The sequence below is a fragment of the Lissotriton helveticus genome, chromosome 6 (genome assembly GCF_964261635.1).
Source record: "Lissotriton helveticus chromosome 6, aLisHel1.1, whole genome shotgun sequence".
Classification (NCBI taxonomy): Eukaryota; Metazoa; Chordata; class Amphibia; order Caudata; family Salamandridae; genus Lissotriton; species Lissotriton helveticus.
Window position 1 is genome coordinate 1,681,087,490 of NC_136067.1, and position 144,179 is coordinate 1,681,231,668.

Consider the following 144,179-nt stretch of genomic DNA (forward strand, 5'->3'; position numbering starts at 1 on the left):
ATAATCACAGACCTTCAAATATCTCCTTCTCGCTAAATACACTCTTCCGACGTTTTCTGACTAACTCTGAATCTCGTCAGAACTGTCATTCTACTTGACCAAAACATGGCCGCCCGATTTCCATGTTAAACGATTATTGAATCCCAAACACATAAAATGGCCGCCTCACGCAACGTCACGCGTACAGCGGCCGACACCAGACATTATAATCCACAACTCAAGTCTCCTGTCACGTTCGTGTATTCACTGTCCCTGCTCGCGGTCACAAAGCCTCCTTGATTTGCTCCCCTGCACAAGCTCAAATCGAACTCAATGCTCGCGAGCCATGTCTCCTACTACGTGCAGACATGCTTGCGCTCAACACAGCTGCAAGAGCTCAAATCGAACTCCCTGCTCGCGAGCCATGTCTCCTCCTACGCGCGGACATGCTCACGCGACTACCGATAAGATTTCCTCGCGCCTAACGGTAAAAAATTATTTTACCTAAATCCTAACCGCTCTAATGATTAAATAACCATTTTAACCACAATCAGCATAAAATGACAATTAAATCGCTCTTTCCTAGAAGATACAATTCTATATTAATCTTAATCAGTACTTCAACAAGATGTACTTTAAACATAAGCTTACTCTGAACATTCTTTCAACAAATCAGACATTAAAATATTCTCATTCAATAGAAATAAATACTCAATTCTTAACCATCTTACTTAATAATTTTAACACACTCTCAATCAACTTAATGAGCACAAAATCATACTGTACTTATCTCTAGTGTGAGCAGCAACAAAAGAAGGAAGATGGCTGACGGAGTTTGGTTATTATGCATGTTCAGTGTTCTAGAGTGGTGATATTGTTCTAATTCTAAGCATGTTGTTGCTGCTGTGTGAGAAGCAATAACGGAATATTGCATAATATTGGCCTACGGGCCTTTGCCATAAAATCTTGCCGTTATTTTGTTTGAATTTTTTTTTTTTTTTTGGTCAGCTGTTACCCTGCGTATTAGAACTATAGTCACAAACATCTTTGTAAATTATACTAGCAGCCCGCCCCAGCGTTGCTGGGGGCAGCATCGCAGCAGGAGAGGCGCAGCAGAGCGGCCGGGAGCAGCAGAGCGTACTTACAGTGTTCCCTTGCTCCGGTTTTGTTGGTCCTGGCCGCTTCTGCCCACTGCGAGCACTCATGGCCCCCGCCCGTCCCTCTGCCCGTCCCTAGGTGCGCACCCGCAGCTGCTTGACTTACCTCAGCCGCCTCTCCTCCCCGCGCTGCTGAGTTTACCGCTCCACTGCTCTTCCGCTTCTCGCCGCTCCTCACCGCTTGTCCGCCGCTCGCCGCTCCTCCCCGCCTGTCCGCAGCTCCTCCCCGCGCTCATGTCCGCCGTTCTTCCTGTTGCTCCTGAACACCGCTCCTCCCCGCGCTCCCGATGTCATCACGCACATCGCGGCCGGCGCTACTTGCAAGGGACTACTTTTTTTATTACTAAATTTTTTAAAGAACGTATATTTTTTATTTTTATATAGCCTCTGTCCTTCTGCTTGCCCTGAGGTTTTCAAAGATGCCTTGGGTGTTTGGATTGGTGGTGTACTTTTCGAGTTTACCAAACTAACAGAGAAACTCCCTCTTGACCTATAATACTTTTATCATGGAAAGTATCTCTCAACCACAAGGCATACACAGATCATATTAACACTTGTTTATGAATTTTACTCATTTTATTTCATTTTTCTGTAAAAAGCTTTTTTCATTTCTTGATATCATTTTAACAACAATTATAAAATATACATTACTCAAAAAGAAATTCATTCAACACAATAGGGACATGAATATATAGCATTGGATACACAGAATTCATGTATTATAAAAATAAGAACAATTCTATAGAACCAGGTAGAGAGCCACACACACATACTCATGCACACTTCCTAAACATACATGCCATCAAAGAACAAACATAAACATCCTATCACATTGTATCTATTGTCCAGTATGTGACCAAAGTCATTAGATCTAAAAATGAAGAAAATAGGTCGACGCGTTTCGGTGGAAAAAACAGCAGTAGAACCACCTTCTTCAGGACCAGCTAGAAACAATTCGATATAGGATCTCTAAACCTGGAATTCGTGTCTTTACAGTAAGCGTGCAGAAAGAAATTCATAATCCTACTGGGTTGCAACCCATCCTTGCACGATCTGAAATATCTACTGGATGAATTCTGTGAGTAAAATTCATAAACAAGTGTTGATATGATCTGTGTATGCCTTGTGGTTGAGAGATACTTTCCATGATAAAAGTATTATAGGTCAAGAGGGAGTTTCTCTGTTAGTTTGGTAAATTTTTCCCCTCTACTCCCTGACCTGAAATTATCCTGAGGGGGTCCCTACTCTATTCTATTTAGTACTTTTCGAGTTTACCTGGCTCAAAGGACACAGTTCTCTCTTTATAATAGTAGTATAGATTATAAACACACTTCATTTCAAAATATTATTTTGCAAATGCATCAAAATTGTTAATATCTGTTGAAATATATATTTAGTTCAGATGATTTGTTTAAAGTTTACTTTTCTTTCGAATGTTTTTCTTTAATTTAACTTGCTTGCTCCCTGAACCTTAACTCTATCACTAACCCATACCCTAATTTTAACTGTGTCCTGCAGTTTAACTTAACTCAAACACTCTCCCTACCCCTAAATCAGTCTGTAACACAGAGCTTATGCCTAGCCCTGCTCCTGTCCCTCATATAATCCTACCTTTCTCCCTTAACCCAGACCTTACTCTCATCTTTCACCCTTAATCCAGATCCTATTTCTCTCCATAACTACAGCTTTCAGCCTTGAACCAGACCTTAAGCATAACCTTGCTTTTTCCCCTCATAGCAACCCCAGCTTTCGCTCTTAAATCAAATGTAACACTCACCCGAACCCTAAAATTCACCCTCACAAAAGACTTGCTTCAATGCCTCACCTAATCCTAGTTTCCACCTTTAACCCAAACCTTACACCCAATCTTGATCCTGACACTAACTCTAACCCACAACTCTAACACCACACAATTCCACAACTAACAATTCAATGCAACTCATATAAATCTACTCCACATCAAATACATTCACTACACTCCAAACCAAGACACCATACTTGCCAATAGATCCGATTCAGGCGGGAGACTACCGATTTTTCAAGCCAAAAATGGCTTTATTTTAGCTATCTCCTGTCTGAAAGTGCATTTTATACAATAGGAGTCAATGGGGAATTTTCATTCTCCCGCTTTTTTATTTTAAATCTCAGACGTCCCTGTGCGAAAATGTTGCCATGTATGCAAAACACATAGGTTAAAGACATACATTATCATTTACAACCCCAATAAAATGCGAGACCCTTTGCATTGCAAGTGTTTGTTTAAATCTCCCACTTTCCTCTTCTAAAATGTTGGCATGTATGAGATGTGGCAAATTTGGCCACAGGGGGCGTGACTGTGTACCAGCTCGGATATGGTGCCAAAAGTGTTGTAAATAACTAGACCGCTACGTATCTTTTGAGGGGGGGAAACATGAAGCAGTCAGATCCGCCATATTACTGGAACAGCAGCTTAAGAAATCACACTGGGTGTACGTGGATCGAGAAAAATGAGCAAAGTGTTCTGAAATGTGTGGTCCATTAAGCAAGGCACCCGTGTATGGGTGATTGTCTCATTGTGTAAGCTTTAGTAACTACTCTGTTTCCTTATAATTTGAGTTGCCTGTTCCTCCAGCACAAGCACCAGCTCACCTCTCGAAAGCCCATCGTTGTCCCTTCGTGCATTGCGGTTTGGGGGCATACTCGTTCGGAAGCAGGGGCGCTCTGTCCCTTTCATGAACTCTATCGTTTCTCGTTTCGCCTGCTCCTTCGCGCCAACCCAAGAAAATTGAATCAAAGTGACAGCTGAAACTGCTAACCAATCGGAAGCTGCTGTGTCATTGGATAGGCGTGGTTAGAAGCGAGACTCCACGGAGTTCTGCTTATCACGTGGCTCCGGCACCGGGGAATTGGTCGCTTCCTGTTCCCGAAATTAACCGCCACCTAGAATTCCTTCCCGGCTCCCAGATGTATCCCATGTCAGCCTTCACCGTGGAGCCCTTGGGTAAGTAGACCACTGCATCTGGAAGAGCACAGGCCACTGGAGTGCGTGTTTTACAGAGGCAGTGTGTGTCTACAGCAGCTGTTAGAGTAGCAGTTGTGTGTTTAGCTGTCAGGGCGCACTCTCCCCAGCATAGCTTCTGAGCGTCACCCCAGGCACCGCTTGGTTGCCGAACGCAGCCGTTCATCACATAGCTGGCGAGATTTCAGTCTGCTTATGTGTGATGTTTCTCTTTTTGATAAGCCTTATCTGTGATAGTTCAGAGCTTAGTGTGTCACTTGATTGGGGTGACCAGATTTTGAGAAGCACAAACTGGGACAGGTCGCCATAAAAGTAGGACTAAAGCCTTTATTCTCAATTATATATCTCGATTGTGAGTAGTGCCAGTACTTTCCAATTAAAATTATTATGTTTCTCTTGAGAAGTGCAGATACTCAGTGCTTGCCCATTCAAAGCATTGTATATTGATGTTTGTACATATAAACACACGTTTACTATGCTACTTTTACATTACATTTGCTATGGCAGAACCTTCACCCTGCGCCCCCTTGCTATTCTCCTCCTTCTGTCTCTGATGTAATTGCATTATTTGCCCCCCCTGGATTTACATATGTACAATCAATCACCGAAGTCTGTTGTTTCATGTGATGTTAACGCATTCAGTGCCGCTAATACGCATTTGACATGAGACGATTACTGAATGTGTCTAAATGACAGAAGTTGACGATTGATTGCAAGTTTAGGGGCTGCTAAAAGTGCTGGTTAGGGATCATGCATGCCTGCTATCCAAAAGAGTATTTGGGTTAGTTAGGGTGTCGCACTAGATGACGTTTTAGCAGTAGTAAGAGGTTGAAATATCAGGGAGTTGTGCTAATGCACTAAAGAAAAGGAATTAAGGATGACATTTTTGTAGGGAAAGTAGTGCGCCTAAGACCTTTTAGTCGGCAAAGTAAGAACAAAAGAGGTTCTAAAGTAAATCTCGTTAATAAAGGAACAAGTTAAGAGAGAGCTGGAGAAGCTAGTTGCATCTGGAGTTATAGGACCTATTGAAGTTTCAGGTTGATTTTCTCCTTTGGTAGTGACTAGAGGGAGCAATGGTAAAATAAGACTGTCCACCTTCGACATCTGAGCAAAGACACCTTCATTGATCGTTTTCCATCGCTAAGAATACATTAAATGGTGTTGGTGAAGGATGCAACTTGGTTCAAACCGAGGGGACTTTTGTTGGCTTACCACCAAGTTAATTTGTATCCAGAGTCAATGAAGTGATTGCTTTTGTTACATGTTTTTGGGTGTTTAGCATTTAGAAACATGCCTTTTGGGTTGGCATCAGCTGCTCCAGCCTTTCACTGATTGATGTTTTAATCTTTTTGGCAAAGAAAGGATATCAATTTCTTTCAATATGTTGTTTTCGGGAAGAACAGGAGAATGATGAGAGGTTAATGAAAGTATTGAAGATTTTAAAATCGAATGTGTTGACTCTGTTACAAGTGCAAGTTCCCTGGAGGGAGGTGACATTTGATTATGATAGTATGTGTGATAGGGTATGCTTTCAAACGGACCGACTGCCTGCTGCCTGTGGGTGAATTTGCTTTTCTGCCTGCCTGGGAGAATTCCGTGGTGTGTTTTCAAACGGACCGACTGCCTGCTGCCTGTGGGTGAATTTGCTTTTCTGCCTGCTTCACGCCCCACGCCTCGCGGCCCCCGCTTCACGGGCGCCGCTCGAGGCACATACTTTGCCGGATTGCCTGATTGAGAGGTGACCTTCGAGGGAGACCGACAGCTTCAGGGACTGCGAGGACCAGCGGGCGCAGCGTTTCCTAACTCGCCGCAGCTGGTCCTCTTCCCGCCCCCTCCCGCCTGGACTTCAAGAGCAAAGGGCTGGGAGAATTCCGTGGTGTGCTTTCAAACGGACCGACTGCCTGCTGCCTGTGGGTGAATTTGCTTTTCTGCCTACCTGGGAGAATTCCGTGGTGTGTTTTCAAACGGGCCTGCTGCCTGTGGGTGAATTTGCTTTTCTGCCTGCTTCACGCCCCACGCCTCGCAGCCCCCGCTCGAGGCACATACTTTGCCGGATTGCCTGATTGAGAGGTGACCGTCGAGGGAGACCGACAGCTTCAGGGACTGCGAGGACCAGCGGGCGCAGCGTTTCCTAACTCGCCGCAGCTGGTCCTCTTCCCGCCCCCTCCCGCTATTTAGAATCAGCTACTGACGTGCTAGCGGGACGCGCACGGAGCAAAGCGCGGAGCGAAGCCCGGGCAAAGGGTGGGCCCTCTTAGGCCCTCAGAGGCCTGAGGAGACTGGACTGGTCCCCCTGGTCGAGTGTCCCCCATTGTCGGAGACTTGGAGTAAGTTGATCCGCGCTTATCTTCATTTCATTACTGTGCTCTGCATCGCATTATGAACTCAAATACGTCAATGTCGACCGTAGTGCTGAGTCCGGAAATTGTCGTGAGTAAAAGAACTGGGGGCTTGACCAATGGAACTTTGGACAATTATATAATTAAAACTCCCGCAGAAAGTTCTAAAGAACAATTCCTAGCAGAGCGGCGAGCCGAGCGCCGCCGTTCGATTGGCAATCTTAAGAATAGGTCTGTGACTGAGCCAATACAAGCTTTAGACTCTAACATCATGCATAGTTCAGATTCTATTAATGAAATGTTATCTATGGACAATGTACCCTTACTGCTTAGAGAATGTTTAGCGCCCTCCATTTGCCCCACCCAAATCTGTATCAGCACTTCAGTTCCTAATTGTAATAGCACATCCAGTCTATCTGAGGCGATTATTGTATCAACATCCACGCCCCCCCAAGCCAGCTAGAGGTAACGGTAAGATTAAGAGAACCATCTCACACAACTTACGGTCCACTACCTACTAAAAAAAGACGCAAAAAAGCGGCCTCAACTAAACAGAAGCTGAGTCATACTGAATTTGGCAAGAACTTAAAATCTACTACTTCTAATGTTATGGGTACTACCGTTGCTATGGACATTGTTGAAATTGTAGCTATTCCTCCATCATTGCCATCTTCTTTACCATCAGATAGTGAGGTTTATACTGATTCTGCTCAAGCGGGGGATGGGTTACAATCAATTCCAAATACAGACCTACTTAATAGCATTGAATTAATTATGAGAAGTTACACCCTAGCAATCGTAGAAAGGCTCAAAAACATGGAGGTTGGACTAGGAAAAATAGTCTGCTTTAAGTAATAAGGAAAATTCATCTAGGATAGGTGAAAATAAAGAATTAGCTAATGTACCAACACCAACTCAAAGTACAACATTTGCCCAAACCCCCCCCCCCCCCCCAATTGTACAAAACAAAAATACATCCTCTACAACCACTTCGTCCACCATTGCGTTGCCGGTTTTGCCACCCGCACCTAACCTTATGCCTATCGGTATAACACCTGTACCGAACAACCCCCATATAACACATAGAAATCAGCCTAAAGCACCCCCTACTAGATCAACAATGAAATCTAATTCTAATCCAACCATTCCCGCTATTAAATCATCAAGGGATTTGGGTTTAACATTGAATGGAAAACTAGGATTGGATGAGGGAAGCAATAGGTATCCTGGGGGCACACGTTAGGAGACCTCCAATTGAACTCCCGCCGGAAGCTGCACCTTTTGTGGTGGTTCTCACTGGGGTACCTGAGTTGTCTGAGAACAAGCGGGAAGGCTTCTTCCAACTGAAAAATAAGGTAATGCATTGGCTGACTACATATAGGCCAATTGCTAGTCACATTAATGGTGACATAGTTCATGTACGTCGCCTTCAATGGTTAGGAGGAAGACCAAAAGACATTGGGGGAGATGTGGTTGTGGTTAATTTTAGGGACCAGAACGCAGTTCGTTACATTTTAAACTGGCGACAGGGTAGTGCCACTAATAACATCATCCCCCGCCCACTAACATACTTCTATCCAAGAACCGCAGTCTTCCAACCACAAATTTCACAAAGTAATGCCATCTCTACTAACCAACTTCCAAATATGGAGTATATCAGCAATGCACCTACTGTGTATTTTCCAATCTCAGCTCCTATTACACCAGGGTGGGACATCATACCCCCCAGGCATAATCAAGCAGCACACAGTAGGTTTAACTACCTATTACCTCTCACACCACTGGAGATATCTAACGGGTATGATATATTTAGCGGTTTGGAAGATTGCGATTGAAGATTAATGAAAAGAGGGGAGGGGGGAGGAGATGCAAATATCCCCATTACTGAAGGATTTAAGGTGGTTGATGGACTAGGAGTTATCAAGGTAGATACTTTAAATATTGCAATTAGTCCAGTAGCAGAATTGCTAAATCCAGCCTATCTTCCCCGGTGTGATTCCGGAATTCAGGGCTGGAACAATGACAATGATATAGTGAGAGCGGAGGAAGTAGTGAACGCATCTCCTAATTATTACATTGGAAATGTCCATCAATCAAACTATTTATCTGAGAACAAACTGCTTGAATCAATCAATATTGCTGTCAGTAAAAGGGTAACTTGGATTGCTCCAACCAATATTGGATTGCTCCAACCAATATGTGTGCAAATAATGATAATTCTATATGTTGTGTGATCAAGGATAGGGAATCACCGATTGAAGGAGTGCAGGTTAGAAGCCAGATTGAGCTGGGGTACTCTTTGACCGGGGAAGGTCGTATATGCAACAACTGGGTTCAAAATCAAACGCAGTCACATAAGGGAGGTCAATATGTGGCATCCTGGAACGTGGCAGGACTAAAGAGTAAGCTGGCGTCCAGGGATTGGGCCACTTTTATAGACAATTATATGATCATAGCCATGCAGGAAACATGGGCCACCGAACCACAATATAGACCCGGGTATCTCCACTTTGCGATAGCGGCAACACACAAATAAAGGCAGACCAATGGGGGGCCTGACCACTTGGATCAAACAGGATGATAGATATTCAACTACTCAACTTGAAACCAACTCCAGAGATATACTGGTGGTTAAGTTGAAATCCCCTTTATTTGGTGACCTTATAGTTTTCAATGTATATGCTAGGGGAAAACCAGGGGGGAAGACGTCAGAGGTAGTTGAGGCAATGGGTCAATATGTTAGAACCTTGAGAGGAGGCGCTAATCTACTTATATGTGGAGATTTTAATTGTACCTTCGAACCTCTGGATCTCAGTGACCTAGAGCTCTCTGAGGAGGAAGATACCTGTTGGCAAATTCCCCCATTAGATCTACCGCCAATAAAAAAGTGGACCCAAGCAGCACTCCAACTTAAGTCCTTTACCCTTGAACATGGGTTACGAGCAGTTAATGGGAGAACAGCAGGGGACAAGCAGGGTGAACCAACATTTAACAACGGTATGAGTTCAAGCAGAATAGACTATATAATAGTGAATCTTGAACTCTGGTCCTTTGTCTGTGAAATGTGTATAATTCCACGACCTGAGAGTGACCACAATCCGCTTAGTCTCGAGTTATTGCTATTTAAAGGACAAGAAACAGTGAAAGTTGACTTAATAGATGATATTGTTATGACCAACGACACAAGGCGACTAAGATGGGCTGAGTGCTTGGGTGACCCAAATATTAACGAAATGGAGGTTCTGGTAAAGGAAGCAACTGCTGAAATACAGGGACAGTCATCCCAAGTAGATTATGATACCAGGGTAGTTCAGATTCATTCGACCCTTTTTTTAAAATTAAGTACATTTTTTAGCATTCAAATGAAGAAATATTCTGGCAAAGGAAGACGGAAACCAGAGTCTTGGTATGACAAAAATTGTAGGGCAGCGTATAAATCCTTAGCCTCAGCAGTACGATCGACTGACAGAGAGATCATACAAGAAGCGAGGAAACATTATAAAAGGACGCAACTCGTAGCAAAGAAAGTTTGGGATAACAAATATTGGGAGGAATTATTGGAAGCTAGCAAATCGAAAGATATGACGGCATTCTGGCATTTGGTAAGGTGGGGTAAAGGGAACCAAAAACCAGTGCCTGAAAATCTTGTCTCTCCAGAACGATGGGTAAAGTACTTCAGGACTTAGTTTGCCAATGATAATTGCTTCCCACCAACTGCTTTGGACCCAATTACTCGTCCAGTATCTACTAGTATACTTTTGTTTACTACGAAAGAAGTTGACTATGCCCTCAATTTAATCCCCAAAGGTAGAACCCCGGGCCTTGACAAAATTCCAGCTGATCTCTTTTTACACAACCGAGAAGTCTGGGTCCCGTATATTAAACTGTTGGCAAATGCCATCGTAAAAGGCACTGCTTTGCCGGACACGTGGCGGGGAGCAGAAATCATACCGATCTATAAAAAGGGGGACCGTACTGATCCAGCTAATTATAGGCCAATAAGCCTCATAGCTTGTATCCAGAAAGTTGTGGCCAGAATGTTACTTCTCAGGATCCAGAACTGGATGGAGGAATCGGGGGTCATGTCCAAGCTTCAGGCTGGCTTCCGACCAGCCACCAGTACAGTGGATCAAGTTTTTAGGTTTTCCACAATTTATTGGAAATGGGTGATTTTGGGGGGCGGTACACTTTATGCAGCCTTTGTTGATTTGAAGGCTGCTTTTGACCTCGTCCCACGAGATAGGCTGTGGCGTGCCCTTTACGATCAAGGAATGCCACCAGAACTGCTCACAGTTCTGATCAAATTACATGACGATAATTATGCGCAGGTGAGATGGGGTAGCCAGAGTCAGGTGACTGATAGATTTCCAACGGCAAGAGGTGTCCGGCAAGGATCTGTTTTGGCACCCACATTATTTACCTTATACATTAACCGGGTAATTGAATATTACAAAGACTCCCATACAGATGCTCCTAAACAGAATGGTATCACGGTCCCTTTGTTAATGTTCGCCGATGATACAAAAACCCAGGAAGGGCTACAGAAATCAATCGGCTGTTTTGAAAAATTCTGCACTGACCATGGGTTATTCGTAAATGTATCTAAGACTAAATTCATGGTCATGCATAAGAGTAAGAACATAAGGGGTAGAGTTGTTATGAATGGGGAACCCCTAGAACAGACGAACAGTTTCAGCTATCTGGGCATAATACTAGGTTCTAGGCTTCAGTGGAAACCACACGTCATATCTAACCACTAAGCATGCTCAGCTGACTGGTGTTTTAATAAGAGAATTTAAGTCCTCAGCCACCAAACCACTAGCCCCAGTACTTAAAATCTACGACACAAAAGTCAGGTCATCTATGTTATATGGAGCTGAACTTTGGGGGCCTCTGACATCACGAACTTGCAAATGTCACACAACAAATTTCTTCGCTGTATAACAGGGCTCCCACACTCCACACCTCTTGTACCATTACGTTTGGATTTGGGGTGCAATAGTATACAGGACATTTGCAGGTACAGACCACTCGCATATTGGAGGAGATTGTGGGTGACACCTGAACTTTCTCACTATGCGTTAGCTCTGCTGGAAACACGAAACATGGATACAGGGGGTAAACTTTTATGGTTTAGGAAGATCAAATCTTTACTCAAGGCCATAGGTATGAGGGAGCTATGGGATAATCCCCAGGAGAGTACATTCCCTTCAAAAATTAAGCTAAGAGAAGCGTATTGGGCGATGGTACTACAGGAGGTGTTTCAGTCACACATTGATCCTACGCTTACCAGGGCCTTCCTGGAGCTGAAACATTCTCCCTTGTATGAGAGATATTGGGATCTAATCACATCGCCTCATGATAGGAAACTGTTCCATCAATTTAGGGTTAGGACCCTCCCTCTCAACCAAGTTACCAGCAAATGGTCAACAAGTAAAAATTATCACTTGTGCCCCTTCTGTATATCACACACTGAAAATATAGCTCATGTCCTGTTTGAATGCCCAGAGTATAAAGCTCCTAGCCATAAATGGATTAGGTCGATCTGTATCCAAAAGGGGATTCAGACTGGGACAGTAGCTCTGAGGATTTTCCAGACTGATTGTTCTGATGTTTTTGTGATTGCACTAGCAAAATTCCTAAAGTGGATGTGGTTAATCCGCAGTACCAAAATGAAAGCATTGCAGCCCTTATAAATCTATTATGGTATGAATTGTGGAATATCTTTTAACTTTTTTAATGTTTTTTATCTAAAACACATTATTTATGCTTTTATTGGTCAAGATGAAATACCCTGTTTGTGGAAATAATAATTTGTAATCCCCAAAGATGTACTTCCCTGTAAATATTAATGCTTTGAAATGTATTTTTAAATGTTTGTGTCTTTTGTGACTCAAAAGTCGAAATAAAGACTAATTGAATTGATAGTATGAAGCCTATGAGTGATTTTTAATCACACACATTCATCTCCCCTTTACAACAATGGTTGCCTTTTCAGTTGAATCAAATGATTCCTGTAAAAAAAAAGAATTGACAACTTTTTTAGCGGGCTCTAAGAGTTACTTGAGGAGGGCTGAAAACATAGAGTGTAAAACAAATTCTCGATGGCAGCGTTTTTTATAGTTCCAAATTAGAAGTATAGAGATGCTTACTGTGTATTTTTTGCCTTGCCATATAATATTGATAAAGAATGTACACAAAATGGCATTGTTGTACAGGAAGTGTGTAGAAACAGAATGTAAACCATGGCGCAAAATAAATGTGACCTATTATATAAACACAAAAAGACAACCACTGAGTTTGTCTCCTCCCCAGGAAGCAGTCCTAACCGGACACTCAATGTCGACTATGTGGCCACACAAAAGAAAGTTCGCTACACTTTTTGTGCATCTCTTCAGCTGTTTATACACCTCAGACAGTAACTGTCAAATCCAGCCATGCCCTGCAAATAAGGTTCTTCCACCCTGCAACGGTCACAACATTCAACTTTCCTGCAGGGCCACCAAGTTTCTGCTACAAGTGAAAAGGTAGCATCTGCAGCATACCCAGGGATCGAAAAATCATAAATTTTACTAGACCTGCAGGTCAAGTAAGTTAAAACATTTACTCAACCTAACTGCAATACACTTGACCTCTGTCTCTGAAAACAAGCTAATGTGACAAGTTAACAGGATTTAAAGGTATTTCTATTGCTCATTCACTTTGTGAGAAATAAAGGTGCCTTTCAATCTTGCTATCTTGTCACATTTGTTCTGCTTTCAGAGACAGAGGTCAAAAGTTAGTCTTTCTACTCCCCAGAAAGGGCGAGTCGGACCTAGAGATAGCTTGTCCTAATTAAATCTGGTGCACAAACGAGAACGGTGATTTGATTTTTCGAACCCTGTGTACTGTTGATTGTTTTCCACTAGCTGCATTACTTGCTGCGCCACAAACGTCTTCAAGCCAAACTCCTTGCACTAGATCGTTTTTTAGACTACAGCTGCCCATGTGACAGTCCCTAGTCTTACTTTATTTTTTTTTTTTTTTTTATTTTTTTTTTTACATAAAGCCAATCTTAGCATTTGAATTTTCGCAATTTTCACTCTGCACATTTTTTACGAACATATTGCTGGCACATTATGCTAAATGCTATTTTTTATCACTTTGTATATTGTGGTGATTTTTTACGAACATATTGCTGGCACATTATGCTAAATGCTATTTTTTTATCACTTTGTATATTGTGGTGATTTTTATTAATCACCAATAAAGAACTTACTCTCCTCCCCATGGACGTGGGATTTATTAGCCTCCATCTCCACCAACAGGATAACCTCTCTTGTTTTAGGAGATTTGGGTAAATTATCTCAAGGCTATATGCACCCACATTGCCTATCCAATTCCATATCTCTTGCCAGTCTTCCGGAGGGCAGCAAATCGACTGCCTGTTAATCCCTTTCACCAATGCTGCTCGCGATTGTTCGCAACCACAAGCTTCCCTGCGGCTTGCTCAGCCCTCTCTCTCCATAGTAGAAGCACAGTGACTGCTGCGGCAACCCCTGGAGCAGCAGGATCATTGTGTTTGTGGATGGTAGCTAAGTAGAGCCTAGCCTGGGTCAGCTGGAAACCTAATTGGATGGACTCTGCTGTGGGGCAAGAGTATTACTTGCAGTATGAAGAAATATAAAATACGAGGTTGTTTCCTTGTACGATTACCACATGATTTGCTGCTTGCAGGCTGAGAGATCAGCTCTCCACAGGGATTGGTAGCTTCTGAGTTATTGGCATAGTGTTATGGTTTTAATTAACTAAAACAGTAGCGTCTGTGTCTGATTCAGAGTCTGAGACAGAGAATTCCTATGAGCGCACACAAGCACAGTGAGTGTCCAGGGGAGTACGCGCAGGAATTTATGGGCATTTCCTGTTGACTTGTCAGTTTTTCCTCCTATGTAGGTTCACAGGTGGTGGAGCAAGTGGATCAATATAAATACCTGGGTTTAATTTTTAGGAGAAATCTGAATTGGAGTGCACATTGGGATGCCATTAAGCAGAAAGCCCCATTGCAGCCAAGCTGTCAGTCCTGATTCAATGGTAGATTTGGGGGGCTATCCCATACCCTATTACTAAAGGTCTATGAAGGGAAACTACCACCGTTAGGCCTGTATGGGGGAGAGGTCTTTTCTCTTGATCCAACCTATGAATGGGATAGACTGGAAGGGGTAGTGCTTAAAAGACTTCTATCACTCCCCCAAGGTACCATGGCCCAGGCTATAAGGAGAGAGTGCGGTCTGGTTTCTTGGAATATGGAGGCCTCTACTCTGGCCCTAAGATACTTTAACACACTGTTGGAGGATGATGAGTTGGTTAAAGTCTCCAAATTGTGTAGGGAAGAGATCCAAAGTTGTGAAAGGATGTGGGAAAAGGCCGTCAGAACCAGAATAATTGCAATTAATAACATCCATTTAAAAAGTGGCACATCTTGGCTTGCCTTTCCAGGCAAACGAGCACTGAGAGAATCCACTGCTATGGCATCAGAATCAATCTATTGTATTTAAAGAATAAATCCTCTATTATTTTCTTCTTTGCAACATTCGGCCAGGATAGTGTTTTTCCTTATCTATCACAGGTTACCAGACCCAGGTTTAAGAAACAAAATCTTATGGGTTAGGGTGGGATGTGATCCAATCTCCGCATCCCACCCACATAGGACTAGGGTGCAGAATAATAGTGGTCTCTTTCTCTGCCCTTTCAAAATTAAATGTACCCTTACACACATTCTATGGACTGCGTTTTTTATCTCGCAAAACGAATCAAGTTTTTAAGACCTCTATTTTTAAAATCTGATGATCTTCATAGGAACAAAGTGGTGGTGGTGTCTGAGATGTGATATTTAGATGTAGCAGTTGGGTTTGCTCTGTTTTTAAGATCTGTCAAACAGAATTTTAAAGATGAAATGTAATGGGTTTGGGGGGGGGGGGGCGGGGCAGCCAGGAGGGGGGTTCTTTTAAAGGCTTTAAGTGTGTTTTTAGAATGTTTTAAGGACAAATGTACAAAAACGTTTTTCTGAACCTGTGAGTTTTAAAGCCATACCGTCTTCGATTACTAAAAAACCTATTCAATACAAGGGCCTTCGCACCTGTAGATCAGCAATCTTAAAATGTCTTGACCCGACTGACCCACAGCTTATTTGTAATTTAGTAAAGTTCTTAATTCTGTACTAGAAATTAATTCTGTACTAGAAATTACAAAAAAACGGACTAAGTGGAAAAGCACAATACTACCTTCGAGGTTCTGTCTGATAAAATTGTCTACCTACCTCCTTTCTTGCATTTCACAGCACCATTGCAGACTATAACTTTTAACATGTATACATGAATTGTATAGGAACTGCATCTTAGCAAATCAAAACTTTTTAACATGTATATTTTAGTTCTGTATTGCATGTAGTGTTATTGACATTGTTATGGTTTTAATTAACTAAAACAATAAAGAACACTGAGTGTGGATAACATTGTCCAAACTTCACTCGCACAAATAACATGTGCAACACTTGCATAAACTGCAGAGTTTTTGTAGGCACAGAACAACCATAGTAATGGCAGCAGCACTGCAAGCTAATCCTGATGAAGACTTGCAGCGAGGTCAGTAGATGTGTACGCTTCCTTCAGTCACAATAAAATACATGAAATGCAGGCAGCAGCTGTGAAATCTTGAGATACTTACACAGCAAATACAGCACTGGTAGCTGCAGTGTAGGTCTTAACATACAGAATAGCTATAGCAAGGACAGCAACACAGAGAAGACAAGCTTTGTTCCTTGGAAGGTCAGTAACCTAGGAGCTTAATAGACCAGCCTATCAAATAGCCATACGCTTATTACTTTTCCTTTGTCGATCCACAGTATGTTTCTATCACATACAATGTAATTTGTGCGTTAGGAGTTGAAACCTATATCTACAGCCTGCCCAAAACCTGCCCTTTTCCCCACCACTCAGCTATTACAGAGTAACTTGTCATCCTCAAGTGTAGATCGGGCCCTGACAAATTGGCGGCTCTCAAAAAAAAAAAAAGTAAGCACCACCGTCAACTTTGAGTAATATGAAGCTGTGCAGGTAGTGCCAATTGCTGATGCTTCTTAGTGCAGAGACCCTCCAGAGAAGCCCCACCCTTCATTGACATGCAGATCTATAAGTGATTTGACAGCGATGTAGCAGTGCCACTTCACACCGTGTACCTCTCTAACAATAAGCATGCTGGGCCTGGTTGCAATGAAAACACATGAACTGTAAAATAGAAAAAACCTTTGAGATGTTGGTGTAAATGGGTGCAGCGTTTAAAGTGGGACTATTCCCCTGAACCCTGCTAAAACAGCATTTCAAACCACAAACACACACAACCTTTCTCTGGAACCAAGCAACAGGAATAGGCAGGTTGGAAGGTTCATATTATTCCCAATAATTGGGACAGAAATCAATACTAATCATTTCAGTGATGCAGTTTATACACAGGCTGCTACTTCAGAAGCATTCACCCCTTGAGCTTGGGACTAGCTAGAGGGAGGAAAGGGGAGCAATTACCCCACGTACCCTCAAATCACTGAAAGCCATTTAGTTTCTGGATACGTGACAACCAAATCTCCAAACGCATAATAGCCAGTTTTAGTGGTGTCTGAGGACCAACTGAGGGCATCTAAACGCTTGGGGATGCTCTTTGAAGGTCTGCTCTTTGTTTGCAGGTGAGATATGAGGGTAAAGCAAGGCAGCTTTTAGGGTCTCGGATATCTGAGTGGGTGCTGAAAGTCTCTAAGGGCAAGCTGGTTGAGAGCTTTGGTGACTCAAGCTTTTGTTTTTCCTGAGGGCATGGCAAATGGATCCAAAAGGACATAAGTCCTTGAGGGCTGATAGGGATCGTTTAAAGACCATTAACTGTATGGCAGTGTGAGGACCTATGAGACCATGCTCATGGATTCCAAGGTCCCGCTGGATGTACCTAAGGGCTTATCAAGAGTCTCTGAGAGCACAAGTAAGCTGCTCAGTTAGATGAAGTTGCTTTAAGGTAGCTGGTTAAGAGACCCATTGGTGTCTGCTAAATGGATCTAAGGGGGGCTAGGTGAAGGCCTTCAAGGGGTCTCTGAGGGCCTTGTTAGGTTTTTCTAAGAATTGCCTAGTGTGTCTTCAGGGGTAGTCTGGTTCCCCTCCACTTGAGTGATGTTGTCTTTTATTCTTTGTGAATCTGAAGGCTTGCTGAGAATATTTGAAGCCTGGGAGTAAGAGTCTGAAGGAAATGTAGTTGCCCACAACTGCGTGCTGTATGGTAGCGGGCCGGCTGGAATGTGTAACAATTTGTTTGTTGGAATGATGTCTAAATGTCTGAGGGCCTGCTGAAACTTTGAGAGATGTCTGGTGATGTCTAATGAAGGCTGGTTAACCTATTGGGGGTTTTGGAGGACCTATTGGGGGACATATTTGGGGTTTCATAGGACTTATTCCGGGTTTCGTAGGACCTATTGAGGGTTTCAGGTCTGAGGGGGTTTGTGTTGACTGGGGTGTCTGAAGCGAGACAGTCATTTGGGCATGCTCAATGTATTTCCAAATATCCCAACTGTAAAGGTACATTCAAAGGGCCCTGACCCTAAATGCCATGACATTTTGTACATCAGCTAGGTGTGTCTGATAAATAGTGAACGGCACCTGTTACCGTATGGTTTGATTATATTTCGTCATTGAATGGTGTATTGTCACCTCATTTTAAAGCACATGTAGTTAATCTTGATAATTAGTTAACACGTTATAAAAGTGGAATAGAGACTCTTAAAGAGTAGCTATTAGCTTTATAACACTAAGTAATGCAAGGGTTCTTTGAGTTCAGGAAGGGCTGAGTACAATGCCTGAGGCCATCCTGCTCAGTAGAGGAACACCCTGGCCCACACTTAAGGCACTTTTGTTTCCAGTCTGGAAGGAATTCACTTCACACCACAGGAGAGCCATTAAAGTAACCTAACCCTACCCACTGGCATTTGGTTTAAGCCAGAAAATTGCAACTTTCTAAAAGATGCATTTTCAGAATAATGACTTAAATTCTGACTATACCATTAAAGAGGAATTTACATTACAATTCAGATGAGTGGAAGAAATATTTCTCTATCTTTTCCCAAACTGAAATGCTCACTTAAGTGTAATAAGGTACCTCAGTGTTAGTCTATGGGAAATAGAGCCATGCTACAATAAAATAAGACCTTGGGTGTTTTCCACTGGCAGGACATGTCCAACTCGAATGCACGTCTTACTTTTTAAATATCATGCACCCAGCCCTAGGATCCTATCATAGGGGTTTTTGTTAAAAAAAACACAGGACTGTGTAGACCTCATTTAATGATAGCCTGATAATTGCAGTAAGAAATTGTACAAATTACTGTCTTGAGGACTTGTCAGGATGGAGAAAAGGCACTAAAGGGCTGCTTGCATTATTAAACTAATTACACACCCAGTAGGTGGCATCTGCATCCAGCCAGAACATGATTGGGACTCTCAACGTGTGTTGGCTGCAGAGTTTAGCCCCGTAGGAGGAGAATGTCCCAAAATAGACCAAATCAGCTGAGAGCTGTCACAATACTTCCTGACATTGAACACATTTACTTTGTGTGCCGATATGCTCCTTGTGGAAGAGCAGAATGCTATCACTCGCAGTGAATCCAGCTGATAGATAGATAACCAATACCTTTTGTTTGTATTAAAATTGTCTAACACCATGTCTAATTCTTAAAGTCGCAATAGTGCACCCATGATTTGTCCTTGCATTAGTGCAGATTTGTATTTTATGAATTCACAAGAATGTATAGAAGTAGACCGGGAAGTCATACTCTTAGACAATATTTGTGAGTATTTTGGCATGAGCAAATATACATGTTTAGATTTGCTCATAAAAAAAAAATCATGTTTAGTGTTTACAAGTTCACTTACCCTGTAACCACTTTTTTTCCCAACACTGCAAGAAGTTTTATTTCTGCCCTTGTCAAGAGTACAAGTCTAACATTTCTCAGTATAGACGTGGGCTGGTGAAAACCCTTAAAAAAAAATGTGTCTCTGCCCCAATTGACCCCAAAGGGACAAGTAGATTTATGAAGCAACTTCTCTCATGGACAAGTAGATACTTTTTAGAACGAAGGAGGGAATATGAAAAGGATTAAAGTATAGAAGAAGGAAAGAGATGATGGTGTAGGGACTGAGTAAGTAAAAGAATAAATGAGGCACTGGCAGTGTTGATGGTAAGTTTGGGAAAGGAGAATCTTTATTTCAATGGCAGATTTCCCAATTTGCCAAAATTGTAGGTCTAATCCTTTTATTGCTGCATCTGCTTGGCCTTGTTCAGGAACACCTGACCGGTATGTTGAATATTAGTCTTAATTGCTACTTTAGATGGAATGTAGTGAAGAGGATGAAGTGCTAGCAAATTTACTGATTAGCATGCTTGATTCTTTTTATCCTCAAGTGGGATGCTGCTTTATTCAAATTAATCCGACCAAAAACAGCAGTGTTTAAATATTGAGTAGCCTTTTGGTGGCCTTTCCTGAACTAGTGTAGACAGACAAAGTACCATGCTTTTGAAATTACCTGGAGACCATCTGATCTACATCCCAGACCAATGCACACCTGTGCCTTCGCATGTAGGGGATGTTTATCATGTTCTCGAGTTTGTCACTGCTGTTACCCCATCGAGAGCAGCTATTCCATGAATGCCTACATAATGTCCGGGTCAGCATTCTGCTGGGAATAGATGCCATAATGGCAAAGGTGCACACTTATAGGAAGACTGGCTCCAGGTTTTCTATGAACGCCCATCAGATGCCAGTGGTGGCCACTATTGTGCCAATAAAAGCCATGATTCACTCTCCCAAATGTATGACACTTTTTTGTGCAGGCCATTCAGTCTTCAGGGAACAGCAATAAATACTAGTTAGAGGCTGCAACTACCTCTTTTATTACTATGCTTTGCCGAAAAGTGAGCTTAAGATAAATGAATAAATGCACACGATGTACAAATGGGAGGACATATGGATAGTCCGACATAAAACATGTGCATGCTGACGGCGTGTTCATAAACACTTTGCCTCCCCACACACTGGTCTCTTCGAGGCAACAGATCCGGGTCTTGCGGCGGAGGCTTCGACGCGTTCGAGTAAGTATGAGGGCCCTTATCTAAACATACAAAAAAACGGTAAGAAGTGCTTGGCACTGACACAACTTTCTGCTTGCCTCCTCTATTTAGAACGCTTACTGAACATTGCCTCTGCTTGTTTTCATGATGCTTACCCGAATGGGGTTAGTGCTTTCAAAAAAGAACCCCAAGTTCGCTATTAAGCGTGCTCACGTGATGAATGGTGGTGTCGGTGTTTATCACAAATTGGGTGCATGCAGATGTGATTCAAAACGCATGCTGTTTGCTTTTTAAAAAAAAAATGTTTTATTTAAGTCCTAAGTTATTGCCCCGGTTACTTACCGGTAATCTTCATTACTCCGAGTCCTTGTCTTCCTCGCCACAGTAGTAACACGTAATCCTCCGGCTCCCACAGAAACTCCAAGCAAACTTTAGCGTTCTAGTCTCCCTCTCCCTCCTCCAAGATGGCCCCCAGTGGCTACAGCCAATCCCATAAAGGGATACAGAAAACAGCCTAACTACCTGAAAACCAAGCCGCAGACATGAAGCCACCAAGAGGGCCGAGAGGGAATGGAAACTATACTGTCAAGGAAGAGAAGGACTCGGAGTAATGACCACAGTATTAACACGTGAGCCGATACAAAAGCATAGCAGCTTCATGCAAGGAAAAACAGCTCCCAATATGAAGGCAGCAAAACCATATGTATAATAGGGAAGGAACCTCGGAAACAGAACCATATGCCAACAAAATAGTCTCCTTAATCCAACGACTGACCGTGGAAAGGGAAGGTTTCAAGCCCTAACGGGACAAACCAAAATTGACAAACAAATTGTCCACCTTACAGAAGGAAGACGTGCGGGACAAATATACCAACAATGCACGCCGAACATCCAACAGATGAAAAGACACTTCTCAGCCAAGGAGGGATCAGGGCACAGAACAGGAAGGACCACCTCAGCAGACCGATGAAAGAAGGAATCAACCTTCGGCACAAACGTAGGATGAGGGCGCAAGACCACACGATCCACCAAAATATCCAAAAAACGGAGCAGACCGCAGGAAAGCCCCCAACTCCCCAATACGCCTGGATGAAGCAATAGCCACTAGAAAGACTACCTTAAGCGTCAAACTTCAAGTCAACTGACTCCAAAGGCTCGAAAGGAGCTGATTGCAAGGAACCCAACACCAAAGGAAGGTCCCAAGGAGGAGAACACAGGATAGGATGGGGACGCTGGAAAGACAGAGACTTAAAAAGCCTTGCTACCAAAGGAGCCACTGAAACCAAAGGAAGGACATGAAAGGCCCGAATGGCCGCCCACTGAGCACGAAGTGTAGAAATGGCCCAACCCAAAACCCTCATTCAGAAAATCAAGACTGCGAGCCGGGTCCAAAGAAGCCATTGACAGTTTGCGACGAACACACCAAGAAGCAAAGTTATCTCAATGCTTAGCATAGGATTTCAGCGTAGAAGGCCTCCGGGACTGCTGAATAACACCAGCAACAGCCAACGAACAACCTCCACGGATCAGCGAATCCCTTTCAAGAGCCAGGCCTGCAGACCCAGGGACCGGAACACAGGCAGAGGAAGAAGAGGGCCCAACAGAGGGTAAGGCACGAATGGCAAGGCCCACCCAGGTGTCACAGCCAATTCCAACAATAGGGGATACCAAGGGCGACGACACCACCCCGGAACAATCAGAAGGACATAGGACCCCTCCCTCTTGATCTTCTGCAAGACAGCCGGAATCAGGGGAACAAGAGGAAAGGCATACAAGAGGCCCCGCGGCCAAAGGAACGACAGAGCATCCACTCTCCAAGCATCCTGGCAAGGCATAATTGTGCAAAAGCAGCGGACCTTAGCATTGTACTGGGAAGCAAAGAGGTCTACAATCGGAGACCCAAACATCCACCTCAACCTCCCGAACATCAAGGGTGACCCCAAGGACAAAGACCCCATGGATGGAAACACACGGCTCAGACAGTCCGCCACAGTGTTCTCCCGACCAGGCAGGTAAATCGCAGACAGGGACGCCAGGTGCAACTCCGCCCAAGAACAAATCCGACGACTGAGGCAACTGAGGGAAAGAACCCTGCAACCCCCCTGATGGTTGACATAAGACATCACCACTTGATTGTCCGTCCGGACCTGCACCTCATTACCCCGAAGAAGATCCAAGAAGGCTAACAGACCCAACAGAACAGCCTTCAGTTCTTTGTAGTTGGAAGAACATGACATCACAGAGTGAGACCAAACCCCTTGGGTCGTTGAATTCCCCCAGAGTAGCACCCCATCCCAGCAGGCTGGCATCGGTAGTGAGAATCCGACTTGGAATTACCAGAAACGGGCGACCTCGAGACAGATGAACCTCGTCCAACCACCAACCCAGGACCACCCGAACCTCGGAGGACACGGGGATCAAAACGTCCATATCTAGGGAACAGGGGTCCCAATGCAACTAAATGTGGGACACCACCGGATACATGTGAAGGCGAGCCCACGGTACCGTCAACAAAGACGCCGACATCAGACCCTGTACTTTCAACCACAGACTCACAGGATGAGAAGGCCCCAACGACAGGGAACGAACAGCAGACATCAGGGACAGAATCCTAGCAGGGGGCAGGAACACCATCCCCAACTGAGTCTTGAAAAGAGCCCCAATGTAAGTCAATTCATGTGCAGGAACCAGGGAGGACTTCGGAACATTCAACAGGAATCCGTGATGCTCCGGGACCTGGCACACCCTCCGGACATGCAACTCCGCCTTAGAAAGAGAAGAAGCAGAAATCAAAATATCGTCCAGGTAAGGAAAAACACGAATGCCCTCCCCATGTAAATGGCCAGTAAGAGGAGCCAGAACCTTAGTAAAAACCCTGGGCGAAGAGCAGAGCCCAAAAGACAATACCTGGAACTGATGGTGTCGACGCAGAAACTGTTGAGAGTCTGGGTGAACAGGCACGTGCAGATAAGCATCCCTCAAGTCTATTGAGGCCAGGAAATCCCCCTGAGACACCAGAGGAAGGATCACCTGTAGCGAAACCATTTTGAACTTTTGATGAGGAGCAAAAGTATTCACCCACTTAAGATCTATCACAGATATGAGATCCCCTGTGCGTTTGGGACACCAGGAAGAGAATGGAATAAACGCCCAACCCCAACTGATCGCCGGGCACGGAAATCGCCGCCTTTTTCACAATAAGGGATTCGATGCATTCCAAAAGTGCGCCTTCTTCAGAGCGTCCCTGGGACAAGGAGTGGATCTGAAACAGTCTGGGGGAGTCTGGGTAAATCCAAGATGTAAACCCTAGGAAATCACCCGAAGCACCCACTGATCCGACAGTCTCGCGCCAACAGTCCAGGAAGAAATTGAGGCGATCCCCTCGCCCCCCCCCCCCCCCCCCCCCCCCGGACCCACTCCAGGAGCAATCCAGTCATGACTTTGAAGCGGAGAGGTGGAGGCCGAAGCACCGGAGAACCGGGACTTGTCAAAGGAAGGAGCACCCCGGGCCACGCCCCCTCCCACGAAAGGGCTGACCAGCACGGCCCCTCCGTGAAGGACCAAAAGCCCTCTGGGAACCAAAAGCCCCAAAGCGACCAGCACGTTCAGGAGCAAGCAGGTTACGGTCCTCCGCCGTCTTCTTCACCATATCCTCCAATGGGGAACCAAACAGCTTAACACCAGAAAAAGGGATCTTCCTCAGAAGACCCTTCTGCGTAGCATCAGCTTTCCAGGAGCGGAGCCAATAACTGCCTTCTCGCAGCGATGGAAGACCCAGCAGCAGCAGAAGCAGCCGCCCCCAACGAATCAAAAGAAACATCAGAAAGCAGCCGAACCTGTTCCATCTTCGCCAGAGTAGAAGAGACCTCTTCCCCCTGGTCCAACAATTCAGCCAACAACTGAAAATCCTTGAGCGAAGACTGGATTGCGTAAGAAGAATAGGCCGCAGCTCGGATCGAAAAATTAGCAGGCGTAAAAGTGCGCTTAACCGCACCATCCACCTTACGATCCACAGGGTTAGCAGGAGAAGAATCCTCAAACCGTCCCATGAGAGACATACTGGCCATCAAGGAATCGACCTTAACGGGGGAAGGAAATTTCACTGAAAAGTCCTGCAGAGGTTGGCGCTTATAAAAAAAAAAACCGCCGAAAAGAGCCCTTGTCCACATCCTTCCACTCCATTTCCAAAACCTTCAACACAGAAGAATGAAGGGGCAAAGATTCAGGCTCAGGACGCTGATATTGAGAGAACAAATCATCCTTCAGAGGGACAACAGAATCAGGAAACGCCAAATTCTTGAGAATGTGACCAAGCACCACTTTAAGGTCGGCACCTTGCACAAAACGTCCGTTGACGTCCACATCCTCCTCCGTCTCAGTCAAGAGCAGAAGCGTCATCAGTTCTCACCCTTTTATCAGGAGGAACCGGCACCTGATCCTGCAAAGCAGCAGCCACTGCAGAATTAATCATTTTCTGTAACAATTCCATAGAAGGAATCGACATCCCAGAACCAGAAGCCAAATCCAAGGAACGAGGAGCAGCCAAATCGGATGAACCACCCTCCATGACAGCCACACACGAGTGAAAAGACACAGGCAACCTACCACTGCACGCCCACAATACATCAATAAAAGCGGAGAGTCCCGGACCCACTCCTCCTACAGAGCAACAGCATGAGAAAAACGCGCCTCCCATAGCCCCCGAACAATAGAATCGACTACAAGGTAAGCGCGCGTTACCGGTGCAATAAAAGCACCCGACCGTGCCACGTCCGCTAAGCAGGGCGCACGGTCTGGAAAGGGCACACACAGCATAACATCCCGCTCAGCAGGATCCCCAGGCGCGGCCACACGGAGCGAGGCCCAAAGCGACCCAGCACAGAAAACACTCCTCCAAGTCCGCTAGAGCAGGACACGGAGTGCGCAGGCAAAAGAAGGGGGGGAAAAATGAAAACATTACAAAATTACAGTGTAAACACACAACAACACTAACTTCCCCCCTTCCAGATACCTAAGGACATAAGGCGCTGCTCCAGCAAAGCCCCAGCCCCCACTCACCTGTACACCATACAGACAGCACTCTGAGCAGTGCAGAAACCAAAAAACAGGTCGTTGAGCTGTTTTCTGTATCCCTTTATGGGATTGGCTGTAGCCACTGGGGGCCATCTTGGAGGAGGGAGACTAGAACGCTAAAGTTTGCTTGGAGTTTCTCTGGGAGCCGGAGGCTCACGTGTTAGTGTTAATACTGTGGCGGGGAAGACTGACGAGGAGGTAATGGTATGGTTTTGGTTTTTTTTCTGTTCCATGTTAACTTACTTTCAAAACAAAAGGAAAAATATTACTGTTAATTTAGTGTATGACTGTAGATTCAAATATTCTATTCCGACACATCTGGTACCAGGTCATACGTGTAGTGTAGGTCTTTTTATAGTGGGTCCTGAAGAATCCCCACCTGATCCTTGCCACACTTTGAGGCGAGAAACATGTTGACCTGATATTTTAAATCACTAAATTCTCAATACCAATTAGGTTAATTATTTCCTAAATTAGCACATTCGCTTAATTAGGCATGTGAGCTCAGTCATTAAATAGTTCAGACACTGAGAAATTGCACGTTACACCACCCTACTCATCACAAAAGTCCAGACACCCCTCACTTCACCATACAGCTATTAAATGACCTCTGGCAAGGCGAGTACCCATCATTGCCGCAATGGCCTGACGAGGAGCTAGCCCAATGATGACGCATGACACCGTTTTGGGGGTGTGAGGGCCCATGTGCCTATTGGAGCACATTCCTTTCCCATGAACTGTAGTACTGTCTTTCATGTCGTTAGGCTCTTATATAGCCCCACTTTTAAATGGAGCCCTGAATTCACTTATCCGACCACTTAAGCAGAATTTGCGCCTGTGATTTGATCGCGATGTTACAGTAAGGCATTTGATGTTTCGCTGAAGGTGTATGACTGCGCAGTGCAGACCATGTAAGTGGTAGGTAGAAGTTGTGGTAGGGCTCACAGTATCTATGCATGTTGATGTAGATCTCTGCAGAAATATCTGTGATGTGTAGTTACAGGAATCTCTCTGTACATGCTTTATGGAAAAGATCTATTAACTTTCTCAGTGCTCCTTTTCCTTCATTTAATTTGCTTCCAGGTATTTTGAAAATTTATGGACATGGCGATTGTGACTTGTAGTGTACTACATTTTTTCATAATTTCATTAACGATTTGTTCAATCCTGATATTATCTTGTTCATCTGTTAAGATTTGAAATACAATAATTCTTGCACATCAGTTACATTAGATTTTTTTCACAATCCTTAAAATGCCATCGTGTTCTAACATTTTATACAACTTGCCTTCCCTTCTCTTTGTTTCTAATGTTTATAGGAGCAGAACCAATGACGCTTGGTTCACCTACCTCACCAAAACCTGGGGTTAGTGCCCAGTTCCTGCCAGGATTTTTAATGGGAGATTTACCAACTCCAGTAACTCCACAGCCTCGCCCTTCTCTAGGGATGATGGACATGAGAGCTCCTTTAATTTCAGGTATGTACTGTATGTTGCACACAATAAAATTCTACATTGCAAATACACTAAATGGTCATCCAGAATGCAAGGAATTATGTGAGGAAGACAAATCGACAATGACTCGCATTCAAAGTAAATGGAGCCACACGTCATTGACATGACTTCGTACTTCACAGAAACGCAATTCTGATTGGTGAATGGAATGGGGGGGGGGGGGGTGGCGTCAGATGGATTTAGAGCAAGAGATGCCTTCTAATACCAAGGCACACTTGCTGCTGGTGTAAAACTACAACTGTTCAGAGCAGGGCAGAGTACTGCAATTTCTCATTCGAATAGAAATTTGAAATTAGAAAGGCTCACTCTCCCTAATCACGGAGAGGAAAGCACAGGTAAAAATCCGTGTGCGGAGGTCCACTGTTAGAGAATGGGGAAGTATACTAAAAGCGAAAATACCACTTGCCTGTGGAGAATTTAATGACCATTGTGGTGCATTGCCCTCGTCCTCTGTGACGAGAAAATCAACATGGCATCCATGCGAGAAGCACAAAGTCCAAAATGAAGGGCTAGATGAATGGGGGCGTTGTGGGTAGTGTACTGCGAGGTCTTTGAAAGTCTCTACTAATAATAATTAAAACTGACGGTTTTCCTGATGGATTCATCACTTACTATTTTTTTCATGTATTTTTTTTTTTTTTTTTTTGCCAGATTCACATAGGTTAATTTTATATTATTCAAATTATGGGGGAAATGATTTTTGTTTTTGTTGGGTGGTTTTTGAAGACGCAGCCTTGGGTACCATAAAAGGAGTACTTATGGGAAAAGGTACAATTCAGTTTTTTAATTGCCCTCTGCACACCTTTCTTAAAGGACGCATAAAACGTGGCGATCAACTTGGTGTTTAGTCCAGATCAGATGATTGTTAGGCCAGTGCAATTTAATGGCATGTACATAAGGTGTGTTGGCAAAAATAGCTGCAAGGCAATACACACATTTGTTGTATTTTTTTAGATCCTAATCTTCACAGCTGTAATGCTTTAGAGTACCCAGGTTGTATACTTTGTTCATACATTTTGGAATGCTGACTGCACCCCCTGGCTTGCAGGGTTAATGTTTTGGGATTCGGTGAACATTAAAACTCCTATTGGAGTTGAAGGTTGATCAGTGAATTCTAGTCTTTCTATGGGTGCGACTATGACAGGCCAGACCTTTCTTTCAAAATCCCGGAGTGAAAAACTTTCCAGAAGCTGAACTTAGTATTTAGACACCCTTTTCCACAGACTGCCTAGCCTGTTAAAGGTATTCTGGACCAATGCAGTGACGTCTGAGACATTCTTTAAGTGCTTGATATGCTACATCCTTTGAGCTACAGGGTGGAAATGTTGTATGTTTACACTTTGATCTCTCACCAGTGCTGACCAGAATGTTTTGTGTTCTTGATAGGTTATGTTATTTTGGCCAAATCTTATATATCTAAATGAATTTGAGAAGGTTGAGATTTCTCTTAATTGAGTGGTTTTTTATTGTTTTTTTTAAACCTATCCCTCTCCATTGCGGCAGACATTGAGAATGGCAAAACAGAAACAACTGTCTAAGTAGCATTAAAAAGTGAATGTGAAGTAATTTCAAGAGTGTGGCTTTCTGTTCTTGAATGATCCTTCTCTGAATGATCCTTCTATGAATGTCCACAGGTTTACATGTCTAAATTTGAGTTTCCTCCTTTTTAAACAATTGGGGTTGAATCTCAAATGATTCAAATGCCTCTGTAGAAGAGGTTTATGCTTTGAACCTTTACCTAATTTCAGTGATTGATTCCTTAAAACACTAGACCTTTCATAAGGAGAAGGCAGAAGGTGCGTCCCAAGCCATGGAGACCCTAACAAATTGGACCCACGTTTGAAGGTAATGTTCTATACATTAATTCAGGCATGTCTGGAACACCTTTCCTTCTTGAATGGCAGAGCAGAATAGATGCATAGTTGCAATTTGTCTGGAGACTTGATTATCCGCAGAAGATTCAGATGGCTTTTTTCTTTCTTGTGCAAAAGACATCCTTATGACACTTGATTCTTTGCTTCTATCAGGCCGCTGTACCTGAGTTATGTATTATGGGTGTTTGCTCATGCCGCCGGCCACGCCCCTTTTGAGGCCACGCCCCCCCCCTAACCGTCCTTCGGCACATATATAAATGTGCAACCTCCGGAAGCGCAGCGGGCGCGCCTAAGGCAAGCCAGTCTGCGCCCGTCCGCGAAGGGCCGGGACTAGGGTCTACGACCCCTGGTTTCACACTCTGTGGTCTACCTCATACCTATTCTAGGGAGGCCCTCTTTAGCCTCAGGCCATTACAGTGCTCACACTGTCCTACTATGAATCCCCACTGTGTTCCTCTAACCTGCCCGGTTTGCCTTCTCCCCCTCACATCCTTTCCTTCCCTAACCAACATAGCCTCATCTGACTTTCCTCCATCTCGCATTAAACCTACAGACCTACCTCCGACTCGGACACTGATCAGCCTAAACTGTAGATCATTAGTTAAACATAAGAGAGAGATCTTTGATCTACTCGTCTCGGTGGAACCTGCAGCCTTATTCCTCACTGAGACATGTCTAAAAGACTACTCTGGCCCGGATATTGCTGCTGCTCTCCCTGACAACTACACTTATGTTGGTAAAAACAGATTAATGAAAGATGGTGGAGGGATAGCCATCATTTATAATAGACTGTACTCCTGCAAATGGGAAGACTTTGAATTACCAAACAGCGAAGCCGGTCTTTTCAAACTTTCGCTATTCCCAACTTTACTTTTTCAGGGATGCTCATTTATCGCCCCCCTGGCCCAGCGAGCTCCTGGGCCGCCACCTTTCCTGAGTATGCAGCACCTCTAATTCAGAACTCAACAAACTTTTCAATTATTGGTGATTTGAACCTGCATTTGAATGATCTTTCGTGTCCCACCAGCAGCAATCTTTTACAGGACTTGGCTGCTCTAAATATCACTTTACATAATTCTGGTCCCACTCACAAAGCTTGGAACCTTCTGGACCCTATTCTTTATAATTTAGAAACCATCATATGTGAGGATCCTTCACCTAATATATGGTCCGACCACTATATAGTGACTTTTTCTGTTACCATTGGTTGTCCACCTAACACCCTCTCTAATTCTACAGAATCTAGACCATCCAGAAACTAAAACAAACTGGACTTTAAGAAACTCAACTCCTGTCTTGAGAACTCTAGACCTTTCACGGAAGTCACTAGTATTGAAGCAGCTGATACTGTAAATGCCTGGCTTGCACATGCTGCCGATGCATGATTGCCACAGCGCATGCAAAAGCACAATCCTCACCACCCGCCTGCGCCCTGGTTTACAGCCGCTTTGAAAAAAGAAAAAAACCTTCTGCAAAAACCTCGAGCGCAAATGGCGCACAAATTATGATCTGTGCTCCAAGCAAATCTACAAAGATGCCGTAACTAAATATCATTCTTTATGTAAAACTGCAAAAATTGAACATGTCAACCTAACTATTCTTGAGGCACAAAATCGGCCTAAAGCACTTTTTTAAAGTAGTACAAAAGCTCTCGTGCGCATTATGTCAGCCCAAACCACCATGTCTAGATACTGCACAGTGCACTCTCTGGCTGAAGTTTTTTATCGCCAAAATCAATATAATTTATTCTGATTTTGAGAAACTTGCCCCTCCCCCTTCTTTGTCTCACCTACCAGCTTAAATCTCATCCTCTGATCGAGTGACTTTAGAGGATAGGTCCCTTACCCCTGCACAACAGACCCTTCCCACAGTATCTAACCTCAATCTCCTTTGATTCAGGGATCCCACAGGATACCTGTCCCCCCCACTTCACAGTTGATCGACACATGGGATCCTCTTAACATCAATACTCTCTCTGATATTATCAGTAAAATCAAATCCGGCTCCCCTTTGGATCCTTTTCCCCCCTCAAATATTAAAAATGTTGGACAACCCGTCCCTTGAACTCATTATGGATCTTCTAAACCCCTCCCTTAGAGAAGCCACAGTACCCTCTGCATGGAAACATGCGATGATAGTGCCTCTGCTAAAAAAGGCCAATGCTGACCCTAGCATTCCATCTAACTTCCGTCCAATTTCACTTCTCCTGGTTTTTTCTAAAATTTTGGAAAAGCACATCAATTCTCAACTCTCAAACCATGTTGAATCTAAGGTAATTTTACATCCATCCCAATCTGGTTTTAGGTCTGGTTTCTCGACGGAATCTACTCTGTTGGGGGTTTCTGAAAACATCCGATGCCGAGTGGATAGGGGGGAAACCGTGGCACTTATTTTACTTGATCTGAGTGCCGCATTTGACACGGTTTCCCACCCCATTCTTATCAATGCCCTTAGATCATCTGGCATCACCGTCCCCAGCCCTCAACGTTTGTTAGTTTTCTATCGGATCATACCTTCCAAGTCTTCTCCTCCTCATCAGCCTCCCAAACATATACATCGGCGTATGGTGTTCCGCAAGGTTCCATCCTGAGCCCCTTGCTCTTCAATTTGTATGTCAGACCTTTGGCTACTATTGCAGAGCAAGCTGGGCTCACCATTTACTCGTACACCAATGATACCCAGGTCATCTACTCTCTTTCTACGGGTTCTCACTCCTCTTCCTCCTCCCTCTGCGCAGGCCTCTGTAACATCGCAGCTTGGATGTACGATAACAAACAAACTGAACGGGGGAAAACAGAGCTTCTTCTGTTTGGCCATAACACCACCTTACGGGGACCCCAACACTGGCCCTCTCAAATGGACACTCTACCCATTCCATCTAAAACAGCACGCAACCTCTGCGTCATTTTTGACGACCAGTTATCCATGAAGAACCATGTGGTTAAAACTTCCTCCACTTGTATCACTATCATTAAGTGGTTGCGTAAGATCATCTGGATGCTCCCCCAGGATACTCAGAAAACCGTGGTCCAGGCTTTAATCACCTCTAGACTGGACTACGGGAACATTCTTCTCCTGGGAGCCTGCAAAGAGGTGATTTGCAAATTACAGACTGTCCAGAATATGGCAGCGCGACTGCTCTGTAAACTCCCCAATACATCCCATACCTCCAATTCTTTACGCACTCTGCACTGGCTCCGCATTGAAAGCCGTACTAAATTTAAGGCCCTTTGCTTCATGCATAGAATAAATTCTGGCCTGGCCCCACCCTATCTCAACTCCTTGGTACAGCACTACTGTCCCCTCCGTACTCTGCGATCATCTAATCAGCACTTGTTCTCGGTTCCCAGAATTAAAAGATCCAGAATGGGTGGCCGCTCTTTCGCCTGGCTGGCCCCCTCACTCTGGAATTCCCTTCCTCTCCGGTTGCGAACTGAACCCTGCTACCTTAAGTTTCGCAGTCAAGTAAAAACTTGGTTATTTAACATGTAACAGCCTTCCTTCCTGACCCTCCCCGCCTCATTTGGTTTTTAGCGCCGGGAAACCTACGGGTAGCTGAGCGCTTTATAAACTTTAATATAATCCAATATAATAATAATGCCTGGTGCTCGTACTGCCTGATCACGTCTTAGCAGCCACTTCCACAAAAGCCCTTGTTCTCTTCTCCAACACTCAGTAGCTTGAACTAAAACACAAGAAATACGGTAATTGAATGGGTATGAATATTGTTTACAATTGCAGCAGTAACATGTAACTTGATTTAATTGATGTACGCAGGTGTTAACCATGTTGGGCACATGGAGTCTGCACCATCTATTGAAGACAAGTATAAAGGAATCCTCTATGCTGGGTCATACATTTCCTGGCACCATAAAAGACTACTTCCCCTATGAATTTCAGGAAAAGAGCACTTCTTCGCCAGATAAATACGTTTATATTTGTAAAAAAAAAAAAAGTAAAATGACTCTTTACCCCAAAATCGGTATTACAGTCGGTTATTGCTGTTACCAGGTGCAAAGATTTAAGTATGCAGTTGACCATGTGACAAAGAGAAGATGGTCACTAGGTCACGGAAGGCGCATGGCGGCCCACAGGTGCAACATGACATATGGAACCTTTGTTCCAGTGACACAATACACATTCAGAGCACCTAATTGGTGGCCTAGAAATGCTCTTGGCTAGCCACAATAGGAGTATAGAAATAAACTTTAATCTATGGCAGACCGCACCACTATGATTTTTAGTTTCGAGCATGGGGTTTAGGTGAAGTATTTGAATGCAAAAGGTATTGAAAACGTTATGTATAGGTAAATGTTTAAAATAACATTGTAAATGCCCAACATTGAAACTAGTTTCATTTTAATTTGTCATAGGTCCTCGTCTTTGCAAAATGGGTGACATTTTTTTGCAATGAATTATTAGTATTTAACAAAAATGCAAATGTCTTTGCATTGGCTCCTAACTTTGAACATGTCAAAGATGCAAAATCTCACACCTGCTTGTTAGTCTCTCATAAGACCTTGTGGCCACCAGCACCTTTCACTGATTTTGCTCTTAAACCATTTTTACTCTAAACTTTGTACAAGTGGGGTACCTTTCCAACACGTTCATTGCCTCTTCCTCATACTGTGCTCCCAAACACTTCTCACTTTTGGTATCCATTTATTAGGTCTCGCCTAGCGTAGATGCGCATATGCGCAGCTCGCTCAGTGAGATTTATCGCTTATGAGGACTTTCAGAGAAGGGCTTAAAGCCCAGCCCCTTAATTCTATTGGCTTGCGTCACCATTTATGCTAAACTGTGGCCTGGCTTTGGAAATAAGCTTTCTGTGGTGCCTCCTTTTGGCTTTTTTGTCCGGCCCATTCGGACTGGATCGCCTGCTTCACCTCTGTCGTGAAGCAGTTATCGCAAGGAGACGTGATATGTAAACAAGCCGTGCGATTCGGTCCAGATGGGCCGACAAAAAAGGAGACTTGGCGCCGCGTGTTTATTTTTGCATCGTGCTTTCACTTTAAAGTGAAAGTGCAATGCAAAAATAAGCAGTGGCTGCCTGGCGAGCGCTTGTTTTACATCGCCTTTAGGCCCTTCAGATTGCTTTGTGGTCCCAGAGAATGGGGTACATTTTTTTTTGGGGTGAGTAATGGTTAGAAAAGCTTTGACTAAATGTATAAATAGTTAATTCAGGCACCGTTATTTATTAAACAGGCCTAATGCATTTGATAGTGTCTTTTATTTATGCGTTTGATTAAAAAAACAAATCGCAGGAGGCGCACTCATAATTTCCCCTCACTGGAGTGCCCGACTGGGTGAGTGGGGCATTCTGGAAGGGGCCCGGCCTCCATTGCTCATCCCTCCCGTCCCCCCGTCCCCTGAGTGCTTAGTTCTTATCTTGGACAGAACTGAGTGAATAGCTAAGTATTTGCTATGCAAGAGTGGGTTTAGTCAGATATGGTCTGGACCTGATTGTGTTTGTTTTCCTCAAGAAGCAGGCAATGTCAGGCTGGCAGGTCAACCAGGCCATGTGCAGAGAGAGAGAGAGAGAGTACAGTGCCTCGGTCCCCTGCCGTTACAGCGCTGGACTTGCAGAGTCACGCGCTGCTCAGTTATACGGCACCAACCTTAACGTGGTTCACCAGCAACAGTGCATCTCTGGGAGTGCAGCCTCGACCATGCAGGAACACGTCTGCCATTACAGTGCAGCACTGCACCACATGAACAGTGCTACATCTGCCCTGCAAGGCCTGGATGTGCAGTGCGCCTGGTCTCGAGTTTGTTGGCTGCCACCACAGCATGCCCCACCCCCACCGGATTCATGATGGCTGAAGCCAGGGCTCTTAAGTGGGATGAAAGAACTAGAGGGTCTCTCCATGGGGCGTGGCCGATGCAATTAGGGTGCGACTTAAAAAGTAATCTAAAACTCTGTGCTGTTGACTGGTAATTTGCTGCTTCTGTCATTGCATCCAGATATATAATACATGTAACATTCCACCTACAGTAAGACAGGACTATTGCCTTTGCCCGTGGTTGTTTGTTGCATAAGATAAATATGCAACAACTTTATCTTTGTTGTATAGAATATTGAAAATGCATCAGTGCTGAAATTATGAGACTGTAAAAGAACTATAATGATTCTCTTTCAGGTTGCACTGCTGCAGAGTTAAAACTTAGAGCCAGATAGGGACCCGTCTTGGCATCTATTTTTTTTTTCTTTTTTTTTTTTTTTTTCTTTTTTTTTTACTGCCGGCAGGACCCGGCCCACTTAAAACCCTGGCTGAAGCCCACTACTGTAGGGCACCTATGGTTTTTGCCCCAGCTTCACAACGCAGTAATTCAGTTCCTCGCGGCCGCGCCACTGCTGTGAAGATCTGTTGAAATACACAGTGCTGTCCTGTTCACGGGAACTTGCACACGTTCTCTGCACTCAAACATGAAAAGGGAGGGACTTTAGTGGGCACAAGGCAAATTGTACTTGTCGAAAACCTACGGCACTGTCTAAAAAGACGATGGGACATCTTCCCAAAAAGTGGCCATTTTCGTTAATTTGTTCCCCGACCGAACACCCAAGCAGTAGAAAGGAGGTATGGGGTGGTGGTGGGGGGATTGGGTGGAGGGTGCATTGTCAGAAGGGGTGGTTCCAACTTCACATTGAAAAGTATTGGCTGTTGTCTATTTTCAAGATGTAGAAAGAAGAAAAAATCAAAAAGAGGTGTAGGTCTTCAGAAATAAGCAAGAGTATCTATCATTCAGAAGAGTGGTTGCATATGAACGATACATGATTAAGCCTATTGGCGAGGTATGAACGCTGTCATTAGTCATGATTTGTAAAGTCCTGCACATGTGTGCTGAAATGTATTTCTGGACAAAACAACCAGTTCCTTTCAAGTCAGAACTGATAATTTAACCCCTTCCTCCCCCGCAGCCCTTGACCCCTGCGCCCTTTGCAGCACTGCAGTATGTAAAGTGACACATGTCTTACTCTGAAATCTCTTTTCTGCTGTTGCCTATGAATAACGCCTTTGAGATGAGCCTGGGCGTTAATGTTTGAATAGTACTGTCCTTGGGTGTTGACAGAATAGTGGGAGATTTCTTTAGCATGCTGAAAATCCACTTAATGCCTTACCCTGAGAAGATAACAGCGCAGGCTTCAGCATCGAGTCTCTTTTACATGTTGTTCAGTTTTTATTCTTGTTTGAGGTCCCGCCTTCAGACCGCTTCAGCTGGATCTTGTTGAAAGGCCTGTTTTGTACAATGCCAACACATACTTGGGTCAGTCTACTGCTGCTCATGTTGCGAGTATATCGGTGTTCTGTATCAGTGGCGTATGTCTTTGTCGGTGGCACTTTTAGTGTTGTGTATCTCTGTGACTCTGTGTGTTGGTGGTTTCATGTGTGTATGTATGAGTGACACCACAGGTGTCAATGCAGTTCTATAATATTCCTAAAAAAATGCTAGCTTTCACCCACGATAATGTAAAGCATAACTAAAGCAGCATTAAAAATGCAATAGGTCTCGCCTTTCATTAAGTTAGTCATTTGCTTTGCTATACAATACCATTCGCAAAGCAAATGGCTCTAACTTAAAAGCAAGACCTATTGCATTTTCAAAGCTTAATAATGTAGTGCACACCTTTTTAATGAACACCCATTTTTCCCCAAACCATCTGGGCTGTGCCCCCACAATATTTTGTCATTTTTAAATCTGCAATTGGAATTAGTGGCATGTTTAATTTTATACTAATTCACATTTAAAAAAAGTTTGTTTTACCTACTCAGTAACATTTCTAATAATATACCGCTTCCACCGGATGCATTTAGAATAATGCATAATGTATGCACAGCAGGGAGCGAAGGATTGGTAATTTTTTTGATTTTCAACAGTTGGCCGGTTGAAGCCTCTCTACCCACGCACTAATATGGTTGCTCCATATGCCTGGGAACATCAGTTAAAGGCTATCTATGTAGATTGATTAGCAAAGTCCATTTCCCACAGTAATGCCTGAAATAAAGGGTTAAGCTTCAGTCCTCAGTGGTGTCCCTGGGCCAAAAGCCCCCTCCAGCGTATTTCAGAGGATCCAGATTTCTTGGCCCAGCTGCTTAGGCTCCGGCAGAGATAGATAATCCTAGAATCATTTAGGTGATCTTCTTTGCATCCCATTTTTATAAAGTGAGACCCTTGCTCATCCTAAGACCACTATTGATGGCCCTACTCAACGTAGATCACTTTTTTCGTGTCTTGTAGATGAACTGCAAAAATGGATGTATATGGCTAATGCCGTCCCAATTTATCAGAACGGTTTCCACACCACATGTGGAAGCCTTGATGTCGTCCTGACTTGATCCCTAATAATCCATTGCCAAATAGATTCTACAAAAACTGTCTATTATTCTTTCTTCATAGATTTCCATACAACATGTCATGGGGTCACTAAGGGCCTATGGTGTAGTAATTTACAAAGCTGGGACATTACAGAACCTTTTTTTGTATGTCATAAAATTCCTCTACACTGTCACTAGAGTCTGCATGTAGCTTGTCACAGGGTCAGCATTCTCCATGAAAAATGTGTGCCTGCTGGAAATTGAAACAGACGTGCATCGTCAAATAGCTTGGATCGTGTCCGCATAAGACTGCAAAGGTCATTTGACTACTTAATTATGTTAAGCAGATGTAAATCTTCACAAGAGAAGGGAAGGTCATTCTGTTTGGACCGAAGAAGTTAAAAACTTGATTCTCATGTCTTGGCAACTGCTAAGTTAGCATATGTGTTTTTATAAATATTTTGTGTTTGGGATGAACGAAACTCTGTGGCACCATTTGTCAGATTGACACAGCTAGCTTAATCTAAGCTGTAAAAAGAACCTAGGAAATGTTCACCCATAAAACCAATTATAACTCTGCTTGATGCTAAGCTTATACTGGTGCTTTCACTTGGGCTCGAAGCAAGACCAGTATTCCAAAGGGCTTGATTGTTCGATGCACTTTATGCAGGAATAGGTTTTCCCTGCCAAAACTGCTTGTGATGGAATTGTATTTGGTTACATACCAATGTAGGGCAACATTAGATAAGAAACTATGTGCAAAACATTTAGCTCGTAGACCAATCCTATTTTAGGTTTTGGGCCCAATTAAGTTAAACCTCCGAGATTTACTTCTATCTACCATGAAAGAAGCCTCATGCAGTTTCATACAGTCAGGTCTCGCCGGCTTTCTCAGCGTGCAAATATTTTGCTCTTATTGACTCCTATTAATTTACCTGGCTACAAGATTATATGTATACCCGGTTGATCACAGTAATAAATGATTGCTTATCAGATTAATTTTACTAAGCAAGTTTAGGAGACCTAGACGTATTTCCCAGAGCCAGCTTTTGAATTTGCTGCCTTGATGAGTCAAAAGATCATCTCGCGACCTGGAACAGAACACCATTAGTTCAAAAACCTCATTCAAGTGCTGTAATATAGACTTGCTGTGGTGCAGTGTTAATTTCGTATTTGGCTACATTTTGAACCAGGAGTTATATGTATGAAATATTTAGATAGTGTGCTGTGGTAGTTGAATTCCTTGATAGCTTCCGGACACTACTACTAGAGAAGAGCGAGAGAGAGAAAAACATCTTATTAGCCAGAATACAGTGGAAAGGGGTTTGCTAATGGAAATATTGTATCAAATAGTGGCAGCTAATGAATACTTTTTAAGCCGTTTGGATTGGTTGACCATCCTCACATTGTCCGATTACTGTGTATATATATATATATATATCAAGCTGTAACATGATTTATTATTGAAGAAAGACATGAAACTTTAAAATTGGGCAACTTATACCAGTTCTTTCCTGTAACTGGAACTCTTATTGAGATTCCTGTGCCTTAAAAGGAAATCTTGATGTCTTTCAGGAATGCTTGAAAGCTCAGTTGTCCTTTATCAAGAAACGAAGATATTTCTGGTGGGTGCCATGAAAGTAGTTTCTAGTCTGTGTTCTCAATCTTAAGTATTTCCTTGTAGAATATAGTCAAGTCAAAACCACTTTAATCGATTAATTAAAATCATAAAAGGTACACATAATAACACACAGTACATACAATATAATTCCATTAATACAATTTAAAACAATGATATTTCTTAAAATATATTATACAGGTGAATATAAGTTACACCAAAGATCAGCAGACAAAATTGTTAACACATCTTTGATTCTTAACCGCATGCGTGCGGGCAGAATTCCGCTCGCACGCTGAGATTTTTAAAACCGCACTTTACATGACGAGCTGGGCTCGTCATGAGCGTGCGAGGAGGCTACCTCATGATGAGCCCAGCTCGTCATGAGCGTGGAAGGGGTTAAGACGCACGGCTGCAACAAAGTAACTTGCAATGTTAAAGATGTTTCACGGATTCTCCAATAGTTGTAAATAAAGCAAGGCAGGCTTAGCCTGGAAAATCCCATTCCCTTTTACAGTGGTATTATAAATTTCATTCTGATTTCATAAAAATGACCGCAGAAAAGCGTAAAATGCATTGTATCTTGTCTAGAGCTATCGTCACAGTTGCAAAGGGCTATTTCATCAGGCTTACCCCACCCTTCGTATGTTCCTAATACAAAATGGATTAGATTAAAACGAAATTTTGTTAACAATATGCGATGAAATGGCCTTGTAACCAACTGCAAATATGGCTCAATCAACGGTGTCGTAACTAACAAAAAATGGGCCCTAACAAGAGGCTTTTTTAATTCAGTATCCTACCTTTCCATAGATCTTCGGGCCAAGAAGTGTGTTTTTTTTTTTACCCAAGCGATATCCCCATTTACAATAACATCTGGATTTACAAATAGCTCTATACGCCCAAGTTTCTTCAGCTCCTTTTTTACATAAGATAACCACTGTATTTCCTTTCCCAATCCTTTAAAATCTGCTGATTTTAAAAGTAAATCCGGGTTGTTCCAAACTTTTATCCAACACACAAGTGGAGCCAAACTAATCTGATCCGACACAAACCCCATCCCTAGTTCCTGGTGGGTAGCAAAGGTGGGCGAGGACTGTCGTATGGATAACAAAGATCGGAAAAATGTAATTTCTACCTTTTGAAGTTCTTCTGCCTGTTTGTACCCCCATATAGCTGATCCATACAAAGCTGCTGGCAAACATTTTGCCTTCTAAATTGATATAACAGCTTCACAGGGCCTGCCCCCCTAACTGCTGGGCAAAGCTTTGGACTGCATGCGTTGCTCTGGTTAGCATAGCTTTTTTTTACTAAAAACTGGGGGGTCCAGGAGCATCGTTCATCGAACATGACTCCCAAGTAGGTGAAGGCCTTGACCCTTTTTACTTCAACCTCCTTGCAGTAAAGACCTAAGCTTATTTTTACCTACACCTATGGCCATTGTGTGTGACTTTGCACCATTTACAACCAGATCCATTGAATCCATGAACTCTCCAAATGCACTCAACAACCTTTTGTAGGCCTAACGGGGTGTGGGCAATCAAGACCGCATCGTCCGCGTAGAGGAGAACCGGGATGGAACGGTCTTCTATACGCGGGACGTCTAGAGTAGCAGTGTCCAGATGTTTATCTAGGGCATTCACGAATAAAGTAAATTGGAGAGGGGCCAGAATACAGCCTTGCCTGACCCCTCTACCAGAATTAAAAGATCGAGTACATGCTCCCTCTTGGAAGATCCTCACAGACGCCTTTAGGTCCCTGTGTCTGCAAGAAAATAGACCAAACCAGGATCAAAGCCCAGATCCAGTAAGAGTGTCCACAGCTTCGATCTATTGACTAAATCGAAAGCTGTGGAGAGGTCCATAAAACCCAAGTAGATCGTCCCCTTGGAAGCTTTAGTGTATTTTTGTGTTAGCAAATATAAGTTTAAGCACTGGTGTTCTGTGCTTCTTCCAGTTCTAAACCCATATTGGCACTCTGTCAGAATTTTATTATCTGTCGCCCATTCAGATAATTTAGATAGAATGAATTTTCCCAGTATCTTAACAGATGAATCTATTAACGAAATGGGCCTATAACAACGAGGGTCCCCTCTTTGCCCCTTTTTAAAAACTGGAATATAAATGAATTCCTGATGCTGTCTAAAATGAAAAGGGAGTAATAGTCAATCTAGTTGTGTCTATGTATTCACAGAGACATGTGATTAATAAAACGTTTGATATTCTGCTCCTGGGCAGGCTGCAATTATATTTTTTGAAGATTCAAGAGCCAATCTGGAAAGAGATCTTCTACACTCTGCTTGGTTTCTTGAATTTGTTTTATGTTGCTTAAAGACTTTAAAAATGTTTTTCAGTACTTTGGCAGCTAGATTTGTCGCTAAAATTCCTAGGAAGAGTGGCAGCTGACCAATTTTGCATCGGGTGCATTGGCTCCAAGTTAGTTAGAAAATCTTGTTTTAAGTGGGCAAATACAGTCTTGCGCCCGATTCAGACCTACTACTTATACTGTGCCTATCTCCGGGCAGGCTTTCTCCCGAAGCCCGCTGGCCCCCACTGCTCTGATGCCCCTGCTGACTTGTACCAGATGGTGTGGTCGTGTCCTGTGATTCAAAGAAATTTGACAAACGTGTTAAGAAAACTCACGGATATTCTGGGAGCTACAACTCTCCTCTCTGATGCTGCCGCCGAAGGTTCTGGTGGCTTGGATTGGGGGGTTGGGGGCGGGGGGGTCGGTATCGGTTGTTCTAGGGCAGACGAGGCATTCCTGGGCACTGCCAACATGGTGGCTAACCATGACATAGCGACTGATGGAAAAGGAGTCGACTGATGTGTACAGCAGGAGAGAACTATATTGAAGCAAGAGGTTGTCCTTCATAACACGAACGTATATGGGGGAAATGGTTGGGTCAACTGGAATCATCCATTTACCGCAGTGTGTTGTATGCTTCGATATGTCTCTTCTTGATCATTCACCTTCTACTGATGTGTGATGCTGCACGTTTACACCATGATCCATCTATTTGAGATGTACCCGTCTGTGCCATCTGATTGCTTTATGTTGTCTGTTAAACTCAATAAATGGTTATAAAAAAAAGTGATATTTTAAATGTAGAACAGCATTATAAGGAAATGTAAAAACGTCTAGTCTAAATTGTGGTTTTCACTTGTATTACATTGATTCTATGTAGTAGGTTTAACAAGATCTATTTGGAGAAAATAAAGTGTAATTTGGGAGCCAGGGTAGTGACCTTATTTCTGACTTGGTGCTCTGTTTACAATGTTTATTTCCACAAACTGGTAAAATCATTGATGCTTCCATCAAGAATGTGGTTGCAAAGGTGAGTGTTGATTGAGCTGAGTAATGTACTCAAAGCAGCACTGCCATAGTGAGAGCCTTTTTTTTTTTTTTTTAACTGCATCCATTTAACTTTGAATTTGTTTAGGTAAGTCTAAAAGCCTGCAAATTAGTTCAGCTCAATGAATTAAGGGTAGTAATTCACATGGAATACTGCAAAATACGAGCTTTGAAACAATACGCAATTTAAGAATACTTATCTCTTATGAAAACCAACTGTAAAAGCTTTCCCGTAAAGAACTCGATCTGTGCACGAATTAATGTACGAGTACCCTCAATTAGTATTTCCCCACAACATTCCTCTGAAAAAATAGATGCAGCTATTCATGTCCGGTTCGAGATGTATTTATTTATTGACCAGCCGCAACACTAGCTCATTACAGCCTTGATCGTCAGGTCTTTGGGAGCAATGATGTTGTGAACTATATATATTTAGTACTCCATGGCAGTTGCCGCTGGGTTAGGATTGTGTTTCCATAGGAAATGCTTTTTTTGTGGTGTTCAATTCCGCGCCGATTGACAAATCTTCACAATACGTTAAAACGTGCTAATGTTTTTAAATTGCATATGGAAAGTTGTGAGGTGATCTGTCAATTGAAGTCCGTGAAATTTGGAGAGGGAGGAGGTCCGAAAAATAGTTTTCCCTATTCATTTTTCCACAGGAACATTAAATACAGTTAGAGCTCAGACAGCTGAACGGATTTATACCAAATTTGGCAGAAAGCTAGATCTTGGTCAAGAAAGAGTGCTTGGTTTGGATTTGATATAAATCTGTTCAGTAGTTTGAGTAATTAATGCACAAAAACCTTGTAAATATCACGCTGCAGAGGATCCGAGGGGCTGAAAGATTTCATAGTGAGATATGCTTGGCTGCCGCCATCAACAAGGACGTACCCATCAGAAAGAACAAACCTAATAACTTTTTTTTTTTTTAAGTGTTATGTTATGTTAAGTGAGCCATTATGGGGCGCTCCTTGCAGGAGCAGTGAATAATAAATGAGCTGCTCCTGCCTTCCATGCACTCGCAACGGAGCATCTGTGGGGATGCCCCAGCGGCCCTTGTTGCCACCCAGGGCAGCGACAAAAGCTCAAACCGTTTGAGCTACAGGGGAAACTCCAGTGCCCCCTGCAGCCTATGCCTACTTTTCAGCCAGCACCCATTGCGGTGCTGCTGAGAGCTGGCTCTTACTCTGCTCCCACCAGTAAGGAGCAGCATTTTTCTCTGCTTGAAACCCATCCTCCCCAGCATCCACCGCTCTCCTCCCCCCCCTTCTACCGAGCGGGAGTTAAGTTATCTTCATTCTTGTGAGAGTGAAGGCAGGGTCTCCAGGACACAGGTCACATCAAGCCCTGGGGCCACTAACCAGGGCATGTGGCCCTGCCTCCCCTAAATTGAACTTTTGGGCCTTTAAGAGGCTCGGGGGGGATAGGACCCCCAGGGGACGGGGATCCCGGGGCTAATAAGGGGCTTGAGGGGAAAAGGGGACTTTTTTTTCATTGTCTTGCTTCGTTATACCACTAACTATCAAGCCTTCTTTTGAGTGATTATTTCTCTTCCTCTGTTCCCTTTTACTTCTTTCCAAAGTACATAATCTGGAAGACCTGGCAGCTGATACTGTCCAAGTCCTTCCCAACTGCTGCCCAAGCTCTGAAGTAAGCACAGCACCCCTGCCACTGTGCTTTGTTATATATTTACGTATCCATGTACGGAAACCCTTTATGTTGCCGCTTAATGTTAGTGTGATGTATCGCCTGCACTTGCTATAAATGCCTTGAGAGCGAGGAATTTCCAGAGCCTCCTCTCTAGAACTTCTGTAGCCCTTATAACACGTTTTGTGTGTCATTTGTCTCTCCCTTCAAGTTTCTCTTCCTGGAAGAAATCCTCGATGGTGGTGCTTACAAGAAGTGTGTGTTGCCCCCATCAATAACTGGGTTATCTCTGACACAGTTGTGACCTTTCCTGCTATGATGCCTAATATGGTATGATAGAAATTCTTGAAATACTGTGGTCAGCTTTGATATAGTTGCACATAATGGCAGCCATGGGCTAATAGTGGCATTCCTAACACAGTGGTGGCCACTCTACATAGTAAGGGTAAAGAAATACATTTTGTGGGCATCTTTTACATTATAGAGTCCAGCCCTTGCATACGTTTGGCTCTGACATAATGGTGGGCAGTCATATTAGATTGTAGGCATCCCTGGCATTAATGAGCATGCCTGACGTGATGCATTTGTACGTGTAAGTACTTGATGGAAATGATGAGCTGAGTTTTGAGGACCCATATTAAAAAAAAAAAACAACAACTTGTAAGTTAATTTATTGTGTTCCCCTCCCCCCCCCCATAGAGATGTTTTTCTTTGCTACTTTGTTTGTGTACCCAAAATAGACAGTGTATTTGATAGCAAACCGGTGCATTTTCATAAACTTATGTTTGAAGGCAGAATGGCTAAATTTCCAAAACAAGTTTAAAGATGATTTAACTGACTGGTAATTCAAACTAAGCTGAGGGGGGTCTATTGCTGTCATTTCTTTTGTGCAAGCGGACACTTGCTGCTATTGCTATTTCATTAGTAGTGTGAAGGCACTTCATATTAAGTGTTTATTGATATTACTGCGGGTAACCCTGCGTGATACATGTAGTGGTCACCATTGCAATCTCATCGAATGCAGTCACTGACATGAAAAGGATTACTATTTGTTAGTAGCTCAGGATGCATTTGTTGATCAGAAGCAGTTTGTTAATAGAGAAGTTTGGAGACGCTGGCTATGAATTTTCCAGTATAATGTTAGTGGGTGTGCTCTCTATTGTTTTATTAAACTTGTTACGTTGTGTTGTAGGGGGCAGTCCTCCACAGCCAGTTGTTCCTAGTCATAAAGATAAAAGTGGCGCACCACCAGTACGAAGTATTTATGATGATATAACCAGTCCAGGACTTGGAACAACACCTTTGAGTTCGCGGAAGCAGGTAATGTGTTCACTTCTTTTAGTGACTGATACAATTACATAATAAAGTGAGGAGCTAGCTATTCTAAAGTGACTTTCCATATTTAAGCAGCCCTAGGCTGGTGGTACTTTCAGGACATTGTCAAAAATGTACTTTTATTTAACGAACATCTCCTTTTGCCTCTTGCCATCTCTATGTCTTGCATGGATTCTTCCTCACATTTATCACATTGCACCCTCGATCTTACTGCTTCCAAGAACTTATCATTTTAGTTGGCCAAACACACACCAAAGTAGGCAAAGACAGTTTCTTTGTTTCAGTCCCTACACGCTTGTAGTGCCACACCGGAGACCGAATCCGTTTGTTTTAATGCATTCAATATGTGCACACTGTATTCTATTTGCCATCAGTGGCCAGATCTGTCTTCTATAATCCTCCAATGTATATGCACAGAGTAGTCCAAGGATGGAGAGATATATATATACTCTATTATGGAGACAAAAAAAACTAACCTGTTATGTAAAGACCTCTTATGTGAAGGTCTGCCATTAAATACATATTTAGTTGTATTGCAGACTAGGTTACAATGATTTAAATATACAAAACACACGCACACAGAGTGAGGGAAAGTCCCCTAAATTCATTGCTTTGAAGTGTCATTTACAGTTTGGAACAGCTCACAGCTAGCCTACATAATAGAGGTCTGACCACTTCAACCATTAAGCTGGTTGCCATTGTCATTCGAATGTTTTAGATTAGCCCACAAGACAGCAGTTCTATGTTTTGGGTGATGGATGTTATGAGTGACAACAGTTTACTGATGTTGACCGCATCGCTGCATCAGCAAGGGGCATGCCCTAGGCAAATGAGTTCCTATCAGCGTGCACCCACTTTGCATATTGCACACTGGCCCTTCATGGAGCTGGAGCGGGGAGACTAGTGACCCTCTGGAACCCCCTGACCTCCCGCCCCAGACATGGGCTTCCATGGAGACTTGAGACACTTTGTGCTCCTAATAGTGAGTAGCATTGAAGCCTTACTTTGTATCTCTGGATGTCATTGCTGTCCAAGTGATGCGCTTAGTTGTGCTTTGTACGCCTCATGTGACTGTATTTTTGTTCGTAAACGGATGCACAGGTTACCTGCTTCATGTGACCCCCACACAGACAGCCGTTTCCTACTATCCAGTGTGTGCCTCTCCAGAAGGTACCACAGTACTGCTCCATCACTCACTTTCAGTTTGCTCCTCTTCAAAAAGTGCTGCCTTTGCAGTGTTGAGCAGGGTGATCTAAGCATCTCGCTCACCTTTTAGGCCCATGTACCACTCCTCCATGGATTGTTTTGTGTTCATGGACTTCATTACCAGTTTTCCATATACATGGATTAATGTTCATGATAAATTCTTCAAATCTCCTGCTTTTCATCCTGCTGCCTCATAAGGCACACAGTAGAGCACAGCATTGCTAATGTCATTTGCGCTCCCCTCAACTTTCAGAGCAAGTGACCAGAGATTGATGTAATTTGACCCAACAAGTATTAGGCTTAAAGTTAATTCCGGTGCAATTAAGTTTTTAAGGAGCAGATGTTGTGTATTGAACATGACCTGGAGCAGGAGATGTGTCCGCTGAGCGAGGAAGGTTTCCCTGCAGCAGTTATTTCTAAAGCTGTTGATTTTGTGGAGAAACGAAGAGCGGTCCAGACAGTTTGTATCTTGAAGAACAGCAGTGCTAAGGTCAACGCTTGACCTATGATTGACTGTTTCAGCCAGGCTATGTCCGCCTTATTGCAGCACCAGCCACTGGCAGACAGGCTGCCTTAAGTCGCTGCCCTTGAAAAGCAGACACTCCATTTCAGATCAAAGCTGACCATGTTCCAGAACACTTCACCTGGCCAATTCGGGTCAGCACTTCCTTTGACACTCAACAAATCCTTGTCAGCCGGCAGATGTTGGTATTCAAAACCTCAGCGTACCGTTGTGATGTTGGAGTAGCTAGCTCTACAGTGTTCACTTTCACCTTGTTCATGGCCCTTTTTTTAAATTTTATTTTAAATCACCATCTACATTTCTTTCTTGTTTGGCCATGGTTCCATACATGCTTCCCTTAGCCCCTTTGCCCTCTTTTTGTCACTAACCACTTTAGATGCCAGATAGCCAACTGCAAGTGTCACACACACACACCACCCTTTGGTGTCTGCTTCTGTGCACCTCTCAACACTTGATTTTTGCTTCTCCTTTCTGTTTGTACCTACCCCATCTCCAACTTCTCCTCTTTTTCTTTTTGCTATTGATTTTGTCCCCTGATCATTTTTCAACCCATCATGTTTGCTCATTATTTGTTTGCATGCCTCACTGCCTGATTTCTGTTATTGCTCTTTCTACTAGTCTCTTCTGAATGCTTAATATTTTTTCTGGTCTCTTTTGTATGCTCTTCTATAAACTGGCTCATCTAGTCACACACCGAGCTCATTGTGTTCAGCCAGTCATCCATGAACATAACTGAAACCTCAAACTTGCCAGTTGATGAGCAAGTATTATTACTCAAAGTGCAACACTGCCACATTATAGAGTATCTGTGAACAGAATCTTGTGGAGCCAGGTTCACAGAAATCAGGAGATTGCAGGAGACCAAAGAACATGACAATTAAGAGTGTGCTGTAAAGCGCTGTGCCTTTGATTCTTACATAGTTTATATTAAACGTTTGCAACTTGCTATAGAAGGAGGTAGTGATTAGCCTAGAATCCCTAAATCAGATTGTTCAGCTTTGCAGTATATGGACAACTACCTAAATGTATGAAGCCCTTAATCCCACTAAGTGAAATTCCATTGTATTGAGACCATTAACTACACCAGAGCTTCATGTACGGGAGAAAGGAGTTGATGGGATTCTGCTGTACTGTAGTAAATTGAATTATTATTTGGGGTGGGCGACCTCATGAAATAGTAAACTCCTTGTCAGAGTGAACCCTCAAAGTCACTAAATTAGCCTGAGCTCAACCCTCTGGAAGCTAAGTCACAGAACTGAAACACCTAACTTAGAACAATGTATAAAATATTTTTCAGGACAGCAATAGGGTCAAAACATCAAGCCATAAAAAATTCCAAACCCAATTAAAAAAATAAAGTAAAAGTTAAAAACAAAATGACACTAAAACAACAAAATCGAATAAGGAGAATCGGGGATAATAATTTTTAAAGATTTAAGTAAAAATAGTGCCAAAACACAGAGCCAGAAGTATTCAATAGTTGCTGTAGACTGGAACGAGGCGCAATTTAAGGCCGACTGTGAGGGAGTCTTGGTTGGATATACCAGATAGATTGATCTGGGTGAAAGTCTAAGAAGTCAAAAAGTTCAAAAAAAACTTTCAAAGTCTAAATCTAAGAGTGGCTTCTTAACTTTTTTTGCAGCCTGTGGGACAAATCTGAATTTGTTGCCCTCGCCATGCAACTGCCAGTCAGATGCCTGGTGTGCAGGGTAGTACAGCTAAGCCTCTGGAGTTTTTGAGGGTCCTGCTTGGAAAAAAAACAAACTGACACATTTTTTCAGACATGATGCAGCCTTTCAGGGGGATTAATGTGAACTTTAAATCGGTCTCTGTGAAACTGTTGGTCTTGGAACTTTTTTCGAGTAGGCCCCCTTAACTCTGGAGCATTTTGAAGATCGCGATAGTCTTTGACAACTCTAAACTTGAACTCTAATGGATTTGGGTGTGTAGGGGAGTGCACTGTGGTACTCGCTAGTGTCCTCCCACATCTAAAACTAAAATACAGTTTGAACCAGGCGCTGTACCCACAACATGTCCAGTGGCGGTCTGGTAGGATAAAAGCAGGCTCCTTAAGCAACCAGAGAAAGGGGATCATCGAGAAATGTGCTGGCATCTTTTCTCGCCCTTTCTAGCACGGTAGAATGTTACATGTGGCGCAACAGGCCTGTCTGGTAGGATTTGACTCTGAGGTATCAAAGGAATACCTACAGCCCTGACCCTGCATATTCCATTGAGCTTAAATGAGTTCACGTACTCTTAACGTGCTGAGCATAGTTTAGGAGTTGCTGGAGAGTTAATGCAAATAAGCCTCTAAGTCCTTGAGACCGGGAGAAGGTAACCTTTTAAAATTGACATACCTTAATATTTATTAAAAATAGTGGTTTCATTTTCTAGCCGATCCCATTCCTGAAATTTAGTATTTTAATTTATACTCTAATTTTCTGCGTAGGACTACTAGGCCTGCTAAATTTTAAAATACCGTTTTGGCACTTCTCACTGTAGGGACATGGTATTTGTCTACCTGTCCCACTTTTAATTACCATACACCCTTGCCTTGTGCATTACAAGGTCTACATAGGTTTCACTTAACCCATTGTGACAGTTGTATATTATCTTCACTTGCCAGATTGCAGGTTTTCCACTGCTGCAGTCAGGCTTCACAGGGTAGGCCTGTAGCCATTTTTGCACCGCCACTTTAGTGAATGACACAATAGATGCTGCAGTCCACAAGTGACATTTAACTTCCAATCCCAGGGTGCACTTTCTACACCGTATACTAGAGACTTACTGGAAAAAGAAATGTGCCAGTTTAACCATGTTGAAAGGGGTAGCACAGGCACTTTATTTCTGCTTAGCAGGGGTAAAGTATACAGATTTCTAAAACCAGCAAGAATAGGGGCCAGCAAAAGGCTTAAAGTCTTGGGTGGCCACACAGAATAGACATTCAATATATTGCTCTAGATTTCGTTTGCTTTCTAAACTCTATCCTGAGCCAACTGAAAAGCAGCTAATGGTGCCCTGGTCTTAACCTACTTTTATGCATGGTTAACTACTGTGACACCACTTTTTTTTTTTTTGTCTGCTTTGGGATTCAATTTGAATAAAATATATGAAAACATTTAAATTTGATCCCAGACTTAAAGTTGTCTAGTGCCAGCTCACCACCTTTAATAACAATCACTCTCGGAAGATAGGAGTGCCTGCTCCCTTGGTGTGGCAATATCTTTCAAGTAAGCTGGGCTGCAAACCTGTTTACCCAATGGGCATACCAAGATACCTGAATAGGAGTAAACTTTTGGAATGTTGCCAAGTCCCAGTATGCCCCTAGAAGTAAATCTAGCAATGGACTTGGCAGCTTGTTTCCTGAATTACTCAACTACAGACACCCATCTGATTGAAGTTAATCTGTTGCATTTGCTTCCTCATAAACATTTCTTACTAGCCCTGGGCTGATGGAGAAAGGGCCTTCCCAGTGGGTTTGCAGGACCTGAGACCACTTTATACACCTTGCCCTAGGCACTTTTTCTTTCCCACGTGAGAAATGCAGCACTACGTGATGTAATTATGCGGTTGTTAATACTTTGCGAACTGGGCAATTGAAGTACATACTACTTGACAATGTTTCATTTTATTTTAGCCCAGTTTTTCCTTCATGCATACTCCATTATCCGGCACAATACCATCTACACCTGGGACAGGTAGGTCCTCCTTATCTATGTACATTTTCTCTAAATGCATTTAAGTCTGAAACTGTTATTGATTGTTACTACTTTTTTGGGGGTATTCCAGTGGGGGCTCTCTTGCCCCCAAGTTACGGCTATAACCACCTTTTTTTACAGAGCAAGAGAAAACTGACCGGTTCTTGCCCACCCCTTCTTTTGGCCATTACACATTCGTAGGAGAGATGTTTAGAGGGCACCTAACCTGCCAGAGAAATTGCCTCGTTTGAGAAACCCCATTCCCAGTTCCTGCCCAAATGAATACTTCCCCCCCAATAATGTGTTAGTGGGTGTAAGAAATTGGGTTCTTAGTTTAGGAGCTTGTGAGTCCTGTCCAGTTATTAAGTCCCAAAAGCCTGTCCGGTCAAATTGAGTTTTTAAAAATAATTTAAACCTGGGCTCAACCCCTTCCAGCTGTGGCATATAGGAGACAGGCTTAGGAAAATGTGTTAAGTATTTAGCACCACTCAAACAGTCAAAACTCAACACAATGAAAATCCTTCACCACTTTATTAAAATTTAGAATAATGTAAAAAAGAAATTAAACCAACATGACTAAAATCTAGTAAGGGAGACTTGTAAATATAAATTGTAAGATATAAAGACAAATTGGAGTACCGATCTGACATTAATGTTTGAGGTTGACCAGGACATAGGTGCAACTTCAGACTGACTATGATTGAGCAGTCTTAGACTTGCATTTTTTGGTGTGGTTTCCGGTCTTTCTGCTTCTGGCCTCCTGTTTTTAACTGAGCTGATCTTCTTTTTTGCTGGGCACTTTACTGCTGCTGACCAGTGATAAGGTGCATATGCACTGTGTTTAAAATATCTTGGCCTTTGGTCCCTGCATTAATGGCATATTTGATTTATTAATTAGTCCCTAGTACCGTGCACAGTGTGCGCCCAGGGCCTGTAAATCAAATGCTACTAGTAGGCCTGCTGCATGGATTGTGCCACCCACATGAGCAGCCCTTCAAACCTGCTACAGGGGCAGGATGCAGTGTATTCAAAATGTAGGACATGTGGTCTTAAGTTTTACATGTCATGGTAGTGAAAAAACTGCTAAATTCGTTTTTCACTACAGCAAGGCTGCCTTGCAACACTCAGCAAGTGTATTGTCTAATTGGGAACAGATAGAAAATTTGGAGTTTGGTGTCTGTGGACTCGCAATATAAAAACACATCTTTTAATGAATATGATCTGAGATTGCCTCTTTTAAAACATTTTCTTACTTTAATCGTTCTGTGCCTATGCCTGTACACGTCTGGGCGGGATGACAGTTGGGCTTTGTGAATTCACTCCAGACAGTCGCACGCAAAGAGCTGAGGTGTGCCTTGCATATCCAGGTGCCCATCACCAAGCTGATGGGTGTTTAATATTGAGAAAGTCGATGTCAATATGAAAAACAATATATTTATGTATAAAAACGAGATCACATCTTTATTAATGAATTTTCCCGTTGTGAACTCCACGTCAACCCCAACTCAAAAATACATAGGCGGGCTCTGAGACCTAGACCTAGGGTCACTGATTGACATGTCACAGGTGGGGTGACACATAGCTGGTAGCCAGCAGACAAACGCACAAACAGAAAATTAAAGATAAATCCCACCGATAGGCGCAGCGACACCCCAATGGTCCAGGGAGATTGGCCTCAATAAAGCACACATTGCTGGAGCGGTACGTACGCTTCCATTGTTAATTAAACCGATTGTTCCTGTTTTGCCAAACGCCTCTTTTTTTTCAAGGTATTTCGTGTTCAAGCAATAAGAGTCTTCCTGAGCTAGAGTGGTGGGAGGCGTAGACACTTGTACCTTAATAGGGCTGTGCCTGTTCCCACACAAAGGAGTGCATACTCTCCTGTAATGTGTCTGGGCCATTGTCAGGAAGGCCAGGGTCTTGTGCACTACCAAGACCTTTCTTTCAATTCTCCCTACTTCAAAGGCTAAAATAGGTATTAGTACTGGAACTCTTCACACTATATACTCTGAACACACTGGACTGAGCACATTCTACTAAGAAGAAGAGCTGTTGTGCTACCAGAAGGAACTGCCACTTTGCCGCTTGCTTAGGTCTTGGGGGTGAGAGGACTGGGCTTTGCTCTCTGCATCCTGCTTTCTATGGTTCTCCAAGGGCTTACGTTGAGCTTGCGTCTTGTTGGAAGTCTCTGGGCCATCAAAGACTTCACGTATAGCGCAAGGGCTTTTCTGCTGCAAGCTCTATTTTGCCAACTGGTGTCAAATCCAGTTCCTGGGCCCTTGGAAGTAAGGTCGCTGTGCTAAACAGGAAGAAACAAGTCTATAAAAGATTAATTCTTTTGGGGAGTATGTAGATTTTTGTCGTTTTTGGGCTTGTTTTAATCCAATAAATATTGCCTATTTTTCTAATTGGTGTAGAGTACTTTTGTAGTGTTTTCACTGTATTATATAGTGTGTGTGTGTGTGTGTTCACAAATACTTTACACATTACCTCTTTAGTTCAGCCTGATTGCTCTGAGCCAAGCTACCCGAGGATGAGCACAGGTAAACATTTAGTTTGTACTGCACTTACCCTGACTAGGATTCTGGGACCCAACTTTAAACAAGATGCAAACCTCTTCCAACTAGAGACCCCGGTTCTAACAAGCAGATACACCAAGTGGGTCGTCCCGGTCAAAATGTTACTTTCCGATGACTTCAGTTGTTTTTTGGAAGTAGTAATCCTCCAGTGGGAGCAAGGTTGAAGGCTGCATCTGACTTTTTGAATCCGGTTACTTGTTGGATCAGGTCCCCCTGAAGCAGTTTTAGTGTTAAAAGCTCAGACTGGGAAAATTGAAATCTCATGTAAGCAAAAGTCGTCTTGTGTGGTGGATACGTTTTGCACCCTCACCTGGTCACAATTTCTACCTTTGGACTTGGCCTCTTTTTTTGGGAGCTCAAAATCTTCCAGAGGGGCAATCCTGAACCTGTATCTGACTAAATCCATCAGAAATTGAACTCTTGTAAGTCCCAACTTTTCAGACTTACTTGATTCTGATGATCGCCGGGACTGCACCTAAGCACCAGGTGAGACTCCGGCAGACGACGGCCGCAAGGTCCAGTGCAGTACCACTTGTATGTGCTCCACTGGTCTCTCCAGAAAAAAGGCCACAGCTAAGTCCAGTCCAAGTTTCAGTTGCCACTGGTTGGCTGGGAATGGTAGATAAAAGGCAGCTCAGCTTGTTATCTCTGTAGCCACACACGATGTCCGCAAACTGACCTTTGCAGTCGGCCTTGGTCCTGGGTACAAGTGAGAGCATGTCTAGCGCTTCATGTCTCCATACAGGTTAGACAGCAGGTCCATTCCTCTTTTGTTCTGTCACAGGTCCAGAATGTGTTCTGAACAGCTGTGGTTGAGCTGTTTTGTTCAATTCATTGCTACTGTGGTGGTGACTCTTGTACACCACCTGAATAATGGTCAAAACGTTCCCACGGACAAGCCTTCTCAAACCTTACACCAAGTTTTAATATTCTTCAATGAGCAAACAGAAAATAACAAGAGGGAGCTGATAAAGAATGTTTTGTCCAGTCTGTCTATATTTACAGGTAAGTTGCTAAATCAATTTAAAACATTGTAATACTTCTACAACAAGCTTGCATGGTTATTGGCACCATGAGGTAATGACTGCACTTAGGTTATTTACAAAGGCACTCCGCCTCCAGTTGGATTATTTTGGCGTCTCAATACTTTCTTTGTGATTGATCTATGTTATGTAGAGGACAGAACGTTCTGTGCAGTATCTGCATTATAAGAATCTGCTTTTTTTAAACATTGTTGTATTAGCCTGCTACTGTATTTGTGAATCTCCTGAATTTGTATGTATTTACTCAAACAGGCAGTAGCGTATTCAGTCCCGCAAACATTGGACAAACTAGAAAGACGACGCTGTCTCCTGCTCAGCTTGATCCTTTTTATAGTCAAGGTGACGCGCTGACTTCAGACGACCAGCTAGATGACACATGGGTGACAATTTTTGGGTAGGTTCTTGGCAAATGTTTTCAGTGAAATGTCTTTGCTTTTAGAAAAGCTCATCTCTATATGGAAAATCACACTGGGGTGGTTCTTGGTGGCTTCATGAAATTATTCACTTAAATGTAATCTCTGTTTAATGACTTCATTCTGTTTAAAAGTAAATGGACCAGTTGGCCTTCTTGCAAGCAGCACCCAGAAACGTTGGTAGTACTATGGAATGTTTTTTCCATTAATAGCATCACATCATTTTTTTTGACTGGTTGTCAAGGCCCAGGCTGTCTTAATGCAATTTTTTAAATCATTTTCAATGCAACAAAGTAGTAAGCAGTAGTTAAATGGTTGAACTTGTATTGTAGTGGTGCATTTGTAAATGAAAGATTGTTCGAAGTAGATAATTATTGTTGGCTTCTTTAAATGGTGCAAAAATAGAAATCGAATGATAAAAATAAAACGTGCTCTTTTCCTGTGACCATAGTGTTCTCTATCGTACCTTGAATACATAATTGGGGCCATAACTATTGTTTCTAGCCCGTCTTGTCCTGACCACTCCATTTGTGAAACCATCTTCCTGAAAGTAAAATCTCTGTTTAATGGATCTCCCTTAATGCATGGCTTCCTCATAGATGTGGGAAAGAGAGGTTCATGGTTTAAGTCTGCTTCTTGCCAAATGACTAAGAAAAATACAATTGCACTTCCAGTAAGTTATTTAGGAGGGCAACTATAATGTGAACGTTTATTGGGGGCAGGGCTCTACAAAAACGATGGAAACGGTTTTTTTTGTTGTTTTTTTTGGTGTGTTTTGAGTTGATCATTTGACAGCCCAAAGACCCTCTCCATTTCACTCCTGACCACATATTTGGTTGTTGTGGCTTCAAGAAGCATTGGCTGCTTTAACCATTCTGCTTAGCCACATCTCAACATCTGTTGTGTGTCCAGTAAATTACAGGACCCCATACTGCGCAGCCGAAATCCTGAAATATGGCAAACCAACATTAATTACCCTACAGTTTGGAAGCCGAACAGTTGCCATGAAAGGCAAGAACAAAGATGTCCACAAGACTCTCTAAATGAGAGAGAACCTACATAATCCTGGAAAGTATCCCGTCTGATTCTTGAGGGGGATCCGAAAATCCCCCCAAAAAGGTCATAACGAAAGCCAACGACCCAGGAGGGTGGAAGTATGGCTGAAACATGTTGACCAAATGTTTTTTATTATATAGATGGGTGGGATACCCTGATATTTCCCTAAACACATTCTGTACCTCTTTTTAACCTTACCACTATCCATAGTAGTCTTTAAATAAATACAAAACATGTCTTTGGGGACATAGGACTTAGTTGGATATCCTCGATTTAAAAAAATTCTTCAATTTTTCTTGATTGTGTACTATATTACAAGGGAAGCAGAGTGGAACGCCTTCAAGTCAAGTAAATGACAAATATCTTAGCCCAGAAAGCACTTGGAGCCCATCCAAGACTGGAAGCCACGTTTTGATTTTGTAGTGAACTACAGGAATGCGACATTGTCCATTCTGTGACGTTAAGTATTTGAGTCATTCCGTGACATTAAGTATTTGAGTCACATCTTGAATTCATATACCCATTTGACCTTCTCCTCTCAAGAAGATTGAAACATGAGCAACTTAAGACACTAAACAGACCGACACGCCAACGGACAATGCCCACCCTTTATCCCCCCCTCCCCCACTCTCAGCCCCCTTTTCCACACAGTAACTAGCCACACTGAGCGCGCCTCTATCATTTCTACTCCGCCTCCGCAAAAGAGAACCACCTACAATCACACTCACCCCCCCATTCTCACCCCCTATTACCCTACATGCGCCCCCACCACTAATATACGCCCATACTCCACCATGCACAGTCCACCCACCACCAATACCCTCCTCCATAATATGTCATCCTCCCCCAACCCTCCAATACCCACCACCAACACAAATCCCACACTAGACTACGTTATGTCCTCCCTCCTCCAGCTCAAAGAAGACATCCACATCATCAAACTACTCTGCTCGCATTCCAGTCACTCCTCACCCACCACCCTCCTCAAGCTCAAGCAAGACATCCACATCATCAAACAATTACTCTCCACACATCCCAGACACCCCTCACCCGCCTTCACCAGCACCACCCTGCCTAACAGGACCTCCACTTGGTCGGCTGACTCTCGCACTCAACGCCCCCCGCCCTGGACCTCAATCCCTGTTCGCAATCGGGAAAACCGTCCCCATCGCACCTGCAACACACTATCGGACCTCGATACAGTCTTCCTCCTCCGCTCCTACGGCCCAGCTCCCCTTAACAACATACCCTCCACCCCCCGCGCCATTACAACGATTCATCCAAATCCCCTTAGACCCCCCACGCAAAACAACAGAATCTCTATCCTTAGTAACCTGAGAAAAGTCCCCCTCTCTCTCGAAGCCCCTTCCACCCTCGACACAACCCGTCTCAAATGCACCCTCCTCAACTGCAGATCGGCCTCTAGACACTCCTCTGCAATCGCTGATCTCATCTTATCACTGGACATTGACCTCATCGTCATGACTGAAACCTGGCTAAATGAATCTTCTACACCCATACTGGACATACTGGTTCCCCCCCAACTACCACATCACCAGATTAGACAGGGTTGGTCAAAAAGGTGGCGGAATCGCATGTATACACAGGAGTAACCTCTGTCACGAAAGTAATTTCTCCCTCCCTACCCTCCTCAACCTCCTATGAATACATTTGCCTTGATATTATCAGTGAAGGCAAACCGATTTGCTCTCTTCACGGCATTTACCACCCACCTGGGGACAACTTCACCCTTTCGCAACAAATTATGGATTTGATCACAACCAATTCAGGGCGACAACTCACACAAATATACCTTGGTGACTTCAACCTCCACTGGAACGATCATAATGACGCGGTGGTAAATAGTCTTAAAAACTTCCTCGACGCCCTCGACCTCACCCAAATATGCAACAGCCCGACCCACGAGAAAGGCTCTATCATTGACCTTATCATCTCCAAAGAAGACTCTATCCAACTCGAATCTATCAAACCCTGCGACTGGTCAGATCATCACATTGTCACGTTCTTCATCAATGAAAAAGTCAAAGCCAATCCTTCAAGCCCAAAGTCTGGAAAAGAGACCTGAAAAAACTCAACCCAAACTCTCTACCCCCCAACAGCTGCAATATATTACTTCCTCCCACTGGCATGACGGATGTCCAATCCTTGACGGATCACTATCTCAACGCTATGACCGCCTTAGTTAATGAAGCTGCACCACTGCAGCTAAAAAGAGCATCCACAAAAATGTCGAATCCTTGGTACAACGGGAGTCTCAATGATGATAGACGGGCCATGAGAATGGCAGAGCGCACCTGGAGATCAGCTCCCTCCGCACTGCACTTAAAAACGCTGAAGAAAAAGAGAAATGCCTACTTCAGGAAAATAAAACGCTCAAAATCAGACTTCTTCAGCCGTCAGCTCGACCATGCCAAAAATCGGCCGAGAAAGCTGTTTGAGCTAATCGGAACACAATCCAAGGAACAACCCCAACCACTCAGTACTCTGGGCGAAGCACCCTCCTGTGAAGACTTCGCTTCCTTCTTTATCCAAAAAACAGACAACATAAAGAACGAGCTCCTCATTGACGTAAGTCTCTACCCCAAACCCCTCTGCACAGCACCCACTGAACCAAAAAACAATGCTACATGGTCATCCTTTGCCACCTACTCGGAAGAAGAAATTGGTAGACTGCTCAGTACTGTGAAACCAGCCACGGACCCCCTTCCTGCCAACGCTGTCAAAGACCTTACCCCGTCGCTCCTCCCACTTTGGACTAAAATTATCAACAGCTCACTTCAACAAGGGACCATCCCCGACTCCCTGAAAGTTGGACAAGTCACACCTCTACTAAAGAAACCTAATGCCGACCCCTCTGATCTAAATAATTACCGTCCCATTACCAACATTCCGATTCTTGCCAAATTGCTCGAAAAATGCGCACAAACTCAATTGGCTAGACACATTAATCAGTTTGATCTACTCAACACCCATCAATCAGACTTCAGAGCGGACCACAGTACAGAAACTGCTATGATGCACATAATTGACGACGCCCTCCAAATCCTAGATCAAAACGATACCTGCCTCCTGATCCTTCTTGATCTCTCCTCTGCATTCGACACCGTCAAACATGAGAACTTACTTGACCTATTAAATTCAAGAATGGGTATATCTGGAACTGTGCACAAGTGGTTCACGTCCTTTCTACACAACAGAACGCAGAAATTCAAGAGTAACAACTTGATGTCTTCTCCAATACCGGTAACGCTAGGCGTCCCACAAGGATCCTCCCTATCCCCAACTTTGTTTAACCTAGTTATGGAACCTCTCACCACCCTGCTACAAGCATCCAATGTTCAATTCCACATGTACGCCGATGACACTCAACTCTATCTCCAAGTACAATCACCCAAAGACATTATGCTCTTGAATTCAACAATCAGAAGCACCCAATCATGGTTGGCTGCTAATCACCTCAAGCTCAATGCTCTTAAAACAGAGTTCCTCTTGATCTCACCTCCTGCGAAGATCACTAGCACTCAAATCTGGCTTAAACACCTAATCGCACTCAATGTTCAGCCCACCATTGTGGACTCAGCAAAATCTCTAGGCATAACACTTGACACCAACCTCAACATGCAGGAACACATCAACAAAGCAACTAAAGGGGCGAACTATCAGATCAATACCCTAAGGAAACTCAAACCCTTCCTTCCAGCCAAAGATTTCCAAACTGCGATACAAGCTCTAGTCATCCCTCGAATAGATTACGGCAGCATCGCCCTCTGCGGTCTCCCCCTAACTACCACGACACCCATAAGAGCTTCTCTAAACGCTGCAGCGAGACTCATCACCGGTTCAAGAAAGCACTCACACATTTCTTCTGACCTGAGAGCCCTGAACTGGCTGCCTTTTGAAGCCAGAATTCATCTGAAAATCGCCTGCATCACGCACAAGGCTGTTCATCTGAGCTCACCTGGATACCTCGCCCAAAAGCTGACGATTTCCGGAGGCTCTAGGAACACCAGAGGCACAAACAACCTTCTGCTAAAGCCCCAAAGATTCCGCAAGGAAAAAACGTATAAACGCTCCTTCTCAGGAATGGCACCCAGGATCTGGAACTCACTCCCCCCTGAAATCAGACTCCTCTCCTCTACCATGCTTTTTAAGAAAGAAGTAAAGGCTATCCTCATGGCTAAATACACTTGAATTATTACTGGGGACGATATTCACAGACGGTGCACCATTCAGTTTTACTAATCTTTTTTTGCATTTTTGTATGACGCATGTTATTGACCTGCCTGAGTGTTTACGCTATCAATTATTTTGCACTTGTATCATTATTGATGTATCTGGCTGACTATGCTCCCACATGTATCTTCCCCACCCCAATTGCTATTTTACTCACACGTTGTTCCTTTAGTCTGTAAAGCGCTCTGATATCTGCAAAGATCTTGTTCGCGCTATATAAAACTTTCTAAATAAATAAAATAAAAATACACAAAGTATGAACCAACAAGACTCCCCGGTTTTCAAATCTGCTCTGTTCATGATTGTTTCGGGCTACATAGATTAAAGTAGGGGATTCCTAGTTAGTAGAGGTGGGCGAGTCACTGAAGGCTTGAGCCTGGCTCGGCCCAAGTTCTTCTTGAACCGCCGACCTTTTCATGTGGCCCTCTTGTGCAACTTTCTCCTGTTTCTAGCAGAGAAGGCCAGCGCGTGAGGAGCCGCTTTCTAAACTTAAATCTAAATTCAAACAGCCCTTGATGTTGGTGTGCCCCTCTCCTCTCCTTAATGCTGGCATCTCTGCAGCAACAAGCATCATGGCCCAACAAACACTGCCTTTGTGTGCCTGCTCTTGGACATTTCACAGTGTGGCAGGCCAGAGAGGTTGCCCTTATACTTCACATGCAGCTGCTTTCTGCACTGCTGCCAGTGAGACCTACTGACTCAACCATATGTGCGAAAGAACTACAAACGGTTTTTGCCCTTTAGGGTACTGGTAGGTGACTAGCTTAGCCGAGGCAGGACAAGGATGGGGATAGCTGGCATTCCGGGGTGTCAAGCAGGTTGATCAGGTCAAATGAGGGCAGGTTGACCACCAATCGTAGCTGAATGGCCAAGACGGAGCTGGTCAAGGCTCTTAAGATTGGGAGTGACAAACCCAAAATCCAGGAGTTAAGACTGAACTACAAAGAGGTAATGGGTCAGGCAAAGAAGGATTTGGACCTGGAAAGGTGGTCAAACCTAACTGCTGCCTTAGATCAGAGAGATGCACGCAAATTCTGGTCCATAGTTAGCACAGGCTCTGAATGAATGAATCAAAAGCGTTTTATAGTGCGCTACTTAGCCCAATGGGCGTCAAGGCGCCTAATCCAAATACCTGTCTTATGCCCGGTGAAAGCTTACTAATAGGCCTCTTTAAAATACCAAGTTTTTAAAGCCTTTTTAAAGAGGGACAACGACGGTTGCGCCTTAATCTCCGCAGGCAGGGATTTCCACAATCGAGGAGCCACAGTAACAAATGCCCTTCCTCCCCATCTGACCGTCCTGATACGAGGAATGCACAGAAAATTCATGTTGGAGGAGCGAAGGTTCCTGCTGGGAATATAACACGTTAGCAAGGAGCCGAAGGCATCCGAGGGGCCCGCCAATAAGGCTCCGAAAACCAGACATAGGATTTTCTGACGAAATTCTAAACTGGATCGGAAGCCAATGAAGGTCCTTCCTGGCTAGCGTGGCAGAGGAAGAGATGGGGATGTCCAGAACAAATCTGGCAGTCGCGTTCTGCACACTCTGCAGACGTTGGATAAGGGCCTTGTTAATATTTGCATAAAATGCGTTGCAATAATCTAGCCGGGAAGAGACCAGCGCGACCACGGTCTGTTTCCGAGCCTGGGGGGACAGGTAGTGAGCGATTCTTCTAAGAATCCTAATAACTCCCCAACATGTGGCCACAGTTCTATTTACCTGCAGGTTCATAGACAACAAAGGTGTCTATAAAAACACCAAGGTTCCTGGCTGAATGCTATGGAGTAGGACAGGCTCCCAATGAAGGGGGCCACCACTCACTAGACCACACATCCCGGTCCCTGCCGAAGATCAGCACCTCGGTTTTATCACCGTTCAGCTTTAATGAATTTTGAATCATCCATTCCGAAACTGCTTGCATGCAGCTCCTGAAGCTGAATGCAACGGTGCCGACCGAATGGGCCAAGGACGCCATGATCGGAGTATCATCTGCATATGATACCACCTCCATCCCCTGCGATTTTACTAACCTAGCAAGTGGGGCCACATAGATGTTAAACAGGGTCGGACTTAACGCCGACCCTTGCGGCACCCCACATTGGTTTGGCAGGGGAGAGGAACTCTCCAAGCTTGACCCTCTGCTCTCTTAGAGCTAGAAACGAGGACAGAAGGTCAAGTGCTGGGCCCTGTACCCCTTCCTCCCTCAGACGAGCTGTTAAAGTCGAGGGAGACAGGGTATCAAATGCAGCCGTCCGATCTGGGGATCCAAAATCTGCAATAAAACCTAATATCGATCAGTGTGGGAAGACCACTTCAAAATCCTATACTCAGATGAACTAGGTATGGGAAATTCATCGGCCCCCGTAGTATTGACAGACCAGCATGAGGAGTTTGAGTTTACTGTGGAGGAGGTGTGTCATGCGATAGGGAAACTTCCAGCAGGAAAAGCCCTGGGTCTTGACAAACTCCCAGGAGATCTTTTTAGGCACCAACCCAAGATCTGGGGCCCTTACCTACACATTGTTTTTAATGCAGTTTTGAGCGGTATGGAGGTACCCTGTACTTGGCTGGGAGCAGAGATGGTCCCGATCTATAAGAAGGGCTCTCCTCTGCTCCCGGCCAACTACAGGCCCATCAGCCACATCGATGTCTCGCAAAAGATCTTTGCTCGTTTGGTCTTGGACCACCTGCTGGCATGGATGGATGAAGATGAGGTTCTTAGCCCATTTCAGGCGGGGTTCAGGAGGAATACTTCCACCATAGACCAGATCTTTCGCCTAATTCTACTATATTGGAAAACGGCAAAGATTGAGGGTGGAAGTCTATACATGGTGTTTGTGGACCTCCGGTCCGCGTTTGATTTAGTCCCCCGGGGGAAGTTATGGTTGGTGCTTCAGGAACTGGGCGTCCCGTCCCATCTCCTGAATATCTTGATGAGGTTACACACGAGGAACTATGCGCAGGTAAGAAGTGGGAGGAACGGGGCTCTGTCATCTAGGTTCCCTGTTGGTAGAGGGGTGAGGCAGGGGTGCGTTTTAGCACCGACCCTGTTTTGCCTCTATGTAAATGGTGTAATCTCCTACTTCGATGATGTCCCTAACAATGACGCACCAAGGTTGGCAGGCAGGAGGGTGCCGGCGATCATGTTCGCTGATGACACCCTCCTGCTTTCCAAGTCCCCAATGGGGATTCAACGAATATTGGATGGCTTCGGGGATTTCTGTCGATGCCGAGGATTGGAGATAAATGTTGATAAAACAAAATTTGATATTCAATCCTCCGGCATCCTCCCGCCCTAATCCCATTTTGGATACTGTAAGATTGGAAAGGGTTGCGACCTTCCAGTTTTTAGGGGTCACACTCCATGAAAATCTGTCATGGGGTCCCCAACAGGTAAAATCGCAATTGAAATTGTCTCAGCTGGCGGGGGCATTCTGAAAGTCTCCAATACATCGACATTTAAGCCAGTGAGCCCCGCATTGGAGATTTATAAAACTCAAGCGAGGGCTGCGGTTTTATATGGTGGGGAGCTATGGGGGCATTTATGTAGGTCTGAATTCCCTAAAACGGAAAGTGAATTTATTAGACAACTACTGACACTACCGCAAAGCACCCCGCTTCTCCCCCTTAGGTTAGACTTGGGGCTGAGTAGCATAGAAGATGAGCTTGCTCTCAAACCCCTTAGATTTTGGCTTAGGACAACACAAGATCTCCTGAATTCTAGGCAAGAGCTTAAGCAAATACTAAGCTATAACAGCACAGTAAAAATTCCTTGGTTGGCATTCATAAAAAATGAATTTGAGAGATTGGGATTACCTGCCTGGGGCACGACCCAGAAAGAGGCTGTCGCGAGGTTTCACGTAAATCCCTCACTAGGATTTAGAAGGACAAAAAACTTAACTGTGTCTTCTACGACTCCCATGCGGGCACATTGACAAATTCTTTTTTTATCACTAAAACCTTTTTATTTCTTTGAGAATTGTATGGATGTTGTTTACCCAGTTTTAGCTAGGAAACTTTTTATACAATGGAGATATGGTACCTTACCCTTAAGAGCTTTTACAAGCAAATGGTCACCCTGTACAAATAAGTCCTGCCCAGGATGTAGCTGTGACGTGGAGGATGAACTACATTTCCTCTTTTTTTTTTTTTTTTTTTTCTTTTTTGTCCAGCGTACAGCAAATCCAGGAAACATTGGTTAGTACCGCTATGTAAAAATTTGGGTTTCTCGCAGTGCATTAATGCTTTTAGAATTCTAAAATCTGATACTTCTGGACACATTGTATTTGCACTTTCTAAGTATCTGTTAGCAATGTGGTTTAAGCGACGGCATTTATCTGCAAATGACTCTTAAGTTGTAAATACTCCTAAGATTGTTTTACTGCCAATACGTGTATTATACGTTGCATGAATTTAGTTATTTATTGTGTCCATCCGAATGAATTCTATTCATAATCTCCGTTCAAATTATGTTTTATTGTACACTCTTTTATGGCGAACACAGCCGAAATAAAGAATTTATGCCCGAGTAGCTAAATGATGCATAATGTCCAAGCCACTCCGGCTCCCATATACAAAGAATTAGGAAGATTTTGCGTGAGAGTTAGAGCATACATGTTGACACTTTGCGCCGCCTTAGGACTGGGGCCATCTAAATCTTAGGGTTTACAGAGCCTAGAAGCACAACCTCTATTGTGTGAAGGAAAGCTGCCCATGCTGCTTGTGGTGCTCTAAGGATCGTTGTGTGTGAAAGAAAAGCTTTCCCTCCTGCTACAAGAATTTTCCCTGTGGAGATGGAGGGGCCTGACTAGTGCTTTGTAGGATCTGGCTTGACCGTGCAGCTGTAACCAGACAATATGTCAGAATCACCAGTAGAGGGGCTTCGGCTCCGCCCTCATGTTGGGCGCCAGGAGTACATGTTTTGATTAACCGAAGTTTTTATACTTCTGAAACAAAACTGCTTGTCCTCCACACAGCTGTGACCATTTTGTTTATTCATCCAGCTGCTTGAGGTTGGACAGGGGCACACACATTACATTTTAACGCTACTAAAGTGTCTTAGAAAACTAGTACATGGATTTTTAGGTCTGGCTTGACAGTGCCTTCGTAAGCACAACCTATTGGCATTGCCAATGCTTGTTTATACTAGATTACCTCACCACTATGGCATGGTTGGGGTGGCGGTGGGTAAGAGAACGCAAGCTTGACTTTGTTACCTTCTGTACTGCAGCAATAATCAACGTGTGACCAAATATCAAATGGGCGTCAAGTAAGGTTTTTTCCTAACCAGGGTTGAGTGGAATGGTATTTCATTTTCAGAATGTTAGATGAAATGCACCACAGGTGGATTAGGACAAAAGGACCTTAATTTTGTAAGTCCTTTATATTATCCTGAGGCACAATTGAAATTAATTTGGTGCCCCAGAAACACTGTGTGAAACTTGCAATAAAGCCAGTCTCTTTGCTGCCCTTTTCAACACTACCTTCTATACTTAGGCATGGTCTGTGTGGGGCAGGAATGGTTCTCAGTTCATGTTGAAAAACTCACTTTTAATAATTGTTTCAAAAATCTGGAGAAACACTTCCACTTGTAAAGGAAATACACATTTTGTTGAATTTTGAAGACCCCTTTCATACTCTAATGTGATGTTTGCTGAAAGATTGACAAGCCACCTATTTTCAGGGCTTGACAGAGCCTTGTGGAGCCAGAGCAGACCCTTGGTTTGGCTCTTCTCTTGTTAATTTGTTGACTCTCCCATCACTTCTAGTTGCATCCTAGCTATTATGTCGGAGTTCGATCTGCAGACAAGTAACAACTTTAAACATGTATTCTAATAATTTTGCATTCTCCTTACTTGCCTTCCAAGACAGATGGTACAGTTGAAAAAGTGCTAGCTCACATACAAGCAACCGGGCAAAGAAACTGGTGAAAAGGGACAGCGCCCAGTCAAATCTCTTTATTCGATACTTAAATAAATTAAGATCACAAAAGTACAAAAAGCACAGTATAAAATGTACATTCCGAGAATACAGCTTTCATAATTCAACTGGTAACAATGATTTGTTTAAGAAAGTATTTAAAACCAGATACAATTCATAGGACAAAATAGTCCAGCTGCCTAGTCTTCCATGAAAGGAGTAGATATGAGGTCACAGTAAAACATACTAATTCATTAGATAATGATTGTAAAAAATTCAAGGCCGGACAACACTGGATAAAATGATATATACGCATAAGCGGCCAAATTAATCTTTTGCGGTACGTCTTATAAAATTTACAGGAAAAAGGATGTGTAAATTTGATTGAGGAGAAGAACCATCACATGGACAGGGTGGAAGATCTGCTATAGAGTAAATACCAGCTGGGAAAGAAAACATACAAGGAATGAGATTCAAGCGGAATCTTACTAAGATAAATCGATGGCGTGGGTGTGTCACAAAAAATAAATTTCCCGGGGCGCCTTCCTGTTCAATTGGGCGTCCAATGAGGACACTTTTCGGCTGTCCCACAGGGGTATCCAAAGATATTAGAGTAGACTCTTCACTCACCTGTCCACACCGTGGTAGGTTGATACTATCAGGGCAGACACAACCAAAAAGAAGGTGGAAGTTCTTGGATAATCTCCTATTGGATAATGCAGGGATCAAGATGAAAATAGAAAAAGATTTAAAAATACCTCACAGTATACCAAAAAGGATTCTTTAATGGTAGGTTACTGGGTATGATTAAAATATATTACAGGGTTTTGATTTGAGATTTTACTGCTCAATTCCCCTTATGTTACAGTGCCAATATGTTTAGACCCACGCAAAGAGTCCAATCGGATCTAGCACCTTATTCAGTGCTGCGTGTATCCCTGCTCTACTACACATGCATTCCATTTGCATGTATGAGGCCTAATGCTCCCACCTGGGCCAATACTTAGTCAGTGGAAGATGCCCTATTTCTGGGTTGTTCACAGGTATATTCATGGTGTAAAGATTTTCCTAATCAATCTATTTGGTTGCCGGATTAGGAATCACATGTTCTTGTACTCTGATAGCCAGCAACAAGAGGCAATTAATGTACACTCATTTAACTGTGCTCTTCTGTCTTTAATTGGTATTGCAGGGCTAAATTGCAAACCTTTTTGAATGAGGTGACAGAGTTCAATCTCAACTTCCAGCTTCCAATGAATTGGGTTGTCCTGTAGGCAACTTTCTTCTGCAGCATTTACTGAATAAACTTTGGTGAACTGAGGGCTGCAGCCATCCCCATCTCCATCTCTTCTACAGACAAGTTGAGCTCACATTCTAGCTACAATTTGAAACCTTTATTTGCGCCTTCATTTTCAACGCACAAGTTGGTTTCAGGGTGTAATCATTGCTATTCTTCTTGTTAGACCTTTGTACCCAAACCGGGACAGTGGGACTTTGACATCTGTCCTTAGCTGCTAAGTCTTTTACTCTTGGAATGCTAAGCCCTTTTTTGGCTATATGGGGTAGCTCATGCTTAAACCTCCATACTTGTCTTTCCACATAAGGTATCCACCACAAATGTGTCCTTTTGTCCCCAACATCTGGGGAAAGCCAAAGGTTCTGAGAGTTTGAAGATTCCTCTGGAAGGGACTTAGAAAATAGCTCAAATATAACAAATTGTGTTTGGGGGGATGGGAGGGAATAAAGACAGTATATTTTTTTCTTCCTAAAAGTGGCAACAACAAAAGGTTTGATGTGCTAAAGTCGTCATTTTCCTGACTTTCAGCTACACGCAGAGCTGAGTCAAAAAAACTTTTATTTTTTGTTTCCCAATGTTTGGGCTTTGAACTTATTTCCATATTTTGGTGGAATTCCAGGTGAAACCCATGGATGATCTTGGAAAGCTATACATTTCTGAAAAGTAGCCAATTTTGAGATGAGAAATGGGTCATTTATGTACACACCTTAAGGTTTTCCCAAAGAAACTGTTGAAATAAAAAAATGAGTAGGATAAAACGTACATTTTGACAACGCTTTCATTTGGAACTTCTGGTCACAGACATATTTACATAAGCCCTATACAATTGTCCGGTAGACCCTTCTGGTTGTGGATTATATATGGTTTGTAGGTTTTCCAAGAACCCGAGGTACCCAGCGTCGTCAACTGAACTGCACCTTACAATTGTTTTTCATTGTGTGCCAGTTATGTAGCAATTCATATGGGAAAACAGAAGGAGTGAAACATCGGTTTCAAGGCAACATATGTATTTTTGAAATCGACACCAAATGCAGTGTTTAGTGCCAGTGGTTATTTGTACATCTCAGAATTTGTGGATACCCATACTAGCATGTGATTCAGAAAGCATTTTTCAAAATGACCTTTTTCTTACACTTAAAAACAAATGCAAAGAAATACATTTGGTATTAACAAATGTTCTACTATTCTGTATTCCCACATGTTTAGGTAGTCCTAGTGCCTGTGACAGGAAAGGGTCCAAAACACAATATAGACGCACCATTTTTTCCACTGAAAACGGAGCTTTTTAACAAAGTGGGTACTTGTGGACTTTGGGCCCTAGCTCAGCGGGCACATAGGGAAACTTGGTAAACCTGTAAAAAAAAATTAAACTAGATACCATGGGAATCCAGGGTGGGTTGAATTGTGACTCCCATCAGGTTTTCCTACCCGGAAGCCTTTGCAAACCTCCATATTTAACTAAAAACACCCATTTTCCAAACGGATGGTATCTGTGGGGAGACACAAATTTCTTACTAACCAGCATTCCCCCCAAGTCTCCAGAGAAAAGCGGTACCTCACTTGTCTGGGTAAGGCTAGTGCCAATGTCGGGGAAGGCGCCATAACCCAACATGGACGCATCACACCATTCCACTGAAAACTGATCCTTTTTATTATTTTGAAATGTGGCTAGCTGTGGTTTTAGAGCCCTAGCTCAGGGACACCTAGGGAAGTCTAGCAAACCTGTAGGAAATCTGCGCCGATTTCAGTACTTTGAGGCACAGAAATATGAAAATGGTATGTTTAAATCCAATGTTTGAGGATTGTAAGAGCTTTTGGGTAAGGAAATCGTGTGGCATCCACGCCAAAACACACCATCCTGGAGTTCCGTGTGGCATCCACGCCAAAACACACCATCCTGGAGTTCCCTGGTGTTTAGTTTAACTGGGGTTGGTAGATTGTCCTAGGAGACAATGTACCCACTGACTGACAGAAAAGACAAATATTACTGTACAACCATCTACTGTATATATACATGCATACACAAAATCTGGCACGAGGATGAGTGAAATGTTCAACATGTAAATGTTATTAACGATATTTCACGAAAATGAAAACACAGAAACCACTGTTAATAAGATAATTACAATTTTCAAATACTGAACAAGTGACTTGCAGCTCGTGAGCTGTAAAGCCATGACAAGCCAAAAGCCACGACAAGCCACCAGCCCCTTTACAGCCATTCACATATTGTTCATGAGTCTGTCTCTCACTCTCTCGCCTTCTCTTGTTTGTCTGGGGGGCCAGCATTTCACAACACTCACATCTACAAACTGTGCCATTAATGGGACCATCACTTTCATACGACCAAATTACTGACACAGCAGTAACACCGCCTGACAGACCGACACAGACACACACACCAAAAAAAGGTCAGATAGAAAGAACTAGCCTATTGGTTGAAGATGAAATCCCAGCTATGACTGCATACACAATAGGTGTAACTAAGCACAACAAACTACTGCCAACCAGGTATCTAAACGGAAAATACTTAGCAATACAAGCCACAGTCAGTTCACTTTTCCAGTCATGGTTTCCCTCAATTCTTGAATTGCAAATGGTATCATTTAAAATATGTGGGCAAAAATAGGCCAGGATTAGAAGGACATTCGGGGCAGTACTTAAGTCTTATTTCATACTCCTCTTCAGACACAGACTCTACATCCGATAAGCAGACTTTTTTTGTATTGGAAGAATGTATTCTGTAAAGTGGCAATCCAGCCACATCCTCCACCACTCCGACTCTCGAAACATATGCCTGCTCACCTGCCTGTTAAAGATTCTGAAACTGTACAAAGATCCTCTTGGAATCTGAAGAACAGTCTTTGAAAGCAGCATAAGCACTGGAGCATGCCAAATGAAACAAACAGCCAACTTATTGTACCAGATGTGGCACTTTAGAGCAGCATTATAAGGCACTGACCTTTGGTCTGCATCTCCCATGTGCTTATTATAGTCTAAAATGCACACAGATTTGCACACTTATGCTACCTGACCTCAAATGGTCACAGGTAAAGAGATCTCATCATGAATAGTTGTGAGCATTTTGGTGTGTCCTCTGAAAATGTAAAAGCAAGAAGTACATTACTACACAAGGCACTGCTCTGTTCTCTGGGCATAGGGCAGATTGGCCTAAAAATGGCCACAATGCCCCCAGGTTGGTAGATAACAGCCAAAACATGTTTAATTGTTTTTGGGGGAGTGCTCACCATTGCCTAAATAAAATTCCCTGGTATCTAGGTGTTTTCTGCCCCCTTGGAAGTAGATCAGCCTGGAAAACCGCTAAAGTGGGAAAAACCTATATCACCGAAGTTGAAAGCGACCCTTGCCAAAGGGTCCTCCAACACCCTATGTCATCCCTCTTCCCCATTCCCGGTATCTGGTAGGTTTCTTTTCTTCTCCCCGTGTCTTTCTGCCCTCCCAATCCCTTCTTGGAGAGAGGCCTCACCTAGAAGACCTCCTCCTCTCTGGACACTGGAAGCATATGGCTTCCATCCTGCACAGTTCAAATAGCGTAACATAAAGGTTCAGCATGTTTAATATGCATTGGCGGATAAAGTTCATTGCATCAGTGTTTGATCTTCATCTTTCATGCTGGAATCCTTCTGGTGATCAAGTTAAAAGCCATCATTTATGTTACTTGCTTTTTGTTTAGGATTTTTACCCCACTGTAATTGTGCTGTTGGCAGCCTGACTGTGCATATGTTACACAGGACTAGAAGTAGTTTCAAAGAAGGGTCTCTTATGTTGGACGTTTATTGGTGAGGAGGTGATTATGTTCTAATTAGGTTCATGCCCTGATTCATGTTTCATATTTGTAACTGGATAAAAGAAACCAGCAACAAGAATACTTTCAGTTGCCTCAACAAAAATGTGTTCAAAATAGCATCATTCTAGTATAGCACAGGATACAGTGTCAAAGAAATTCAATTTTAAATTCAGAATTTTAAAAATGTTTGTTTATTTCCAGGGTCTGAAAACTCTTCTGTTTGAAAGTATTGGATTGCAATGACTGAGCATTCACCATTTATCCAGAATCATCAAACTATGGTATCTCTTGCAACCCTTTATCTGGCTCCTTTGGATGACAAATCTGAATCGTTGTGGTGCTTGGGATCTACAACAGAACTCTGATCACTGCTGGATTGGACAATGTATTCCCTTGTGGGTTTTACATGGCCCAGGAGCCAGATGTTTAAAATATTTTGGTCTGACTGGCCATGCTCACTGCTCCTCCCTGGCTTGCAGACCAAGTAATAAAGTTGCTTAGGGTTTCCCATTACTCTCACGGGATACAAGTAGTTTGCAAGTCACAACTTTACAGTTCTGATGTTCATCACGGTCTGTCGTTCTAGGGAGCATTGTGGGTATTAGAAAAAATTTGGGAAAGTGCTGCGTTGGCATGCCACTACGTGCAGGAGTTTCTGTTTAGTCAAGCCTATCTGTTTTCTTGGACTGCCCACTCAGTAGCAGTTATTTTTCCTCCTCTTCGCTGAGAACATCCCCTTGCCTTTGTCATCCACCTCATGTTCAAACCAACCTGGCTTCCAGATAGATGAAAAGCAGACACATATAATTCAATAGTGAGTTGTAACAATGGGGAATCGGAGCTAAAGTAGGCACAGTCCTAGTGGGAAATGAAGAGATGGATTCTGAACATTCCTCTCTTTTAATGCTCCATTGGGTAGTTGAAAGGTTCTGGTATAGGTCCTGAATATAGGTGTCTTTTAGACCCATGGATTAGTCTTCTACTTATGTCCTTTATATCTTGCAGCTACTGCTCCTCATTGACTTCTAATGTGCACAGATGCATAGTAGTCCAGAATACTAAAAGGCATGCTTTAAGGGGTATTTTTTTACTTTTGCAATCTTCTACTTGACGCGGCACGTGTTCGTAATCTAAATGGATATACGAACTACACATATACTCGAGAAATTCTATTGTAGGCTTGTAGCTTTTTGTCGCTCCTACTAATCCATAGACAGGCCCTTGTTTCTCACAGCTCTGGCCCAGCTTAATCTACTGGTCTTTGATCAGTGGCCTAGCTTTCATTGGTACAGCAAGTGCATTGCACCCGGGGCCCACTAGGCATGCTGATTACTTCATGGCATATAAATGACTGATGGCATGTGCTGCTTGTCCTCTTGCTCGGTAACTATAGCTTGTGCACCATTCACCCCATATATTACATTACTCATGAAATCTTCTATAACACCATTGATAATATCACTGCAACATTTGCAATGAAATTGCTGATTGGAGAACTGTGCATGGTGAGGGTGTGAGTTATAGTTACCAGACCGCACTAGAACTGGTAAATTTCAGTGGTTTTGTACGTTGAAAATGTTGCGCGGTCACTGAAATTTTACTTCTAAATTTGGTAGTGAATATATTATTACAGCTCCAAACAAACACCAAAGCGCCGCACTCCCAGGCGGGTGCTTCCGTTGCGAGGGTGCACTCGCAAATCAAATACTGCTCCACCTTCCATTAGCGTGTCTCCCGCAGGAAGAAACGAAGCACTCACAGAGGTATAATTACTTGTATTTTATTAGAACTACAGCAACTGACGCGTTTCGGTCGGAACCTTTGTCTAAGTTTACCGAACCGACAGGCGTTTCCTTTTTATTGTTGCATCCGGGTCATAAAAATAAACAAAGGACATACCATAAGGGAAATGGAAAAGACACGGGGAAGAGGAAGAGAAAGGGAGCGTGAGCACCATATTGGAGTGGTACCACGCAAGTAAAAGTTATACTGACACTTTAATAGTAGCAGATATTATATATATTGCAGTCAAGTAAATAATAATAAATCAACATTGATATCACACACCCCTTCTCGACACTTGAATTAATTAAGCACAAATGGGCAATAATCAGGGTCGATCCCCGTTGAATAGTCCATATCCCCACAATATTTCATTAGTGTAAGAACCACACTCAAAATGCAATCAAGCCCTGGATGGGCTAATAAACTAATAATTCGGCTTATAAACCAAGAAGGACCCTCACTCCTTACATTAACGCAAAAATCAAAAGCAAATGGCATACACAAGAACATAACCCAAGTATGATAAGCACAACAAAACTGAAGCCACTTATCAAGATAAAAAGTCTAACCTTCAGGAAGAAGACACTAGGAACGAATTATCAGGAACGTATTATCCTTAAACCTCAATATTGGGTAATTGAAGAAATCAAATTCATGTATCCAAACCCATATACAAAAATTGTATGAGAATCCCAAATTAGCAAAATTTCCAAAATTTACAAGATTAACATAGCTAGTATATTGCAAAAGCAGAATAAAGATAAATACAAGATAGAGTGGAAACAGAGCATCCAACTACGACATGATTCATGGTCATCAATTCAGTGAAATAGGCATACAACCAAACATACAAACAAACAGATAAACGATCCAACGGGCATTATTTGTTCAAAGAGCATAGTTTGTTCTGACTCTATGGGTGTTAACAAGGTTGCCTGGTCGAAAGCTAAGCATTATCCAATACATATTCGACCAAGGTACCCTCAAATACACATCTATAGATGGGAAGATAAACACTACTCCCCTAAATGTGATGACAATTCTTCATGTATATTCATACCCATTGGTATTTTCGTTTGTAAATCAATTATGTACCTCGATTCGAGTCTACGGAGTCGGACAAGCCTGTCCCCTCCTCTCGGGTTCAATGGTACATGATCCAGACCAAAGAAGCTTAACTGGTCTCTGTTCCGTTTGTGGGCTTGATCGAAGTGGCGTGCCACTGGGTATGCCTCATCGAAGTTGGCTATCGCACGCATGTGCTCGAAGACTCTCAACTTCAGGGGATTGACCGTGCTTCCAATATACCTCAGCCCGCAAGGGCATGTCAGGCAATAGACACAGTAAGGGGTAGAGCAAGTTATGAATTTGTTGATCTTACGCTCTATCCCAGTATTCGGGATAGTGTAAGATCGGACTCTTTTGCTAAACTTGCACGCCTTACATTTTCCACAAGGGGAAAAACCACAGATTTCACCAAAGGCGTTGGTCTTAGGAGGTTCTATCAGATAGCTCTGAACCAGATCATTCTTAATTGAACGAGCCTTCCGATAAGTAATCTGGGGATTGGCTGGTAAGTCATCCTTCAGAAGGTGATCAGTCTGCAAAATATGCCAGCTTTTCTTGATGGTTTTGTTCAGAAAAGCGGCATCTTGGGAAAAGGTAGTTATTAACCTGAATTTTCCCCCACTCTTCTCAGATATATTCTTACTTTTGCTCAGATATATTCTTACTTATATATATCCTGTAAATGTTTGTATTTCTATTGAGAAAATTGTTGAACTGAATTGTTGGAAGACTTTCTAGTGCATTATTCATACAGTGCAAGCTTGCTGTATGCTTTCTGCCTAGAAGCTGCTTCACCTTAAACTGCAGTCTTACTACTTTTAGGAACCAAATACCAGTAGCGAGAAAAAGTGAATCAACCGTCTGTTGTCGAAAAGGTCCTCATTGAACTTCTTAAGGAAGCCATCTCTATCCATCTTCTCCCACTTCAGGTTCTTGGACTCCACCCTTCAGACACAAGTGCAGAAAGTACACTTCCGATATGTGAAAGCTGTCCATATCCTCACATCATGTGCCATGCTAAACTAGGCCCATCTAAAATGCATCACTGTGGTGCCATTAATTAGACTCCTAGTACACACACAGTTCTACTACCACACATGCGCTGCACATTCAACTGTGCACACAAGATAGTTAGGTTCTGGGCAGTCACATAACTTCAAAACCTTAGGCAAGAGGGGTCACTAGACCACATTCCCTGTGACATAGAAAAATATCTGGTCATACTACTGATTACCAAAACAGGATAGACAGCCACCACCGCTTTCTGATGCACCTTGGGCATGGACATTAGTCTTTTGCTATTTATAATGGCTTGCTTGGAGTACCCCCAGGTCAATGAACAGGTTCTGGACCTCCTATTTCCACATTATCATAGTGGCAAGCCTAGGCCTTTGTGCACACATTAGATTAGCTTGAGCAAACAAAGCCAGGATACTAGTTTTACAAGCAGTCAGGCACTCTGGGCAGGGATACAGGCTCATGTGCCCTGCAGAAGACATTCATATGCCAAGAGAGACCCCATTCGTTCATTTCCAAAATATACTTAAACAGGATATTGATGAGCTGGGTATACTTAATTTGTGATGTTCCATCGTTTCATTGTTTATAAAAGGACAATACGTGGTGCTGTGACTGCCAGTTTATGACTCCTGTGTACATACTTAATTGTCCATATTTCCTACTTTGTATGAGTTTATCATTGTGAACACTAAGCCTGCAAGAAGGGGGTACACTAAGGAATACGGCTGCTGCCTGAATCTGTAAAATGTCTTCTTACATAAGCCATAGCTCTGCTGCTCGAACCTGTGAAGTCTGTCAAACCCATGGGATAGTACTGCTGTCCAAATCCTTTGATTGTGAGATTTCAACCTGCCCTTAACCCGCCACTTATACATTAGCCCCATAAAGTATGTATTTGTTCATTTTAGTCAAGGTTGTTGATTGTCCCTTAAGTTCTGTTTTCTCTCACATATTTTAATTGAGATTTTTTAAATTTTATTTTAAGTTTTCCGCAGGCGTCTGCTTCCTACATTCTGCTACAGTTTGCACAGTATGGAAACATTTTAAAGCATGTGGTAAGAAGACTAAAATCTCCAATAAAGAACTATGTAAATTATTATTTTTAGTTTAAGAAATTGTTCCCCGTTTAAAGACTTTATCTTTTTTTATTTTTTTATTTCAATCTCTTTGCAGATGTCTAACACAGGAAATTGGATGCACATTCAGTACCAGTCCAAATTGCAGGCCAGAAAAGCCTTGAGCAAAGATGGAAGGGTGTTTGGTGAATCTATAATGGTTGGGGTCAAGCCTTGCATAGATAAAGTAAGTGCTTTCTAGTTTAGGTGTGAATACATTCTATTTTAGCGCTGGGTGCGTCCCTCTGTATCAAATTCCATTATGTGTTGCTTGATAGAGGGTGATAATGGGCGTAGCTTTGTTTCTTGAGCTTATAGGTTCTGTTGACTGGTGCAATAACTGTTGGCTTTAAAAGCACTGTCAAGCCTTTGTATTAAGGTTCACTCGGCTGCAAATGAACCAGTCACCTACATCCTCAGCAGTTTTACATTTTCTGATGGAGCAGTAGTATTGTAGTGAATGTGACCTGTAGACTGGCTTCCTTCTGTGCATGCCTGTATTTGACCTACCAGGGCTGCCCTTACAAGTTGATGTCCTTTGTGATATAATGGTCACTGTGTCATGTTTGGCAATAATTTTAATGTGCGTTTTTCTTCAGATCTTGAACTTGTTTTGATAAAGGTCTATGGAGGGTGTCCTTTTACTTGTGGTATTGCAAAAAGGAAGGGATGTAGTTAGTCTGTATTGCACCTCATTCACACAAGAAGACGTAACCTGGTCTGATCAAAACCCTGTCATTAATGTGGTTCCTGAAGCCTCCTTCCTACAACTCCTGCCATTCCGTGAATAAAGAGTTCCTACCGAGGTTATGGTTTCTGGTGTGCAGTGCCATACGTATGTAGTGGATTCACAACTTTGAATCTTTTTGGTAGACTTTATCCAAATGATCTTAGCTGAACTAGGTGATGCTAAATACTGATGGCAGTATTGGAGAAATGAGGATGAGTGAGCTTCCATTCAGTAACTCTGAATGACAATTATGGTGACCAGATTACAGAATTGAAGTTTTAGTCTCCAGTTTCAATTCCTTATGCTGAGGTTTGATGTGGATAAGATTACATTGCTTGATTTGTCTCTAAATGTCTGCTCTTACTTGCTGAGGCTTGGTGTTAGTTGAAACCTCTTTGCTAGCTTCCTTCCTTCCTTATTAAGTTGCAATATTGTCTTGGGAAGTAACCGAAATAAGAAAGATAATTTACCTTAAGTAGAAGTGACTTTCTACATTTTCATTTATTCTTCGGATTAGGTTGAACTAAAGCCTACCGTGGACTACCGTTCTGACCAAACTTTGTACTTTAGTGCTTTTTATATTTTAACAGGTTTTCAACATGCAGGTTTTTTTTTTTTTTTTACTTGTATGTTTCTCTACTTGAGAATTGTGGCATACTCTAGCTACAGATGTTCCATACGAAGTGTGCATATAGTGCGGACTATGTATGTAAAACAAATTGGAGCACTCATCCATTGTCTCCTTCTTTCAACACAACCTTCTCTTAAAGTATGCCAGGCTGCATATTTAAACCCACAATAGTAGTTCCTCTTTTCAATCAAACTAATCCCTCAAGATTACATTTTATTGGTCTTTTATAAAAAAGAGAGCTAGTGTTTTGTTTCTCTTGCACTAGATCGTTATTGTGTGCCAACATTTGTATTCCCACAGATCAAATGGCTAGTTATCTCGAACTGCCTTCTGAAGCCTTAGAAATGGAAGATACTATGCAAATGCTGGTCCTGATGTTGCACTAGTTTGGGCTTTCCCTTCAGAGTTAAATGCAGGGTTCCATTTCAGCTTCGGTCCAGAGCACTTCAGAGTTTTTGTGTCCTGCAGAGTATGCTGTGGGCAGTGGTGCCCCGCATAGCTGGGTGCCTGAGGAACAGGATGAACAGACTATACCGTAGTCTGTTATGGTTCATACCTTCTATTCAGCAGGATGTTATCTGTTTGGTTGTTGACTGTGATGGTAAGGTGATTCTTTTGTATCAAGTAGGCATTCATGAACGAGGTATCCAAGAGGACTAGGACTGGTTGGACAAAAAGGCAATCTTTCAATAGAAGACAATTATCAAAAGATTTGAGCATAGTTTGAATTTTCGATCCTCCTTAGGATAAACATGAAAGTGTGCTTGAATCGCCATTGGTGCGTGATGTTAGGGCTTTTTATTACTCTGCCACGTTTTGGAAAAGACCACAGCATGTGTTTTACACAGCCAGTTAGTGATAATCAAGCTGGGTGATGTGGAGAGCCTTAGGGCTGATTGTCTTCTCATCCATACAGATCATTATGCCAGCATGAATGCAAGAACTGTAGATGAAACTGTCTTCTAAGTGTGATCACCACATGGATCATCCTTGCACAGTGCTTCATTGGCATCCTGTAATGCTTTCAGCAGAATTCAGAAGATAAGCTTTCAGAGCTCTGTTGGGTCCATGTTGTGTGTTTTTTTTATTTTTTTATTAAAGCCTATGCAGACCGGCTAGTGATATATACTTCGTTTTCAGACTCAAGCTATACACTATCTTACTTAATTTTTATTTTTTTAATTCTCCATGGAAAGGTTTTTAGTCATAATTAATGTTTTGTTTCTGCAAGATGAGCACCTGCTCCAGACTTTCCTAGAAGACCACTGAAGCTAGGGAGGGGCGGTCTCATCCATCACCTGAGCCCCACCTTGCATAAGTCCACCCCTTTCCATACCTCAGTTTTGTTTTTTTCTCACATGGGTGCGGTTGGATGTTCTTCATCAAATAAATGATTGGCATCTGAGTTTTCGCATTTTTTTTAATTAAGTGATTCCCTGTTTTGGCAGTTGGATGTGTTCTGTCATTCTGTTTCATTGGTGCGATTGCCGCACAGCTCTCCTAACCCCTTCTTTAAAAAAAGATGTAGATAGTCTTTGAAAGATAACCCGCTGGAAAACTTATAAGTTAACTTCTGTAGTAGGGGATCTCTGTGTATAGTCATAATCTAGTGAATAGTCCCGCCCACGTGCGTGGACCCCTGAGCAATCAAAAATCTCTTAAGGTGTCGAAAAATGCAGAACTGCACAGACACTTAAGAGAGAATTAAAGACAGATAATGCAGCCTATGTCCACAGGCTACACTGTCCAGTACTTCAACTAGAAATTCCACCAAAAATCCACAAACAGCAAAGCCTGTCCAGATTTCCCTTGCTTTAAGAGCAAAAACACCCTGGAATGATAGAAAGACCTGGACAGACAAGCCCCATAGGCTGCCATTATGTGGCTCAAAACAGGATACTGTGCCTTTAAGAGAACCTTCCAGAACTTCACAGTATCCCAGAATGCAGTGCAGGTCCCTTTTACTTTCAGTTCTTTTTTCCGGCTCCTGCTAGCAGGACCCTGGAGCATTGAGCTCTCCCTTTTGGGATTTATTTTTGTGATTTCTCACTTTTTCAAGTGTTTTTTGGTACTTTGTTCAAAGTACTTTGGTTAATTCTTCTTTGGTGTGCTTTTGGGGCAGTCTTTTTGTCGAAATATGCCTGCATTATTTGACAAATGCCCGGAGTGTTCCAGGAAGAAGGCCAAGACTGACCCACATGATGTGTGTATCCTCTGCCTTCTCTCCTCTCATAACCCTGATGAGTGTGAGATCTGCCAGGGATTTACAACCAGGACCCTGAGAGACAGAAAGAAGATCAGGCTCCAAGGCATGGAGGAGAGAAGACTGCAAGCACGAGGTGGGTCTGGAGGGGCTTCATCTGCCCATGCTGAGGCCTCTGGGGGGGCTCCCCAGAGGCAGGAAGTCCAGAAAGCGTCCCCATTCTCAGTCGGCGTCGATTGCATCGACTACAGCGTCGAGAGGGATGACTACAGTCTGTTCCCCGTCTCCCCAGGGCTCTGGGTCGAAGCGGCATCGACGTTCGACATCTAAGGAGCTGAACAGACCGCCGTCAACGTCACCGGTGACCGTTTCGTCGTCGGCGGCGTCGGACTCTACGTCGACGGGTGGCCCGGCATCGGCGCTCGCCGCCGTGGCGACACCGCCGTTCGCCGTCGGCGAAAAGGAGAAGATCGGCGTCGAGGGGGCGATCGCCGTCGAGGCGCAAGAGATGGCCGTCGAGGCACAAGAGATGGCCGTCGAGGCACAAGAGATGGCCGTCGAGGAAGAGATCGCCGTCGAGGCACAGGAAGCCGTCGAGGCGAAGACGATCGACGTCGAGGCGATGGAGATCGCCGTCGAGGCGGAAGCGTTCGCCGTCGAGGGACAGGCGTTGCCGTCGGAAGCGCAGTTCGACATCGAGGGGCCGATGCTCGCCGTCGGGTCACCGTTCTTCGACGCAGGAATGGCGCAGAAGGAGTTTGGGCGCCAGGAGTCAGTCTGACAGGCGTCCAGTGCCTAGGAGAGACTCCCACATCCCAGCCTGATAAGGAGGGCGAGTCACCGTGCTCGGTGTACTCCCTTGTGTATACCCCTCCTAAGCCGGGGACAGCGACGCCTCCTCCTCCGCCTCCTTTGCCGAGAGGGCTTCCTCCGCGGGTGCCTACCCCGCCGCCTCTTCCACCTCCACCGCCCCAGCCTCCGCCTCAGCTGCCGGTTGACAAGCCTCCACCGCTTCCCCCGAGGTCGGTTCCCCTGCCCTGGTACCCGACTCCTCCGAAAGGGACCCTCGGCCGAGGGGACCACCCAAGCCACAGTCTCCTGTCCCGGTGGAACCGGCAGGACGACCAAAGCCACGGAAGTCGCGATCCCGCTCTGGACGGAAAGGGAGGTCGCGCAGCCGTCACAGATCCTCGACGAGGTCCAGGAGGCGCGGATCACGGTCCCGCACTGACTCTTCCAGAACCAGGTCCTACTCCCCGACCTTGTCAGACTCCCCGGGGACTAGGGTGTCTCCCGTGGATGACATCCGCACGTTCCAGGATGTTCTCCTGAGGGGTGCAGCGAAATTAGTAATCACGGTGACTGCTCCCACACCTACGACGTCCGTGATCTTTGAGACACTTCACAAGAAACATTTGTCTCGCCCTCTGCTGCCGCTCGTGCCAGGCTTGATAGAGCCAGCGGAGGAGATGTTCCTTACGCCTGCAGTAACGAGAGCTGCTCCATCCCGTCTGCTGAAGAAATATAGGGCTCCGGATTCCGACCCGGCTTTTCTAAGGTCTGACCCGGTTCCGGATTCCGTTAGTGACGGCAGCCAGAAAACAGCATTCTACCTCTGTCTTCTACCGTGCCTTCGGATAAGGAGAGCCGATGGATCGACTCTAATGGCAGAAAGGCTTGTGGGACAGCAGCTACGGCCATGAAGACCGCTAGCGATACGGCTCTGCTGGGACGGTACGATCGTTCCCTGTGGGAATCTCTCCAGCAGTTCACGGAACTCCTGCCACGTGACAAGAGGAAGGATTTCCTAGAGATCCTGAAGGAAGGGATGCTGGTTTCGAACCAGGTTATCAGCGCGGCTGCGGATGGTTCCCTGTTGGCGGCCCATGGTTACTGTCATGGGATCAACCAGCGACGCCATGCTTGGCTCAGGCTCACATCACTCAAGCCGGAGGCTCAGCAGCGAGTGGCTAATCTGCCCATCTCGGGGGAGACCCTGTTCGGAAAACATGCGGATGATGAGATGGCCCGCATGAAGGCAGAGGCAGAGACTCTGACGGCTGTGGGCTTGGAGAAGCCCAAAGAAAAGAGCCTACCGCCCGTTCCAGAGACGGTTCGGAGTGCAGGGCCGAGGGCGAGGACAGGCTTCAGGACAGCAGCAGCAACAGCAGCAGTTCCGGAGGCCCTTCCAGAAATGCCAGAAGGGTAGGGGAGGTCAGCAGTTCTCTACAGCGAACAAGGGCGCGGCCGGGTCTCGACCCTGAGCTGTTACTTCCCCTTCATCCGTTACCCGCTCCGGTGGGGGGGAAGCGTCCAATTTTTTCTGGCAGAGTGGAGAAAAATTACTCAGGACAAGTGGGTGCTGAATATTGTTTGCAATAGATAGTCTTCGGTTCACCGGCCCTCCTCCATCGATCCCTCCCTCCAGTCAGCTCGCAGTTTCAGCTGCGCGAGCTCCAGACAGAGGCCGATATCCTGTTGAGGAAGAAGGCGATAGAAGACGTACCTCTGTCTCAAAGAGGAAGAGGTCTGTACTCCCGGTTCTTTCTGGTCCGCAAGAAGGACAAGAACGAGTTCAGGCACATTCTGGATTTGCGACAAGCAAACAAGTGGATTCGCAGAGAGAAGTTTTGCATGCTGTCGTTGCATCAGATTTATCCTCAGCTGCAACAGTGAGACTGGCTGTGTGCCATAGATCTTCAGGATGCATACTTCCATGTGCCCATTGCACACAAACACAGGAAGTTCCTGCGATTCCAAGTCTGCGGCAATCATTATCAGTACACAGTACTGCCATTCGGATTGAAGTCCGCGCCCAGGACATTCTCTAAGTGCATGGCAGTGGTAGCCGCACACCTAAGGAAGAACAGGGTGTTTGTCTACCCGTACCTGGACGATGGTTGATCAAGGCCTCCTCCTTCTTGGAAGCTCAAGCGCACTTATGGAAGACGTGCGTTCTCTTGAACAAGCTGGGGTTGCACATCAACATGTCCAAGTCTGTCCCGACTCCGGTCCAGTGCATTCAGTACTTGGGAGCCTCCATCAATACGCTGTCAGCAAGCGTGTCTCCTTCGGAGGAGAGACGGTTATCACTCCTTCGGAAGGCTCAGGCTCTTATGACCGCTCCATCTACAACAGTGAGGACGGTGTCTTCTCTACTGGGGTCGATGGCCTCTTGTATCTTCCTCACGCCACACGCACGGCTGCACATGAGACCTTTGCAGGAGTGCTTGGAGGATCAGTGGGATCAGAGGAAAGGATCTTGGGACGACAAAATACAACTGTCTCTGCATGCTCTTCAGTCTCTGAAGTGGTGGTGTTCAGCGCAGAATCTCCTGAGAGGGGTTCCCTTCCACAAGGACATTCCCACGCAGACTATTGTGACTGATGCGTCTCTCCACGGCTGGGGGGCACACTCTAGAGACCTACAGTTTCAAGGGACATGGTCCCAGACGGAGTCCACGTACCACATCAATTTCCTGGAACTCAGAGCTGTTCACTTGGCACTGAAGGCCTTTCTTCCGTCCTTCCGGACCAACTCGTTGCTTGTTCAGACGGACAATACGACCACGATGTATTACCTCAACAAGCAGGGGGGGTCGAGATCGCCCACTCTGTCGCAGGAGGCGCAGGCGATCTTGCACTGGCTTCTGGCCAGGGGACTGACGATAACGGCCACCCATCTACCAGGTGTGCAGAATGTTCAGGCAGACGCACTGAGCAGACTGATCCAGCAAAACCACGAATGGGTCATAAACGAAGAAGTACTAGGAGAAGTCTTCGCAAGGTGGGGGACTCCAGACATAGATCTGTTCACCACCGCCGAAAACAGCAAATGCCGAGACTTCGCCTCCAGGTACTACCAACCAGGGAAGGTGGGGAATGCGCTATGGATCAACTGGTCGAACAGCTTTTCCACCCATTCCCCTGATTCCGGCGGTGCTCATTAAACTGTCCCAGTCCAGGGCATGGATGATCCTGATTGCCCCGGAATGGCCCAGACAGTGGTGGTTCATGAACCTACCTTACCGGTCGCTCCTTCCTCACATACGGCTGCCGTGCAGGCCGGACCTTCTCACGAAGTTTGGGGGGCAGATGTTGCACCCCAACCTCTCGTCTTTGAGTTTGGCGGCATGGCTCCTGAGTTAGTGCAATATGGCCATCTGAATCTACCAGAAGATTGCATGGACATACTGAAGGAGGCTAAGCGACCTTCCACTAGGACTTCTTATGCTTACAAGTGGAAGAGGTTTTGCATCTGGTGCAAGTCCAAGAACTATGACCCAATCGACGTGTAAGGAAGATGTCATCCTTCCATATCTGCTACATCTGGCGCAGTCTGGCCTTAATGTCCATTCCAATGCTTTGACTGCCTACAGGAAATGCCCTTCACAGACTTCCTTCTTTCAGATCCCTGTGATCAAAGATTTTTTGGAAGGCTTGAAGAAAGTGTTCCCTCCTGTCCGGCTTCCTTCGCCTTCATGGGAATTGAATGTGGTGCTGTCCAGATTGATGAAGGAGCCTTTTGAATCTATTCATAAGGCTTCGTTGCAGCACCTGTCCTGGAAGGCGGCGTTCCTCGTGGCCATTACATCGGCCCGCAGGGTGAGTGAAATTCAGGCGTTGTGTTGCCAAGAACCTTATACTGTATTTCATGCTGCTAAGGTTGTTATGCGTACTCACCCTAAATTTCTTCCTAAAGTTATATCTGACTTTCATGTTAATCAGACCATAACTTTGCCTACGTTTTTTCAGAATCCTTCCTCTCCAGCGGAAAGGTCACTGCATTCCCTGGATGTCAGGAGGGTGTTGAAATTCTATCTGGATAAGACCAAGGATATTCGTAGGTCAGACCAATTGTTTATCAATTATGGCTCAGTCAGGACAGGTCTTGCTACCTCTAAACAGTCCATTTCTATGTGGATTGTGTCCTGTATACAGTTGTGTTACCAAAAAGCTGGTAAGACCTTAGGGGGTAAACCTAAGGCTCATTCCACCAGGGGCAAAGCTGCCACGACTGCTTTGCTCCGTAATGTTCCTATTGCAGAAATCGGCAAGGCGGCCACTTGGAAGTCGGTCCATACCTTTGCTAAGCATTACTGCCTGGACACTGATGCCAGGGCAGACGCTCAGGTTGGGCAGGCTTCGCTGCGAAATCTGTTCGCACAGTAGTGGTGTTGTTTCTCTTTTCTCCACCACCGCTTGGGTGTGGGGATGGGCTTGCCATTCTATTCACTAGATTATGACTATACACAGAGATCCCCTACTACAGAAGGAGTAGTTTCTGTCCTGTAACTCCAGTTCTGTAGTAGGGGTATCTCTGTTATAGTCATAAGCGCCCGCCCTCCTCCCCGGTGGAGAGAGATATGCATGTAAGGAATGCTACAGGTCTGGCGTGTCACGCCTTCAAAAAGAACTGAAAGTAAAAGGGACCTGCAGTGCATTCTGGGATACTGTGAAGTTCTTGAAGGTTCTCTTAAAGGCACAGTATCCTGTTTTGAGCCACATATTGGCAGCCTATGGGGCTTGTCTGTCCAGGTCTTTCTCTCTATCATTCCAGAGGGTTTTTGCTGTTAAAGCAGGGGAAATCTGGACAGGATTTGTTGTTTGTGGATTTTTGGTGGAATTTCTAGTTGAAGTACAGGACCGTGTAGCCTGTGGATATAGGCTGCATTTTCTGTCTTTAATTCTCTCTTGTGTCTGTGCAGTTCTGCATTTTTCGACACCTTAAGAGATTATTTTTGATTGCTCCGGGGTCCACGCAGATGGGCGGGACTATTCACTAGATTATGACTATAACAGATACCCCTACTACAGAACTGGAGTTACAGGACAGAAACTACTCCATATAACTCTCCTTAGCTCATCTACCTTATCACTACCACTCCAACCCCTCCCACAAATAATGATTTACTGTAGTGTGGTAAGGGAAGCTGGTTGATTTAAATAATGCCAGTTATTCATACAATGATACCTCCTTGAGTGGGAATGCCCCAAGATCTCAGGGGGGGGCACACTCTGCTACACAAAATGTGTCCCTGATCTACAGTTTGACATGCAGAAGCCTGTAAATCTATGAACCATGCCAATCCTGGAGAAGCACTGTTACAGGTAATTAAATACATCTCTCTAAGTCCAAGCCCAAAATACTCTAACCTTTTTAACCTTTCACAGCCTTGATGTCCCTTTTCAACAACCGTACCCAAATCTAGGGTAGCAAATCACTGCAGCCTCTAGGAGTTTGCTTTCCAAAACTCATTGTTTCCATGGGCCACCGAGGGTAAAAATGTTCTGTAACCGCAATTTAGCATAAAACCCTTCATAATGTTGCATGTCTTGTTTTAATAAAATATTTATTTTCTAGAGTGTAATGGAAAGCTGTGACAGGTTTTCCACGTGTTCCACATCCTCAGTCTTCACCCCACCAGTGAAAACAATTGGCACGCCTGTACAACCTGCTACAACTCCTAGAACAACTACAATGCGACCACTTTCTGCAGCGTACAAAGCATCAACCAGTGAATATCAGGTACTGAAGTGTTGTTGCAAAAGTTACTTTTTGCAGTTCTTATGTTTAATGTGCGTGGTACGAAGCGCTTTCCTGTAAGTGTAAATGTGTTACATTTATTAAATGGGTTCTTTCGTATTTATTGATTCATGCAACTTTTGAAGTCATCTAACTTGGGCATTAAGGTCACTGTTACGGGTTTTATTCCCGTACGACCTGGCAAAAGGGAATTGGAAGCTAGAGTTACACAAGTGAGAGACCAATAACACGGTTGAGGGTAATTAAAGAGCCTTAATGCACCAGAGTTGCTTCGGCTCCTGTTGATTTAGGGATTTAAGTTTCACTGAGAACTGTTGACAAAACAGTTTAGGCCTTCCTGTTTCTACCTGAATTTGTTTTGGAACATCGATTGCCTCTAGTCCTGAAGCGAAAAAGCCAACATTTTGTCTTTCATTAATGCACCCTGCTGCTCTAAGGATAAGCGGAGGCAAAGCTAGTAGACTTGCCTTTTGTGTACTGCATTCAAACAGACTCAAAAGGGAACACAGATCGAGAAACATACAGGCCTTAATACAGATGGGGGATCATAATCCGGAGGCAGTGAACCATGGGCCTATAGGTTGTGGTGGGACGCCTGTGTGATGTCCTTCGAGAGAGAGGTGCTGGTCTGAAACCAGGGTTTCAGGCAAAATTACCCATTAAATCACTGTAATGGAACATGTGAAAGATGACAAAAGGTCGCTGAATGCACCTTGTTTTTATCAGGCATGGAATTTCTGTAAATACTATATATCCCTTCTACCAGAATCAAACTAATACAGATAAAAGATGCGGCAAAATAAAAGCTGTGAAAAATCCCCCGAGCCCCTCACTCACGTTGTGGACCGCAGGGGGAGCCCCAATGCCTCAGCGGTCCCAGTCGTCCTCCCCGCTCCCAGTCGTCCTCCCCGCTCCTGCGGAAGCCGGAATTGGTTTTAGACAAGGGGAGCTGCTGACATGAAGCTCCCCTTGTCCAAAAGCAATTTGGCTTTGCTTCTTGGAAGCAAGAGCAGGTTTCCTGTTCTCTCTGTTCCTGCACACAGCAATGTCCCGGGGGTGTGCACCCTGGGACATTGCAGTTGCTGGCCCTGAGGGGTGGCGGTCCCCAGGGCCATAGAGGGCTCTAGGAGGGGGTCGGGATCCCCCCTCCCTTTGAGTACAAAGCCACAGGGAGGTGGTGGTCCCTGGGGCTTGGGGGGGGGGGGGGGGCTTGCGAGGCCCCCCCATAATTAATAAAGCCCCGGGGAGGTGACGGGCCCCGTGTAATAAATTAAGACCCAGGGAGGGGGTGGGCTCCTGCACATTATTGAAACATTGCCCCCAGGACCTGGCCCTCAAAGCAAGGAAGCACAGAAGCCCGCACTTCGTTTAAAAAAAAGTCTTCGGTCTGATTAGCGCACCCAGTGCGAATTCGTCCCAAAAAGTGTTTAATGTTTTTATGCTTTTTTTGGCCCTGGCGGTTCCACAAGCAGGCCTTTTAGGAGGTCAGGGTGTTTCTACCCTACCCCCTTTTCTTCCTTATCCATTTTTTTTTGTTTTGTTTTTACTGTCTTGTTACTCTGTTTTACCAAGTCACAAGATGGCTGCCAACACTTCCTGATTTGGAGTGTTGGCACCCAATCATAGTGAAGCTCGTGCTCAGGAGATCATAGTGAAGCTCGTGCTCAGGAGGGTTCACAAACACTCCTAGGCCCTCAGGTATATACATTTTTATTTTTTGAATTTCTCAGGCACTACTAAATGGATTTACACTATTTAAATAAAAAATAAAAAAAGGTTGCTTTCTGAAACAAGAGCTTTTTTTTTGCCAAATTTGGTGTAATTCCGTTCAGCATTTAGGGCTGTAGCCGTGTCTAAACTTCTTCTGGAAAATTAACATGGGGAAAACACGTTTTGGGACCCCCTTTTTTCTTGGCTCCCACTTGATTAATCACCCGAAACTTTTAAGACAGGAGCTGATCTGAATGAACCATTAGTTTGGAAAATTTCACACAGATTTTTCGAACGCCTCAAAGGTATTGGCAAAAGAAAACTCTTTTTGAATAGAAACAAGCTCGTAAATATAACTACCTTCAGGTGACCGCCAGTAGGTAATATATCTATGCTACGGCTCCTCAAACAGACCATTATGGACACTCACTAGAGGGCTGTAGTTCAAAATACTTTGAGGCAGAGAAGTTACATGTTTTGACACCACTGCCTTTCTCAAACAAGCAAGTGAGCCATGAACTGAGGTTGCTTCCTTAAATATATATTACAACTTAAATAGAAAAATACAGCACACTATTACAAAGAATGTATTTTTAAAAACTGTATATAAATACACAGGACGCTCGGTTACTAATTGACATCTGAACCCTTCAGACATTGTGCCAAAAGTAGCAAAGCAACCAGTGTGTTGACTGCTCACTCTAAATGCCCGATATATAGATATTCACATGGAGAATTTTACTGTCAGTTTTTTTCCATGTTGTCACAATATTAATTCTATACAAATTATCCGCATATAAATCTTATTGCTCCAAGTTTGGTAGCACTAAATATTTTCACAATAAATCCAAGAGGGAAACATTTGAAACCTACTTTCAAGCCCATAAAAAAATAATTTAAAGCCCATGTGGGCATAAACCTACTAAGTGTACTTTAAAAGATGTGTATCTCTTCCACAGTGCTGGTTGGAAACCATTGGCACCTGAAAATCATAGAAGAGGAAGGAATTTACAGTAATCCATTACCTTATGGTACCTGAAAGAGATTAAAATCCATGAACAGCCAGTGTAATCTGATTGCAGTAATTACTGTTTTTCATGAAAGTGTCTGGCAACTGGATATGGGCAATCTTTATAAGTGATTGCTCTTCATTGTTCTAAGATTCAGTTTTGGACCGGAAACACGGTACTGCCAACATTTCAAGGGGCATTCCAGAATATAAACCACATATAGGGTAGTACATGTGGTGAATATATCCATTTTTATTTATTGAGATCTGTAATTATATAGGTGGTTTTATCAGATGTACTGCAGCTAGCCATAGATTTGCTGCACTTATGAAAGCCTGATAGTTTGTTCTTGAGGGCTTCTGTTTTGTCTGGTGAAAAGTAACTATTTTACCAGAGTCCTTCAATGACCTTGTTTTTTTTTAAGTTACAGAAGGTGCACTCCCCAGTATAATTGTATTAATCCATGGTGCTGTATACTAGATGTTGAAATTAATCGAGTGATCATGTTCTCATCAATTTTAATCTAAAGGGATAAGAGCTCTTCCCAACTCCACCTATTTTATTTTTTGGTTCCTATAAAATAAGCTATCCTCATTGTCTAAAATGGGACAAGACGAATTTTCATTCTTTTATAAAAATCTGAAATTATTACTGCAGTTTCTTCAAGTTTGAATTAATCAACCATATGGGATACTCCCTTATAAGTTAGGGGGGTGGCAACTACAGGCGTGTAACACTTTATTGCCTACTGTGGGTTTGCAGTATTATCAGGCCACTAACTTCTCATCCTTCATTCTCCAAGTAACATCAAGATATGTTACTTAATATTTTTTCAGTTAGTCATTACATTGCTCAAAAAATGTCTTGCTTTCTTCAGATCACCATTCCGAATCGCAAAAATAACTATGTTCCGAAGTCCTAGAACTATATTTACAATGTTACAGACATGTTCCCTGCTCTACCACCTTCTCTGCTCACCAGCTCATGAGAACACATTTGTAGAACTAGGGACGAAGCAGATGCCTGTCGATGCCCCTCTTGATTGTCGATTATAATAACCTGAGTTGCATCAAATATCTTTGAATGCCAATATACAATGCATTGCAGTAGTCCAGTCTGGAAAAGAGGGCTTGAATCGGAGGTTGCCTAGCCTGTTGCAGAATAAAAGATAGAATCTTTTTTAGTTTCTTGATCATTAGTAAACCGGTGGTCGGGAGTTTAAATATGGGATAAGGACAGTTTAGAGTCCTATACAGCACCCAGGTTGCGAGCTGTGGTAGTGTGTTCAGGGCTCAACCCCAATGATTGAGGCCACCAAGCTGAGGACTAATTAGGCACTGCTGAACACTTGTATTTCAGTTTTATCTGAATTCAATTGGAGACCAATCACATTCATGCGACTTGCACAAAACAGTTTTTAAATTGATTTTGTAAGTGGCTCAGATTCCTTTTCATTCTGATTTATTTGGGCGTGGTCTGCATAGCCATAAAACTGAAAACCAAAAGAGGCAACCGGGTCAGCTAAAGGAGCGGCATAAATATTGATTATATTTGTGAAGGATCTACTGCGCAATCTGAATATTTTGACAAAACAAATTGCTTCTATCGCAAACCGACAGGTTAAAAAAACGCAGCAACACGTTGCTGCGCAGTGGAAGGTAGTTCGCAAAGGTTGACTGATCATGTTTCTATTTATTTCTGTGTTTGGGTGTCCGATGGGTGCTAATGAGGTGAAACCTTTGACCTGATAGTGATTACATGTGTAAAAATGACATAATGAGGGAATACTATCATAAAATGTGCTGTGATTACAAATAATGTAGTAAAACCTGTATAATTTGGCCCTCCCTGACCCACAATTCCAGTGTCCCTGGATATCTGCTCTTTAAAAGCCTTAATCATTTATTTCATATGTAACTGTAACCTTTACAAAATGCATGCTGTATTGTAGTTGAGGAGAATGTCCGTTTTCAAGTGCACTCTTAAGAACTACTGCTTTCATGTCTGAATGCACAATTTTCTTTTTTTTTTTAACCAGGTTGTTGCTGACCGACAGACACCAAGGAAAGATGATAGCATTGTTTCTAAAGCCATGGAATACATGTTTGGATGGTAGTGCGAAGGTGGGAGAGCCTCACTGATATAAACTTGTCAGCTTTTTTTGGTTAGTTATATAACCAACTGGCAGCACTATTCTTTCTCTGTCTACCTGGGATGGCAGTTGGCGGTCTTTTAGAATGCTGTGCACATGGAGGGAGTGATCAGAATATGTTGATTGTCTAGGTCCTCGTTATTTTAAGATAACTACATGTCGGTCATCGGTGTGAAAGTAAAGTGCTGGTTCTACTGCATCCGTTACACCTATTTAATAAGGAGCAATATATATTTTTGACTAAAATGAAGCCCAAGCAAAGGGACACTGTGCAAATTGTGACATGTTAGTGGGCTATGGCACAAGTAATTATGTTTAATAGATTTTGTACAGCAGCACCTTTTAACGTTGGAAAACTTTATTTGGTTGCTTTCCTACTTCTAGACGTACCTGATTAACACATGCTCTTTTAAAATGAATATTGCCTGTAATGAACACGGTCTTAATGTTTGTCACTGTCTGTTCTTCTCTTTGTTACATATTTTTAAAATTTTATTGTAAATTCACAAATAAACGTGTTGCATACATTGCAGTCTTAATTCCTTTAAAAGAATGTTGGTGTGATGCCAAGTGTTTATCCATCGAAGTGTGGTGGTTCTTTCAATGTATGCAAAACAACTAATAAAAAGGCTCAGCAAGGGTGGGAGCAGTGGGTAAGTATTCAGGCTCAATGTTTACTGCATGGTAGCAGGTGTACGGCTTCAGACGTTCAGGCACCTCCCACAGACAGCCCAGAAGGACGTCTGGAGTACCGACGGGCAGAGCGGGGTTCCTTGAAACCTGCGCTGGTGCCGGGTGAGGTGGGGCGTTACTCTCCGAAATAATTGGAGAGCTTAAGGTGATATTGTTTACACTTTTTTATGTCATTCTCACTACAAGCAGTAGAATCACTAGGTCCTGATGAAGCAGTAGGTGACCTCTGGGCCCAAGGTAACACTGCAGAAACATGTCGACCATGACCATAATAACTGTCAATGTAGTTATTTGTTGATGCTACCTTTTTCCACTGTTTTTAATGTTGGGAAAGGAAGGTCCCTATTAAACTGTTTTCCTTCCTCTACCCTTTTTTAATAGCACCATCACCGTTTAGATTTAATTAATCTGTTTAATTTATTATTTTGCACTGCTTGTTAGCAACCCCCTGATACCTACTCAGTGATAAAGCTAATCGTTTGGATATAGAGAACAACTTTAGCACATTTGTGCGTGATCGCACACTGGGCCACTTCCAGTGTGCTTTATGATGTCTGTCCCAAATGATGAAGGGCGGTACAGGTTGGTTGCCTGATGGGAACACTACCAGTGGTCTGAAAGTGCCCAGTGAACGACTTTGTAGGTAATCCACTCACACCTTTACTTAATTCATTCCCTTTGGAGATAGAGACCAATGGTAGTAGTGAAGATAGAGGGCTGTAGCACTTTGGTCGTTAATATTCCCTCAGACCCCTTTGTTGTAAGTATTGTTCAGGTACAATTAACACAATTTCATTCATCCGAACAAGCTCTTCCAACAATGAGAGGAATCATGTACAGTATTCGCCTAAAAGAATGTTGATTTCCAGTGAATTTGAGAACGGAAAATGGTTTATCGAAGACGCAAACTCTTATTAAGCCTCATTTCGCTCTAGAAGAGAAACATTTCAAGTTAGAACAACATGACGTAGCCTAATCCATGTAGCACCAATGCTTACTCCATGCCTTCCTGTTTCTGTAATAAAAGACCTGGTGCACTGCTGCACAGTACTGTAAACTTTGTGTGTCCAAATTCAGTTAGTCACCAATTTAATTCTGAACTGCTTACGGGGACTCCCCTTTGCTCATCTGGCATCAACCCGAGTTTTGCACTCCTGAAATATCGTGATGCAGAGTAAAGTACTCAAAGGTGTGGATAAGATACGTGTAGGTCTATATTGAAATTAAGATAAATGTGTGCGTTCAAAACCTTGTTCAAAACCCTGCGACAACGATATATGAAACATGTTCTCATTGTTTGTTGCACTTAGCGCTGTGTGTACCACATAAGACACCAAAGTGCTTTATTGACCACTTTGGTGTCTTATGCGACCAATTTAGCAACCAGCCAACGCATTAGGAATGGGTGTGCACGTAGTTAAGGACTAGTGGGCAGTGTCCTGGAAGAAAAGCTCCCAGGTGTGAAGGAAGGCCTCCATCCTGTCCTGGAGGTTGCAGATGACCTGCTCATAGGGGGCTGAACAGAGTCTTACTCCGCATAATGCCAACCGCCTTCCAAAAAGGATGTATTACATGGCAGTCGGGCAGGACGTGCAGAAGGTCACAGCAATCGTGGGGGCAGCTCCAGCAATTTGTTTGAGGTAACTGGCCTGCTGCTCTCAACTTAATGGTAGTCCAGTGCCAGTAATGCAGTGATTTTAAAAAGGCAAAACTTCAGTCTCACCCCATGATCAAGTGCCTCCAGGAGTTCAGCCCAATCCTCTGGTTCATATTCCGTCTGGACTCTGGTTTGCCATGTGGTGCGGAGGCTATTGAGGAGGTGCAGGTAGAAAAGATGATGGTTTAGCCTTGAGGCTATAGAAGCCAAACATCACCTCACAGAAGTGACCCCACGTCCTAAGATGGGAGACTACAGGAGAAGATTGGGGGACACAGGGTAGTGTACCCAGACGAAGTTCGAGGCAATGCTGTAGCAGCAGATGCCACCATGACTAGTAGGGTGAGACCAAATTACTTGCAGACCATTGCAAAGGATTTAAGGGCACCTTGATCAAGGATTTGATGAAGACTGCTTACTCCCACGGAGCACCACGCCTCCCATTTAAACATTTTGCTACCTATTCCTTAGAGGCCCCACAGTGTTGCGTGATCATGGAGAGGGGGGTCCATTCCAAAGAGGCAGGCCCCCCACCATGATTTTACCATGGCTTGCAACAATGAGTTGGCGGAGCCAAAAGTGTGAGCCACCTTTGTAAAGTTGGTGCAATCCCTGTGGACAATCCAGCAGTGCACGTTCCACTAACGCCCACATGCAGTGGGTCCGGAGTCTCTGGTGGCATGTAAGCAAGCTGTGACAAGTGAAGGGCTAAGACTTGCTCAGAGGCAAGACCCATGCCCCCACATGAGCGTTGAACTAGGAGTTTGGCGCTGGCTAAGTGGGGGCCAGAGACCCCTTAGAAGAAAGACCGTAAACTCCAGTACACTGAGCGCCGTAAGAAGAGAGGTACCAATAGGGGCAGCATACCGTGGACGTAGGTATAGTGTGGCAGCGTCTCCATGCTAACCACCTGCACCCTCTCAATCAATCATTTGTAAAGTGCACTGTTTTAGTCTGGTTTCATTTATTAAATTAAGCTCTATTTTGCTAACCTGGTGAAGGTTTTTTTTCTCTGTAGGGTTTCACTTTTTTACTGTTTGAAGTGTTGCATAAATACTCTACACATTGCCTCTAAATTAAGCCTGGCTGTTCTGTGCTAAGCTGCCTGGGGGGGTCAGCATGGGTTAATTTGTGGTTTTGCCTTACCTTGACTAGGATTGTAGTTGGTGCTTGACCATGCCTCACACCCCAGTCAACCAGTAGCCCAATTTCTAACATTGTTGATCAGGGGTGAGGATTGGACTTGTTTTTGTGCATTGCAATAAAGTGATCAGGTGTACACTACCGTTCCATACCCAAGACCAATTAGAGTTTAAAATTCCCCCTGATTGGCATTTTTGTTTACTTTTCATTCCTACTCTACCTGACTGCTGGTGTCTGTGACCTCACCTGCAAAGATGGTGTTTGAACTTGCCAACCTGAAGAGCTAAATTGAGGCTCAGCTCAAAGTGTTTTACCAGGAAATGGTGCTGCCTGCTAAAAGGAGCATCACGAAGCTGGAGCTCCAAAAGGCCTTGAGAGCATGGGCAGAGGTCCACCAGTCACAACAGATGTCCGGGAGGAACAGAAGGTAGGATCAGAGCAGGACCTACAGGAATGTCTTGGCATGCAGCCTGTTGCGAAATGGGGGGGGGGGGGGGGGCAAACTACGAGAGTCCAGCTAGATTGGTGGCAGCAGTTCCACAGTGCCCTCTCCTTATTGCCAAGGGGGGGGGGGGGGTGTTGCCTGACAGATACACAAGATCCTTGAGGAGAATAAAAAGGGAAGGGGGTTTAGTCGGTGAAGGCATATCCCTAGTGAGGTATTTTACAATGAAGGAAGCCCTTGCCAGGAAGCTTAGGGGCAGTCAAAAAGGGTCTAAGAGACCTTGGTGGATTCTGTAGGAATGTTTCTTACGCGTGATGGAATGTTGGAGTGGGTAGAATTCTGGTGGCTGACAATTAAGACCTGTGGGCTAGCTGAAGGTTGCTGCATCTGGAGAAATCAAGATTACAATTTACACGTGTGTAAATTATAAATTTGGTGAAGTGTCTGTGCAGGGGATGGACTTCTTATCCAGAGCCCTTCAACCCTTGAAAACCAATCTGGTGAAGTGATGCAGAAATGTAAGTGATCTATTTTTTCACTTAGGAAGAGCTGTCGCTTGGAAATGAAAGTGACTTAATTATTCTTGGGCAGAGATCAGAGTATGTTCTTCCACTGTACTGCTTTAAAAAAAAACATTTGAAGACAGTATGTGCGAGCTGCATTGAAGGAATCTGTGGTTAATCGTGTGTAATAAGTGGCTGCCTTCCCCAGGCAATGGGGATACTAGTGGCACAAACACCTTTCAAGAATCAAGATTGGGGTTGGCCTTCTCACAACAAAGCCGATGGGAAGTTCTTCAGGAGTCTTGGGACATTCCATCTCGCGGTAAGGAGTGACTGGAAGCCCCCCTAAAAACCCGGCTACCTGTGATATGCGTAAAATTCCCATCCTTGAATTTAAAGCATTTTCAAAGATATGAGGACAAAAAAAATAAAAAAAATAAAAATATATATATATATATATATATATATATATATATATCTATATATATATATATCTATATATCTGCCTTCATTTTATGGTGGCAAGGCGTTGTTGGGAAAGGAGCCCCACATTTAATTTAAATTCAAATTTGAGGCTAGAGTCCTGCAATGTGTTCAAGGTACAGCCCTAGAGTGCCTCTATTCAAGTGTGAGGAGTTCCTTCAGGCTCTTGAGTGCTGTGTATGCCGGTGTCAAGCCCGTATTTGATCAGGAGCGCTGTCTTTGCAATATGAAGCAGCCTTGGTTGCAACTTGACAAGTATATTGGAGCCCATCGGGCTGTGTAAGAAGACCAGCATGAAGCTGCAAAAAGCACAAAATGAGCACTCTACTGACGTTTAAAATATGCTATGCATCATCTTATTTGTTGACCACTCTGGCTAGACCACAAACTGTATTCTTCACAACATCCAAGATATATTAAACATTACTTTATTTTTTTATCTTTTCATCACAAATACATTAATAAAGCACAAATAAATATATTATCCTAAAGATTATAGAAAACCGATCCCATTGCAAATCTACCACTCACAACATACATACAATTTCATGCTCACACAGACCACAGATTCATGCATAAAGTTTGTCAAGAGACCTGATATGCACTCGGTCCCCTCAAAATGTATAATAATGTGCTAGAGAATTAACCAACTCAGATCTTCATCATATTACATTAAAATCTGCGGAGTTGATTTACAATTTGTATAATATCAAAGCAGAAGATAAACCAAAAAGGAAAATTATTATAATCAAAAAAGTAACATCAAAAAAAACTTTACAAATAATTCATACATTTTTTTCAGAACAAGTAAATCAGGTGGGCTCATAGAGGGAACATATTCACAACGCCAACTCGCGTTTCGATGAAAGCACCCTTTTTCTGGGTATCACCGTCTTCAGGGCTCATATGGTGTATATGAACAAAAAGGCGATGGCACCTGTCTATCATAATGGAGATGGGAAAAAAACCAATATGAGGGATGTCTCCTTGGTGTAAAAACAAGGGCCACAGCTCGATTTCAGTTATATTGCCGCTGGGGCATAATAAGGAAACTCTAAACGCTGTGGTCTCTCTAGTTCACGGGTACTCATAGTGCTGCCCGGCAAGCCTTCCTTGGCGGCCCGCGGACATTGCAGACATTGTACCTGTGTTTTTAATTTTAAAAAAAAGTGTCAGCAAACACCGCCACAGCAGTGCGGGCTCCGAGACACACTACTCTATGGGGGCTGGGCGATTCACAACAAAGCCTCATTAACAAGTAAATGGTCTTTTAAAGACCTGTGAAGTACTCAGGTGCGGCTGTGTGTGTGTGCCCGGGAGCTGAGGTGAGGGGACAGAGAGGGAGGGAGAGAGACAAACAGGGAGGGAGTCAGAGGGACAAAGAGCAAGGGCGACAGTGTGAGGGAGGGAGAAAGATAGAGGGAGACCGGGACAGGTAGAGACAGACCGACTGAGAGGGAGGCAGGGACAGTAACAGACAGAGGCAGAGACTGAGACAAAGACCGAGGCAGAGAGATCGAAAGGGAGACGGAGGGAGGGAGAGAGACACAGACTGAGGGAGACAGACAGAGGGAGGGAGACATAGAAGCAGAGACAGGGACAGACCGAGAGAGGGAGACGGACAGACTGCTAGAGGCAGAGAGAGGGATACCGGGACAGACCGCTAGAGGCAGAGACTGAGACAGACCGACACGGCGAGGCAGAGATGGAGGGAGACCGAGATGGCCTAACCTAGGGCGGTCGACCTCTAATCTGGGGAACTGAGTTCGAGTCTCTGCAATGAGCGCTGAACATCCTGTGACTGGGCAAATCACTTAATCTCCCTGTGCCTAACAAAAAATGAATGTGTCCTCATGTAAAATGTTCTGATACCCGGTTCGGGTTTGGTTTGTGCTATACGAAACACTGTTAAAAAAAAGAGGGAGGGAGAGAAAGATATGTGTATGCCGTCTCTGGTGGCTTAGTGGTCGAAGGCGTCCGCTACAGGGGCCTGTGTTCAACCTCATGGTCAGTTTTCTTTTGTTTTTTTTCTAGACCTTTTTGCTCTAGCGCCCCCCCACCCCGCCGGTGTGGCACTCTGCCACATACAACACTGTAAATTTGGCCCCTGAGAGAGTACCCATGCTCTAGTTTATATAGAATATGCAGCACAAGACACTTTTCTCATTGTAGGCCGTCAGAAGCCACGACAAAAGGAGGATAATCTTCGTGTGTCACTGCTGTGGCAAACTCCAAAGGATTTCTCAACGCTTTCACACAGCATAGAAATATAGATCGCACTTTCGTCCGATAATCGTTTTAATCTCTCATGAGACAAGCTCCCTGGAAGGTATACCACCTCCGTGTGTACTTAAATGTCGGGACACAGCCAAGAAGTATTCCCTGAATTAAAAGATGCACATTCCATGCAGCAGTATTGTGGCAGAGCGTCCCGCTCGTGATGGAAAATGCATGAAGCTGCAGTCTGCATTGAGCCCAGCAGGAGACTTTGAAAGGAGCCCCCCATCTCACGATTGCATACCACTGAGTGCTGTCCGCGTCAAGCCCAGTGGGAGACTGAAAGGAGCCCAGCGTCTCACAAGTACATACAGCACTGAATTCAGTTTTATTTTCACATGAACTATTTACTATTGGTAAGATTGAAGGAACGTACCTAGCTAGTGTGGTGAACGTCTCTCGAGCTGAGGGCTAAACAGTTGAAGGACTGTCATCAGCTGTGGAAATTAACGTAGGCCTAATGATGCTATGTAGTGAATTTCCATTGCAAAAGAAACAAAGGAAGAACTTTAGTCACCTTAATGAGTTTGTATTTTTGATTATTATATTGGATCATTACATTAACTTGTATTTACTTATTTTAGCTAGCTATTTTAGTTTGTTGTATTAATATTTTACAGGCTGGCTTAACAGAGTATGATGGCATTATCCACCTTTTTACCAACACCTGGTGAACCAGCAATCCCATGAAAAAGGTGTTAACATTTTCTACACTTATGTTGACAATTGGAGGTGACCAGTACGGACCAATAAGAAACTAAAAATCAAGGTGTTGTCCCCCACGTGGCACTGTTTTCTTACACATCAAACACGCCCTCATTAACAATTCTCCCCTTCCCAGCCAAGGTCACTGAGAAATTCGTCAGCACCCAGCTGACTACCTTCATCGACGAGAACGCCATCCTCTGCCTCACAGTCCGGATTCCCCAGTAACCACAGCACCGAGACCGCCTTCTTTGCCGTAAACATCCACGCGCTACTCAACCAGGGCCACACTGCGGTCCTCATCCTGCTAGACCTCTCCGCAGCCTTCAACACCGTCTCTCACTGCACTCTTGCAGCCAGACTCCACTCCGCTGGCATACTGGGAAGCGTCCTTACCTGGATCCGCTCCTTTCTTGCTGACGGAACCCAAAGTATCAGACTCCCACCCTTCCGCTCTGCACCCACAGACACCAACTGCAGAGTACCCCATGGATCATCGATCAGCCCCACTTTCTTCAACATCTACATGGTCCCCCTCGCCACCATAGGCAGACAGCATGGGCTCAAAATAGTATCCAATGCCGATGACACCCAGCTCATCCCCACAAAGAACCCAGAAGACACCAGACTCAGCTTCCAGGAAGGAATTAAAGACGTTGCAGCCTGTATGAGCAGCAGCTGCCTAAAGCTCAACTCAAAGACAGAGGTCCTCGCCCTTGGACCCTCCGCCCACTGCCTAGGACAACACCTGGTGGCCCTCTGCTTTCGGAAATCCACGCACCCAGACGGACCACGCCTGGAACTTCTGCATCATTCTAGACTCCTCCCTCACCATGACCCCCCAGATCAACGCCGTTGACTCTACCTGCGTCAACACCCTCTGCAATACCTCCATTGATTCCCTCCGAAGCCAGGAAGACAATCACCAACGCACTCGCAACTAGCAGACTGGACTACAGAAACACCCTCTACTCTGAAATCAACAATTCCCTGTACACAAACTCCTGATCATCCAGAACACTGCAGCCAAACTTGTCCTCGGCACCCCAAGACATGATCACATGACCTGACACGTGCTAGACCTCCACTGGCTCCCCGTCGAGAAGAGTAACCTTCAAGCTACTCACACACAACTACAGATCCCTCCACAATATCGGACCCAAATACCTCTACCCCAGTCTCTTTCCACGTACCCAAAAAAAACCTTCTCCATCGACCTCGCCCTATTGAAGACACCGTGGATCCGCAGAGCCAAAGCAGGTGGAAGAGTCTTTTAATATTTTCTATTAAAGTAGTATAAACATGTTTTTTAAACGGTGCTTATGGTAAAATCACAGCCTAAGAAAATCTAATATATAATCAAAAAATTATCTTTTAGTGTAACAGGCAAAATATACACATGAATGAAAAGCCTAATAAATCCTCTATCGTCTTAAAAAGCACAAAAATATCTGGCGCATGTTAATCCATATGTACATTTAAAATAACCAAAACCAGAGTTGTTGACGCGGCGTTTCGGTGGATGAAACTCGATTAGGATTTTAACCCTTTGGGTTAAAAGGGGAGGAATCGCCATCGTCCACCGGAACACTCTGAGTCTCGACCAACACAGACAGCACCATCCGCACCGCCGAACACCTGCACTTCCAGATCCACACCGACCCCAACACCACCCTCAGAGGAACCCTCATCTACAGACCCCCGTACCCCGACCACAGTTCAGCGACTCCATCGCCGTCTTCGTCAGCGCACACGCCCTTGCCTCCACGGACTATATCCTCCTCGGGGACCTTGACTTCCACTTCGAACAACGATGACACAAACTCCAACACCCTGATCGACAACCTAGCCAACCTCGGACTCTGGCAACTCGTTACAACACCCACCCACTCCGCTGGTCATGCTTGACCCCATCTTCTCTGCAAGCCCCCACGTCTCCTTCAACCACACCACCGAACTCCACTCGACCGACCATCGCTGCATCCACTTCACCTTCAAGAAACCCACCACGCACCACCGCACCCAACAAATGCCTCGCCACTGCTTGAGCAAAGTCACCGAAGACCAGCTAACCACCGACACCCGCAACCTCAGACAGTGGATCAACGACTGCGCCAACCCCCTTGCCCCGATCAAGAAACCCTCCAACAGTCACACCAACAAGAAAGCCAGCTGGTTTACTGAAGATCTCCGGGCCTCCAAGCAAACCTGCCGAAAGTTGGAGAAGATCGGGCTCTGTGAACAAACACCAGCCACGCAGCCCACAAGAACGCCACCCGCAGACACCATCACCTCATCCGATCCGCCAAAAGGGCCTCCTTCAAAGACCATCTAGACAACAGCAAGGAGCTCTTCAACATCGTGAAGGAACTCTCCAACCCGAGCTCCAACAAACTACGTCCCACCCTCGCAAGACCTGTGCGACTCGCTGGCCACCTTCCACTGCAAGATCGCAGACATCCACGATCACTTCAACACCATGACCGCCCCGACAACCACTGAGACCTCCGCCCCCACGACCAACATCTGCACCAACTGCCTGCTCTCCTGGACCAACATCAACGACGACGACACCATCAAGATTATGAACACCATCCACTCCAGATCTCCTTCAGACCCATGCCCACACCATTTCTTCAACAAAGCCAGCACAGCCATCGCACCCCATCTGTGGAAAGTCATCAACACCGCCTTCGAGACCGCAACCTTCCCGGAGAGCTGGAAGCACGCCGAGATCAACGCCGCACTCAAGAAACCCAAGGCGGACCTCAAGAACTTCCTGCCCATCTCCCTGCTCCCGTTCCCGGCAAAGGTCATCGAGAAGACCGTCAACGAACAACTGACTCGCTACCTCGGGGAGAACAACATCCTGGACCCTTCCCAGTCCGGGTTCCACAGCACCGAGACTGCCCTCATCGCCACCACCGATGACATCAAGTCCCTGCTGGACAACGGAGAAACCGCGGCCCTCATCCTCCTGGACCTGTCAGCCGCCTTCGACACGGTCTGCCACCACACACTACGAACATGCCTCCACAACGCCGGGATCCAAGAGAAGGCCCTGGACTGGACCATCTCTGGCAGAACACAGAACGTCCGCCTTCCCACCCCCCTCCCGCTCCGAAGCCACCAAGATCTGCGGCATACCCCAGGGCTCATCCCTCAGCCCAACTCTGTTTAACATGTACATGGCACCGCTCGCCCATGTCGCCCGTCTGCACGACCTCCACATCTCCTACGCCGATGACATCCAGCTGACCCTCTCCAAGGACCCCACACTGCCAAAACCAACCTTCACGAAGGAATGAAGGCTGTTGCTGAATGGATGAGGAACAGCCGACTGAAGCTGAACTCTGACAAGACTGAGGTGCTCATCCTCGGATCCACCCCTTCGGCCTGGGACGACTCCTGGTGGCCCACCGCACTGGGAACCGCCCCAACACCCACCGACCACGCACGCAACCTAGGGGTCATCCTTGACTCCACCCTCTCCATGACTAAGCAGGTCAACGCCGTTTTCTCCTCCTCCTGCTTCAACACCCTCTGCATGCTCTGCAGGATCTAAAAGCGGATCCCCACTGAAACAAGAACAACGGTCACCCAGGCCCTCGTCAGCAGTATGTTGGACTACGGAAACACCCTCTACGCAGGAGCCCCGCCCAAACTCCTGAGACGTCTCCAACGCATCCAGAACGCTTCTTCACGCCTGATCTTCGACATCCCTCGCCGCAGCCACATCACACCCCACCTGAGAGACCTGCACTGGCTCGCGGTCAGCAAAAGGATAACCTTCAAGCTCCTCACCGACAAGGCACTCCACAACACCGGACCAATGTATCTCAACAGACTACTCCGCTTCTACACCACCACGGGCCAGCTCTACTCCGCCACCCTCGCCGCAGTCCCCCACTTCTGAAGAGCGACCTCCGGTGGCAGATCGTTCTCTCACCTCGCCGCCAAGACCTGGAACACCCTCCCCATCTACCTACGGCAGACCCAAGACCTGCTGACCTTCAGAAAACTCCTCAAGAACTGGCTTTTCGAGCAGTAGCATCATTCCCCAGCGCCTTGAAACCCTCACGGGTGAGTAGTGCGCTTTACAAATTATATGATTGATTTATTGGGTGCTCATGACGGCTCCACGCCGTCACGGGCGGCGTGTGCTCATGATGGCGTGGAGCCGTCATGCCACTCCGCCCACGCGGCACTAATTCTCGCCTGTGCGGGCGAATTAATGAGTGGGCGGGGTACGATGTCAGGACACACGCCGCCGGTGACTCATGACTGCGTCAAATTGTTGCTATATAACCCCTGATTAAGGAATCAATCATCACTAGCTCATAGGTCCCAGTCTCCTTCATTACCTTTAGTGGATGGCAAAAGGGGCGTTCCCGGGATGATTCCAAAGTTCTTAAACATCAAATTTGCGCTTCCAAACTGATATCCGGTTAAGTACTCCTAAAAAAAATAAAGTACCAAACACCGATCATGTTATTACCCCTAGGTCTCCCATACCAATTTAAATTTTTTTTTATATACATAGAAGGCTCAGTGCCTTGTTTATATTGCTTATCACTTCCATTACTATTCTCCAATTCTCTTTCATTGTATGTAGACAAATACTATTATCTGTCTATTGTTTCTTCAAATATACTTAAGGAATGAGTTAATGTAAAAGGGATTGAATGTAATTCCTGCACACTATGGCGTCATAGGTATTTACCTTCCAACTGCAATAAAGTGCAGTGATTTATACTATTACCAACTAACAAAGTGCTAGTCTAAATATAGAATTAAACCCAAAGAGTTAGATAAAGTAACTGTACTTCAAGTTAATTTCCTTATATACACGGTATGCAAATCTAGGTCTAGCAGCGTAGAAAAAACAATGGCCTGCATTGAGTTAAAAATAGAACTGAAATCCGTCCAATGTTAACATAACCAGGCTTCTACAAACTGGCTCGGGGGCTCAACCAAATCACTATCAATCCTACTCCGTGCTTTAAAAAAAAAGTTGAAATATTCTGTTTATCGAGCATATTCCACCCAGAACTACTAAAGGTTACCTCCTCTCGTACTTTTGTTTAATGTCCAGTCTCGTCACTCCGATCGGGAGTCTTTGCTACTGAGATACGCGGTGAGCTACCCATCCAATTTATATTCATTTAGGGGCTGTTATGTAGGGTGACATGCCATTTTTCAGAAGAGCAGGGGAGTTTGTCAATAAAACTTTATTTGTACACGTGTTACCTGCAGAGAGATTATTGCCCGAGTGTTCCTCCTATGTTTGCTCAGCTGTAGACACTGCATATTACAATTTGAAATGTTTACCTTTTATATATAAATCGCAATCTGCTGCCAAATATATCTTACATGTTTAATTCATGATCATTGCAGGCATTACTATTGTTCATGTTGGAAACGATTTCGTGGTAGTATGTTGATTTTTTTTTTTTTTTTAGAGGATTGGTTCAGTTCTACGTGTCAGTACATATCTACCTACATGGTGAATTACATATACTGTGCATCGCGTAAATGCACCTAAATTAAATATTTCTATTGCACTTGCCTGGCATTATCACCCCAACTTTATTGGCAACATTGTAGGTTTTTAGAAAAGGGGTTTATTGTGGCAAATAATATGCATATTGCCCCATGACCAGTTAAGTATTCTATATGCTTCTGATGCGCTTAACCAAGACATTGATATTGCAAATACCAGGTATTGTCAATCTTTATTCACCATATTCTAATAAAGAAAATTGTGGTGTATCCTATTAACCCCACTCCTACGATTATGCTAATGTGTGAGTTTATAAGCATCTAGCGCAATCAAATGATAATCCCCTGTTTTCCACATTACCAAGACTGCTGCTCGCGCTTTATATCGACTACACTATTTCTCCTGCCCAATTGATTATAAGAGATAATGATCTATATGGGAATCTACAGTCCTCCTATATTAGCCTACAAAATCAGACGTTTCCATTCTTCCCGGTTGTTAAGCCCAGATTTATAGGTATCAAACTTGGTCATGAAAAACTGATCTCTCCTTTTCCTCTTGTCTTGCATTCAAAGAGACGAGGATATCTGGACTGGAGTGGCTGCATCAAGAGGGTTGGCCATTAGGTATCAATTTCAGGATTTAGCAGACAGTTTGATTTGGACTTAATTGTGCGCTGTAAAAATAAATGGGTCAAGGAAAAGTTATTAGCAAGAAATTAAAATTTAGAAGAGACAATTCAAGGTGCACGGAGTATGGAGGATACTGCAAGGTGGCTAAAAGGGATGGATGCAAGTAATAGTGACAATTCTGAGGAAGGTGTGGTTGTGAAAACAATGGAGAAAAAAAAGGTTACGGAACAAGTGGTGGAGCAAGTACTGAAGCAAACAAAAGTCTGGAGATTGAACGAAGAACCATTATTTGTAATGCATGTGGAAGTCCAGGGCATATTCGCTCCAGCACTATGTGTGGGACTAAAATCTGATTTATAGGAGTTGTGGCAAGAGGTAATCTACCTAGGGTGTGTAGAATGAAGTCACAAGGTATTAAGCTGGGGGATGTGTGTGAAGATATTGAAGAAGTATTTATTTATTTTAAAGTTTTTATAGCGTTACCTAGACCCTGGGTATTGGAGCGCTTTACAGCATTATCACAGGAAGATAAATTTACACAGTAATTTGTACAGTGGGTCAGGACATATCGCAGAGTATCTTCGAAAAGGAGCCCATTGTCCTTCATCAGATATGTTCACATAGGGTGTCCAGTGACGTTTCACTGCGATGTAGTCGAAGAAAGCACTGTGTCTCTAGGTGAGATTAATAAGATTAGGTCTTAGTGTCAGTGTCTGAGTGCTGCTATGGGCAGGTTTCGATTAGTTGGGCTTTAGCTATCCATTCGTTAGAGATCGATTGAGGAAGAGTTCTGTGAGCTGCCTTTTGAAAATTAGGAAGGAGGGATTGGAATGGAGTTCCAGATTTTTGGCGCATTTCCTGCGAAGGAGCGAGATGCGTTTTTTTTGTTTACACTTTTTCGGGGGGATAAGGAGTAGGGTGTTGGTTCTCCTTAGGCTTCTTGTCTGACCGGCCTTCTGGTGTTTTGTGTCCATGTAGGCTGGATTCACTGTGTGTAGCGCTTTGTGTGTGAGGCAGGCAGTTTTGGAGATGGCACGCATTTCGATTGGGAGGCATTTTAGCTCTCTAATTGCAGGCAAGATGTGCTCATATTTCTTGACTCCGGTGACCATTCCAGCTGCTGCGTTGAGTGTTGGTCTGAGGGGGGCTAGGTGAGATTTTGCTGATCCTGTGATGGTTGCATTTCCGTAGTCCAGTCTTGGTAATATTGACAGTGGAGTATACAGTGCAGGTAGTGGCTTCTAATGGAAATACAAAACATAATGGAGGATTGAAAATGAAAAGTTCAAGCAGGTTGGAGAAGATGCATTGTGATGTGCCTTTGGTTGGGGTAATGATTCGGGTCTTAGTTGACGCTGGATGTTTATTCACGCTCATCGAGAAAAAGGCTTATGAAAAACCGTTCAAAGGAATTATAGAGGAGTTGCAAGTGTCTGATATGAAAGTGTTAGGTTACGGTGGGAAGAGGATAGAGATCATAGGAAGGAGGTGGATGGCTATTGCATTCAAGTATAGTGAAGGAAGAGTGCATATAACTAAGGAAGGTTCAGCCCTTTTTAAGGTGGCATCATCAGAAGGATATGAACATTGTTCTGGACCCTAATGCTGATGTCCTGGTGATGAGGATGATGGAAATAGCCAATGGACAGTAGAGTGGGGAACCGAATGTGAGGCTATAGTGAAAAAGTTTCCTTGTGTTTTTTTCGGAGAAACTAGGGTTTTTGAAGGCTTTCACCCATAAAATATATTTGAAAGAAAAAGCTGTACCGGTGGAGCATAAATTTAGACCTGTGCATACTTGATGGGAGACAGAAAAAAGAGTTGGATAAGCTACTTGCGGAGGGAATCCTAGAACCAAGTGAGTCCTTTGAGTGGCTATCTCCGATGGTGGTGACTCCAAAAGATGGTGGGAAGATTCGCTTATGCATTGATTTGGGGGAGCTGAATAAGAATATATGGGTGGACAGGCAGCCCTTTCCACATATTTCAGAGATACGCCTGATGGGTGGAGGACAGTGTTTCAGTTTGCTCGACATGTCCGCAGCATACCACCAAGTATATATACATGACTCCATTTGTTACACCTTTTTGGTGGCTTTTTGATATTTGAAGATACCATTTAGCCTCGCATCGGCCTCAACTGTTTTTCAAGGAATGATGCAGAGTATTTTTAATGGTATGAAGGTCTTATGTTTTCAAGATGTAGTAAATTGTTTATTGTACATGATTAATTAAAACCTTTAAAATTTACTTTTAACACAGTTTTAATTTTTGTAAACAGTTTCTAGCTTTTAAGAACTTATGTTGTGCATGCCTACAGGTAACTCAAACTGCCGTCAGGCAGCAGGTCAAGCGTTGTTTGTGGGACCTCATGCTACATGCTCTTGTGCCTTTTTATTGCTAGGTCAAAAACTTTGGGATCCGACAGTTTCGTTTTATGTCAACTGGGTTGAAGCACAGTTTTACTTCTTGCCTGCATGTTTGAATACCATGCGGCTTAAAAGATGGACGTAGTACATTGTGCCTAATATCCTTTAATTTAGGGCAGATACAAACAACGTGAATGATGTCTTCCTTGCTAACTCCACATAAACGGCAGAGTGGAGGGCAGTTTTTCCTTTTCCAAGGTGGCAAATGAGGGGTAACTGGAATTACTCCAAGGCGTAATTTTGAAAACTTTTCTTTCGTCTTCATTTTAACTGCGATTTTGAGGTATGTTTGAGGTTGCAGTGATGCGTTATAACTGAACGTAATCCAGCTGTAGGCTCTTTTGGTTAGTGCCTCCTTATCCTCAGTGGAGGATATAATTTGCATTGATTTTTTTAAAAGACGAAAGATCAGTAGAAATGCCCCACAAATCTGTCAATTCCAGAACTTTGAGCAAGTCAAATAGGTAATCCCTGGCTGGGGATTTTCTGTGTCGGAGTCACTCTTCCTAGAGGTTGGAACATAAAGAGCCAACCTCTACACTGCAAATCTTATGCCAACTAATGACTTAGGCGCCCCTTCTTTCCAGTGTTTTTTTTTTAATTTAAGACTCCAAATTCCAGCCGTATTTGCGCTGGGGAGGTATATTTTGGCCAGTTAAAAATTGCTCTGTATGAATTTGCTATCACTGTGTCCAGTAATACGGAGTGCTTTCCTTGAAGAGATTCGCTCCCATATGTGAGGGTCGGCTGCAACTTAGCACGCAATACCTGAAGCAAGGGGTCAAATGTTAAATCAGGAAGTTTGTCCTTTATTGATTTTATTGCCAGGTAAGTCACGGTTCCCTTCCTCCGTAAGGAGTCCAGTTGGGGTTTTAACGTGTTCTTGTTGTCCCAGGTATTTATAATTAGTTATGAGATCGAAACCTTGACCGTTCAGATGTCAATTGATCTTTCTCTTTTTTCGATAATTCACTGCCATGATCTTGTTTGTTAGTTACAGTCAGAAGGCTCTGGAGGCCGATGGGGTCCGGCTTATCAGTACCAGATCATCTGCGTACAGCAAATTTGACTGCAAAGTTTTCCCCAATTTTGGTGGGTGACCGGGACACTCCTCAAGTTCTCCTGGAAGGTCTGCAAGAAAGAGGTTAAATACAAGTGGTGCTAGAACGCATCCCTGCTTTAACCCTTTTGTCGTCGGAATTTGTTTTGAAATGTGCGTTCCCGTTCCTAATTTGACCTTAATTCAAGTGTTTGTATGCAGTAATTATAGCTGATCCAGAAGTAGTTTTGGTACTCCCCAGTTTCCCAATTTCCGCCAGAGCTTATTACGATCAACATGATCAAAATCGGCTGTGTAATCAATGAAACCAAGAAATCGGGGGGGATTTGGCCTCTTTTGCTGCTTCTATCAGTAGGGCCAATGCTATGATGTTTGTAATGGTCCCTTGACCCCGACAAAAACCTGTTTGGTTGATTGGGATGATCGAATTTTCGAATGCCCATGATGTTAACTCCTCCAAGATTGTTCCTGCAAAGTACTTTGCCTCCACATCTAAAAGGGCAATAAGCCATTAGTACTTTGGGAGTTTCCTATCTCACTGTTTGAAAATTGGGCTTATTATTGATCCTAATCAAGACTCTGGTAATGTCATGGTTTCCTTTGTCTTTGAACACCGGTGTTAATGCTACACCCCAAAATTCTGCATCCGCTTTATACAGCATATGTGGAATGCCGTTTGGACCAGGGGCACCTGTTTGTCTGCCCTTGGCTGTTTGCCTCTTTATATCAGCTGGTGTAAAGTTTGATGCTCGATTTTGGCATGTGGAGGTGGATTTAGACCTGACTCTGATTAGCCCGTGTTGGAGGTTAACACAGTTCCTCTTGGATCTAATTTTTGGGAAGTTGCTGTTGGATGGCCGTTACCTGTTTTTCTCCTTTTGGTTTCGCTGCTGTGTTCCGTATCCCCTGCTTCTTCAAGGTTTTCCTCATTGCCAGAAGCAGTACCATTAAAGTGAGTAAAAAGATATCCTATTCATGCTTCCTCCGTTATGTTGGAGTTTATACCAAGGTGATTTGGATTCTTTATTCTTTTAATTATTTGCCAGAACCTTGCACAATTTTTTTTGTTTGACTTCATGGAAAAGCTTGGCCCATAATTCACCTTTTTTTCGTTTTGTTTTTTTCCAGTTCCTCCTTTTTAATAATGCCCTCACTTTCCAAAGAGCTATTTGCAGGTCCTGGTTTATTAAGTGTTTCTGCATCTGTCTCAATGTTCGATTTAAGGTTTGTTTTACTATTTTCGATTCCGGCCTAGGTAACAGCCTTGTCGGTGCTCCCTCTTGCTGACTCGACCTTGCTGCTGACCCTTTCGATAATTTGTCCCCGATGCCTGCAGAAAAGTTTTGCCAAGTATCTACTGGTTTTATCATAAGACCTGCTGCTTGAGTATATAGTGTTTTTGCCGGGAGATACTGCACTAATATAGTTAGGATCACACTGCAGCTGCTTGAGATTTGTGGCCACTTCAATGTTCGCTCCTATAGATAGCTCGATTTTAAGGAGTGAGTTGGCTCTTATTATCACTTCTTGAAGCAGGTGGTCACTATATTCCTTAACCCCTATCCTGAAGGTTTCTACTTTACAAAGCATACTTGGTGATGTAAATGTGTAATCCAGATGGGGAGGATTGCTTTGTTGAATACAAACGTTGCAACGGGTGGGTTATACTACAGAAAGTGCCCGTTCAAACTTCTTAAATTGAGATGTTGCCGTAGCAGGTGTTTTGAGCAGCTGGTAGGCTTTTTAATTTTTGGGGAGCCCTGTCTTGGCACTTACCATGCTGCATTAAGCTCTTGAACGAGGAGGTCGCCTACACCAGCACCAAAAAGATACATGTTGAAGTCACCTGCCAGGATGATATGATCAGTGTCCTCTTCGTCCATTATGTTTTTTTGTGGCTTCTATCAATTCCTTTGCAGCTTTCAATTTCCGTTTAGGATGGATGTAGGTGCTGATTAGTATAACTTTTTTGGCGCACATTGTTGAGCTCAAGTGCTATCTTTAGAGCCTGTATGGTGCTTGATGGTGCTATTTGAATTTCTGTGGGTGTAATTTCTTCTATTGTTGCTATTGATGCCAGGATCATTAGGCCCCCTGATCAAAGACCAAAATCAGAGTGCTTTTTTGCTGGAATATAACAAGTGTATCCTTGGAGCTCGAAGGCCTTGTTTTCCAAGGTCTCTTGTAGCAATAACAAGTCAAATGATTGTAGATATTGCAGGAACTCCAAGTCCTGACTTTTACTAGCTAGGCCATTGATGTTCCAAATGCATATACTGATTTGTCTGGATGAGGGCTACTCTCCCTTTGTCAATTTGTTTGATCAATGGTGATAGTAAGCTGGGCTTACCTCCAAGTGGTGGTAGGTGAATCTGGAAAGGACCATGATGAGGTGTTGATGCAAGCTTTGTCAAGAATTGAGGTACGTGGACTGACCATTTAAAAGGAAAAGCGTTATCTGAAGAAAAATAAAGTATATTATTTAGACCATGGAATTTCAGCAGCAGGAATCCAGCAAAAGAAAAATATCAATGCTATGGCTGATGCACCTAGACCCCAGAATAAGGAATGTTGAAGTCTTTTCTCAGACTTGCAGAATATTGCTCTAAATTTATATGCAATTTCACAGATAAAGTTGAACCAACGCGAGTGTTGTTGATTGTTGGGAGGCTTGCCATCATTGTGTTATTTTAAAGTGAATAACAAAACAATGGTTACAACTGATAACAGAAACATTGGTTTGGGTGCTGTGTTTACTCAAAGGGTGGCTGAGCAAGAGAGGATAATAGTGTTTGCATCCTGATGATGGAAGTTGCAGAACGCTCCTCTTCCACTAAAGCGAAGGAAGTAATGGCATGCTGTTGGGGTATAAATTTGGAGTTTACCCGTTACTGTCTGAACTGACCTGCATATATTTAAGTGTGTGGCAGGAGATTAGAAGGTAGTGTGACGCCAAGAATAACATGATGGTTATTAACATTGATGGACTTCAATTTTGTAATTGAGTACGTGAAAGTAGAAGAAATGTTGTGGCTGACTGTTTGTCACGGTTGCCACTGGATGATAGTTCGTGTTGAGGAAGAAAAAGAAAAGGATGTGGACATTTGTGATGCAAGTGAATTTGCGTTGATTGCAGAAGAATGGAGAGATGCTGTGGAGAAGGATGAGATATGAGGAACTGAAGTATTTTATAAGTGGTTGATTAATATCGGGCATAAAGGATATCAGGTCAAAAGCTTGATAAAAAGAAGGTTGAAACAGTTTTTCTGGTGGCCAGGAATGGATAGAGACCTGGAGGACAAGCAGAGGGATTTTAGTGCATGTGGAAAGAGTGATGAAAACAAAGTTAGTAGGGAACCACCTCTGAGTTGTAAAGAATTGCCAGACAAACTCTGGGAACGATTGGCAATGGATTTCATTAGTCCAGTTGAAAGACTTGGTAGATTACATTTTTTTGCTGTCATTTTGGACTACCACAGTAAGTGGTGTGTTGCGAAAGGTATGGAAGAAATGAGCATGGAATTGGTTTTGAAGTTCTTAAGAGATGTTCATGGAGGAAGGGATTCCCAAAGTGATTACTACGGACAATGGAGTATCGGGTTCTCCAGTATTAGGGGTGTCTTTCATAGAGAAAACAATTGTAATATAAGGGTCAAGGGGACAATATTTACCGACCTCAAGTCCACACCCCCACCTGAAACAGTAATAACAACAAAGAAAAACTAGGAGGTCTATTAAATGAAGGAGAAGTGACCACGAGAAACTGACACACACCTCTATCACAACTAACGGTGAGGGTCCATCAGTGATGAAAGAATTCTATCAGCCCACCCATTTGGCGGAACCTCGTCATCTAGGACCTTATCAGCAGGTGCTCATATGGCCAAGCTCCAATGTACTTGCTTGGTGCCAACAGTTCCCATGCTGAAAGAAGATGAGTCCTCACTGCGAGTGGTACTGATAGGGTGCAGTGCTCAAGAAAAAGTGCGTGGTTAAAATGGCGGTCAAGGTAGAAAAAATATTTTTATTAGTATCTCCCTGGACGTCAGATTAAAACAGATGTGGCAACAGTGTGACAATATCACTGTCAGGTAAGCATCTAAGAATTAGGCCAACATGTTTCTGCCTTTGGTGTATAATTTTACAGGCATTCGTCAGGGCCAAGCTGTGAAAACGGCTACTGCAACATCTATGTGTTCACTATATTGAAAAATTCAGGAAATCAAAACAAACTATATGGCACGGTTGTAATGGTAAGTTGAGTCATGTGGCTAGGTCAGCCACCCTACCGTATCTGGTAAAACAACCATGCAGAGTTCAATCCTTTCCTGCGAAAAATAAAGAAGGAGAGAAAAGACTGATATTGCATACATTGTACAAACTTCTGTAGCAAAAAGGTGTGGAGGTCAAATTCTCGTGGTATTCATACACTTCTAGCGACAGCTCAATGAGAGCAAGTCAAAAACATGACTTAGATGAAGTCAAAATCAGATAATCTGAGGACTAATATGATATTTTAAAGAGAAAAACAACTCACCCAGCACTGTGTGGGAGTCAAGCCTCACCTCACCCGGCAACGGCTCGGATAGAGAGGCCCCGCTCTGTGAAACATACGGAGAAAGACAATTTCGACATTGATAAATGTCAGACTCAGTGTATGTGATGATATCTAAAGACAATCATAAAACTTGGTTTTTAATATGCTGGCTCCATGTCCCCACTCAGCGACGGCATAAAGAAGGTGGGGTCGCCCTCAACTATGGTAAACGATGTTTATTACCTCGGATCAAAAATGCTGATGGACAGCAGTTTAAGATAGAATTTATTGGCTAGCATTTTCTCAAAATTCAAAAAGATGCTCCTGGCCCGGTTGTAATATCAGCCAAGGGGAGGGAGGGACATGCTATGCCCTACAACCTACATCTATTTAATGCTAGTTAAATGATGCAGTGAATGTGCTTCTCTCAGTCATCTATAACTAGAGACCTGGTGTAAATAAAGGAAATGTGCCCGCATCCAAGTAGACAACTGCACAAGGACCAGAGCTACAGATGGATTACCTTACCTGTCCGTCGGTACCTCCGAGTGTGACCGGAACCGAAGGGGAGGCGCCGACGGACAGGAAGCAAAGAGCTTAAATACCCACGTTAATTGGGTAATGAGACGCTGATAAATCACACCTGCGAGACAATGGAGGCGTCTGCGCAGTGCGCATCTGTCGTCACACCGCATGACGTGAGGGTAGTATCACTGGTTCACGCATGCGCAATAGAATCAAGGCTCGGAGCCGTCATGCCCGGAACACCTATCAGGCGGTGCTGCGCGCATGCGTTAGTGTATCGAGAAGCGTACACACTTTGACGCATGCGCGATGGATATGCAATGTAACACTCCGAATCTCTGCTGAGAGGGAGGGGAACGCGCCTGTGCGGAAACAGAGACACTGCCAAAAACAGTCTCGATCGAGCTGCGTGTCTCGGCAAACAAGCGCAAACTACATAGTCGCCTATGTAAAGAGACAATTATTTTACTCAGTCAGTACGTGCATTCTTAGTCTCATCAGATTGTAGAGAAAAGGAAGAGACGGGCGTGTTCAATAAAAGATGTTATTTATTGATCAGTCTCTTTTCTCATACAAGAGAAATGGATCGATATTATTGCAATACTTATAGTTAAGTAAAGTGCATACATTAAAAGCAATAGTATAAAATAATACTGTAAAAACATTGATATGGTTTCTGAGCCATATGATGTTTAAAATGATTAAAATATATTTACATACACATATACATTTGACTAAACGTACTCAACTGGTGTTTCTAAATACGCCTACCCCGTGTACCTGACCTAAGTCTAATGCGTGGGCGGGAATAGAAAGTTACAGTTTAAGTTAAGTTTGTTTTTTGCCAAGTGAATAACTAAAGAATTCTCTGTGAGGGGTTATTCAGTTCTGTACCTGGAATTTAGGATGAATGAGGAATGGTATCTCTTTCTCTGCTCTCGATATTCCAGGTTGCCTGCGAGGGCTACCCGGAAGCGCCGGTGCTGGGTCTCTCGGCTTGAGATAGCAGCGCGTCTCTCAGCGCGTCAGGAAGGCGGGGCTGCTGCCAGCGGGGTCTGCTTCTGCTCTCGGCTTCGGCAAGTATGGCTGCTCCGTCTTGTCACCACGCGTGTGTTTGCATAGGGCAAGGTCGGCAATATTTATACCTTAAAGGTGCCGAGATTGACGTAAGGATGGACATAGGTACGTCAATAAAGATGTCATACGACTTGCTCGTTAGCACATTCTTTTGCAAAAGTTCTCTGTGAAATCAAAACAATGGCCGCACGGATTATCCAGGTTGTCATAGGTTTGATTTGTTATGAGAACGTCGTATGCCTTATCAGGGGCTGGAGGAATGTCGCTTGTCTAATTAGATCTCAAGCGTTATGACCTAATCAGATAACACGTTCCTGTGCCGTAGTGTGACTGCGTCAGATAACGGTATCTGCATCATGGGGGATTTCTTGCCTCATGGGCTCACTGTTAGTTAACTTGATAGTTAGTTTAACCAGAATAGGGTCAGGAATAGGGGGACTGATTCAGAACCCATAGAAATACACGACACCCACTCCACGCTAACTATGGTCATATCTACTAATCTATGCATAGTATAACATAGTACAACATACTATAGAGTATAGTGTATACCTTACCACCCCAAAATACATAAATGCATTTTGAAATTTTCAAATATACTGAAAAATTGCAGTCATATATATTGTATGCACTTAAGCTATGAATTAAATGCAAAAGTAAACACGCATTGTTATGCATTATTGCTTTTTGGTATATGAGAAATACACATGAAATGGCTCTTAATATGGCTATACAGAAAGGAAGTCCGAGACCATTTCATCACATAATAAAATATTTGTGAACATACCAGCGGGCAGCTAAAGTCTATAAAGTATCTAAAAATAGAAATTTTAGTTCTCTAGGAATAGTTTCTTACTTTAAGCAGAAGATCAGTGTCCCGGGAAAAAATATGTAGAAAAATATTTTAAGGGGCATGCTGAAAAAATTGCTGTCCGTGAACTGGAGTGAAATTGTTCATGTGACTTTATTTTTAAAGTTGAAGGCCGAATTCAGGGAACGCCGTGTGCGAGTTTACTCAAAAGTCTCTATTTCTGTTCCGGAGAGAACATCATATCATTCAGGCTTTCGAAAAAACTGTCAACAGCTTCATGGGAAAGTTCCACTAAGTCGGAAATAGGGGTAACCATGCATTCATGCGCATGATTGTCTCCATTGACATTCTGATTTGCATTGCTGACAGAAGGTCGTACCTGTTCGATGTTGCTTTCATCTTGAACTTCACTACTCTTCAATCGTAGTGGTGAAGATTCCAGGAATGCCGTCATCAGGATTGGCAGCCTTTGAGGGCAGCACAAAGCGTGAACCTTGGTAGGAACCAACAGTGTATCTGCATCCACTGGCGCATCCGATTGTAGCGTCAGACAGGTGTCTAACACGCATTCTTCTCCGCATAGCAGACACCTTAGTACAGGTAAAACACACCTTTGCCACATTGGTCGAAATGATAGAAACCAAGTCATGTTCAGGTCTCTAAGCCGGGAGAGTCCCAGGATTTTTGATATCCGGTCCCGGTATCCAATGGCTAGGATCGTATCTTCCATTGTCGCGAGAGTTTGATCTGTGACATGGGTTGCCATAACGAAAAATAAGGACTAGGAATAGGATTCCTGCAATTAGTCCTAGGATCAGGGGAAGTCCGCCAAAAATCGAATGGACGAAATCTGGAAAAATACCCAGTATGGCTTTGAATGGTGTTAATGCCATCGAAAATACTGTCTTAAATACCTTTGAGACCCCAGTGGTATCAGAAATATTTAAGATTTCGCTTAGGATTTCCGCGAAATGTACGGGGGAATTGGTTGATAATAATGTATGTATCTCTGCAGTCGTCCTTGCGACTTGTAGATCATACGTTTCTTTTGATGACGTGAGCCTTGTAGGCGTCTGAAGAAGCACTGTTTTCATTCTGCTTAAAGTATCTATTCGAATAGAAGTAATTTTCAAACTGGGCCATGCCCTCGCCTCCCTGTCTGGAAAGGAGCTGGGGAATAAAGAACGTCCACAGCACTTGACCTTCGCCGTTGTAGTTACTAGATAAGGAGTCCCGGGCATAAGACTGCAACATCTGCGGTCTACAATAAGAATGTAACTCCCATTATAGAGTCTTTGAAAGAATGGTTCTATTTCAGTTGCAGGTGCGCCTTGCTGGTGACATGAAAGGTTGTATGAATTCCCTTCACAGGCTCCGTGCAAACTAATTCCGTTACACAGAAGCGTGCCGCTTAGTGACATAGCACAATTGTTGCCACTAAGAAACACTTTCTGTCCTTTATTACTGACACATGCATGTGAATAGGGCAGGTTCCAAGTTGTTTTAAGGTACCCCTTTCCCAATTTCTCGTACATGCCAGCCTGTATATATTTTTGGCAGTATTGAAACCTGAAGGTTGAGATTGGAATATTTATGATTCCGTGGATTATCCATTCACTGACAGGTCGTTCTGACATTGTCATTGGTAATCTTTCTAGTTTTTCAATGCTCAAGATTGTATAATCAGCACCCTTTTGCGCCATACCGATTTGTCTATCAGTAAGGTTAAAGATTTGGAATAGTGACGTTGTGTTGATTAAACGCCAAGGCACATAGCCTGAACGCAGATTTTGTAACGTCCAGCCAAGCTGTACAATAGAACGCAATTGTGACTGACCATGTTGTAATAACAGTAAGTCTTGCGATAATATATCGATTGCTGAAGACACAATGCTGTCCAATGAAAAAATTCTGGAGGACAGAGTCATTAACCCATTGTCCACTACAGAAAGTGATTTTTCCAAATTAATACGGTCAATTTCCCGTATTCTTTCTGCTGTCTCAATTTGAGTAACCTTCCAGGCCTCATTGTATGCTGCATATACAGAGGCTGCTATGAAACGCTTTTGACGCTGTTTGCGTGGTCCCATTATGAAATCACGCAAGTCAGCACCATCAGTAAGTAAAGTTAGGTGTTGCTTAATTTCAGGCAATGTGGAAGTCTGTAGCCATTGAAGGCATAATTTGCCCACACTGTAGGTTGTTATTATCCCTGGGTGATGTCTTTGAGGATATCTAGGGTCTGGCCTGGTCATTTTGAAACCCTGTGTTTTATTCAGGAATCTATCTTGACAGTGATTTGTATCTGTGGGCCAGATCAACCATTGTTTCCAATCAGGATGTGTTCTGTTTTGGTTAAGGATATGGTTTATGTCTATTTCTTCATCTGTATCAGAGCTATTGCTAAACATTGTTGGCTTTGGAATAGACAGGTTATTTAAATCTTTGATTTTGGCTAAGCCAAGACAGGTGGTTTGTTGAACAGTGTCATTTAAAAATATCATTTGTTCTGGGATCATGCAGGCTCTAAACAAAGCTTCTAAACCCTGTACTTGCCATTCTTTTGTACCCCAAACACTTTTCAAATCAACATTTTTGTCCCAATAATCAAATCCAAAAGTATTCATTTTTTCAAAGAATGAATCTGAATATATCAATTTTGTGTTGGTTATCATGGTTTTCATCCCTGTCTTGTTTGACAATTTGTAATAAAATGTTTCAGCATTAGTTATGTTAAAACCTGAAAAATATGAATATTTGTCATAAACGGTTCTTGAACTCCCTTTTGGAGGTGTAGCACAATGTTCCCATTGGTTATAATTTAAAACATTTCTAGGTTGGGCAGATTTATGCAAGAAATGGTTACCATAATGGTTATAGCAATACATACTATCATAATTTGTAGAACCTTGCAAATAATCATGTTTTGTAAATTTAGCAGACATTACTAAGTCAGACATCATATTGTTAATACTTTCAAAGTCCCAATCATCAGCAAATGAGTTTGGTTTTGCAAAGTCACTCAAGGAGATCTTGATTTGGTGTGGATATTTCAGGATCTCGACCGGACCATAAATTTCATAGTCAGTGTTGTCCCAGGCTACCCCACCAGGTATCGGATTGGCTGTGAAGTTGGCTGAAGAAAGTTCTGAAGAGTTCTCTTTTCTCGACGTGTGAAGATGTGTGTGGTTTGAGGACCAAGTTGATGTTCTGACTTGCTGTGTCCATTTTAGCATATTTTCCCTCAATGAAGCGTCCCAAAGTAAATACCATGATGAGCCAAAGTATGAGGATAAATGCACCAAAACCCACCCAAAATTCAATCCATGGAGAAACCAGATATGTTTCTTTCAGTTGTTTCAAAAGTTCCTTAGCTTTGTCTTTAAAGGATTTTGATGATGGCTGTGTCTTTGGTTCACTGAAGCCTTCAGAGGAATCATCGAAGTTGATGAAGTAACCAGATGCAGTTCTGTCAATTGTTCCAATTGGTTCAGGATTTTTGTTTTTTGCATTGTCACTTGGTACTTCATTGTAGATTGGTGTGTCTCTGCTAAATGTTTTTATTTGGGTTTTCAGAGGTCTTAGTTCTATTGCATTGTTGCATAGTCCTTGTTGTTCTTCTGTAGGTGTTTCGAATGTGATGAGCCTCTTTGTTAGGACCTCTGTACTGGTAGCAAACCTTGGTGTTCTGCTACTTATTGGGAGTCCACTTGGCCTACCGTTTGTTATCGGCCACATGTTGTGGTTTTAACTGGATTTTGTGAGGAGGAGAATCCTCATCCCATCCTACATGATTTTTATATAAAGCAGGTGCTAAGGCCACTGCCCACTTTCTAGCAAGTGTATATTTTTTATGAATCGGGATATGATTCGAGAAGGCAGGCATAATTACTTCTTCGCCATGAGGGCACTCCCTGACAAACTCTGGTGGCCAGTCTTTTTCAGCTAGAAGGATGTCATAGCCTTTGGACAGGTTATCCCAAAATAGTCCCCTAATTTTCCTAGTCTTATCTCCCTCTATACGTAATGTTATCTCGTATATCTTGTGGGGCTTGCTAACTCTGGTGTCTGCAGTTTCCACTTGAAGGTATTCATTCGTGTCCACTGTCTCCAGATGATTCATAAGGACTTTGCGAGCTATGCTCACCTCTGCTGCGCTGTCTAGCATTGTCTGAGCCCATTCTCCGTTTTTCAGTTGTGTCCTCAGTATTCTCGGCATTGTTAACTATCTTGATACTGGCTACCTTCTTTTTTGGAAATTGTAATTTCTTTTTAAGTTGAGCAGGTTCCTTGTCTTTGGACTTGGCGTGCTCTTCTGATCGTCCTCTTCTTTCCGATTTCTGCGAGGAATTCTGAAAAGATTGAGAGGGACGCGTATCAATGTCTTGATATCTATCAGGTTTTTTAATATTATCCCTATTTCTAAGGTTATATCTATTCCCAGAGGGGTCACTCTGCGGTGACCTCTGTCTTAGGTTTGGAGATTTCTCTCTTCGCCTCGGAGACCTTCCTCTGGACTGGAATTTCTTTTCTTTAGGATTGGATTGTTTGTTTCCATCCCAGTTCTTTTTTGGTGAATTATTATTATTAAAAAATATTTTTTCTGGACTTGTAGTCAGTTGCGGTTTTACTGGTATTCCACCTAGACTATCTCTGCCTAGTTCCTCATAGGATTTTTCTATGATTCTGGCTATTTCAGCTGGTTGGTCTGCTATATCTGTCTCTTTTAACCTCTGGCGGATCGCCACGTTTGCTGCTTCACCTTTTATGTTGGCTAGTAATATAGCCGAGACCTGCTTGAAGTCTTTCAGTAATTTCATACCAAGAGTTAAAGCAGGTTCTGGACCGTATTCATCTTGAATTTGTTTTAGCACATCTGGTATCACCGAAATGGATGGGACACCGTGCGTTTTTGTGTAGATGGAAGCAAAGACCGTACCCCAAGTGTCACAGTCCTCAATATGTGGTGCGATTCCCATTGGGAGACATATAGTCAGAATCCTGTGTTTTTCTAATGGGGTGGTGTCAGGAAACACCGCCTCTATTTGGGTGATTTTCTGTGCCAACCAGAATGGTATCTGTTCCCGTTTAGCTGGAACTTTAACTAGGCAGGATTGGATGTTCTGTGGTGTAATTTTATTTGTGTTCCCCTGGTGAGGGGTAAGCTGTGGAAGTTTAATCGCTGGCTGAATTGTTGAAGTCCGCATTACATACTGAACTAATTGTCTATGAATTTTTAGTAGTTGTTTTAGCTGTATTAACAGCTCTGCTGCAGGCATTCTTTCGATGTCTGGATGTGGTGTGTATCCGGCTAAGACCGGCCACGTTGCTCCTGGTCTTCCTAAAGGACCGAGCCTTGTAATGTGATTGTTATGTATTAGGGCGCCATCAAATAAGAGCAAATGCTCTTGGAATTTGAGTGGTACTTCCACCTCCTCGAAAGGAGTGTAAATGTCAGGTGGTACCTCTATTTTGTAATAGTGGAAGTACTTTGTTACAGCATTTGCTGCTGGAAAATGTATCCATGTATAGTATACCTCTGTCTGCCGATATTCGTGTGCCTCAATTACGAATATAACTGTGCCACCTCTAGGTGTCAGTCCATTTTCTATAAGTTTTAAGGTTATAGATCTTCTTTTGCTGACCGGAATGAGTATTATATCCGCGTCTGCATCCTTCAGTGCAGTATCTGCTGCTGCTATTTCAGCTGCTAATCTAACTGCCTCTCTTTCTTCATCACTGTCTCCCATTTTACAGACAGGATGATATTATGTCTATTTGCAGATCAGGTTTCTTTATGGAACAAAGATTAGATGCACAATATTTTGGAACTGTTTATCCTTCAACGTTGACTTGACCAAGAACCATACATAGGAGTTCCCTCCTGCGAGGTTTTGGAGGATATAACCTTTCACCCACTCCAGACGTCTTTGGAGTATTCGGGAAAAGGGGTCTGAGTGAGAAAGCACGACTGAGTTACTCTAAATGTCTTACGTTAGTTTTATCGCCCTTTCCAAACACGTTGGGCGCCATGTAGTGTAGCTCCTATTTTCCCAATAGGCTCTGCGCATTGGAATAGTACCTACAGCAGTAAAGGCCTAGGCCAGACGTTAACTAGGTCTACTACTGTCGATACTAGACTTAATTTTTGGGTTTGCCAGCTAAGCTCAGAGTTCGCTAGAAACTTTCTCGAATGTTCAAGGAAGGGATTAACTCCCCTGATTAGACAAGAAGGGATTTAGTTTCTGACAACCATAGAACATGACAACTTTGCTCTCCCCTAATCAAGAGTCAATCTCAAGAGTCGTGTGAGCACAAGGCAATTATTTTACTCAGTCAGTACGTGCATTCTTAGTCTCATCAGATTGTAGAGAAAAGGAAGAGACGGGCGTGTTCAATAAAAGATGTTATTTATTGATCAGTCTCTTTTCTCATACAAGAGAAATGGATCGATATTATTGCAATACTTATAGTTAAGTAAAGTGCATACATTAAAAGCAATAGTATAAAATAATACTGTAAAAACATTGATATGGTTTCTGAGCCATATGATGTTTAAAATGATTAAAATATATTTACATACACATATACATTTGACTAAACGTACTCAACTGGTGTTTCTAAATACGCCTACCCCGTGTACCTGACCTAAGTCTAATGCGTGGGCGGGAATAGAAAGTTACAGTTTAAGTTAAGTTTGTTTTTTGCCAAGTGAATAACTAAAGAATTCTCTGTGAGGGGTTATTCAGTTCTGTACCTGGAATTTAGGATGAATGAGGAATGGTATCTCTTTCTCTGCTCTCTATATTCCAGGTTGCCTGCGAGGGCTACCCGGAAGCGCCGGTGCTGGGTCTCTCGGCTTGAGATAGCAGCGCGTCTCTCAGCGCGTCAGGAAGGCGGGGCTGCTGCCAGCGGGGTCTGCTTCTGCTCTCGGCTTCGGCAAGTATGGCTGCTCCGTCTTGTCACCACGCGTGTGTTTGCATAGGGCAAGGTCGGCAATATTTATACCTTAAAGGTGCCGAGATTGACGTAAGGATGGACATAGGTACGTCAATAAAGATGTCATACGACTTGCTCGTTAGCACATTCTTTTGCAAAAGTTCTCTGTGAAATCAAAACAATGGCCGCACGGATTATCCAGGTTGTCATAGGTTTGATTTGTTATGAGAACGTCGTATGCCTTATCAGGGGCTGGAGGAATGTCGCTTGTCTAATTAGATCTCAAGCGTTATGACCTAATCAGATAACACGTTCCTGTGCTGTAGTGTGACTGCGTCAGATAACGGTATCTGCATCATGGGGGATTTCTTGCCTCATGGGCTGACTGTTAGTTAACTTGATAGTTAGTTTAACCAGAATAGGGTCAGGAATAGGGGGACTGCTTCAGAACCTATAGAAATACACGACAGAATTGGACCTGCAATGGCGCTAAGTGTCAGGGTCTTTCAACGACCTAGTGCGAGTCTCATCCCGCATGAGGGACAGTCTGCTTTGGTGGAAACAACCATCCAATCTAGACAAAGGAACTTCATTTCTAGTCCACTCTCCGGATCTAACGCTGACCACAGATGCATCCATGGAAGGTTGGGGCGCTCATCTCCTGGACCTTTCAATCAAGGGCAAGTGGACGACGGCACAGCGAACCTGGCATATCAACATGCTGGAGTTGATGGCGATCTTCCTAGCGCTCCGATCCTTTTTGCCCGTAGTGCAGGGAGAGTCTGTGCTGGTGCAAACGGACAACACCACCAGCATGCACTACATGAACAAACAGGGCGGCACAAGATCTCAGCCACTGTCTCGACTAGCTCAAAGGATCTGGGATTGGGCTCTTCGTCATCAAATTTCTTTAACGGCGGTCCATCTGCCGGGGGTATCAAACATCCTAGCGGATTCTCTGAGCAGGTCCATGTCATCCACTCACGAGTGGGAATTACATCAACCTACTCTGGACATGGTCTTCCGCCGTTGGGGTCATCCCATGATAGACCTTTTTGCAACCCCACTAAATCGGAAGTGCTCCGCCTTTGCGAGCTGGCATCCCCATCCAGAGTCCAGCGGAAATGCCCTTCTCATGGATTGGAGCGGCCTGTTTGCTTATGCATTTCCTCCAATCCCGTTGGTGCCGAGAACGTTGTGGAAGATGCGCAGGCAATCCTGCCACTTGATCCTGATCGCCCCTCGTTGGCCCAGACAGGCTTGGTTCTCAGAACTTCTTCTGTTATCCCTATGCGCTCCCATTCGTCTGCTTCCACGTCCAGACCTCCTGACGATGGATGAAGGTCAAATTTGCCATCCAGACCCAACCACGCTTCAGTTATGGGCATGGAACCTGAATACATCGAATTCGCAAATTTAGATATGCCCCAAGAATGCAGAGACATTCTAGCTTCTGCTAGAGCTCCATCAACCATTAAAGCTTACAAGCTAAAGTGGAAGCGTTTTTGTCATTGGTGTGCTGCTTCCGATATCCATCCAGTCAACTTCACTCCGGAGCAACTTTTGCCTTTCTTTTTGAGCCTCGCTCAGTCTGGTCTCTCTCATGCCACCTTGAGAGTCTTTCTAGCAGCTATTTCGCGTTTTCGACACGATGGTTCAATGTCTCTCTGCTCCTCCAGAATAATCAGACAGTTCTTTAAGGGTCTCTTCAGGAAGTTTCCTCCTATTAGGCGCCCTCCTCCGGCATGGCACCTCAATGTGGTCTTGTCACAGCTTATGAAGTCTCCTTTTGAGCCAATTCACAGGATAGACATCAAGTTTCTTACCTGGAAGGTTGCATTGCTTTTGGCCTTAACATCTTCTCGTCGTGTAAGCGATCTTCACGCTTTCACGATCAAGCCTCCGTATTTACAATTTAAACCCGATGGAGTGTCTCTTCGTACCAATCCCTCGTTTTTGCCAAAAGTACCTACTGATTTCCATTTGAACGAACCTGTCTTCTTGAAGACTTTTTTCCCGGATCCAAGATCACCGGCAGAACAACGACTACATTCCTTAGACATCAAACGTTGTCTCAAGTTTTACATTTCAAGGACTGCCCCTTTCCGCAAATCCGATCAACTATTTGTAGCATATGGAAGGATGCGGAGGGGACACTCAGTGACAAAACAAACAATTACAAGATGGCTCTCAGCAGCCATATCCTTCTGTCACCAACAAGCTGGCAAGCCTTTACAGTGTTCAGTAAAGGCACATTCGACGAGAGCGATGGCGTCATCCACCGCTTTGTTTGCTGGGGTGCCTCTACACCAGATTTGCCGGGCGGCGACATGGTCAAGCAGGCACACCTTTACCAGACATTACTGTTTGGATTCCATCAATGAAGCGGATACCGCAGTGGGGGAAGCAGTGCTTCGTCATCTTTTTAAATAAGGTGAGCCTCTGTTCCCTCCTCCATTTCTTTCTGTGATTGCTATATGCTTTTAAGCTGTATTTTCTTGTCTTCCAGTTTGGAGAATGTGTTAGCAATCCCAGCTCTAGGAGGTTACTGCTATCTATTCTATTCAAGCATGTGAATCTATGAAAGACACCCCTAATACTGGAGAAGAACAATTGTTACTTACCTGTAAACAGGTGGTTCTCCAGTATTGGTGTCTTTCATAGATTCACATGCGACCCACCCTTCCTCCCATCAGAGGCTCTCTTCTCCTCATACGCTATTATTACTAGTGCTACGAAAATCTGAGGGCTTGAGCTTCTGAGGAGAAGGTTCTAGAGGGTGCTTGAGCCTGATTGGCTGCAGTTTGGACTAACATTATGACTCTGATATGTTACAAATGAGTTTTTTCTCTTATAATGTATTCCTATGGAGGAACCATTGTAGAGGTTTTTCAGTGTATATTATCTCTAGGTTATCATGTATTATGTTATTACATATATATATATTAGCATTATTGCTATTTTTATGTACCGTGGGACTCCCACTTCGACGACGGGGAATATTCAAGCATGTGAATCTATGAAAGACACCAATACTGGAGAACCACCTGTTTACAGGTAAGTAACAATTGTTCTTACTTCATCAATGATGGCGAATTTCTGGAGACAACTAGGTATTAAGCATAAGAGTGGCATTGGTCTGATCGCTATCTAGCCGCAGATTCCTTACTTTGAATTCAGATTGGATCTGCAATATTCTTCTTGGAGCAAGATCCCTGAGCGCCGGTGTGTGGCATTGATTGGCTCTGTGTGACCGTGTCTGCGCTGTAGTGCCGGCTGTATAGGCACGAACTCAGTGCGCTGACGTCTGTTCTTTTCGTGCCAATCAAGCGTGGATCTGTGAAGAGAACTACCCTCTGGCACTTTTTGACAGGATTTGTTTACATTTTGTCTACCCCTTTTTGGTTTGATAGGTTTTTCCATCATGTCTAGGAAAACCTCTGGCTTCATGCTGTGCAGCGCCTATCACCGTGTCATGTCTGTTATAGACCAGCACCTCGTCTGCCTGTGGTACCTAGAGCACGAGCCTGACTCAAATTCATGGTTTGACTGCCGAGCCATAGCTCCGAAGGCTTTGAGAAAGTGGTCCCTAAAGCTGCTTGCGGCCTGGCAGCGGGTCGTAAAATTCCTCAGAGGTCTAGTTCGCGAGGAAGGTCTGGCACTGCTACAGGAGTCCCAAGTCCTATTTGTCTCACTCCCAAGTCATCGGGACATCTGGTAAGAGCCACAAAAATCCAAAATGTGCTTCGAATTCTCCCCGTCTGTCCGCCGACTAGACTGGGAAGTCTCAACAGCTGATCTTGAGGTGTGTGCTGCCTTTCCTGGGTGACTCATAGCCAGGCTGAATAGACCTGTCTGCATTTAGAGTGGTGGAGTCAGTTTTCACCAGCACCTGACTAGGGCTTGCCTGCCTTTCACAATGCTGTATCCACCCCACTGTAGTGTGTTTGGAGCCAGGGCTGGTGATTGAATGGGGATATTGTGCATTTCTGAGGTTTGTTTGAAGTACCCTCAGAACAAATACTTTGCGAGTAGAAGTACAGGGACCCCATGATTTTAGACACTGTGGACTTGTAACCAGGTGATGCTGGCTCTACAAATTGCACATTGCCAGGAGGAGCTGTTATGCTGCCAGGAAGAACCACCATGGGAAGACGTGCCCAAAAGGACCCTGGGTGCTGAACTACTACCGGAGTCTGAGTTTGGTTGCCTGCACGGGCCCCTCCCTGTGAGGAGATAGGCGAGTCTCTGGGGCCTTGCAGGGCAGCCATAAATTGGACCACCTGTTCTTACTCATCCTGTTGGATAGGCAACAAAGAGCCCCCAGTGACGCCAGAGCGGGGAGCTCAGCCCCTGGGATCTGCATGATCATGTACGATTGCCGAGGGTTGGAGCGAGTGCCCACCTGCAGAGCCAGCCTCTATTGAGAAGAGAGGCTGCCAGTCTGGCATCTGAGCCCCACCCCTGCTGCAGAAGGGGTTCTGCCCGGGAGAGACCTCAGTGCCGTAAAGAGGGTATGAGACTGAGCAGCTGCACCGCATGTTTGCGGGTAGCCGAGGAGGAAGAATAGAGAGCAGGTGCTTAGTTGACCATCTGTGCATGTTGCAGTGTACCACTTTCAGGCCGTCCCCAAGAACGAGACCTCCACTGGGCTGCAGGGGTTGGTCACAGACGGAGGCTTTGCTCCGTAATGTGGCCAATTCTGATCTTGAAGAGAGCCCAGGGGATGAGGGAGCAGAAGGCTTGACTCAGATGGTGGCGTTTTCTCCAGTGAGGCCCTGCGCCATTACACTGAGCTAGCTGGAACCGCCACTGTTGCCTTCCCGGTCCGAGAGACCACGACTGACACTCAGGGCTGTCCACATGGAGCCCCAGCGTCGGAGGGCTTATTTATCAGTGCTGTGATTATCCTATTGGGAGAGCCCCCACCGTCATTAGCTGCCGGCCACTGGTAAGTGCAGCAGACCCAGCATGGTCTACCCCGCTGTGGTAGGCTGTGGGTGTGTCTCTCCCCCTCCCCACAAGTTGGGAGACAGAACTGGTGTCAGTGTTCAGGATTCCCCATAATGGGTAGAGATTCTGATTGAGGTCCTTTTCGGGTGCAGTGGTTACCGTATTCCCTGTTGTAGGTAGGCAGGTGGCCCAGGAGCCTACGTGTAGAAACAGGGACACCGAAAACCATATAATGGGAGCGCATGTGCCGCTCTTTGTGTGTTTATGGCATGGCTTCGCAATTTCTACGCCATGGAGGACTTATGGTGATCTGCAGATGTTACCTGTGTCTCTTCCTTACATGCTGCATGTGTTGTCCCATATGGATGTATGGCGTTTTGATGCCTTCTACTGGCAGAATGAGTACTATTTCAGAAACTGCAGTATATGTACAGTGATGGTGTAAGGTGAAGTTTTGATCATATTTTTGACATGTGACAGCTGAAGTATTGACTTTATGCACTAAGTGGGATGTTATGACAATTGCCTGGTTGGCAAAGTGATTTATGATCTATGTGATGTCGTGACAATTGCCTAGTTGGCAATGGGATTTGTGATTGTGGTCTGTTTTGAAAACAATATGCAATTTTCTTTTTATATAACTGTGTGTGTGTTTTTTTGTGTGTATGGCTCTCTCCCAGGTGAAAGCCGACTAACACTTCACCATACCTAACTGAAAGCACTTCTGTCAACAGAATACATTTTTAAGGGGGTGTAACACACCAAACACCCCCGCTGAAGCAACGCCCTCGAGAATAAAAGAAAGGAGAAATAACGAAAGGAGACAACAGCGTTAGAGTATACAAAAAACTAGAGGATAAATGATTATAAAAGCAAAATAATGAGTCTGTACTGACCATATAATATGTGTTCTATAATAAAATATACAATAAAAGTAATAGATAAGTGAAAACATGTACAATGTACCAAATTCTAAAGTTATTAGACAGTAGAAAGCAAGCAATACTAGATTATAAACTCAGAGGATTGAAAATGTCTTCTGTAATTCTAACTGGGTTGGTGGTTCTTAGATGTATTGCTGGGGTTTGATTACTATCTGAACTGTGTAATAGGGCCATATGCATACTGGTCCTTTCTACCTAAACTAGATAACTTTGTCACAATTGTAACACAGGATCAATGCACTGGTTTCTATACTGCATGATGTCTGTGTTAGTGCTGACATCCTTGGTTTGCTATTCCCCAAGACTAATTGCCTTCACTCTCCTGATTTTGCTGTACGTCTTTTGTTAGCATTAGGACTCTGAACTCTAGAGGGGCGTGGCTTGGGCGCCGATGTAGTTAGAAGTGGTCCTCTGAGCTCCCCCGCGGCCACCCTCCGAACTAAGTGATCCTGTTGTCTTGTAAGGGGCTCGACACCGCAATCTGTTGCGGAATATCTGGTGCCCATTTGGGAGTAAGATCAGGGCATTAGGAAGGAAGGAAAGACAATTTAGTTTTGCTCTCTCGCTGCAGCCTCCCTGAACGAGACCCAAAATGGCGCCCCCGCACTGAAGAGTAGCTGCCTGGTGAGGGGGACAGCTGCTGCGGATTGTGAATGTCCCGGGAGCATCTCTGAACGAAATTGAAGCCGTTCAGGAGGAGGAAGCAACTTGCCTGAGGATCCGTTGAGAGGTGGCACCGGGGGGGCGGCGGGAGCGATCGAATGTTCCCTGACTGGCCGGCCGAAATTGCTTGACTCTAAAATGGCGGTGCGTGGGATATCGACTGCACTGTGGTGAGGCTATTTGCATTTGATCCAGACTTTCATCATAAAGCGCATCCTGGAGTGAATCTGAGTGCTAGCTGGCCTGAAATGGCATGCGAGCGGCACCCTGTGACATTGATGCCGAGGTGTGGAGTTCAGACCCAGTAAGTAGTGCAGCGGCTGAACAAGAGCGCGTGGGTGCGGTAGGGGCGCAAAGCCTGTAAACGGCCAGGGGACCAGCGGGGCGATCTGGATGGTGTGGGTCTCCCTGGTACAAGATCAAGCAGACAGAGGCGAGAGCACCTGATGGCCAGAGATGCCCACTGGAACACCACCGGGGGATGCCTGTAGGCACTGCGCTGGTCTTCATTGTGGCCGTCTGGATACTGAGATAAGTGTGGGAGCGGATCGTGTCTGATTGTGGAGGCCCGCTTTAAGGTCTGATCTGCTGTAAGTGCAGAGGCCCTGCGCTCGGGAGCGTGGAGAGCTGAGGCTATCTGCTGAAGGGGGCATGAGCTGCAACTTCCCTAGAAGCATGTATACGCCCCGATGTTGTAGCTGGGCATAGTCCACACCACCGCAGCAGGCAAATAGTACCGTCTACGGTTGGGAGAACGAAACAGACCTACCTCAGTACTGATCCTGTACAGAAGCGAGGGTCTTTGCTCCTGGAGGGTCTGCTTCTTGTCTACTTGAGGCACTTGGGGCGACTCCTTGGGGAACCTACGAGGGAGGACCATCTGACCAGTAGACTTTTGACAAAGACTGGGCGACACCACTCCGGCGGGAGTGAAGCTGCAACAGCTTCTAGCCGAGGAGGCTCAGGCTCACAGACCCCCCCTTACACAACTTACTACTGCCGTCACCGGGTTGCATGATGGGCAGAGTGTTCAGGATAAAGGTTTATGAGGCCATGTGGATGGAAGAGTCGGAACAGCATACTGATGACTATGACGTTGCCACTGGGGAGCGAGGGCCTGGTCAATCCGGTGACCCCTCATTGGGGAATATCATGCAGGCCATTATAGCTTCGTGAGAGGCGCTTGAGGCGAGGATGGACTCCATTGGATCAGATCTCACCCTATAGAAGGATGACCACCGAAAACTCAGAGAGAGTAGCTACCAACAAAACTAACATGAAAGACATACCGGACACGGTCGCCAACCTACGAGACTCCCTGAAAGAAGCGATGAACAGGATCAAGGTGCTCGAGGTGAGGACAGTGAAGGGCGCTCAAGGCAAAATAATCTCCGCATCGTAGGCGTTCTGGAGCGTGAAGAGGGAGCTGATGCGGTCAAGTTCTTAGAAGCCTGGGTCAAAACGGAGGTGGCACCAGAGGGTCTATCCCCCTTCTATGCGCTGGAACGTGCGGACAGGGTTCCGGCTCCGCCCCATCCATTGGTGGTGAGACTGTTACATTATTGGGATCGCAACTTCATACTGCAGAGAGCCCGGGAGCAACAGAATCTACAGATCGGGAACAGTAAGGTGATGATATTCCCAGACTATACTCTGGAAGTACAACGTCCGAGAAACTCCTTCTTGGCTGTTGAACGAAAGTTACGCCAGCTTCATCTCTCCTACGCCATGCTGTTCCCCGCCCGCCTTAGGGTAACTGCAGAGTCTGAAATGCACTTCTTTCTCACCCCGCAGGCTGCTTGGGACTGGTTGGAAACCCGTTGCGGTGCTGGCACATGCTCACTGCAATCAACCTCTCCTTGAGCTCAGCTATCCACCACGTCACCGGTGCAGAGGCCCATCTCCCCTGCTGATCGTTGCCAGGAACGAGACGGAGCAGTCCTGGCAGTGGCGGCCATTAGTCATTGCGAAGTCAGTCCGAATAGCAACGACACGTAGAACGAGAGGGCCAGAGTGGAGAGTTCGGGATCAAGCAGTGCACAGCGACTCTGCGATACTAAACTACCGGACGTTACTCCACAGACAGCGGATGGGCTATTTGGTTGATTGAACTGCAGAGGGTATGCGGCACAAGATGGTAGGATACCTGTTGTGACTCCGGGTCCTAGAGTCCCAACTGACACACTGAAGGAGAGCCTACATGAGTCATGGGGTCCCAACAGGAGAATTAGCTACAACAGGGGGAACCGGGGCGGGGGGTTCTGGGGCCAACGGATGCAAGCCATGCACCACCTTTTTTTTATGGTTCACTGTATGATTGACTTTGTTTGGATTGGGCCTGTTTTTGTGTACCTGTCCTGGGGAATGTGAGCTGGGTAAAGTTTGAAGTTTGGGCCGGGTGGGAGGGGCCCAGACATGTCACTATGGGGGCTCTCTGGGATCAGAGCCTAGAATTGGAGCCATGGGTACCTCCGTAGGAATGTTAGGTGGATGCACACTATGGGCCGGTGGCACAAAATACATGCCTACCTAGTAAGAAGATGAGTGCAAATTGCTTTGCTACAAGAAACCCACTTGACTAAGGCAGAAAGGGCAGCATTACATCGCCGTTAGAGGGGGCAGGTGTTTCATACTACATATTCGGCCTTTGCAAGAGGGACCTTGGTGTGGGTACGAGCGGGGGTGCATTTCAATTTGTCCGGCAGATTATTGACACCAAAGGCTGATTCACAGTAGTGGTGGGGCACCTTGATGGCCGGGATATTACAATAGGAAGTATATATGCTCCTAATATCGAACAACTCGCTTTCTTTGCACAGTTATCGCAGAAATTGACGGGACCTGTACTTCTGGGGGGAGATTTTAATTGCATTACTGAGGTGGTCCTAGACCGCTCCCACGTATAGGATTGCAGAAGCCCGACGGGACTGGCAACGACACTGGGGACTGATGGACACTTGGCGGGCTCAGCACCCGGGAGAACAGGACTACTCTTATTTCTCAGCTCTACATGATCTGCATGTACGTCTAGATTCTATCCTTTGTTCCCCATATGTGCATATAGCGGTCACGCTGAGGGAGTACTTAGCCAGGACGATATCTGATCACAATCCATTACTGGTGTCCTTGAATTGGGTTCAAATTAGGTCCACTCACACTAAGATCCTCTGCCAACTGTGATTTTGTTGTTCCAAGATCCAAACTTGTAAAGATGGGGGGTCGGTCCTTCTCCCATTTAGGCCCCAAATTCTGGAACGCACTGCCCATTGCTCTGAAATCAGAGACCGATCTATTTTGTTTCCGGAAAAAATTGAAAACTTTACTTTTTCAATAAATCACATCTCCTGCTCTAGTTGGTCCGTGGTACTACTGTTGTGTCCTCATTTTCTTCTTTAGTCTATCCCTTGCGCCGGGAAACCCCCTGCGGGTAGCTGTTGGGCATTAAAAATGTAAATAAATAAATATCCCCAGTTGGCGTCTTTGCCCGGAGACACTGGAGGATCAGGTCTTTTGAACCACCATAGGTACTGCTATAGAGTACTTTCAGAACAACTCTAACACAACCCATAGCCTCCATAATGAGTGGGATGCATTTAAAGTAGTGATACGAGGTCGATGCATCAGGGAAGCAGTGGGAGTTTGTAGAACCTTACTGAATGATGTACAGAAGGCAGAACAACGGCTCAGGGAGGTAGAAAGAGATCGAACGGGAGGATAGACAGGAGGATCTCAGGGTGGCCAGAAAATGGATGGTGGCACAGGTAGAGCGGTTACGGTGTTTCGATTATCGGGCATACACGGCACGGACACACGCAGAGAGGGAGAAATCTGTGGCACTATTGGCTTGGCTGGCCTACCTGGTGCGCAGAGGGACACCGATTTTAGAACTGTGTGGCGAAGATGGCACAACCTACTATGGGCAGCAGGCTATCAACACACAGTTTCTGGAATACTACACTACTCTGTATCAAAGTCGGTTAGGTTCCAGAGTAATGGAGGAGGAGGGATTCCTGGACCTAGAACTCCCACAGGTTGAGGCGGAGGATGCAGAGATCTTAGGCCGGGCAGTGGAGATAGGAGAGATCAGAGGAGCCATAAAGCATATGGCCAGGAACAAAACCCCTGGCACCGATGGGCTACCGATTGAGTTTTATACAACGTATCTGGACTTGTTGGCCCCCCATCTGTTAGCCCTCTACAATAGATCAAAGCAAGATGGCTGCCCACCTTGCTCAACTAGAGAAGCAGTAATCGTACCGCTCCTCAAACCGGATAAACTGACGGGGGATCGCACTGCCTATCGTCCTCGCTATGCTTAACCTAGATTATAAGATCTTGAGTAGTAATCCGGCCAGTAGATTTATGACCCATATGACTACACTTGTGCATATGGACCAGGCAGGGTTTATTCCTTCCCGGAATACGGCTATAAATATACGCACACTGTCATCTGGTACATAGTGAGTGGGGAGAGGCGTGCATTCTATCGATTGATATTGAAAAGGCCTTCGATAGTCTCGAGTGGCCATATCTGTTCAGGGTCTTGCGGATATTTGGATTGGGCGCTAGGGATTTGAGGCTTGGATGAGGATTCTGTATAACCTCTCGACTGCCAGGGTTCGTACCGGGGAGTGATCTCCGAAGCCTGCAGCGTGGGCAGGGGTATGAGGCAGGGATGCCCGCTGTCTCCCCTCCTGTACTCTCTAGAAATAGAACCACTTGCTATCCATGCAAGATCGGGTGGTATTACAGGGGCCTAGATGTAATGGGTCAGGCACACTACATTGCCCTATACGCAGACGACCTTTTACTGTTCCTCGCCAATGCTGATGAGGAGTTACAGGGTGCCCGAGAATTGCTGGCCAGACTAGGGCGGACGGCGGGGCTCAAAGTCAACTGGAATAAGACGTGCCTTTTCCTGGTCCGTGGGGGTAGAGACGAACCACCAGAGGGACCGGATGTGCGATGGGAAAACAGCTGCTTGCCTTATTTAGGAGTTAGAATTTATCATGAGCCTTCTGACTTGTTCGAAGGCAATATAGGACGGGAATTGAGAGCTACCAGGAGCAACTTTGACTTTTGGGGGACCCTACCTCTCTCAGTAGCGGGGAGAGTGGTGTTTCTAAAGATGGTGACCCTGCCCCGACTACTTTACTATTTTGGCTCCCTGCCTCTATGGATACCTAGAAAATATTTTACCCAACTAAACACCATGACTACGGGATTTGTATAGGGCTCCGGGAAACGTAGAGTGGCGCTAACCGCCATGATGCGCCCTAGGCAGGAGGGAGGGTTTGCAGCCCCTGATTTTGAGGCATATTATCACGCGGCCCAATTTCATTGGTTCATGAAGTGGATGGCAGGGCGGCTGCGTGCAGATGAGGAGCAAAGGGGCATGGACCCGGGCCTCCTCCAGATTTCTCCGACTCTTCTCCAGCTGCCTTTACGCGAAAGGGATGTACCAAGGGACCTGTGGGTGGTGCGTCAATCCTGGAATCGTTCCAATAGGAGAATTAAGACCGGCCCCTCGTATGCCCCTGAGATCCCATTATGGCTTTGTGAGGCGTTGCCGCATGAAGGGGATTAGCAGAGGTTACGGGAGTGGGGAGATCTGGGGATCTCCAGTATTGGAGACCTCTATGAAGATGGTACTCTTATACCCTTCCAAGACCTTATGGAAAGATATGAACTACCCAGGCAAGACTTTCTCGTACATGCGGCATTGATGGCAGCCATTCGCAAACATTGGAAGAAAGGGATGGTGGAACGGTCGACCGCTCTCCCCAGCAAATATGTGGTCTCTTCAGCGGGGTACGGTCAAGGCGGTTACCTGTCTGAATCGGCAAATTATGCAGGGGTTCAGAGCTCCTTTAGAGGGGCTGCGCATTAAATGGGAAGCGGATCTGGGGACACCTATAGGGGAAAAGCCATGGTAGGCGCTGATGGAACGGGTGTAGAAATGCTCTAGAAACGCGAGATTTCAACTAATACAGTTTTATGTGTACCATTGGGCATATCTCACCCTCACAAAATTAACACGTTTTTGGATCCCGCACAGCCTGCCCACTGCCACATTTGTACACATGTTCTGGGAATGCCCACTGCTACACAGGTTTTGGGGGGATGTCACAGCCAAACTAGGTGAGGTAACAGAGATATTCAGCAGACTCTGGGTTTTTGTCTGATACACTGGTTCCCCCACACTGCCCGTAATAAGGTTATGTGAAGGGGCAGAGCCTACCTCCAGGTCGCAGCGATCCCGTACGAACGCCCATAGGGGCGACAACACTAACCTGCCGCCCAAACCGGCTACACCTCTCTCTGTCTCCCTGCAGGTACCGACAGCATCGCCGGCGCCCAGCGGACCGGAAACGACCTGGAATGACCCCGGAAGTGCAACGGCCACTAAAGGACCGGAAGTGACCCTGCATGACCCCGGAAGCCTTTCCTCAGCGACCCGAGGGGATCGTATAAAGACCAGCAACACAGAGGTGGATGGATCCCCAGCGGTGGACTCGTGGCAGGAGGTGGCGAGACGCGAAGGACCAGCGACGGAGGCTGTAGGAGAGCGGACGCGAGGAGAGAGCGAAGAAGAGGAAGAACTGTGGTGCGAGGATTGGTGGCATCCTCAGGAGGTGGCTGGAAAGCGGCCGTAACTCGGATGAGAGTTGCGGCGGGGGAGTAATCTGTTATCATTCTCCGTGTTTTCCCCACCTTGTATAATTAGTGTAAATAGTGTAAATCTTGTACAGATATCACGCGCACCCGCACTGTGTAATATAGTCACCCCCGCACTGTATGATACCTACCACCCCCCCCCCCTCCCTTCACGACAACCACTCTATTCCGACACCTCCCTTTTCTTTCCCGTCTTACCCTACCCTGTCCTCCTCCCTCACCGTCTATTTCCGTCCCTACACTCCCGGTGCCGGTGACAGTCATCTAAGTTCCGTGTGCTTTGGAACTAACTGCCCTGTGTCTTTCTCACTTACCTCCGAGGGACACCCCAACGCCCGCCAGCAGGAAGGAGATCCCCAGCCCGGCGGAGGAAGACCTACCTGTGTTCCCCTCTTCGGACCCCCTCTCGAGGACCCGGAACAGGACCAGCAAGCAGTATACCCGGACACCGTGCCCAAGGCTTTGACTTCCTCTGTATCTAATAAAATCCTTGCTAACCATAGCACACTACATTCGGCCTCCACGCCTGTTATTCCGGCCCGCACACCCCCACACCCCACAAGTGGTGTCAGAAGTGGGATCGCCCGGGAGCATGGAGGCCGCCGTCAAACAGCTGGCCGAGGGCCAGGAACTCCTCGGCAAACTGATGGAGAGGTTTTTGAAAACCGCAGAAGATGACAGGGGCCAATTGCACGACGTCCTGAAGGGACAGGGCACAGCCCAGGACCAGGCCCTGGAAAAATTGACCACCGTCATGGGGCAGCAGAGACCAATGGCATCGTTACCCTCGGTAGTCCTGCAGAAGTATGTGGCTGGCGAAGATCCAGACTTTTTCTTCACCAACTTCGAACGGCTTGCTCAGGCCGCTACCTGGCCCGCAGATCGATGGGGCCATTACCTAGGTCCCCTACTAACAGGGGAACTGCAAGCAGCCTATCAGCAGGCCAACATCCAGGGACAGACTCCCTATGCGGATATAAAAAAATGCATCCTGGAACGTCTGGGGATAGATGACGAAACCTACAGGGTTAGACTCCGCCAGGCCAAGGAGGGACCCCAAGAGAATCCCCGGGCATTGTCGTTCAGGATACAAGACTTGGCCGACCGATGGCTCAAACCTGCAACCTCAAGTAAGGCTGAAATAATGGCCAAGATATACCTCGAACAATATCTGGCTTCCCTACATCCCGCTACGCAGAAGTGGGTACGCCAACATGCCCATTTGACTCTTGACAGTGCTGTCGGAATAGCCAGTGCCTATAATCGAGCACAGGAAGGCCAGCGGGCGAGGGAAGAACACCCAACCCACCCAGGTCGGGGCAACCATCCCAGGCCAACAAGACCACCTCCGGTGCAAAGAAAACCAGAATTAGCCCCACTGATGCCTTACCCGGTCATGCCCAGACCACCGCCCCCAGGACCACAATGTTACCGTTGTGGTGGTTATGGACACATTGCCCGCATATGCCCTCAGAAAGAGGAACCCATGGAGATAGGCTTGACGAGAAATTATGTGTGTCTCACCACCGAAACAACCCCTCCACCCTTCAGGTGTCCCGTACTGATTGACGGACAAAGGATGATGGCACTTGCGGATACCGGATGTCGCCACAGTGTTCTGCGTCCCCAGGAGCTACCTCACGCCGTGGGACCCGTGACCGGGTCAGTGGCCATCAAATGTGTCCACGGAGACACCAAATGTTACCCGACCACACAAGTCCGCGTACAACATCCTACGGACCCAGGAAGCTTGTTGACAGTCGGTTTGGTTCCCAATCTACCCGAACAGGCAATTCTGGGGAGCGACTATAGTGGTCTTCCGCATCTCCTCCAAGACACCACAGACTCCTTGAAGAAATGGTGGGCAGAGGCTCCCTTTTTCCGTGATTCCCCTGCTGCCGCCGAGACACCCAAACCCTGGAAGACCAAGGCCCAAAGGAAAAAGGAAAAGAGGGGGTTCGCTCTGGCCTGCCCAGCACAGGTGGACCCTCATCCGTGGGAAACCGATCGGGAATTCAGAGCTGCCCAACAAGAAGATCCAGTGTTGCAGGATGCTTGGGGTCGGGCCCTCCCCGATGAAGACCCCTTACACGTAGGTCCCTACTTCTTCATACGGAATGGACTCTTGTATCGCAAAGGAGGAGCCCAGGCCAATACTCAACTGGTTATCCCGGGGTTGTTCCGTGAGAAAGTTCTGTTTCTGGCGCACAGTCATCTGTTGGGGGGGCATTTCAGTGATGAAAAGACAGGAGAAGCGATCCTAGAGAAGTTCTACTGGCCCGGTGTGTACGCGCAGATTAAACGCTATTGTCGGGAATGCCCGGTGTGCCAGAAAACCAGCCGGTACCGACCACCGAGAGCTCCCCTACACCCCCTCCCTCTGATAGATATCCCCTTCACTAGGGTGGGGATGGACATTATAGGCCCCCTGTTACCCTCCAAAAGCGGCTGTAGGTATGCCTTAGTAGTAGTGGACTACGCCACCCGATTCCCTGAAGCAGTGCCTCTCTGTCAACCAACCACCCAGAACATAGCCAAAGCGCTTATCGCCTTATTCTCCAGGGTGGGGTTTCCCCGCGAGATTCTGACCGATCAAGGCACCCCCTTTGTCTCCTCCCTCATGCGCCAAGTCTGTTCCAAACTGGGGATCAAACAGATAAGAACATCAGCATACCACCCCCAGACGGACGGCTTGGTGGAACGCTACAACGCCACGCTAAAGACCACCCTGAAAAAACTTTTGGGTCTCGAGAGCAAAAGATGGGAGGAAATGTTACCTTTGGCCCTTTTTGCCATCCGGTGCAAGGCACAAAGTAGCACGGGCTATTCGCCCTACGAACTGCTCTATGGTCGCGCCCCCCGAACTCTTTTGGACATGGCTCGTGAGGCCTGGGAAGCCGAACCCGATCGGACCCGTCCTCTCCCCGAATACGTCAACAACCTGAAGACCCATTTAGGAGAGATCCGAGAGATTGTGAGACAGAATCTACTGGCCGCTCAAACGTCTCAAAAACAACAATACAACAAAGGAACCAAACTCCGGTCCTTTGTTCCCGGGGAGTTGGTCCTGTTGCTCCTTCCCTCCTCGGACCATAAGTTGCTAGGACAATGGCAGGGTCCATTCACCGTCACCAGACAAGTGACTCCCGTGACATACGAAGTCCAAATAGACGTCACCAGGGGGTCCACCCAGATATACCATGTCAACCTCCTAAAGAAGTGGGAGGGTCCTCGACCCGTTTTGACTGGTGTTAGCCCCCTCCCCTTTGAATGCTGCTTTGATACAGAGCTATCCGAGAGCAAGAAACGAGACCTCTGCCAGACCCTGTCCTCCGTGCAAACCGTGTTTTCCTCCCTCCCAGGACACACTACAGTAGTGGAGCATGCCATCCATACCGAACCGGGAAAAATAGTCAGGCAGCGTCCGTATCGCGTCCCAGAAGCACGAAGAGCAGTCATACAAGAGGAAACCAATCAAATGTTAAAGATGGGCATCATTGAACCTTCCCGTAGCGACTGGAATTCGCCCATAGTCCTAGTACCAAAGCCCGATGGTTCTACCAGGTTTTGTATCGATTTTAGGGAGGTAAACAAAATCTCAGCCTTCGATTCCTACCCCCTACCTCGGGTAGACGAGATGGTAGAGCGCATCGGAAGGGCCCAGTATATAAGCACCCTCGACCTCTGCAAAGGATACTGGCAGATTCCCTTGAGAGCCGAGGACAAACACAAAACAGCATTTTCCACCCCAGAGGGACTGTTCCAGTTTAGAGTTATGCCCTTTGGCCTTCATGGAGCCCCAGCAACATTTCAACGGGCCATGAATCAGGTTCTACAGCCCCACTCCCACTACTCGGGTGCGTACCTAGACGACATAGTCATCTACAGTGACACCTGGGAGCAACATCTGTCTCATGTACGAGCAATCGTAACCTCCCTAGGTGCCTCTGGCTTCACCATAAATCCCTCTAAGACCACGTTAGCTGCCCAAAGCGTAAAGTACCTGGGATACCTGCTGGGGGAGGGACATATTCGGCCACAAGACAGCAAGATCAGGACCATCCAGGACATTCCCTTTCCCCAAACTCGTAAAGATCTCCGAGCGTTCCTGGGTATGCTGGGATATTACAGGAGATTTATACCTAACTTCTCCCATACGGCAGCCCCCTTGACGGATCTCCTAAAGAAAGCAACGAAAGCGGAGGAGATCCTCAAACAACCAACCCCCTTGTTGTTACAGGCCTTTCATCTCCTCAAACATTCCCTGACCTCAGAACCCGTGCTGATGAGTCCTGACTATTCCAAGCCCTTTATATTGCAGACCGATGCGTCAGATCAAGGGTTGGGGGCAGTGTTGTCTCAAAAGGACGAATCAGGGGCGGAAAAACCCGTTCTATACCTAAGCAGGAAGTTATTTCCCCGTGAGACCAATTATTCAGTGGTAGAAAAAGAAGCCCTCGCCATTAAGTGGGCAATCGAAAGCCTCCGGTATTACTTGGAGGGGCGGGAATTCATTCTATACACAGATCATGCCCCTCTTGAATGGATGGCGCGTAACCGGGGTAACAATGATAGAGTACTCAGGTGGTTCCTCTCTCTCCAACCTTTTCGCTTCCGAACCTTACATCGGAAAGGGCAAGAACAGGGTAACGCGGACTATCTCTCCCGGTACCCACCAAACCCAACCCCTACAAGAAACAATCCTAGGGAAAGGGGATGTGAAGGGGCAGAGCCTACCTCCAGGTCGCAGCGATCCCGTACGAACGCCCATAGGGGCGACAACACTAACCTGCCGCCCAAACCGGCTACACCTCTCTCTGTCTCCCTGCAGGTACCGACAGCATCGCCGGCGCCCAGCGGACCGGAAACGACCTGGAATGACCCCGGAAGTGCAACGGCCACTAAAGGACCGGAAGTGACCCTGCATGACCCCGGAAGCCTTTCCTCAGCGACCCGAGGGGATCGTATAAAGACCAGCAACACAGAGGTGGATGAATCCCCAGCGGTGGACTCGTGGCAGGAGGTGGCGAGACGCGAAGGACCAGCGACGGAGGCTGTAGGAGAGCGGACGCGAGGAGAGAGCGAAGAAGAGGAAGAACTGTGGTGCGAGGATTGGTGGCATCCTCAGGAGGTGGCTGGAAAGCGGCCGTAACTCGGATGAGAGTTGCGGCGGGGCACGTGAGTAATCTGTTATCATTCTCCGTGTTTTCCCCACCTTGTATAATTAGTGTAAATAGTGTAAATCTTGTACAGATATCACGCGCACCCGCACTGTGTAATATAGTCACCCCCGCACTGTATGATACCTACCACCCCCCCCCTCCCTTCACGACAACCACTCTATTCCGACACCTCCCTTTTCTTTCCCGTCTTACCCTACCCTGTCCTCCTCCCTCACCGTCTATTTCCGTCCCTACACTCCCGGTGCCGGTGACAGTCATCTAAGTTCCGTGTGCTTTGGAACTAACTGCCCTGTGTCTTTCTCACTTACCTCCGAGGGACACCCCAACGCCCGCCAGCAGGAAGGAGATCCCCAGCCCGGCGGAGGAAGACCTACCTGTGTTCCCCTCTTCGGACCCCCTCTCGAGGACCCGGAACAGGACCAGCAAGCAGTATACCCGGACACCGTGCCCAAGGCTTTGACTTCCTCTGTATCTAATAAAATCCTTGCTAACCATAGCACACTACATTCGGCCTCCACGCCTGTTATTCCGGCCCGCACACCCCTACACCCCACAGGTTACCAGTACATTTATAGATTTAGGATTAGTCCTAGCTAAAACAGAGATTACTAGCCATTGGAAGGAGGTCACTGCACCTAATGCTTCACAATGGCTGCGAGAATTTATAAAGTGGGCTGACTGTGAGAGGATTTTTAGACTACAAATGGCTCAGAGAACCAATAACGACGAATTGTTGGACGCGGCTAGGGCATGGGTAGCGATGGTGGACTTGCTAAAGAGCCCGACAATGATGATGACTGACCCTCTGACGGGGGGGACCCGTACTTGTGAACTGGAATGTTGCCTTTGTTGAGTAGGATGTTTGGATGTTGGATAGTGAGAATGGTATGAATGCATTCCCCTACGTGGATGCTTACTTCCTGACACTGTGGTTCCGAATGGTCTGGGAGAGGGAGTGTGGCGCGATACAGTGGGGTATGGGGTAGAGCGACATGTCTGACGGGGAGGGGTTGGGCCGGGCTTGTGGGGGCAGGAGGACAGGGTGGGAGTTGTTATCTTGTTAACCCATTGACTGTTGATATGAACCAGAATATGATCAAGCCTGGAGCGGTATGGCTTCAACAAGCTAGATAGAGTTGTAGATTGCCAATATCCTAGCAATGCAAGCTAGGCAGGCAATTGCAGAATTGTGGGCGGAGGCGAGGACATCAGCGTGGAAGAAATGGTTACGAGGGTGGCATTATATCTGCCCAAGATGTTAAAGAATGTAATTGTCTGTGCACGGTGTCCTCTGAAAGGTGATCATTATGTACTTGTGGTAAATGAATAAAATGTGTTTACAAAAAATAAATTAGGACTCTACCACTGTTAACCAGTGGAAAACTGTTGTAATTGGCACTTTATGTTGGCTGAGGCGATGCCCCAGTCAGGCGGAACCTACGATTCCTGTTGGGCGATTACACACCCTGTATAACCTACGTTCACTCATGGTTAGCTTGGCATTGAGCAGTCAGGCTTACCACAGAGGCAATGTGTAAAGCATTGGCACAGCCCTCACTCACGATAAATACCTTGAGCATCACAAAAGAAACTTCACATGTGAACACAAAATTAACATCATGTATTTCTGCATAAATCACATTTGGAATTATTACTAGCAGTACTAGGCCCTTCAAATGACATCAGTGATATACACACTTGGGAAAGATCCTATTCTACACCCCCCTACCCATCACAGCACCCTTCTGCGGTGCAACATGTTGTCCACCCCAGTCCCACCCTAGCAATACTTACAGTGCACCCTCTAACTGTGTGGTACCGAAGTCTAAGTCACAATGATATCAGAAATATGTACATACACAGAATTATGCCACTTTTTAAGAGCACCCCGGGCTGAGGTTGCATGGATAAAATGTAATGCTCTTCTGGCAAGAAATTGACGTGTGAGGCAACACTGCCGTCCAGTGTTGTGAATCTCAGGGTTCCACAGACACACACACTGCACCGATATGTGGTTCAACAAATTTCAGGCGGGTCCATATGGCACACCTATACTCTGCACCCTAATGCGGTGCACTGATACCAGCAGGTCAATTGATAACGCTTTGCAGACCCCGTGGCCCCAAGTCTCCCTCCCCAACTCACCCCAACTATCCTACGCCCACTGATTGAAGATAACCTGTGCTCCCTCCTGGCACTAGGCCTCACTCTGCTGAAGTCACGCTTAGGGTCTCAAGGAAGCAGGTAGGGGTTAGGTAGCAGGACTAATTAAGAAAAAGTTGTCAAAGGGGGTTTGGCAACCACGCAAGACGTTTACCCCCAGGATGCTGAGCAGAAATGGGCGGATGGCAGTAGATGGTCAAAGGGGTCCACAAGGGCCTTTTGGCACCATTCCAGCTCTGCAATGCAAAGGGAGGGTCAAGTAATCTCTTGACCTGCTTCCAATCATTCTCAGATGTGTTCCTCTGGCCCAGTCAATCATTCTCACCACCCAGGCCCCCACCTAGGCAACACGCTGTCATCAGGAAAGGCTGAGGGTAATTGGTCAGCCGCGCTGAGGGGACAATCGATGAATGAAGTGTGGGAGCATCTCAGAAGAAAGAGGCACCCCGTCAGGTGCATGCCAATTGCAGTTGAACACAGGCAATCCGGGCACAGCGTCTGTAGCGCAATGATATAAGTTGCACCAGACTGTTCTGGTCAAACACAACAAAGAGTTGCAATTTCCGTACCTCCCAGGAAATGGGGCACAATGTATGGTGTGCATTATTATTGGCCACAACAGACCACTCCAGTCACACACCACGAAGAGTTGCAATTTCCGTACTTCCCCGGAAATGAGGCACCATGTTCGGTGCACGTTGATATTGGTTGCACCAGACTGTTGCGGTCACACACACAGGTGCAAGTTCAGCGATACTTCACGAAGTAGAATGAGACACTACTATGGTTACACCTCCACCTCTGAGGGTCACAATCTATGAATTGGATACCGCACGCAATGAGCATGCAGTCGGCTTGTCGCACATGAGATATGCAGCTCGATCGATGAAGCGGGCCATGCTGGATGCCGCAACTGGTGAATCTGCTCACCACCAACAAGACGCTTAAGCATGCTCAGTTACCCACTATGCGGGAGCCACATGCCTTAGATGAGGGCAAGACTTCGGGGCTCTGCACCAGGCAATCCAGTCTCCTGGCACAATTCTTAGTTTCATGCTCACGCCACGCTT

At 44.8% G+C, this 144,179-nt stretch overlaps 1 protein-coding gene across 1 annotated transcript; it reads left to right on the forward strand.

The window, feature by feature from the left end:
* The first annotated feature begins 3,947 nt into the window (after positions 1-3,947).
* On the forward strand, positions 3,948-91,633 carry NUP35 (nucleoporin 35). Its single transcript, XM_078649530.1, has 9 exons — positions 3,948-4,116; positions 26,999-27,157; positions 45,197-45,324; positions 50,706-50,766; positions 54,641-54,782; positions 75,994-76,063; positions 76,182-76,310; positions 86,052-86,216; positions 90,993-91,633. Exons 1-9 carry the CDS (start codon positions 4,080-4,082, stop codon positions 91,068-91,070), a joined length of 969 nt encoding a protein of 322 aa, XP_078505656.1. The 5' UTR covers positions 3,948-4,079; the 3' UTR covers positions 91,071-91,633.
* Positions 91,634-144,179: the final 52,546 nt, after the last annotated feature.

Bases quoted from the DNA above. Each gene is read 5' to 3' on its own strand.
- NUP35 (XM_078649530.1), top strand. From the start codon at position 4,080: ATGTATCCCATGTCAGCCTTCACCGTGGAGCCCTTGG. The intron at 50,767-54,640 runs GTAGGTCCTCCT...TTACTCAAACAG, and splicing joins ACCATCTACACCTGGGACAG to GCAGTAGCGTATTCAGTCCC. The intron at 76,311-86,051 runs GTAAGTGCTTTC...TTTATTTTCTAG, and splicing joins TCAAGCCTTGCATAGATAAA to AGTGTAATGGAAAGCTGTGA.